The 144179-nt window shown below is 32.9% G+C and overlaps 10 protein-coding genes, 1 long non-coding RNA gene, 1 other non-coding gene and 2 pseudogenes across 16 annotated transcripts; 7 read left to right on the top strand and 7 right to left on the bottom strand.

The window, feature by feature from the left end:
- Positions 1-6177: 6177 nt before the first annotated feature.
- Positions 6178-8474, top strand: LOC105799676 (uncharacterized). 4 transcript variants are annotated; one of them, XM_052620506.1, is made up of 3 exons: positions 6178-7285; positions 7807-7896; positions 8013-8474. In XM_052620506.1, the coding sequence occupies exon 1, from the start codon at positions 6374-6376 to the stop codon at positions 7211-7213; it is 840 nt and encodes a 279-aa protein (XP_052476466.1). In that variant the 5' UTR covers positions 6178-6373; the 3' UTR covers positions 7214-7285; positions 7807-7896; positions 8013-8474. The 4 variants fall into 4 exon arrangements, with proteins under 4 accessions (XP_052476466.1, XP_052476462.1, XP_052476461.1 ...); XM_052620502.1 differs by having other exon boundaries at positions 7842-7896; XM_052620501.1 differs by having other exon boundaries at positions 6178-7896.
- Positions 8475-26068: 17594 nt separating this feature from the next.
- On the top strand, positions 26069-26799 carry LOC105799677 (uncharacterized). Its single transcript, XM_012630346.2, has one exon. The coding sequence runs from the start codon at positions 26149-26151 to the stop codon at positions 26635-26637; it is 489 nt and encodes a 162-aa protein (XP_012485800.1). The 5' UTR covers positions 26069-26148; the 3' UTR covers positions 26638-26799.
- Positions 26800-30838: 4039 nt separating this feature from the next.
- On the bottom strand, positions 30839-32709 carry LOC105799678 (cytochrome b-c1 complex subunit 9, mitochondrial). The gene is made up of 3 exons (XM_012630347.2): positions 32480-32709; positions 32109-32156; positions 30839-31223 (listed from the first exon to the last, which is right to left on the bottom strand). Exons 1-3 carry the CDS (start codon positions 32600-32602, stop codon positions 31173-31175), a joined length of 222 nt encoding a protein of 73 aa, XP_012485801.1. The 5' UTR covers positions 32603-32709; the 3' UTR covers positions 30839-31172.
- Positions 32710-37978: 5269 nt separating this feature from the next.
- On the top strand, positions 37979-45450 carry LOC105799683 (protein CIA1-like; annotated as a pseudogene).
- A 683-nt stretch (positions 45451-46133) lies between these two features.
- On the bottom strand, positions 46134-53361 carry LOC105799680 (cell division protein FtsZ homolog 2-1, chloroplastic). Its single transcript, XM_012630348.2, has 8 exons — positions 53195-53361; positions 52141-52900; positions 51070-51369; positions 49947-50037; positions 49384-49508; positions 47885-47977; positions 46546-46611; positions 46134-46464 (listed from the first exon to the last, which is right to left on the bottom strand). The coding sequence occupies exons 2-8, from the start codon at positions 52786-52788 to the stop codon at positions 46336-46338; spliced, it is 1452 nt and encodes a 483-aa protein (XP_012485802.1). The 5' UTR covers positions 52789-52900; positions 53195-53361; the 3' UTR covers positions 46134-46335.
- Positions 53362-56474: 3113 nt separating this feature from the next.
- On the top strand, positions 56475-58409 carry LOC105799682 (iron-sulfur assembly protein IscA-like 3, mitochondrial; annotated as a pseudogene).
- LOC105799681 (protein ABSCISIC ACID-INSENSITIVE 5) lies at positions 58289-61612 on the bottom strand. Of its 2 annotated transcripts, XM_012630354.2 has the most exons (5): positions 61403-61612; positions 59300-60372; positions 58808-58879; positions 58662-58691; positions 58289-58559 (listed from the first exon to the last, which is right to left on the bottom strand). In XM_012630354.2, exons 2-5 carry the CDS (start codon positions 60347-60349, stop codon positions 58467-58469), a joined length of 1245 nt encoding a protein of 414 aa, XP_012485808.2. In that variant the 5' UTR covers positions 60350-60372; positions 61403-61612; the 3' UTR covers positions 58289-58466. The 2 variants fall into 2 exon arrangements, with proteins under 2 accessions (XP_012485808.2, XP_012485807.2); XM_012630353.2 differs by lacking the exon at positions 61403-61612 and having other exon boundaries at positions 59300-60521.
- Positions 61613-67762: 6150 nt separating this feature from the next.
- On the top strand, positions 67763-68754 carry LOC105799684 (germin-like protein subfamily 3 member 2). The gene has a single exon (XM_012630355.2). The coding sequence runs from the start codon at positions 67898-67900 to the stop codon at positions 68567-68569; it is 672 nt and encodes a 223-aa protein (XP_012485809.1). The 5' UTR covers positions 67763-67897; the 3' UTR covers positions 68570-68754.
- A 1829-nt stretch (positions 68755-70583) lies between these two features.
- Positions 70584-72083, bottom strand: LOC105797949 (protein SELF-PRUNING). Its single transcript, XM_012627814.2, has 4 exons — positions 71739-72083; positions 71573-71634; positions 71207-71247; positions 70584-71076 (listed from the first exon to the last, which is right to left on the bottom strand). Exons 1-4 carry the CDS (start codon positions 71934-71936, stop codon positions 70859-70861), a joined length of 519 nt encoding a protein of 172 aa, XP_012483268.2. The 5' UTR covers positions 71937-72083; the 3' UTR covers positions 70584-70858.
- An 8954-nt stretch (positions 72084-81037) lies between these two features.
- Positions 81038-81565, bottom strand: LOC128032603 (uncharacterized). The gene has a single exon (XM_052621264.1). It carries the CDS (start codon positions 81563-81565, stop codon positions 81038-81040), a length of 528 nt encoding a protein of 175 aa, XP_052477224.1.
- Positions 81566-87172: 5607 nt separating this feature from the next.
- LOC105797708 (CAAX prenyl protease 2) lies at positions 87173-90205 on the top strand. The gene is given in 7 exon segments (XM_012627639.2): positions 87173-87202; positions 88279-88316; positions 88604-88716; positions 89142-89213; positions 89405-89467; positions 89763-89840; positions 89933-90205. Coding segments are annotated over 7 exon segments (528 nt in total). The 3' UTR covers positions 90067-90205.
- Positions 90206-90384: 179 nt separating this feature from the next.
- TRNAY-GUA (transfer RNA tyrosine (anticodon GUA)) lies at positions 90385-90456 on the top strand. Its single transcript has one exon. It is a non-coding gene; the product is annotated as a tRNA-Tyr (tRNA).
- Positions 90457-116812: 26356 nt separating this feature from the next.
- LOC105799685 (probable purple acid phosphatase 20) lies at positions 116813-120643 on the bottom strand. The gene is made up of 5 exons (XM_012630356.2): positions 120295-120643; positions 118027-118318; positions 117374-117948; positions 117196-117284; positions 116813-117106 (listed from the first exon to the last, which is right to left on the bottom strand). The coding sequence occupies exons 1-5, from the start codon at positions 120436-120438 to the stop codon at positions 116923-116925; spliced, it is 1284 nt and encodes a 427-aa protein (XP_012485810.1). The 5' UTR covers positions 120439-120643; the 3' UTR covers positions 116813-116922.
- A 1297-nt stretch (positions 120644-121940) lies between these two features.
- On the bottom strand, positions 121941-125834 carry LOC128032447 (uncharacterized). Its single transcript, XR_008188610.1, has 2 exons — positions 125769-125834; positions 121941-122014 (listed from the first exon to the last, which is right to left on the bottom strand). It is a non-coding gene; the product is annotated as an uncharacterized LOC128032447 (long non-coding RNA).
- Between the last annotated feature and the right edge of the window lie 18345 nt (positions 125835-144179).

The raw sequence follows: 144179 nt of genomic DNA on the forward strand, positions 1-144179 counted from the left end.
TTGCTATCCAGGAAATATTCTGAAAGATAAAAAGATTTTTATTCTTCCAGATGCACCAAGCAATTAATCCAAATAAACATGGCCAAGAGAGCCCATTACCCTGCAATCTTTCATGAGAACAAAGGTTAAGTGAAAGCCAATTCGGAAAAGAGGTAGAAAATAACCTTTGTTTAAGTTGTTCTGGAAGTACAAGCGTCCATACATCCTTCGCAAAAGGGCAATATCGGAGAACATGTGCCAAATCTTCAACCACATACCCACACAATGTGCACGAATTACTGTGTCCAATTTCCCTTCTTACACACTCCGAATTAGTAAGGAGTCTTTGCTGAAAAGCCAACCAAAGAAAGACTCTAACTTTCTATGTTCCCAGATATTTCCACATAGACTTCCAGTACTCGTCTTGAGAATTCCAAGTAGCCTCTTTTAAAGCCCAATAAGCACTACGAACCGAGAAAGCTCCTGAAGTTGACTGAGCCTAAATCACCCTATTTGATCCAAAGTTTGAATGCGGGGGAGGAATACTAATAATCCTACAAATCACATCTTCAGGTAACCATGCATGAAGCAGATCCAAATTTCAGCTCCCATCTAATTTGACAAACTCCCTAACACGACAGTCCAAATCAAGGTTAGTAAAAGATGGAATTTTAGAGATTAAACAACCCATACCTGGAATCCAATGGTCTTTCCAACAACAGACCGTAGAGCCATCGCCAAGAGACCAAATTAAATTCTCACGGAATAACGGCCATATCTTAGAAAGAGATTTCCATAAATGGGAGCATTGATTCCTGCTAATAGAGTTCGAAAGCTATTCTTTCCAATTATACTTAGAGTGAAGGACACTAACCCAAAGTGCATCGCTCTTAGAAACAAGGCTAAAGCCAATCTTCATAAGAAATAACTTATTTTGATCATCCAAATGTCTAAAACCAAGGCCACCCCAAGCTCGTGGTTGACAAATAGAGTCTCACCCTACTAAAGACATTTTAGGATGACCATCTGTGCGACCCCAAATAAATTGTCTGACCAATTTCTCAATATCTAAACACACACCTCTCGAAATCATTAGAGACTGCATAAAATAATTGGGAATGAAGAGGAGTACTGATTGCGCTAAGGTGATTCTCCCTGCCATAGATAACTTCCTCGCATCCCAATTCTGCAGTTTCCATCTTACTTTATCAATAACAAAACTTAACGTATTTTTGGGAACCCTCTCGTGAAGAAGAGGAACACCTAAATACTTGCCAAGATTCTAAACTTCCTAAAATCCAAACATTTGAGTAATTTGATTGCGAACATCACTTGTAGTAACCTTGGAAAAAAAGATATTACTCTTTCTAACACTGATTTTGTGTCCCGAAATCTCGCAAAACTGATTAAGGATGAACTCTAACAGTCGTGATTGATCTAGATGTGCTTTGCAAAAGATCACCAAATCATCGGCAAAAAATAAATGTGAGATTGTAGGGCATTTACAAGATAACCGAATAGGTTTCTAATTACCGATATCCATTTTAGTCTAAATAATATGCCCTAACCATTTCATGCAGAGAAAAAAGATAAGGCGATAGAGGACATCCTTGACGGATTTCTCTAACCGGTTGAAACTTTCAAGTAGGCACTCCGTTCCAAAGGATCTGCATAGAAGAGGAAGATATAGTTGACATAATCATTTTTCGCAAAAAGATAGGGATTCCAGCCGCACTCAAAGAGGTAGAAATAAACTCCTAACTAACTCTGTCGTAAGCGTTCTCCAAGTCCAACTTAACGGCCATCCAATTTTTCCCTTTCCACTTGCACCGCATAGAATAAATGACTTCTTGTGCAAAAATAATGTTATCAGTTATGCTCCGGCTAGCTATGAAACCAGCTTGTTCCTGAGAGATCAATTTAGAAAAAATACCTTAAACCGGTTTGCAATCACTTTCATAACCAACTTATAAAGCACAGAGCATAAGCTAATGGGCTGAAATTGACTAAAATCTTTGAGACTCTCTTTTTTAGGAATTAAAACAATCAACGTGTTATTCAGCTTCTACTCGATCGGTCTTCCAGAAAAGACACCTTTGACCTACTAATACACATCACTGCCAAGAGTGTCCCACTAACTTTGGAAGAAAAGAGCATTATATCCATCACTACCAGGCGCTTTCAGAGGCGCCATGCCAAATAACGCCCTTTTGATTTCCCCGTTAGTGACATCAGCTTCCAAAAAAGAAACCTCCGAAGAAGTAAGTCTAGGAAAACCAAAACTAGGAATGCTTCTTAAGGTAGGGGGAGTCTCACCATAAAGCCTTTCAAAGAATTCCACCACCTTAGCTTGCAGGATATCTTGATCAGAACAACATTCCCCATCACCGATGCGTAAGGTAGTAATACGATTAAATTTCCTTTTCTTGATCGTACAACTATGATAAAAATTTCGTATTTCTATCACCTAAATGAAGCCAGTCACGGCGAGCCTTTTGTCTCCAAAGTAAGTCCTCATGGTCAAGAACGTTTTCCAACTCATCTCGAACTTCCAATTCTTTCTGAGCTAACTGACTAGATGAGAGATAATCAAAGACCTTTTGACTATTATTAAGCAATCGCATAAGATGTCGCTTGCGTGCACCTAGAAATCCATACACATTCCTGTTCCAGATTTTAGCAAAAGAAGTAAAATTATTTAAGGAATCGACCATATTACCTACAAAATTTCACTTTTCTTTTACAAAAGTGGGAAAAGTGTTGTGTTGTGTCCATCCTGCTAAAAATCTAAAAAGTTGCCCTTTAGATATGCCAAAGTCCGGTCTAGTAGAAAGTAAGAGAGGCCGATGATCAGACTTAATACGAGTGAGATGTTGAACTAAGCACTGCAGAAGCGTTGACATCCATTCATCATTTGCTAGAGCCCGATCTAATCTTATAAAAGTACCACCTCGTTTCCAAGTACAAGAGGGTCCATTATACCCTAAATCCTGCAAAGCACAAGAATCGACGAAATTACCAAATAATTCACAATGTTTACCTATGGTAAAGGGACTTCTCTTATCCGTAGAAGATAAAATGGCATTGAAGTCTCCTATAATTAGCCAAAGAATAGACTGGGTTGGGGAGAGAGATTTTAACCCTTCTAAAAAAAACTTTCGTTTCAGCCTATCAGGGCTGCCATAGATAAAAGAGATAAGAAAAGACTTATTAGAGATAAAATTATCAACGTGAAGAAAATAAATTGAGGATGACTAGTAATGATTTGAATTCGAATAGAATCCTTCCATCCCACCCAGATGCCACTTGAAAATCCAACAGCTTTTACTCGATGAGAATAATTAAAGCCCAGTTGCTCAATAATAAAATTAGCTTTTTTACTGCTTACTCTCGGTTCTACCAAGCAAACAATATCTGGTCTATGTTCAACATTATATTCCCGAAAAGCTCAAATAAAATTTTTGCTAGCACACCCTTGACAGTTCTATGAGAAAATTTTTAGATTTGGTTCTATAAAAAATTAGAAGACAATTAAAAATAAAATATAACAAAACCCAAACAAATAAAATTCAAAAGGAACAAAACAAATAAAACGCAGCAGCCTTACTGCCCAGGGGAATTAAACCCCTCATTCTGCTCATCATCTCTGGTAGAATTTCCAGAGTCGAAATTATCCTTAGAGATAGCCGAAATCCTCTCTGCTAATTGTTCCATGGATTTCTTTAGTGAAACACGTTGGGATCCAGCATTTTTGAATCGCACGTTAATGCCATGAAGGATTTTATTCTGCTTACTAATTATGCCTTTAAATTTATTCCCCTTACCTGGCCCGGAGAACCCCACCGGAACCAAAGAGCTGTTTGTGGACAGAGCATCTTTACTTTTAATAAAGACCACCGCCCAATGCTTGTCGGAGTCGAGGCTACCTACGTCCACCACCATTTCTCCTCTGTTAAACCCCTTTAAAGTCAAGGTTGAACGGTACGCTGAAGACTCCCATTCGACATGCAAGATCTCCTCGTCGATGACATCATTTGGCATTGCTTCTGCCGCTAAGGATCTACTATAGTTGCCAGGAGCAACAGAGGCATATTGTTTCTCTCATTCTTTGACATCTTGGTCCACCAAATCCCAGGCCTGTTCAGGAGAAGAATCCTCTAGGCCCAATCCAGTGGTAAGCTCATCTGTAATCTGTATAATCTCATTAGCATTATTGTGAATTAAGCTAGAACCCATTTGCGGTCCAGTATTCCTTTTGATAATAGGGCCTAGAATAATTTTAGAGCCCACCTTCTTAAATTTACCTTTATTATTTTTTCTATTTAATTTTGACTGACCGTTATTCTGGATACCCAAATCTTTCCTGCGCTGATCTTCATTCAAAATAGCTTTCCCTTTAGAACTCTGAAAATCAACCATATCTCTGTCATGAATTTTTTTGTTTAAATCCTTATTATTGAGGCCATTGAATCGGGAACCTTCCTTTTCCCTCTCTTGATTTTCGGATAATTTCTGCAGGTTGTCCCTAAATTTACGCCTTGATTTCCTTTCTACGATCATCTACGGTCTATAGTTCTCGTCCTTCTTCTCCAATCCTTCAATGTTTAATTTTTTATTCTCCGGTGTCGTCACAGATGAGTCAATGTTCATATCAACCGTAGAGTCAGGAATTCTAAAGTTGCAAATGTTTTCCATATGACCATACCTTCCACAGTGAAATCAAATAATAGAAAGAGATTCGTATTCCACCTTTTGTGATCGACCATTGATCAAGATTTGGGACACAAATGGCTTTTCCAAATTGACATAAACTGCCATTCTAGCAAATTGTCCCCTCGTCCTACTATCAGTGTTCATATCTAACTTGACCACTTTACCCACAAGTTCTCCAATTTCTGTAATGATTTTACGGTTGTATAAGTAACTAGGTAAAGTAGAGAATCTGATCCATGCCATCATTATACTTGGGTAAGCCTGTGTAGGGTCAAATGTCATCGTCCAAGGCTGAACAGTCAAATATTGGCCAAATATAGTCCATGGTCCTTCAGAGAGAGCCTTTTCGCAATCCAGCTTGTTTTGAAATTTGACTAGGAAATAGCCATTTTCAATATCCATCATATGAATAGGGGTTGAGGGTCTCCATATGCTGTAAATTTTGTTCTGCAAAACCGAAAAACCAATATTACGGCCTAGAAGTTTTAAGATCACAGTATTATCCATACCCCGGATGAGGATTTAATGAATCCTGTCCGAAAAAGTAATAGAAGGCACGCCATTCACAATAGTCCTTTGAATGTCCCCTTCCAAAATATCAATAACTTCCTTTCCTTCCAAAATATCAATAACTTCCAAGCCATTGAAGCCACCCTTTGAAGAGTGGCCAACAAGCATGTCTCTCCAAGAAGTAGGTTGATCTGAGGACAGCTCGATCATCATGTCATTACTCGTCTCTTCCTCCTTGTCTCTGAACCTAACCTTCTTAGGAATCAACTTCTCCACAATGGATTTTCCAGGATCAACATTTTCACAAAGAGAAATCGACAATTTCACTTAGGCTAAATATTTAAGTCGATTGAGAAGAGAGTAATTAAATTTTGGTTTATAAAATTATAGTTTAATTCTTAAAATGATGAAATTCTAAAATATATAAAAATATACGTCAATATAATAAAATTATATTTTAACTCTCGTAAAAATATATAATTTAAATTTGCTCCCTAAAAAATTTATCCTACAAAAGTTTTCAATTATATAACCTCGTAACAATTAAAATAAATAATTAGGTGATCCAATAATAATGATTATTCATACATTAATTACGCTAAATTAAAAAACACGGTAGGTGAAGACCAAAACTCGCATGTATCGCAAGTTGATATAGTCAATATAACCGGAGAAATTGTAGCAATCAGACCTAATTAAACCTAATCAAACCGCACCAATATAATTGAATAATTAAGGTAATTAATCTTGTAGTAGAGATATGTCGAAACATCCCATCGATCCAAAGCAAATCATCATTACATCGACCTAATTATTCTTTTTCCTACATACAACAATTCGAGGGAAACTCCATTTTCTTGTTGCTAAAAGTTGTACTTTTTGCTTCGGTATTCCCTTTTTTTTTTAATTTAACTCAAAAAAGAAAAATACAAATAATAAAATAATAACGTAAAACTGAAAATCCACGAAAGAGAGGAAGCAAGGCACGCAGCAGTCAACAACGTAGAAATTCTCCCTCCAAAACTCATTTTCTGTCTGTTCATCAAATTCCCACAATAAAAAACTTTCTTTTTTATTTAGAGGCAGCTTCCTTTCTTCAACCTTCCTCTCTCCAACTTTCTCTCTCCTTCTTCGTTTAACTCTTCTTCTTCTTCTTTCGTTTGTTGGTACAATGCCACAGGGCAATTTAGAAACCCTTGTTTCGGCCTGCGCCGGTGCTTCTTGCGATAACAAAATCGTCTGCGAGACTTTAGCTACCACCCAAAACGATCCAGACGACCACCTCCACACGGCCGACACATCTCTCGACGATGAAATCCCGGCCGATTTCCCGCCTGAATCCTTTTGGTTATCCAAAGACTCCGAGTTCGACTGGTTCGATCGCAATGCTTTTTACCAACGGAAAGAGTCGCATAAAGGAAACTCAGCTCCCAACTCTACCAATCTTAATCCTAATTTAAACCCCGACTCCAATTCTCAACGCTTTTCTGTGAGAAAGCCTAGAGCTTCCATCATCGGATTGCCCAAACCGCAGAAATCTTGCTTTGCTGAGACCAACAACAGGAAGAATACTAAGCCTGCAACTACAAGATTGTTTCCTAAACGATCCGGTTCCGTTAAAACCGATCCTCCAGTTGTTGAACCGTCTTCGCCTAAGGTCTCTTGTATGGGAAGAGTGAAATCGAGGCGAGACCGGAATCGCTCACTGAGAAAGAACAGCCAAAAATCCGCCGAAGCCGAAACAGTTAAAGAGAAAACGGCAAGAAGAAGCAGAAGCGGTTGCTTTCCAAATTTTTGTGCTATTTTTGGGTCCACTGGCAAAGCACGTGAACCACGCAGTCTTCCTCCAGAAGCGCCTTCGCCGCCGAGGAACCGAGACGTTAGGTGTCGCTTGCCGCCAGATGATCGTGAAGCAATATCGATGGAGCCTGAAATTACGGAGACTGAGCCGGTCAGTCTAGGAGGAATGAAGCGGTTCGCATCTGGTAGAAGATCGGAGCCGTTAATCTAAACCGTGTTGGAAAAGGTTTTGTTAGTGGTGGGGCCATAGCTAAGGCGTGGTCTACGGTGGCAGTTTGGGGAGGTAAAAACAAGCACAATTTTCCAATGTCTACTCTTGTCTTTTTCTTTTTAATTTTGGATTTGGTAACAGTTTGTAAATAACAAGTGATTTAAAATTTTGGAATACAAGTTTGTAAAAGTTTTCGTTTAATAAGAAATTAAAAAAAGTGGATTTTTTAAACATAATAGGCACAGTTTTTTGTATTATATATTTAGAACCAAATCATTCGATGCTAAATTTGAGGTGAAAAATGAAGAAAGCAATTTTCTTTCTTTCTTTCTTTCCAATAAGAAGATTTTTTTTTTGAATAAAACCAGTAAAATCTAGATGTTGATAAAGTAGAGAAATAGTTTGTATTCCAAAGCTTTCAACCAAAAAGCTCAGCTTTTCTACCATTCAATGGCTGACATGGCCTTGCAGCTATCTGCTCTTTTGAAATCGTTCCCAAATGTTCTTATCTGATGTGATTTATATTATTTTAAAGTTAAAAATTTTAATTTACAAAAGATCTTATTCTCTAATCTGATTAAACAAAATGAAAGATTGAATTTGAAGCACTTATACTGAGGGTGAGCAGGATACATAACATGAAGACAGAGAACGGAAGTGCATTACTGCTGTGAATGAATAAGGTAGGTGCATTTGGTCTAAGTGCGTAGTCATTGCCACAAATGCATGCATGTCAAAGCGCGACTGTAATTAAGCGTGTCGTGAAAGCACTAAACATTTATTAGCATTCAAATTTCAGTGGGGCCTCATCATTTTAAAGTCGAAGCTGCAGAGTAGATATATTGGCATGAGGGTACAGCATTGTAGGCATAATTTATGATTCCTGCGTGAGTTGTGGTGCAGCGGAGCGGAGTGGAGGGTGAAGTTGTTTTGAATGTTAATGGGTAACCTGAGCAGTGGAAAAACATGCCTCATTCCCAACTAACTGAGCGGCAAACCCAAGGGCCACTGGTGTCACAATGCTCTTAACCTTACTAAATTAATTTCATTAATAGTAATAGTCACTGCGAGTCCAAATTGAAGGACATTCCTTAATGGTTTTCAAAGTGCAACATTAAAACATATCTGATATTTCGACTTGATTGGGCAGCAACTTATGAAACCTCAGATATTTGATTTTGGTTTTATTATTAACTGCTATGATCCCATTATGTATTACGGATACTTTATTTTCTGATGCAAGCTACTTTCGTACTCTACATTTTCTAGTTTGTTCCTTCTGTTAATAAAAAAATCACCCATCATCATTCTTACCGTCACCAGCTGATGCAATGCCAAATACCAAGACCATCACTATACTAAAATATTATATATTCAAATTAAAATTTACAATTAATTTATATTATTTGCTTAAAATATATTGTATATTTCTAAATATTAATAATGAATTACAATATTTTTATTGAAATGTCATAATACTAATAAATTTAGATGCATATTATCACTTTAAAATGTCTAAAACAATTAGAATAATCTAAATAATTCTTAAACCAAACTTTTATGAGAAATTTTATTAAGTAATGGTCAAATTAACCCAAGTCATACAATTGAAGAGGAGAGATCTTAAATCAAAGCAAAATTTAGTAGTATTTTGGGCTTTACAAGTGATTTAAAACACTCTTTAAAAGAGAAAGGATGAAACCCTTTTAACTTGCACAAAAGAAATAATACTCTGTATTATTAGTCTTATGACACATTCGTTTTACGAGTGAAAGAAATAAAAATACTTGAGCAAGGATTTTCTTTTGAAAATATAATAATTATTGTTAAAATAATAATAATAATAAAACAGTAAAAAGAAATTGTAAATGAGCAAATTGAGACATTTGGTTTTGAAGGGCCAAAGTTCAAGTGTGATTTTATTTGTTTAAAAATTAAACTACCTGCATAACTTTACAAGTTCTTTATTTTTGTTATATAGATTTGATTTATATTTGTGTTTTTCTAATTGAGTTGGTGTCCGATTAACTCATGGCACCAATTTATTTTATTTATAGTATAATAGATAATATATATTATTTTTTAACAACATTATATTTAGGGGCATCAAAATTTTTTACCATGATTCCTAAATTCTTCATCTTTATTTTTCAATGAGGAAAGCATTTGAAAAAGTACCACAAGGAAAGTGACGCATTCATCAAAATCTTTAAGTGAGATTTGAACAAATATTTCCAAAGCATGTAAAACAAAATCTTAAACCTTAGACCATGAATTGCAGAAGGCTAAATGTTGAATTTAGAATAAAACTCGTGTTGAGCAGTTGGTTTCAGATGATCTAGAGTTCCTATATTACTTGTGCATTCTTCTTAATTTATTGTCTCCGACTGCAGCTTTACTTGTTCTTGCAAGAGTCTAAGTTGAGCTCGTAATTCAAAGTATCACTGGGTTCTACACGATGGGATTTTGTGTTGTTGGTGGGGGTGGGTTGGGATAGCGCTGCTAGTGTTGGGGGTGTTGGTGGATAACCAACAAGGTATGTGCTATTTTGGTTCGTATAGTATGTGTTGGTTTGGGTGGCATAGTGATTGGGGAGCGATGTGCACATTAAGTGCGACTTGATGGACGGTTGGGTGAGCCCCTTTTGTGGGCGAAAGGATCGCTCATGTGAAGGTATTACTCTCAGCAAGAATGTTTGGGATAGAGAGGAGACACAAATAAAGGTGAAGTATTTCCCATAAATGGAAGATGTGCATCATTGTAATATTAGAAATTAAGCAGAACCAGAACCAAAACAAGTTTTAGTAACATATTTGAGCTCTACATGTGCATTAAAAATACAACGTAAATAAATTATTTGAAGTAGAATTAAACTATATTTAATTAATCACAAAATAGAATTATTACAATATAAACAAACTAACGCCATGTTTGGTTGGGTGTATTGGCATAGCCAATACACCCCTAATCGGTGGGCCCCACTTAAGACGCCTCTATGCCGTTGTTTGGTTCATGGTTATGCTATTACGCCTGTAATACAATACTAACCTAATCGGTGAAATCCACCGATTTGTAATACATCCCATTTGCTCAGATCAGGTGCTGCATCCTTTACCCTCCCTGTTTTACCCTCCCGATTGGCTTCCCCAATGTATTCCTTCCTTCTACCTTCTGCCCATTTGCTCAAGTTTCGACCGATTTCCTTCTACCTTCTTTTCTTTTTCTTTACAACTTCTCTGTCACTCTTTCGATTGGCCTTCTCAACCAGTCGACATTTTTCTTTTATTTTTCTCTCTGTCACTCTTTCGATTGCTCTCAAGTAGTGGGTTTCTAGGTTACTGCTACTGAAAGGTAAAGGTTACTGCCTTGTTAGTGCATTCACTTCTTCAACTTTTGTGTTTAGACTGTTCTAGTGGATGAGACTCCAATTTGGAGTTTGTAACTCGAATCTTATTGAGCAAATGTAACACAAAAGTGAGGGTGATTTGCTAGTTTGATTAGACCAATTTTCCTCTGATGCTTCTTTGATGCTACTGAGATTCCCCAGACAGTGGACATTAATTTTTACTTTCACTTTGTAATCTTGTTTCCTTTAGGTCACACAAGGGATATCGAGTTCATGCCAACACCTTCGAGAACCGTGAATGTTGCAAGAACAAATACAATGTCCAACATACTGATCTTGGTATGCATTTTGTGCATTCTATTTGGTTAATTAGATGTTGTAGGTTGCTATTGTGTTTATTCTTGGGAACCTACATCTGTTTTTAGGTGAAGTTCAACTTTGACACAATTGATGAAACTGATCTCCTTGAAGAGACATTGGTTGAGACGTTTTGAAGAGTAATTGCCCAAAATTTTTAGTAAGTTGATTCTGTGCAGGCACACAGTTTATTGAAAATATAATTTATGAGATTATTGAGGTCCAAGTAATTAAAAATTAGATAGTTGCATGTGTATAGCCAAGCTGAATGAGCTTTCATATGTACGAACAAAAGAAAATTAGGAATTGAACTTTATACTACAAATGGATCAAAAAAGAATATTAAAGGGGCCCTTGAGAGCTTATTTTATCTGATATACATTTCTTGCTTGAATGTACATAATATGAATTTCATTAGCCGAATTGGTTGGTCTCTTCCGAATCCATGAAATCAATGGGCAAATACTTTTCTCTATTTGAACATACATGGTTATGTAGCTTGTGAATGTTATTTCTGAGTACATATATACTGGTGTATGATAAATACTTTCCTTTTTGCTTGGATTATCACTCTCTTTAACAACTACTTTTCTAAAATTTTGGGTTCCACAAAGGTTATGATCCTTTAAATGAATGAGGTTTATTTGTCAGTTGGAAAATACGTTTAAGTTTGAATCCTTCCTGTTTATTGGTATTTTCTTCATGCTTTTTTCTGGTGTATTTCTTCAATATACATGCTGTTAAGTGACTGATGCTCTCTTATCAAATAAGCCTAACCATGTTTTTGTGCTTTCTTATCAATATACAGGTTCTTCTTTATTGCACTCTGCCCCGAGTTGCTCATTACAGGTTAGTTTCCCCGATTGCATGTTTATCTTCAACTGTTGTGCATGTATATTATTGAAATTTAGATTTGTTATCTCTGTCTCTGTTATCATTGAATCCCTTTTTATTATTTTCTTGATCATTTAGCACAGGAAGATACAGTGCTAGGATTATTAATTAATTTCATATATTTTTGCTTATTCCTGATTAAATCTTTTAAATATGATAAATAGCGATAAAGAAAGAGGCGATTAGACTTTACTGGCATTTTAGCATATATGGTTTTTGGTGTAGGGAGGGGTAGATATATATGCATTGCATGGATGTTTCTGTGAAGCAGTGGACAAAATGGATCTAATCTTTGATCCCTTAGCTTAGATGTCAAAATTTGTTGCCTTCAGTTCAAAGTTTTATTTATATTTTATATGTAAAATCCCCACTATTTCTCCACTCCTTTTTCAAACCAGTAGGAGTTTATTCTTCCATCTCTTAACTTTTCCTAATTCTATCATGCACATTGATGCATTCGTTTTTTATACCACTATTGATCTGGGTATGCTTGGTTTTGTTAGTTTTAATGGGTTTTGTTTTGTTTTTTTTGCTTAATTCTTGTTTTGATCTAATTGCTTGATGCGAATGTCATTTTTTTAGATTGTTCTCGAATTTCTATTTTATCTTTAAGCTGCTAGATCATGATGGTTCTATCTGCTTGTTAAATCTTTATTCTCCTATTTTAAGTGCAAGGGAATTTAAGAATTTAGTTTTATGGCAGGGGCTATAGGAATGATTTAATTTGTTATTGGTAACTAAGCATTAGAGCTTAAAAGATCTTAGCTCTGAGCAAATTTTCTGAATGGTTGTTGAGTTCGTCTTATTCTGTTTTTTCTTGCTTTCCGGTCTCGTGATTGATTATGTTAATTGCTGCCTGGATTGCTTATAAAGGGCACTAATGCTCAAAATTCTTTGCTGCCTTGCAATCTTCTGATTATTTGTGTTAATTGTTGATTTTGATTTTTCTACGGATGACAAGATTCGAACAAGACTGAATAGGGTATGACAAGATTCGAACAAGACTGAATAGGGTATTCTCCTAAGAGCGTGAAACAACTGAAAGCATGTGTTTGGAATTTTTTGTGTGTGTGATAAGTGGTCTTTTGTTATAATATAATCAAAATGATGGATGATTGGTTTAAAGAATGGCCGTTTCTCTTATTAAATTTCAGTATCATGTGAAGTTGGCAAATCTGTGTCTATATGGAAATATAACTATTTTTTGTTAGAGGAAGAATGCTGGTTGGTGATCCCCTGTTTATTATGTGAACTTTATCTTGATGTGCTGAATTTGGCAATGAGTGATGCATGGACAGGCATATAGATTGGGATAAGAGTATGATTTCAAGAGCATGTGTTTTGAACATAGGCCATGATAATACAAAGGAAAAAGTCAGACATTAAGATCAAACAAGTAATTAATTTCATCAAAGAGCATTCAAAAAAGCATTCAAATTGGCATGATTATTGGTGATATATATATATATATATATATATATATATATATATATATATATATATATAGATCAAAATAAATCATATATAATAAAACTAAATTAAAATAAGACCTAAATGAATGAAAGTAAAAAAAACAATGTTGCTTAGAAAATCTTTTCACATTTGAACTTACCATGTGAAGAAAATCTAATTAAACTTGGGTCTCCAAATTCATATTTATTGAACCCTTTTTACTATTTCTAAGGAAAATTATATATAAATTTGTTTTCAAAGTGGTCAATAATGTGAAATCAGTAAATAGCAATTCCTTCAATAATTATAAACCTTAATTATTTTAATCAATAATTAAAATAAGGACTTTAATATTTTATTATTAAATCAAATCCTCATTCTTTATTTTATTTGTTTTAAAATTAGAAAACCTTAATTAAACTAATCATAAATAAATAAACTAATCAATGTTCAAACTTTGAACATGCTTTATTAAACTAATTAATGTTAAAACTTTGAACATGCTTTAATGAACTAATCAATATATTTATCTGAAATTAAATGTTATAAAAGTTTTAAAACTTGAATTATACATATACCAACAATTAATTTTAGGTCAATTATACATACACCAACAATTAATTTTAGGTCAATTATACATGCTTTATAATTTCTTTATTGTTTGGGTGATTGATAAAGAAATGAAATTAAAGTTGCAACGATATCATTTAGTAGATACTTTTTTGCTTCGTGTGTTCTAAATTTGTATTGTTTATTTTATTTGATAATGTGTAATTGCAACTTCAATTCATTGATAGTGTATTTCAATTTTAATATGTTGCAATTATGGCTCAAATCGCCTTTAATTGCACAAAGTGTGAGTGTAAAAGAATTGGTATTCTTTGTGACAATATGGTTGGAAATCAGAGAATTGCGATTTGGTTCTTATTTAGAATGGGTGCCACCTTAGCCTACATAGACCAAGGATTAGGTCCTATACCTTAGATTTTTATGCAAAACGGGATTATGTGAAAAGGCTTGTATATGCTAGTGACGAGACACATATTGAACAAGTTAGGATGAATAGAAGCGCCTTTTTAAACTATGTGAGATGTTAGAATCGATAGGGGGATTGAAGTCGTCAAGGTTCATGCTTGTTGATGAGCAAGTAGCAATGTTTTTACATATCATCTCCCATCACCTGAAAAATCGAGTTATCAAGCATCACTTTAGAAGGTCCGGGGAAACTGTTAGCAGAGCATTTCATAGTGTTTTAAATGCTGTCATACGCTTAGAAAATGTCTTATTTAAAAAGCTGGAGCCAATTACAGCCGATTCTTCTGACACAAGGTAGAAATGGTTTAAGGTATTAGACTGAGTTTTATATATAGCTTGTACAACATTTAGTTGACTTAGATTTAAATTAGTATTCTAACTCAAGGTTTTATATCATGTGATATAGAATTGTTTAGGTGCTCTTGATGGAACCCACATCAAGATTAGGGTGCCAACATTTGATAAACCTAGATATCGAACCCGAAAAGGTGACATAGCAACAAATATGCTAGGTGTTTGTACACCTAAGATGCAATTTGTTTATGTTCTTCCTGGTTGGGAAGGTTCAATTACCGATGGACGGGTGCTTCGAGATGCCATTAGTAGAAGACATGGACTAAAAGTTCCTCATGGTAAAGTGTATAGTTAGAGGAATTTGAATTATTCATTAAGATCAAACTTTGTGTGCTGAATTAATCATTTATTAAAAAAATTATTTTATAGGTTGTTATTATCTAGTTGATGCTGGATACACAAATTGTGAGGGATTTCTTGCACCATTTAGAGGACAGCAATATCATCTGAACGAGTGGTGTCAGGGTTATTAGCCAAGTTCTCCGCAAGAGTTTTTTAATATGAAACATGCCTCAGCATGTAATGTCATTGAAAGATGCTTTGGCTTATTAAAACTTAGATGGGAAATACTTAGGAGTCCATCGTTTTATCCTGTAAGGGTGCACAATAGAATTATTATTGCATGTTGTTTGCTCCATAATTTTATTCGAACCCATATGAGTATTGATCTCATTGAAGCGGAGGTGGGAGAAGGATTACCTACTAATGTGGTGGATGACGATGAACCGAATATCACAAATATTCATCCATCGGATGCTTGGTCTACTTGGAGGATGGAACTAACCAACCAAATGTTCGATGAATGGCAAGCATCTAGAAATTAGTTAGGTTTAGGGACAAATTGAGTTACAATTAATTTGTTGATGTTATTTTATGTATCTAGTTTATGAAACTTTGGTGGTGTTTGATTAAAATTCTGTATTGTACTAAACTTTGTTGAATTATAATTTAATTATCTTTTCATTCAGCATGTGTTATTTCATTAAATTTAGTATTGAGCTTTTGATTCATGATATTGAACTAACGATATAATATTATAAATTGTTCACCTTTTGATTCATGATATTAAAAACAGTAAATAATGTTAATTTGTTTTTTTCTTAAGATAATTATGTCGGTGTTCCACGGTCACATGCTTCTTCTCAAGCTTCTCGAGGAAGCAAAAGAAAATGGATTCCAGAAGAAGATGCAGCCTTGGTTTCTTGCATGGTGGATTTGCACAATGTAGGAACATTTAATGCTGATACTGGGTTCAAGACCGATTATTTGAACGAGCTAGAAAAAATGCTAGAAAAGGCTTTACCAAGAGCAATGTTGAAGGCGAAGCCAAATATTGAATCTCGGATTAGGTGCCTAAAAAGGGAATGGTCAGTCGTCTCGACATGCTTAATGGCCAAAACAACAATGGTTTTGGTTGGGACGAGCATAAGCATTTCGTTGTTGCCGATGATCTGATTTGGGAATCCTATGTAAAGGTAAAATGTATTTCAAGTATTTATTTGTTTTTTACAAAACTTATAACTAATATGATTTCCTCATTTTTTAGAGTCACAAAGAAGCCTCTCGATTCGGACATCGTTCTTTCCCTTACTACAACCAGCTTACTGCCATATACGCAAGAGATCGGGCGACTGGGAAAGACGCTCAAACAGCTGCTGAGGTTCTTGAAGAAATACATGCTGAGGATGAACATACTACGAGATATAAATGAAGAGAGAAACACATTCTATGATTTGGGTCGACGTCTCTTTAGACGACATGGATGTTTACATGCAGATCCATGAGGAGATAGAGACCAAGGGGGTTCCTCATCTTCAAACAAGAGAAAGAAGAAATCTGATGCTCGTGATAATGTGTATTCTTCATTTGATGAGGCTGCCACTTTGTTGGTGTAATAGCCCGATTTTAGGCTTAGTCGGAACAGTGGTTTTGGGACCACAAATCTGACGAAAAAAAAAATGTAATGGCTTGAATTTTCAGAGGTGTCGGAACGGTGATTCGAGATCACTAAATTCGACAAATGGGTAGAAAATATTATTAATTTAGTAAGTATAAGTTAAATATGAAGTTAGGAAAATTTTTGAAATAGTGAATAGTGCACTAGAAATAAATATTAAAATAATTAGAATCGAAATGAGGTATCAAGACCTCGGGATTTTAAACTGAGCCATAAATATTTTTATAAATATTTATGGAGTGTTAAAAGTTAGTATTAAAGTTTCGTTAAGAAATTTTAAAGTTCGATAATTAATTGAACAAAAGGACTAAATTGTAACAAATGCAAAATTTTGGGAAATGATTAAATAGCTTAAATGATAAAAGGAAGAGGGCTTAAAAGAAAATAGACCCAAGGTCTATTTGGGCTGGACAACAGAGGCATGAAATCAGCAAGAAAGTAAGGAGAATTAAGGGCAAAATTGGAAAATTGCAAAATTTGCTTAATAAAGTTAGGACCCAAGTGGAATTATCTAGATTTCTCTTCATTTTCTGAATTCTCATCAGCTAAAACACCATGGAAGGGCTTCTTCAAGCTGGTTCTTCATATTTTTATTACAAGTAAGTTCAATTCTTGACTATTTCTTGAAATTTTGTATTTTTATGACTTTTACAACTAGGCCCACTTGTTAAATTCATTAGTTTTGATTTTATGAAAGAAGTTGAAAGTTGATATGAATATGTGCTGGAAGTATATGATGATTTAGCATGAAATTAGAGCTTTAAATTGTTCATATGCTGATTTTATTGAAAGAATTGAATAGAAAGTGAATGTTTGGGACCTAATAGTAAAAGAGTTTGAAGATAGAGTTATATGTGGAAATTCTGAATTTCAACAGTTGTGTAACAACTTATAATGTCTAGTAAAGTACTAATTGAGAAAATTAGATTAATTGAGGGTTAATTGAGAAAGGACCGAATTGTATAAACTGTGAAATTTGGGGCAAAATGGAAATCAACATTTTGCACTAAAGCAGTTTTGGACAGCAGCAGTAGTGTAACTTTGAAAAAGCACCAAAAATTGTAGAGATTGAATTAGAGGATGAATAAAATATGAAATTAAAGCTTATTGAGTCTAGTTTCTTATAAAAGAAATGATGTGAGCAATGGAATTGTAAATCATGAGATATAATAGATTTTGTGAGACAAGGTCAGAATGAATTCGGGTTCTCTTGTTCTGACTTTGGAAAATCATTAAAAATTGTAAAAAAATGATTATGAGTTATAGTTTATATGGTTAGAATCCTTAATGAGTCTATTTTTAGAAGAAACAAGCTAAAACATCATCCGAATTCTGTACAATGAGATAATTAATTTTTAGTGAAGAGTGGTCGGAACTGTCAGACAGCGAAACAGGGGAAACTTTAAAGAATAAACTGTACTATTTGCCTGAACCAAAAATTATGAAAATTTTATGGTATGAATATATGTGAGTCTAGTTTCAGGGAAAATTAACGGATATTAATTTGGAGCTCTGTAGCTCCGGATAAAAATAATTTAGTGACTCTGACTCGGATAAACAGCTTTGAATATACATGTTAGTGAATATTGAAATTATGGTTAATGTTGTTTAAGTGTGTTATACACATTAAGGATGTGGAATGGAGAGGAGGAGGAGGAAAATTGGGAAATATATGAATGATTCGTGTATAAATGGTCATATGTTTGATTATAACTCATAAACGATGAAATATGAATGATGCTTATTTTTGTGCATTATTGGTCATGGTTTAAGCTCATGTGTGAAAATAAAGTTTCATAGTATGTGTGTATGGTATATCAGTATATGATTTGGCATGAAATAATACCATGAATGGTTTATGAATTAACACATGTTGGTAAGCCTGATATATGAATAAATGATCAAATTGAGCTGAACGCCGGATTTGAGTACTTCTGATCAAGTGACAAAGTGATAAGTGGTAGCTTTAGCTACACTTATCTGATCAAGTGACAAGTGGAAAGTGATAAGTGATAGCTTCGGCTACACTTATCTGATCAAGTGACAAGTGGAAAGTGATAAGTGATAGCTTCGGCTACACTTATCTGATCAAGAGACAAAGTGATAAGTGGCTACACTTATCTGATCAAGAAACAAAGTGATAAGTGGCTACACTTATCTGATCAAGAAACAAAGTGATAGGTGGCTACACTTATCTGATCAGGGACAAGTGATAAGTGATCATACGTAAGACCATAGTTATACTATGGCAAAGTGAAAGTGAAGTACTCAATTTTCCGTGACCGTTCCCTAATTTGATTAAGGATGGTAAGTGACAAATGGGCCCAAAAGAATTAAAGTAAATGGATAAGTGGTAGTGTATTTATATCAGGACGATGTTGTTATTCAAACTAAAGTGATATTTTCATTGCTAAATTGAGAATTTCATAAATGTGTTATTGAATGGTATAATCAATAAACATTGAGTTAAATGGTAAATACGTATTAGTTTTGAATTTGATGTCATTGAATTGTACGTGAATTAAATGGAAATTTCTAGTGATATGATTTAAATTATGAGCATGAGAAATTGCGAATTGAATGAAATGGAAATGAAGCATTAAATTGCATGAGTATGTATCGGGTCTCGCAGGCCCTAATTATTATGATTATAATATTTTGAGGATATATTGTGAAAAGTTATAGAAACATGTTAATTATTTTGAAAATTTTAATTTTGATGAAATTTTATAACTCGGTTAAATACGTTTACAAGTGTAGGTGTTTTGGTAATGCCTCGTACCCTATTCCGGTGTTGGATACGGGTAAGGTGTGTTACAGTTGGGGGAAAAAATCCAGGCCGTTGGCGATCAAATCAGTAGGAGTATTGCCTCCGAGGTGGTAGTTCAGCAGAAGTCAGAAGAACATCAAAAGATGGAAGAGAAAGCTTCAAATTTATATTTAGCCTTATGGTCAATTGAAGGTTTAACTGACGATCAGCGGTATGATGCTTTGAGTAAAATTCCCGATCATCCAACTCAAATGATCGTTTTCTTTAGTTTACCTTCATTTGCCGGTTGGAATGGGTCGGAAGATTTCTTTCTCACCATTAAATATCAATGTTCAAACTTTTGATGTTGTAAAACTATATAACATATGGATTATGATGTACAATTTCATTTTCATCTAACATTTTCTTAATATAAGTTAATTATGTTTATGCATAATATAATTCTCAAGTTATATATTGATTTTAGTAAATTCATATAAGAACATTTTATTATTAAGAATTTTATGAAATTATATATCACTATTAAATTATATTTAATATTAATTATTTTAAATTGTATAAATTCATATAAGAAAATTTATTATCAAGAATTTTATGAAATTTAATATTAATTATTAAATTATATGTAATAATTATTATTTTAAATTATACAAATTCATAAAATATAATTTATTAGTTATAATTATTTTAAATTTTATTAAATCATATATTTTAATTAAAATATATTTAATATTAATTATTTCAAATTTTTATTTATAGTATCATATATTATGATTTGAGTAAATTCATATAAGAATATTAATTATTAAGAATTTTATTAAATTATATATTTTAATTATAATATATTTAATAATAATTATGTTAATTTATATTTTACAAGTATCATATATTATGATTTGAGTAAATTCATATAAGAATATGAATTATTAAGAATTTTATTAAATTATATATTTTAATTATAATATATTTAATAATAATTATGTTTAAATATTATTAAATTATTTATTATTGATATTAATAATCTTATTAAAATTTAAATAACAATAACAATAATAATTTACCAAAACAAATTTCGCTAATTATTAAGAATTTTATTAAATTATATATTTTAATTAAAATATATTTAATAATAATTATGTTTAAATATGATTAAAATATTTATTATTGATAATAATAATCTTATTAAAATTTAAATAACAATAACAATAATCATTTACCAAAACAAATTTATGCTAAGGGTATTCTAGTCATTTTAGTTTTTTCCATTATGCTATTACACCTCTATTCCATTCAACCAAACACAAGATTACTATTACGCCTTTATTCCATTACATTCAACCAAACAGTTGATTTGCTATTACACCTCTAATCCAATACAGCGAACCAAACGCACCCTAAGGGTTAGTTTTTCATTGCTTCTGAAAATTGTTATGAAAAATGCTTCTGAAAACTTTTGTTTAAGATTTAAGTGTATGCTTTTTAGAAATAAAATATTCATCGTAGACATGTTGTTGTTAAGTAAAAAATATGCATTTAAATGATCTTAAAATTCATTTATACTATTATTTAACCTCCTGATTGAGTTGGTGTTACTCTCAACCGAGTCACCCATTCATTTAAGAAATTACAAAAATATCATTCCATAATTAAAATAAGCAATATTATCCGAGGGTATTTTAGTCTTTTCACTTAAAAATCAATAAAAATATGCATATGGTGAGATATGAACTCATATCAATTGCATTAGAAAAACCTTTAATTTACTACTCAATTAAAACTTTATTTTGTTATTTTTATATATTATGCACATTTTATTACCTCCATTAGTTATATGTGTGTATATATATATATATATATATATATATATATATTAATAATGCATTTTATTGAGTTGGTGCCACAAGTTAACTTGACACCAACTCAAGATTAATGACAACACCATGATAATCAATTTAATCTAATTTTTTCATTTTAATAACATACATATTTTATGTGTTATTATTAATCGATTTCAAACAATACATTTCATTATTATTATTATTATTATTATTATTTAAGTAGGCATTTGTAATTTTCACACGCATACGCTGTGTGATAAGATTTTAGTTAATATTATTATATTTCAATGAAAATATAAGACAACAATATTATTAATATTTTGATATATCCAATATAAATTTTAAATACTTTTAAACAAATAAAATGAATTGTTATATAAAATATAACAAACTAACTTTACCATTTCAACCTATGTCATATTTGATTAATTATATCAATCTTTTAAAATTTTGTTACATAATTTTTATCCAATAATAATAATAATAATAATAATAATAATAATAATTATTATTATTATTATTATTATTATTATTATTATTATTACAATGATGACATGTTTTTCTTTATTATTTTTGTTTTAAAAATATGTACAAATATAATAAAATAATTTATGATAACTCATTGTTAATATTATAATTTATGAAATATAAATTTTAAATATTTTAAGTAATTAATATAAATTATTTGTATATTTTAATTTGAATATATAAATCATATTTACCTTTTATAATTATTATAAATGAATGAGAAATTTATAATTTGACACATGAATTAGCTTTTGAGAACTAAAATTATTTTTTAAACTTTTTTTTGTTTGGTTTGAAAAGTTATCTATTCACCATTACTTTTGACTTTAAAAATATTGGTTAAACTTGAAAATTACTTTTGAAATTGAACAGTAAATTGACACTTAGGATCAGTTCTTCATTACTTAAAAAAAGCACTTCTGACTCCAAAAGCACTTTTAAAGGAAAAACTGTGAAGAACAAGCTACTTTTAGCTGAAATTTTTAGTTTTTCAAAAGTGCTTTTGAAAAGAACTTCTGAAAAGGAGCTGAAAAGGAGAAGCTAAAAATTTTAACTTTTCCTCTCCCAAAAACACTTTTGGTGCTTAATTACTTTTTCAACCCTCTAATAACATGATATTTTTATTTTTTTTTCTTGGTGCTTAATTACAATTGTGTTAAAATCATTAATTAAAAATAAAAAAAAAATATTTTTTTAAATACTAATTACAAATATTTAATGGTTATATTTAAATATTTAAAATATAGTTTATTATATTCTAATTAAATTTTATAAATAATTAATATTTATTGCTTAAAATATTTAAAATTTATATTTCATATATTAAAATATTAACAACAAGTTATAATAATTTTTTATATTCTTACTAAAATATAATAATATTAACTAATTTAAATATTATTTAAGTACATATTTGTTACTTGATAATAACATGTCTAAAATGGACATTTTATTTCTCAAAAGCACTTTTTGACAGCAATGCTAAACACTCAAATTTTAAACTAAACTTTTCAAAAGCACTTTTTCACAGCACTTTTCAAAAGCACTTTCTAAAAGCAATGAAGAACTGGCCCTTAATCTTATTTAAGCTCAACGATAGTTTCAACGGTAAATTGACCCTTAATCTTATTTATGCTCAACCATTTTTTTTATGTAGATATTTCATGATGACTTCACTACCTAATAAGTCCACGTGTCGGCTAATTTTTTAGTACACGTGGCAATAAAAAACAAAACTATGGTATCTATACTTTATATCTCTATTGTTAATAAAATAATTGATTGAGTTGATGTCACGAGTCAACCGGACACCAATTTGGTTACAAAATTATGAGAATATCCTTCCATAATTAAAATAAGTAATATTATTTGAGGGTATTTTTGTCTTTTCACTTCAAAAAACCAACAAAAATATGCATATGTTGAGATTCAAACTCACGCCAATTATATTAGTAAAATTTTAATTTACCACTCAACTAAACTTTATTTTAATATTTTTATAAATTTTTATTTTATTATGCACACTCCATTACCTTCACTAGTTATATATTTATACTATTAATAAAATCCATGATTGGATTAGTGTCACGAGTCAACTGTGCACCAAGTCTATTAAGGAAATTACAAAAATAGCCTTTCGTATTTAAAACAAGTTATATTATTCAAGGGTATTTTAGTCTTTTTAATTAAAAACAATAAAAATTATGCAAATGATAAACACACATTTGAGTTCTAAATACACGTGTGATGGGATTTCTAACATTAATAATGTTGTTAATTGAGTTGGTGTCACAAGTTAACTCAACTCCAACTCAAGATTAATGACAAGACCATGATGAACAATTATACTCATTAGCATTTTTAATCCGATGTATTTATGTGTTTAAATTTTATTTTACTCACAATTTAATCTATTTTTTCATTTTAATATCTTACATATTTTATTTATTATTAATTATTTTCAAACCATATATTTCATTATTTATTGTATGTAACTTTAAAACACATCACTGTATTTTAAATACATAGTTTACACACATGTACATTGTGATAAAATTTCTAGTTATATATTAAATTCTTAATTGAGTTAGTTTTAGAGTAACTAAGCTGAATAATTACTGAAAGAAAGTTGATTTATAAAATAAAATATATTATTTTGTTTTTTATGTCTTTTAATATAAAAATAGAAAATATGCAAAACTTGAAACACTACGATTTTCGATATATTTACCAAATCATTTCAACTTAAACTTTTTTTTTATATCAATGTTTTATGTAATTGTGTTTCTCAAAATTTTCACCTACAATGTTGTGGAGGAAATATTAAAGTGAAGGAAGAGAATTTGAGATGGCGGTGCCGTAGAACCATTGAGAGAGAAGGGAATGTTGTGGGAAAAATCAAAAGTTTCATTTGTGTAGAAGTTATTTATCAGACAAGGGGAATGAGAAAGGAATATTTTTACCTGATATGAAACCAATGTAAATAGAACTCATCAACATTTTGATTGGGATGATAGTGATTCTGAAATTCCAAGATACGCTTAAATGCTGCCTGCTTTTTTCCATGATGGTGAGATCATTTGTATGAAATTTCGGAGCAATGCCTTTACATAGTGGATTCTCTCCCCTTAACCATTTATCAGGCTGACATGATTTTATCTTGTAATGAAATACATCAAGACACAAACCTAAAATTCCATGCCTGGGGCTACTTTACCATCATTATGGGGACTCTTGGAATATAGGGGATCTTCCTGTTTTCATATAACCATAATGTAAAAGTCAACTTCAGAATTCATCAGCCTGACATAATTAATGACACCATTTTAATCCTTAAGAAATATCCTTAAAGCAACAGGAAAGGGGACAAGATATTTTTATGCTAGACTTGAATTGATAGATCTTTTGGTCGCCAAACTGGAACAAGCAACCCAACTTCATAACCACCCAGCAAATGGGGTTCTGGCATTTGTACATAATTGAAAAAATAATTAAAATCTTGAGTTTTTATGTATTGCCAAAACCACAGCAGTAGTAAAGCCATACTAGTGCTTTCTTTATTGGCTATTTAACTGCAACTGAATAGATAAAGTATCCCACTTTCTAAAAGGGCATCAATATATTTGTACAGCTTTTGGTTTAAATTTAGAGCAACAAAAGAATGTTGGTACCCAATAATTGTTTTCAATTACTCCTTTTTATTATTTTTGGTACAAAAAGAGATGGGTTTTTTAAATTGTTTCTACCATGAACTACTATCTATCCTATCCTGCCCATGATCCAGTGGCGAAGCATGCGTGTTGACACCATCACTCCCCACTAAATCAAATATTTTTCTTCTATCTTATCCCAAGTGGGTCTCCGTCATTTTCATTCATATTCTCTCCAACTAAAGCACCATATGTATTTTCCTTTATACTTCCAATTCTGCCTTTGAAATCCTCTCACCTGTCCTTACTTACTTGGTTTACTGGACCACCACTTGCCTCGGACAGCCAACTTGGGGGGACTCATTACCTTCAATCAATCATTTGAATCAGTTTGGCCGGCACTTGAATCTTAGCAGATAAGTACAAGTAGTAATGAAAATTGCAGTTTGCATGCTGAAGATAAAAATATGGAATGAATCAGTACAGTGTATAAACAGCATTAGTATTCGATATTCTAGACCCAAATTAAGATAAATCCACAACTTAAATTCGAATAAAATATGAATGAGAATCACACTGATGATACTTTAACCTTGGCTTTGCGAAGAGTGTAAGATACGGTAAGCAGGTATTCTGATGAAGAAAGTGGAGCAAGGAAATAGTCAATGTTGCAAACATGGGGTCAACGACAGAGCCCCGTCCATGGAGCATAATGGTCAAAACACTTTTTTAGTTTTAGCGGTCCAACGGGATCCAAGCTCATCTTACGCTATAAAATTGTGGTTTGCAGATGACACAATTCTATAATGGTCATTTTAACCTCAAAATGATAAAAGAAATGACATGAAAAGACAGGCAAATTAACTGTCATGTTGCAGTACCTAAAAAGGAGAAGATCAAGTTGTATGGCATTGCACAACCAAGTTGATCGTGCTTTTCTCCTACTTTACCTTGCCGGGTTTTCACCATTTAGCTGAAAAGAACTCTCACTAAGTCAATAAAGTGTTCCTTTTGTTTTTCTTTGAAGCTGTGAAATAGGAATGATTGATTGAGAAATGACGACTTTCAAGTCCAGCTTATATACCTGCAAAAATCAAACAAATGGGGTCCAGTCCAGGATAAGGCAATTTGTGTAATATTTTGTATGTTGTAAGGGCATTTGCCATAAACCTTCTCTTTAAATACCAAAATCTATGCACTCCTTCACTCAACTTCAACAATCTTTTCTTTTCGTCTTATTGTGAGCAACAAAGCCATGGGGAATTGCTTAGTTGTTGAAGAGAAAGTTATAAGAATTATGGAGCCTGATGGCAAAATCCTTGAATATCAAGCCCCCATCAAAGTTGAACAAGTGTTATCAAACTTCTCCGGTCATGCACTCTCGGATTCATTTTCAGGCTTCCACCATCTTCAACCTGATGCAAAGCTGATTTCAGGGCAGTTGTATTACCTTATACCTCTTCCATCACCATCCAAAAAGGGTAAGAAAAAGAAAGTGAGGTTTTCAAATCCAGAAGTGAATGATGACCAAGTAAGTAGTCCCAATGTTGTCAGAATTAAGTTGATAATTAGTAAGCAAGAACTGCAAGAGCTGCTTCAAAATGGAGGAGCTTCAGCTCAGGACATTGCATCTCACAACATACAAAGTAAACAAACCACAAATGGAATCATCACACCTGATGTTGATGATGATAGCTGCAGAGAGTCGAAGCCTGTATTACAAACCATAGCTGAAGTAAACTAGTAACGCAGCATATCATGTAGTAGAAAATATTGTTAGCTAGGATTATCTTACACAAAGAGTAGATATAATTAAGTACACCAAAACAATATTGCTTGTCACCACAAGATACGATGATGTCTCCTTAATGAAAATGAATTAGTAGATAAACTGGTGTTGAATCCATGTCCTTGTGAACATCCATTAATTTTGCTATCATTTAAATGGAATCTAATGAACCTTAGCTGCCTCATACAATCACCTTTGAGAGATCAATGAAGCAAAACAGAGTATCAGTCACTCTAGCACATGCTAAGGTCAATGAAGTAAATAACTTCGGCTTGTAACTGGGTGTAATACAACAGTAACGAGAACAAAAGCTTTTTGTATTTTTTATTCTGAATAATGGAAATGCTAATGTATTTTAAAAAATACCAACAAAAGCACAGATCTCTATTTCCTGGTCTGAAACTCAACAGGTAGTGCTTTCGATGCCTCAAAGGCATGGCACAAGCGGCTTTTAGCCAATGACTCATCCAATTAACATTCACCTAACAACATGTAACTTTCAAATCTCAGCACCCTTTTATGCGAGAATAAGAGTGAATTTTGACGGATGGAGATATTTTACCGCATTGTAAAGAACCTAAATGCATCTATGTAAGCCAACTTGAGGGTTATGCCTGTCTCTGTCTCACCTGCCAAGTCACTAAAAGGGAGCTTTTCTAATAGCCATCTCAACATAAAGAAGGTTTTGAAAAGGAAAAAGGAATGAAAGCAACTTATGCGCCCCTTAGAGCCTGGCTGATTTTAAAATCCAAACCACAATCATACCAGAAGCACCTCTAAATATTGAGTTATGATCTTTTAAATATACGAAAGAAATGAGCATATACAAGTATCCAACACTCCTACTATTCTGAGTAGCAGTAAGAATATATGATGATGCAGGTGATTATTAGAGTTATGTTGGTGCGTCTACTGCTCCACCCATGATAGTAATGGTGCTATTGCTCATAATTAATAGGCAATTCTAGTATAAACTGATGGGAAAAGTCAACTTTGGACCAGTAAAATTTCCATTATTATATGGTGTGGGAAAAGTTCAAGCGAGTTTTGCTTTGGTGTGTCTCATGGAATGAATCATGATAGTCCTTTTTTCTTTTCTAATACAGAATCATGATACTCTTGAAATGCCATTACAAAGATTAGCGATCTATTTCCAGCGCCAATAAAAAAATCTCAATTTACTTTGAACGAAAACAACAAAACCTCATTTTGTTTATTAGGAAGAAGGTTCATTTTTAAAGATTTACATTAGAATGTAAGCTAGTAGAAAGGGTTTTAAACAATGTACAAAATGTAGTAACGTGGGAAATATGGGAAAACAAGGTATGTGTATTCGATGTAATTGCCTGAAACTTCCTTGAATGAGTGTAGCAGAGCAGGAGGGTGTTCAGATTCTGATGGAACATCCTCCTCTATGAGGCCTGGTGGTTGACTGGAATGCTTCCTGCACTTAAGCTATACATTACTACACACTTGGTCTTCCATTACCTAAAAGATTTGATGCTGTGATTTATATGGATATAATATATTGTTGAAATTTCATTTGATGTGCAAGTTCTTTCATTTTTCACTAAAAAGATGATGAAGCAGAAAATGCAGTTCCTGGATATTCCTTGACAATATTAAAGAAAAGGGTAGTGGGAAAACCGTTTACAAGCATATTAAGCGTTTAAATGTAGTGGCCAATAAAGCATGCAAACGTAAGTTACCTACATCCCAATTTATTGCTTTGCTTTTTTATTTACCAATTCTATATATGGTTTGAAACATTTCATATTAAATTATTTGGCTGCGTTCCAACTTATTGTGCAGTTAACCACGAATCCAAGTGCAGTAGTGGATATTTCAAGTACAACACTTGTTTTTTTATTTTTAATTTTTTTTAAAATTCAGAGTAATACATTTTTTATTATTTATTATTTCACATTTTTTGAGTTAGATAAAATCGATTATTGATTGATGTATGTGATGTAATAAACAAACTAGAAATCGATTTGTGAGAAACAAATTTTACTTTTTTCTTATAGCATAAGTTAACTTGTAAAATGAATACAACCATTGGTAGAAATCACCATTTTTACAAAACCCACTACTAATTGTATAATTATTAAAGGTACAGTACATCATGGGCTAGGGAAAGACAATTCTTTTGCTACATATTACAAGTTTTTTTTTTTTTTTATTACAAATACTCATAGGACAACTTGTTGTATATACTACTTACAACCTTATATGAACCATGTTTGTGCATAGCAAAGTGGCCGCAGTCCGTGTGGAGCTCCATCAACCTAATTTCGAACGGAATCCAATCCCTTCAAGGGGAGAGGGGCCAATCCGACGCAGCATTTTCTAACTCGAAACCTCATTTCCGCATCTTCCATACTTTGGTCGTCTTCCCAATACATATCTGATATCACATCATCGTAATCAATACCGACATCTCCGGCAACGAAGTCCCAGCTCCCAGTCCAAGTAACCTGTGTGGTAAGAATTATTAAATTCAAACTTTAAACCAACTACTTATTAAGAGTTTTCACTTTCCGGATTAATTCAATTCGGGAAGCAGGCATACATGAATGTCTATGTCCCACCATCATTTTCTCCTAAAAACGTTTCAAAAGGACGCTATATCACTCTATTTGATTTTTCCTTGGACAAATGTTGCAATTTCTTTAACTTCTAGGTAAGCTCAAAAACAAGATTGTTTGAAATGAATCAGACCAAACAATAAATTAGACTACAAATCAGTTAAAATATCGATCTAGAGAAGAGCATTGAACCACTTAACCTGAAGATTAATATAAATTGATTGAATTGAGAAAAAACCAATTAAATTGGGTAGTTGAACCAAATTTTTATAATTTTTTTAGTAATTTTTTAATAATTTATTCAATCGAATTGATTGAACTGACGAATTGGTGGCACGATCGATTCAACCCAATCCAATTTTGAAAACCTTGTTCACAAGCTCAGTAGCCAACTAGCACGGCCTAATACAAAAATATTCTATCAAATATAAAGCATTGTTTAAATGGAGTTATTCATGGGGAAAAAGTTTACACAAATCATATGCACACTTACAATACAGGTAATTTTTTTTTTTTTTGTAAAATATATACGAGTAACCTACGCAAATGATCATGCAACTTTTATAACTTTACATTTAGGGCACCCAAATTTTTTTTTTCATTTTAAACACTCTCGTTACTATCTCGGAATAATTTATAATTTATAATTTATATAATTTACGAATAATATTTTAATTTTCATGTCATGAAGAATTTTCAAAAAGAAAATCTCGGAAAAAAAATTTCTTCACACCTACCATCTTAGCCACCACACTCGGCCAACACTTTGTCCACCATCACTAGCTGAACCACCATTGGACTCCAACATTGCGACCATGCCTCACTATACCATCATCTAAATCTGTGCTTTCTTATGAATACACGTGTAATAATATTTTTAATATGCATTAAATTCTTTACTAAATTTGATATCATCAATCAACTGAGCACCAACCTAGCTTGGTAACGACAAAAATGCTATTATTTTTAAAAAAAAATTATAATTTTAAATTTACTTACTAAAAGGACATACAACACAGAAGAACAATGAAAGGATAAGAGCTCCAAATAAAAGAGTAAACACAATTGTAAAGAAAGAACCATTTTGCCGCTTCATCTAATATGATTTACTAAGTAGATCCAAATCCAACTACTGACGAGATAACATTCTAAATCTGATTCCAAGGTTTCTCTCTGTATTGAAGATTTGATTGGTTCCTTCCCCAACAGTGAATGTTAAGAACATTATATGCAAGCAAAATTAATTTCGAATAAATTTATGATGTTTACCCTCTAATATCGGCTGCAACACCCACTTCCTCAATAGCACATACGGTTTTCACAGGTATAAATATTTAAATAGATAATGAAAGCAAAATGGTTTAACAATAACATTGCCTTGTAAAGTTGTGCTTTCAAATTGAAAGAAGGTTCAAAGTGCATGTTACGCTCTTTTCCCCAGTGCCTGTCAGTGGTATTGATTCACGTTTCCCATGGCATATGAAAGGAGTAGTTTCTGACGTGTTATAGAAACCGAGCAATCAAAAAACAAAGGGAAAAACATCATGTTTCTCTTTCCCTTCCAAAAATGACCAGAGACGAGTTTTTACCCCTCTTATTGTAAACATTGATCTAAAGGCAATCAAAGCACAAACTTACAGAACCTAATCCTTTGAAGCAAATGCAACTATGGCGACAAAGTGGGTTCAGTCATTTTGATGCGCTGCAGACCAGCATACATTATATCCATCCACAAATCAGAATAATCAAAAATCTTAAATGATAAATTCAACCAACTTATGGTCAAGAACCAAAAACAATTAACAGTTTATTGCAACAATGAGCATAGCTACCTAATTAGATATATGCTCTGGCCCAATCCTCAATGACTTATTCAAAACATCCAGAAAGGGCATAATGATTTCATTCCTCTGATTGTCGCTGTCCTAGCACTGGAATGTCTTCATATCGTTTCTGCAGTACAGCAAAAAATCGAACAAGTTAATACGTGAACCACATAAGCTCTGGATGCAGCTGATCATGGCAGAAAAAGATCAGCAAATATGCGGTTGACAAGGGACTGTGCAAAAAATGATGAGCCAAAATGGATAAGCTGTTTTTTATGATAATTATCAAATTGCAATATTTTACAAGGTTTAGATAATGAGAGACAAGGAAGCAAAGAAGCAAAAACAACTCACTTTCAGCAACACATGTGACATAACCATGCACTCAATTGACAGCAGATGAAAAAATTTAGAAATGTGACCTAAGAGGTTTAATATGAATAAGTAGCCAGTGGCCTCCACACAGTGTATCAACGTAAGTGCTAGAATTGTTGAACAGGACCTATAGCCTTCTACAAAATAGTAACATTTATTCCATTAAACAGCCAAATTTCAAAATTCATGATATTTAATTTTGCAAGGAAACAAAAATCGTTCCAAGATCCTTTCTCCATAAAGCCTACCAATAGCAGCCATATTCCCACGGTTTAAAAAAGCTTCTAAAGACCAGTTTCCCAAGCCAAGCATCTAATAGCACTAACTCAACCATGGAAGGATAAATAGGATAGCTCTTGAATGAAAATTGATAGCCTAAAGACACAGCAACCTCACATAATCACTAAGAAGTGTACTTGATCACGGAAAACCATAAAAAAAGACTGGTACTAGGGTGTTTTGACTAAATTTTATCCTCTCCACGATGCAATCAAATATAAATCCGAGCGTGATTGTGCAACTTAACGTTGAATAGACAACCAAAATTGCGGCTGGTACTGCAAACAATCCACACCTAATAATCAACCTATGCCTTGAAATACACAACAAATATGATATTAAAATTAGAAAAACTTACCCCAACATTGTTGTATTCCCAGAGCCTATGAACTCCATAATCCACAGCCTGCGAAAGTCGAATGAATTATAATAAGAATATTCGCCCTTCTTTCTCATCAAACTAAAATTCATAAACAAAAATTAACATTTAAAGATTTCTTAGAAACTCATCATTTTCAATCAAAAACAAAACCAATAGCAATTATAATCCTCGGACCAAAAAAATCCCAATCAGAAGTCGAAATAAGAGAGATCCAAAGCGAACAAGGGATAAAGTTTAATCCACAATTAAATAGAAACTTCTTTCAAAATCAACAATAAAATTTGATTGAAACAACGGAGCGAAAGTCAAAATAAGTGAGATCAATGCGAAAAAGGGATAAAACTTACGCGTTCTCCGAGAAAAGCGCCGGCGATGACAAAGGTGACATATACAGAGTTACGTCGCATGATGACTCTGTAGAGACCTTCGAAGAGGCCTCCTTGACTTCTTCTTCGAGTTGCAGAATCCATGGCGATTGGATAAAGGTAAATGGAGTCTCACTTACTGGGGATCTGAGATTAGGGTTTGCAGAAATAGGGATTTCTGTTTAACGGTGAACTTCTTTTGAGGAGGGTTACCTTACCCGGTGGAACCGAATAATATGGATTTACACTTACTGGGTCAACGGCCCAATTGGGTTGGATTTTGACTTTGTTGATTTTCTGTTACTTATTTTTTTTAACTTAATTAATAATTTTTAATTTAATTAATATACCTCTTTCTTTCTATTTCATTGGCTTTTTTTTATAAAATAAATATGAAAATAACTCGGTTATGATCAAATAAACCTAGTTTAACCATATAATTCTTTTATTGCAAGAATATTTTTGTCTAAAGATTTAACCATCTTAAAATTTTGCAACAAAGCTCTGATATCACTAAGTACAAGCTTGAGCCTCTAGTTTGCTTCCGATCTACCTCCTTGCTCAAAAGCCTACATTTGTTAATTCTCTATTCATGTATATAAGAGATAATTAGGCATATAATGTATATATTTACTTGTAGTTATGACATTACATAAATTCTTCTACAAATAAGAATCTTATATTTGTTGTTATCAATAGGGTATAGTTGCACCATTGAAGATGCCAACTCCTCTTCCTTTTTCGATTGCTAGTGATAAGCTCTAATGGATTCTTTAATCTTAATCCACTCTAAGTTCTATCACTATTGTATTGTCAATTCTATTATTATTTAGAGCCATGATTATACCTTCTCCCACAAAAAATTCAATAATGGAAGAGCTTAAATATCTTATAAATCTTGAAGTCTTTATAGAGTTGAGGTTTCACCTTCCATATACCCCACAAAGTACAAATGAATGAAGTGTAAAACTCTCTAGCTTCTTTAAAGCTAAGGTCCTCCATCATAAGCCATTTAGAAATCCATTGCAAAACTGTATTAAGGTTGAAAGCCTGGATTTTGAGAGAAATTGAACCACCAAACCAAATAGCTCTAGTAAACTCATAGTTAACAAAAAGATGTCTTATTGGTTTAAAGTACTTGTGACACGAAAGGCAATTAATTGTGACATTGATTGAACTTTGGGCTAACTCAGCTCTAACTGGGATTCTTCTATAACATATTTTCCATAAGAATATAATACGCATATGAGGGAGTTTGAGTGTAACACCCTTAACCGATATCCGTCACCGAATTAGAGTTACGAGGCATTACCAAACATAGCACAATTGAACACAAGTAAATACAAAGACATAATTCACAAAGTGATATAAAGAAATAAATATTCTTTACTTAATGAATTTAAAATAATACAAGGTTTCATTCCTTATTAAACAACCCAAGGTCAATTTGTCTATGTATATTTGAATATAAAATTTATATATATATGTATTCTATCATCACTTAACTTACTAAAGAAAATTTTAAATATCATGTGACCTTCTAAATAAATATATTTATACTTCATAAATTTCACCTATCAAATATGCAAAGTCAAACATCATCTTAATCCAAAATTTTATGAATCACAAAACCAGATTTTTACTTATCAAAATATATATATACCAAAACCGAATTTATATGCACATAAATGCTTACCCTTAATTTACTTCCTAAGGTAATATTTCAATACCTTACTAAATAACATTACATACCCTGATTTATACATTTGAACATTCATTCAATCTACTTATAATATAATAGTAAAACATTTCCAAAATTCTGTATATACACTTCCATTTATTTGCATAATATATATATCTATATATTTACGTTCATCTATAACTAACTCAAACAAACTACACAACCATGCATAAATATAACAAGTCTCGTATAATACTAAACCACAACCAAAATATGCCTAATTTATCATTCAAACCAAAATCGATTAAAACAAACTAATTTAGCCACATTCACATAGCTTTAATACATATTTACTTTCAAAATAGACAATTTCAAACTAGTCTTAGACTATACATGCCATAGACTCAAAAGGAATTTCAACTTAAGATACCGTTATCTGTCGATAATGTGATAAGCTTTACTGACGATCCCCGAACTCGTAACAACCTCAAAAAAAATCTATAAAAAAAAATAAACAGAAGCAAACATAAACAATAAGCCATTGATAGCTCAGTAAGTCTTTAGCAACTAAATTAAAGAATCATATAATTTTCTAAGCCAATTTATTTTAAATGCAATTACCACATATACTCACTATTTAAACATTTGCATTTCTATGATCATTTTATTGATAATCAAATATATGTACTCTTGAATGCATATAACCAAATATTTATATTCATCAAGAGCATATAACCAAATGTATGTATATATTCCACAAATAGATTTAACCTAATTTGTATACACATCAACGCATATATCCGAATGCATATATATATATATATATATATTTATCAAACACTTATATTTGAATGCATATACTCATCCAAGCTATAGAGCCGAAGGCATATGTACTTATCAAATACTTTTAGCCGAATGCATATACACATTAAATGTATATATATTCAAATGCACATATATTTATCAAATACTTCTAATTGAATGCATATATACATCAAAGTATAGAACTGAATACATACAACCACATTTTTGTATTTTATTTACATATATACTTCTAATTGAAGCCTGACTCAAAACACCAGCATTAAACCTGCTAGACATTAAGTCTGAAAAATTCACCGGCATTAAGCCTGCTAGGCGCTTAGCCTGAAAATCTCAATTTCACAAATACAAAGATGATTCCTCATATAATTTTTAATAGCAACACATGTTCATAACATTTATGTATAATTTACAACCTCAACTTTACCTCAAGAAAATTTGTAATCCATGTTCGAATCATATACCTCACACATATGCATATATATATATAGCTTATACATGTATATACTTATATATTCAAACCTTATATATATAAATATAACATCCATATCTTTAATTAAATTCAAGATCTTATATATATATATATATATACATATTCGAACCTTATATATATATAACATTCTTACCTTTAACTAAATTCAAGATCTTATATATATACACATATTCGAACTTCATTTATGCATATATATAACATCCATACATTAACTAATTTCAATTTATATACTTTTAATTATAGCTCATCAAATATACAATAAATATACATATGTATATGCTGATTTAATAACATTAAATTGCTAATAGACTTACCTCGGATATCGACGAACATGTTCAACTATTCAACTACTTTCGTTTTCCCCCTATCCAATTCCGTTTTCTTCATTTCTTGATCTTAAATCAAGCTTGAGTATGGCCGAACCTATGCTTGTGTTTTTCTCTTCTTTCTTTTCTCTAGTTTCGGCTAAACAAGGATGATAACAATTGAATTTTACTTTGTTTTTAAATAACATATACTAGTATTTTATTTATTTACCTTATTAACCTTTAATAAATAATTTATATTTCATATAACATAAGGATATAGTTGTCCATAGCCACCCACTATCATTTAAATGGCCTAGTTGTCATTTAAGACCCCCATTTTTAAAAGACAACAACAATTGAGTGCTTTTAGATTTGACTCCTAAATTTTTATTTTACGCGATTAAGTCATTTTATCAAATTGAGCACTCAAACAATCAAATTTTCATACGAAATTTTTACACATATTAATTCACATACTGCAAATACTAAAAATAATATTAAAATATTTTTCTGACTCGGATTCGTGGTCCCGAAACCACTTTATCCAATTAAGGTCAAAATCGGACTGTTATATTGAGTGTCCAAAGTTTGGGTCACTTTATACCAACAAGGCCTCCTCTCATATCTTTTTCATTGTTATAGTTCTAAAGAACATCATATGTTGATCTCATAGAAAACTCTTCATTAATGTTGAATTTCCAGATGAGTATGTTTTCCCTTCTTAAGATGGAAAAGTGTTAGTTTTGGTTGATCAAATTTTACTAAGAAAGTGGTGTATCGAAAAAGTATTTCTTTTTTGCTGAAGTTAGAAAAGATGAAAAAAATATTGGCACTACTTTTATGAGGGGTATAGATATCCTTTTGGTAAGTATTGATGCCTGGGTTGTAAGGTTAGTTTAATGCTTGTAATGACTCTATTTCACCCTCAATGGCTTCAAACATCTACAAACTCATTTATTGATATAAATACAAGCCAAAGACACTACAAGATATAGGAGATGTACATCTAAGCAACAAAGCAAGCTAATGTACTTTGATTTTTTTCATTCTTTCTTTATTCTTTTTATGCATATCTTTAGAGAACTTATTGTTAAATCTTTTACAAGCCTCTTTCATTCTTCAAATAACTTAATTTCTATAAACACTTATCTTGTAGAGGCTTATTTGTCAGCTTTTTATTTTCACCAATTGTAATTGGTAGAGTTACTAGTTTAGCCACAAAAACTAAAAAGGTTTCTAATTGAACATTTGTAAAAGTTAGAGAGTTCTAGTTAAACCATAAAAGTTAGAGAAAAGTTCTATCTAAGCCTTTGAAAAGATAGAGATTGTAAATGTTATACATATTCATTTAAAGATAATAATTCTTATATGAAGTGGTGAAATTTTTAGTTGAGCTATACTAAAATAGTGGAGGCAGGCAATTGAGTTCAAACTTTTTTAAATCGTAGAATCCAAAGTTCTAAACTTTTTTCCCTTTTCGTTTTTATTTAGAAAAAAGTTGGTAGAAGTTTTTCAAAAACTCAATTCATCTCTCTTGGTATTTTCCTATCTAACCATTATCATAGATTTGCCCCAAGTTTATTGAGATTGGTAAGATATTTTGTTTTGAGTTGAAAATTTAGTATGAGAAAAAAATTAAGGTATATTGTTATTATTTTGAAAAATCAAGATGCTATTTATGTTTGTTTTACCGTTTATAGAAATAAATTAAAGTTTATTTGATAGAAACAATATTTTTGAGTTATGTTAGGGTGGTATGTCTTGTGTTTAATAATTGCTCTTTAAGGTAGACATCTATACTATATATAAAAATAAAACCCTTCACTAAGTTGGTATCATCCATCAACTAAGTCTCAATTCAGTTAAGAAAAATATGTTAATGTCTCTTCACATTTAAAATAAATTATATTAATTGAGGGTACTTTAATCTTTTAATATATGCATATGATGGGATTTGAACCCATACTAATTAAGTTAGTAAAAATCTTAAATTTATCATTTAACTAGAGTTTTATTTTCGCATTTTATACATTCTAATTTTATTATGCTTACTTTATTAATTTAAATTTAGTTTCACTTACAACAAAATCTAATATTTTAATATAGTAATTATTTATCAGTTTAAAGTTTAAACACAAATATATATTTTAAATACATGATTTTTAGATGCAATTTAAAATGAAGTGAAAAGTGTATCTTGGAATGCATCAGGTTCTCTTCTTGCGACATGTGGGCGAGATAAAACTGTTTGGATATGGGAAATCCTGCCAGGGACTGAATTTGAGTGTATTCAAGTTTTCAAGGTCATACTCAGGACGTGAAAATGGTTCGGTGGCATCCCACAATGGATATTTTGTTTTCCTGTAGCTACGATAACACTGCAAAGGTACTGTATAAGCTAGATGGATCTCCCTCTTTAACAAGACCATAGAAATCTTGGTTGTTTTTGCAAATTTCATTATATGCCAACAAGATTGAGAAATGTGATCAAATTGTGATACATTCACTTTTCCTGGTAGGTTTGGTGGTCAGAGGATGCTGATGGTGATTGGGACTGTGTGCAAACTTTAGGTGAATCTAGCAAGTACTAAGCCTAGAACTCTTTCTATCTGTTCTGTTTCAGTTTGTTTTCTTGTTCATTGTATTGCCTGACATGTACTTTTGTATGTACCTATTAAGTATTGTGGTGATGTCTTTGAAATTTTATTATACCTTAAAGATTTTTGTCCACTAGTTTATGAAGTTTTCGGACTACTAAAAACTCTTGTTTGAATATCTTATGGTCAGTGGTCACTCTTCCACCGTTTGGTCGCTTGCTTTTAATGCTAAGGGAGACAAATTGGTAACTTGTAGGTACTTATAACAACTTTTTCTTTCTATCTGCAGTAATTAGAACTTCTGTATTTGCTGATCGCATCAGCAAAAGTTAAATAAATAGTCAGTTGTCAGAACTAAGAAGTGCTAAAATGAATTGAACTGATTTTGCAGTGATGACCTTACCCTGAAAATATGGGAAGCAGACATCATAAGGATGCAATCTGGAGATGGTTATGCGCCCTGGTTAGAAACATGCCATTTACAAAAAATTGGAAAATTTCACCTTTGTTAATTCTTGGTTGTTTATTGAATCATAACCTAGGCCGTTTGCAGCTATTAGGACTTATATGTTTGTTGATTTCCTCGAGTCTTGTTTCCATTTGTGTAAAACTTTCTCTGGCTACCTGCAATAAGTTTGCTTGCACCACGAAAACTCAGGATCAATGATAAACTAATGGCTCTGGTCTTCATTTGAAAGCTATTAATGCTCACATTTTGATGTCAAGGAGCTCACTTTTGCTGTTTGGAACTTTGAAACATCAGGTCTTAGCCTGGGAGTTGTTTCCTAGCAAACAGTAAACATAATTATTCTGATAAACATGTTTGTTCCATATGTGTATATATACTGAGCAATGAATATATAAGATCTAGTCTAATCATTAATTTTTTTAAGCATTGCATTGAATGTATCTTGAAGGGATCAAAACTAATGTAGCCGGCATTGATATATTGTATTTCCTTTCTTTTATTCTCATTTAAGACCTTGTAATACATAAAGATTATATTTTTCACTTTAATGGTTGTCCAGGAATCATCTGTGCACTCTCTCAGGTTTTCATGATCGAACAATCTTTTCAGTTCACTGGTCAAGGTATTGACACCATTTCATTGTTTGGACTGCATTTATGTTTATTTTGTGAACAAAAAAGGATAATATCCCATTGTTTCTACATTCATCGAGATTGAAGATGAAGGGCTCAATTCAATGTTAGAAGTAAATTTTTTTGAGGAAGCATTTGATTTTAGTCGATAAGTAAAAACTTGTTTGAGTAGCAATTTGAAGTTTCAAAAAGAATATAGTTTATTGTATCATTTTATTTAATTTGTCCTACTTTTAATCTAGTTATTATCTGAGTAACATAGTTTTCTCTTAAGTTTTAATCTGAAACCTATTGTGTACGGGTTACGACCATTACAAGAGGGAATTATTGCCAGTGGAGCTGCTGATGATGCTGTAGGTTGTTTGTAGAAAGCAAAGATGGTTTTGTGTGCGATTCTTTTAGCCTCTCATTCGTTCCACATGTGAATTAAAACATGCTTTGGTGTCAGCGGAGTGGTTCTTTGGTTGCTGAATACCAGCCAAACTAATTGGGCAAATTATCCTGTTGTGCTCATGAAGAGTTCTTGGCTGGATAACCGTGTCTGCCCCTTACACCTCTATACTTGTTAAGTTTTAAAAGTGGCAATTCAGCAGGTTAATCTATTTTTTGGTTTTATTTCAGATGAATGGACCACCTTCATATCAATTGCTATTGAAGAAGGAGAAGGCCCAAGACAATGGTGCCCTGGGGTAAGATCTTCTTTCCTATATATGTTAAGTTAGAACTTTCTTATAAATTCAACATTCTTCTCTTCAATTACAGCGTTTCTCTTTATTTGTTTTCTAGAGAATATTTCTTTTAGAACTGGTATTTGAGGCTTATTGAAAGAATCATGTTGACTAACAGAAAGCTTATGCTAACCCTGTTGTTGAAAGTTGGCAACATTTCAGCAGCATGCAAGCGTCCAAGCCACAATGCAGCAACATGCATGCAGCATGCTAATGTCCATGGTGTATTTCGGTCATTTAAATTTTGTAACACGTGACATGTTTGATTTTATTGTAACTTTTTGATTAAATGAGGTTCAGTCATGTACTTAATAGTTTTTAGTAGGTTTTAGGTTATCATTAAGCTGATTTTACAGCTTGGTTACTTGCACAAGCAAGATTTATTTTCTTCCAATGTAATAGAACTATATATGTACATGTTATTTTGCTTAATGAAATAATGAGATAAGTCAACTTCTTTTCTCCTTCAACATTCGGATTTTTGCTTCTGTTTTTCATCTTTCAACACAAATTTTAGTTGTTTTTGATTCTTGGCTGTTTTTAAACTCAAAAAATGGTATCAAGAGCCTGTCATCTTTGAGGGCCTTTGTTGTGTGTTGATTTGTGTTGATTCTTTGAGTAAATCGTGCTTGAAAGAAAGGAAATAGAAGCTATCTTTGTTGGCTTGTTCAGTTGCTACAAAAAAAATGAGCTTTTCACCACCTCCACCACCACCTGTCTTTGCTGGTGAAAACTACAATATTTGGGTTGTGAAAATGAAGACATATTTGCAGGCTCATGATCTGTGGAATGTTGTTCTAACTGACACAGAGCCACCACCTTTGAGAGCTAATCCAACCATAGCTCAAATTAGGCAGCACAATGAGGACAGTGCCAAAAAGTATAAGGATATGTCATGCCTTCAAAATGGAGTTTCAAATGTGATTTTCACAAGAATAATGGCTTGTGACACTCCAAAGCAGGCCTGGAACAGACTCAATGAAGAGTTTCAAGGATCAAGCAAGACCAGGCAGCAGCAGTTGATCAATTTGAGAAGGGGCTTCGAGAATCCGAGGATGAAGGATTCTGAAACCATCAAGCAGTATGCTGATAGGATTATGGCCACAGTAAACAACATAAGACTGCTTGGAGATGAGTTTAATGACAAAAGGATAGTTGAAAAGGTCATTACAACTCTTCCAAAGATGTATGAGTCAAAAATCTCTTCTTTGGAGGACTCGAGAGACCTATCAACTATGCCCTTGACAGAGCTGATAAATGCTCTCTATGCACAAGAGCAAAGAAGAGCAAACAGAATGGAGGAGCATTCTGAGGGAGCCTTTCAGGCCAGGAGCAGAGAGAGCTCAAGTTCGAGCTCAAGCTACAAGGGCAAGAAACCTTGGTTAGAAAAAGAAAGAGAAAAGGGAAGAAGGATGTTGCAAAAAGAAACTTTCCACCATGCACTCATTGAAAGAAGTCCACTCATTTGGAAAAATATTGCTGGTACAGGCCTGACATTCAATGTAGAAGCTGCAAGCAACTTGGCCACATTGAAAAGGTCTGCAAGAACAAGGCAAAAACACAACCACAATAACAGAATCAAGCTTAAGCTGCTGAGGATGTCCAAGCTCAAGAGGAGCATGTCTTTACTACCTCTTGCTTTACAAGCTCAAGCAAAGTTAGGAAGAATTGGCTAATTGACAGTGGTTGCACTCATCACATGGCTTCAGAAAAAGGCATATTCAAGGAGCTAGACACCAGCTTTGGGTCCAAAGTCAGAATTAGGAATGGTGAATTCATCGAGGCCAAAGGCAAATGCAAGGCTGTGATTTGCACTCAGTCAGGTAACAAAACCATTTTAAAGTTCTTTTTGTACCAGATATTGATCAGAATCTACTGAGTGTTGGTCAGTTGTTAGAGAAGGGTTACTTCCTTATTTTTGAAGAAAAGACTTGTGTGATCAAGGATTCTTTTGATCAAGTGCTAGTGACAATAGCTATGCATGATATATCCTCCATTTTTTATGTGAATCAGCTAAAAGAAAAGGCACGTACAGCTCTGGTTGATGAATCATGCTTATGGCACAAGAGGTTGGGGCATGTGAACTATAAGTCATTAATTTTACTGCACAAGATGAGTCTAGTTGAAGACATGTCCAAGATCTAGCCTAAGAAAGATGTGTGTGAAGTCTGTCAGTTTGGCAAGCAGACCAAACTGCCTTTTCCTGTTAACAAAGCTTGGAGAGCTCAAGAGAGACTCCAATTGGTCCATACAGACATTTGCAGACCTAAAAAGACCTCCTCTTTGAATGGCAGTAGGTACTTTGCATTGTTCATTGATAATTGCACCAGATTTTGTTGGGTGAGTTTCTTGAAACAAAATTCAGAGGTGGCTGACTACTTCTGCAAGTTCAAGGTATTAGCTGAGAATTAAGCCAGTTGCAAGTTGAAGATTTTGAGGTCTGATAATGGGACTGAATATGTGTCTCAAAGGTTTCAGAAGATTTGTGATGAAGCTGAAATTCAACACCAATTAACCACCATCTACACACCATAGTAGAATGGTGTTTGTGAGGGAAAGAACAGGATTGTTCTCGATATGGCCAGGTGCTTGTTGTTTGAAGGCAAAATGCCTAACAATTTTTGGGCTGAGGCAGTAAATACCTCTGTGTATTTGCTAAACATGCTACCAACTAATGCAGTCAAAGGCAAAACACCTTTTGAAGCCTTGTTTGGACACAAACCAAATGTCTCACACTTGAAAGTGTTTGGCTGTTTATGCTATACACTGGTGGTAGTTGAGAAGAGAACCAAGCTGGAGAAAAGGTCCATACCTGGAGTCTTTGTTGGCTACAAAAAATTAAAGAAAGGGTATAGGGTCTTTGATCCATCCACTAAGAAGATTGTTGTGAGCAGAGATGTGAAATTCAATGAGAGCAGTTGCTGGAAATGGGATGGAACAGATGCAAGCTTGTCTGAGCAAGACCAGCATGATCTTGATTTGCAACATGCTGAGATTGAAGTTAAAACTGAGGATGATTATAATGATGCACTTGTTAGAGGCACTAGAACCTTAATGGACATCTATGAGAGGTGTGATATGACCATTGTTGAGCCTTCTAATTTTAATGAGGCTGCAATGGAGGGTTGTTGGAAAGAAGCAATGGAGGCTGAATTGAGGATGATCCACAAAAATGACACATGGGAGCTGATTGATAGACCAGAAAACAGAAAGGTTATTGGTGTGAAATCGGTGTTCAGGACCAAACATAATGCAGATGGGTCACTGAACAAGCACAAAGCTAGGCTGGTTGTGAAGGGGTACAGTTAGCAGCATGGCATCGATTTCTTTGAACCTTTACACCAGTTGCAAGGTTGGACACCATAAGGTTGTTGTTTGCCTTAGCTCCTCAAAAGCAATAGAAAGTGCATCAGCTCGATGTTAAATTATCTTTTCTGAATGGATTTCTCAAGGAAGAGATTTTTGTTGAACAACCTGATGGATTCAAGGCCTTGGTGAAGAGCACAAGGTCTACAAGCTCAAGAAGGCCTTGTATGGCCTAAAACAGGCTCCAAGGGCCTGGTATGACAAGATTGATGCATACTTGTCAAGGCTGGGGTTCGAGAAGAGCATTAGTGAGCCTACACTCTATGTGAAGAAGGTTGAAAAATAAACCTTACTGATTGTGTCTCTGTATGTGGATAACTTGTTGGTTATTGGTTGTAAGAGTGAGTTGATTGATGAATTCAAGAAGCAGATGCAAGATGTTTTCGAGATGATTGATTTAGGCTTGATGCTTTACTTTCTTAGCATGAAAGTGAATCAGAATGAGCAGGGTATTTTCATAAGCCAACAAGCATTTGCATTGAAGGTCCTAAGCAAGTTTTGCATGACAAATTGCAAACCTGCTAGCACTCCTATGGCACAGGGAGAAAAACTCTCCAACAACAGTGACCATGCTCAAGTTGATGAGAAGAGCTATAGAAGTCTAGTTGGTTGCCTGCTCTATTTGACAGCAACAAGGCCAGACACCATGTATGCAGTCAGCCTTCTATCGAGGTTCATGCATTGCTGTAATGTAACTCATTTCAAGGCTACTAAAAGAGTTTTAAGGTATGTCAAAGGGACCTTAGGCTATGGTGTGAAGTTTGAGAAAGCTGAGGAACTAAAGCTGGTTGGCTATTCAAGCAGTGATTGGGCTGGTTCAGTTGATGATATGAAGAGCACATCGGGTTACTTCTTCACTCTAGGTTTAGGAGTTTTTAGTTGGAGTTCTAAGAAGCAACAGATAGTAGCTCAATCCACTACAGAAGCAGAGTATATTGCAGCTGCTACTACTGTTAATCAAGCCATCTGGCTTAGGAAGCTCTTTGAGTGACTTGAATGTTAATCAAGTGGAAGCAACAAAGATTAAAGTAGATAATCAGTCAGCTGTTGTCATTGCCAAGAATCTTGTATTTCATGGCAAGACTAAACACTTCAAGATTAAGTATCATTTTGTAAGGGAGGTAGAATTGTCAAAGGAAATCAACTTGATCCATTGCTGCTCGGAGGATCAGTTCGCAGACATTTTGACCAAGCCATTGGCTGCCACAAGGTTCGAGTACTTGAGGAAGGAAATTAGAGTATGCTGCTTTGTAGCCAAGGAGGAGTGTTGAAAGTTGGCAACATATCAGCAGCATGCAAGCGTCCAAGCCACAATGCAGCAACATGCATGCAGCATGCTAATGTCCATGGTGTATTTCGGTCATTTAACTTTTGTAACACGTGACAAGTTTGATTTTATTGTAACTTTTTTATTAGATGAGGTTCAATCATGTACTTAATAGTTTTTAGTAGGTTTTAGGTTATCATTAAGCTGATTTTACAGCTTGGTTACTTGCACAAGCAAGATTTATTTTCTTCCAATGTAATAGAACTATATATGTACATGTAATTTTGCTTAATGAAGTAAGAGATAAGTCAACTTCTTTTCTCCTTCAACATTCGGATTTTTGCTTCTGTTTTTCATCTTTCAACACAAATTTTAGTTGTTTTTGATTCTTGGCTGTTTTTAAACTCAACACCTGTGGTATTTGTCTAGAGCTTCAACTTTAGCTAACAATTTTGTTCTTGTTATCATTGAAAATAACAGGAAAAACGTCTACTTGCTTCTGCAAGAACAAGGTGTGGGAGCTGGCAACTTTGTCCTGATCAGGATTCCTTGATTTTTTTTTCTTACCTTTGGGATTTTAGATATACGTATGGTTTCAGAAATTTGTAGAAGTGAGATTGTAATGGTTGTGGTTTTGGGAAGAAATAGTATATAAAGCAGAATTGCTGTGTAGAATTTATGATTGATCCTACTCCCCTTCCTTCATAGACTTAGCCATCTTGTCTCGTCAAATCTGCTTGTTTGGGCAGCCAGCTGATTCATGGTAGATACATACCAGCTGTTTTATTTTTTTCCTGGAACATGAATTTTCATTTGCATAAACAAGAGCTAGCTTTAAGTTAGGGGAAGGGCCACAAATGTTGGACTGTTGTATCAGGTTTGGTTTTGAAAGTATGAATTCTATTTTAAAAGTTATATTCATATGAATAAAGTCTGAAATTTCTTAAAATAGATTCCACCAAAATGGATAGCATTTCACCTATAAAACTTTCCGTTACAGTTGAATTGGCGGTAAGCATTTATGGACAGTAATTGAACTTCACATAACATGATTTCAAATTATAATTTGATTAAATGAATTGCGGTATTTGTGAATGACATGGTTTAGTTGCATTCCTTGGCAATAGTAGGGTGTTTGTAATTTGCTACTTCTAAAGCTTTTTATTATGCATTTGTGAATTTGGTGTGACAACATGTATAGGTCATGCGTTGTTATCATGTTGCATTTCGCTGCATTATTATACTAAAATCTGACGACCATTATAGGATCATATTGACAAAATTAACTTCACCATTGGATAAAAAGAAAACACTGAATAATCTCATCTTTACTTTCTCAACAAAGGCACTCTGTACAAGCTACTCAAGTTTACTCAACACAAGCAACTTCTGCTCTAACCTAATCAGAAATATACTCTACATATCAAGCAGAGCAGGAATCTCAGATTGAGTTGAGACATTATGCAAAAGAACCATCAAGCTCTCGGATGGCGTGACCGTCCTTTCTTCTTCAGGAACTCCGGGACATCAACAGAACTGCCTTCACCGAAAGACAGCCACCGGTTAGTTCCATGACCAGTATCTCCCTGTGCTACCTGACTCACCTGCATTTTAATGAGAATCCTGTATGAATTGGCCTATGCGATATAGTGAGAGAGAGAGGGGAGGGGGTGGAGGAGCAGTACCTGAGGGGGCCTCCCTTCGCTTTCTTCTTGACGTTTAAATCCCGTGGCGATTAGAGTTATACTTACCTAAATAAAGACCCAAAATGATGTTTTCCATCAAATTAATTATTCATATTGACGACAATGAATGTTGCAGCTCTTGCTAGTCTGTGCAAACATGCAAAAATGTGTCGTCTTCATTTTTTGCCATCAACATGCTTCATTTAATTATCCTAATGAGGAACCAACAGAGGTGACCAGCCTAATATGGCTTTCCTCATCAATGAACAGTCTGCTTTGAAGTCAATGTGTATTCTTAAGCTGATTTTGAACTTATTCTACATAACTTTGCATATTCACTTAACTTATTCTTCATTGCTTTTAAAAAGTATTGCAAAGAAGTGCTTTTAAAAAGTTTAGTATTGCTTTTGAAGTGTTTAGTATTGTTGTCAAAAAGTGTTTTTTGATAAATAAAATGTCCATTTTAAACATGATGTTGTAAAGTAAAAAATATGTATTTAAATAATGTTAAATTTCATTAATATTATGATATTTCAATAAAAATATAAGAAAATAATATTAGGAAAATATTTGGTACACTGCCAGTGTACCAAATACTCACTCATAATATTATTAATATTTTCATATATAAAATATAAATTTTAAATATTCTTTAAGCAATTAATACTGAATTGTTTTTAAAATTTTAATTTAAATACTAAAATAATTATTACAAATTCAATCATATGATGTTATATATTTGAAATGCATTTCAATAGGAAAATAATTGTGTACTTAATAAAAAATATTACAAGACATGTTGGATTATAAATGAGGATTGAAAATGTTATTCGAATCTAAAAGTGCATTTTCCAGAGGCAAAAGCTAAAAATTCTAGCTTTTGTCTTTGAGTTCAAAAGTACTTTTCAAAAATACATTGTTCTTTATTGCATGCCAAAAGTGCTTTTAGCTCCAAAAAAGCACTTTTGAAACACAATGAAGAACTCACCCTAAATAAACTTCCAGGAAGCTAAGATGAGATCCTATGGTCAATCTCATTGTTAGAGATGGTTGGGATACTTTGCTGGTATTGATATGGACAAGCACAAAAGCAAGGAATCAAATTATCCTACCAACATGTAGCCTGAACAGTAAGATCATCCATAAAGTCCTCTTGCCAGGTTTTAATCCTACCTTTCAGAATGCTTAATTCATTGAATCACTATTAATTAGCACACATGCTTGACTAAGAACTACAGTTAGTACGCCTATTCTAAGCATGGTGATCATGATACAGATAAGCTGTTGACTGTTTCTGAGTCTTGAACTTTGGAATAAGTTAAAATAAGCATGAACTTACTTGGCCACTAATTGATGGATCTATCACTGCTCCAAATATTAAATTGGCAGCTGGATCCACAAGATCATATATCACCTCAGCGGCAGCATTAACCTACAGAAAATTATCAGATGTCACATGACACATATGAGAAGAGAAATGAAATATAAAGGCAAAACCTAGAACAAGAGGAACATTCAAGATAACCAATGTCTATGCAGTATAATATTTCAATCACTTTGTAGACTATTCTGGTTATTGGTGCGGAGTGTGATGATTAAAGTTGCTGTGAGCAATTGCTAAATGTTTTAAAATATTATACATATTATGTAGATAGCAATAATGTAATCTTAATATTTGAAAGATTCAAATAATCTATTCTAAACGTAATAATCAGTTTTTACCTCGATAAATAGAGGCTTCTATTAACAAATTAAGTGGAGCCATTTCAAAAGCCTCTCTTTACTTCGGTATGGTATTAGAGTCTTTTGTCCAGCGACATGATTCTTAATCCTGCCCTATATGGGGTTTTTCTACCCTTTCGCTCAAATGAGCATAATCCTTGGATCTTCATATAGCTCCAACAATTTACCTTTTTTGGCTGGAACAATGCCAACTCTTGTTCACTACTCATCTTTATCAACAACCAATCATCGGCTCCTATCTACTAGTTCAAAGTTGTGAGGTTCACGCCCCGACTATATTGGTAGTCGGTTGAGGGACCTTGCCTAATGGATGTCAAACCACATCTTGGATACACCAACCACAACTCACAATACTACACCACAATGCAGTCTCCAAAATCACAATAGTCTCGATTCAGTTAGTTGCCATAACTCACAAGATCCTGCCATCACAGCTCTCTTAGTGACAAAATCCACCTTTTTTCCCATCAGCTGTCCACATTCTTTTTGTCATCATCAATCCTAGATTGTAGCTCTATTGACCATCAATCTTACGGGGCATAATAACATAACCTCAGGATTTGAAAGATCCAAATGAATTTGTTTTATTTTTATCCTTGTTTTAAATTATTATTTTATCTTATTTCTATTTTAAATGTAATCATCTATTTTTACCTCTATAAATAAATGTTTCTATTAATAAATCAAGTGGAGCCCTTTCATAAGCCTCCCTTTACTTCAATAGATAGCACTTGGATAACACATCACTTTTACATGTTATCATCGAGAAATACTAGCAGCTCAAGGGCCAGTCATGAAAACACAAGGCCTCAATGAACTCAAGCGTTAATTCAAACATATTTCTGAAGCAATCAAAGGCTTAAGGTGCGACATTTCCAACAATTGCTTCTCCCTATAAAGGAGTAGCCCATTATCATATAGGGTGGGACTGCTCAGGCTTCAGTAACTCCTCTTACCTGCAAGGGCTCCACTCACATATAACCAGCAATTTTGGGCACAAAGTATAGAAAAAAAATAGATAGGTAGTAGGTTCAGTGTCCAATTAGCCACCCAGCCACCACTGCTACACTGAAGGAGTTAGAGACAGAGGGTTACCTCAAACAAGGTTAAATCACTTCCACCAGTTATGTTCCAGACAATTCCAGTAGCCCTTTCTATGCCAATATCTAACAAAGGTGATTGGATGGCATTGAGTGCAGCATCTCTTGCTCTTGTTTTACCTACAAAGCAGACAAAGTGACTTGTCAATAGAAGACAATTTAAAAATCTGCATTACCAATTAATAAACTAAAGCATCATGAAGAGGAGATCAAAGTCCATCTGCCATGTAAAAATTAGTTTCTTTCACAATAAAAGGTAAAAGGAAAGAAAATGGACAAGCTACCATCACTTCTATTTTTGTCAGAGAGCAAAAGAAAAGAAGAGGTAAAATCTTCATGCATTCAAAGTGACACATTGTCTTCGGAGAAAAATATTGTCCAATCTGTGCCATCTTTGGCATTTCCAAAACATAGGTGAGGAAAATGTAACATGATGGTCAGTCAGGTTCGTGCATCAAGGTATGCTCTTTTTCCCCACTTCATCCTTATATCATTTTGCTCAGAAAGGAGTAGGAGCATATGTGTGATAAGACAAACAAGCTGAAATCTTTGAATTACCAGTTGCAGTTCCTATTCCCATCAGTGAAGAACCAGCATTTGCCATTATAGTTCTCACATCAGCAAAATCCACATTCACTAGCCCTGGAATCTGCAATCAGGAAACTCAAAATCAATTAGACTGCAGAGGTACAGTCCAAAGCTCATAATACTTCCATGTTTATGCAGCCCAAACATTACGCATACGAATAGTAGTTGTGAAAATATACTGATTTTTACAGGCTCCAAGGTTCCATCCAGAACCCTGATATCGGTAGATTTAGCAGATCAATGATCAAAGGTATCTGGACTCTCTAACATACAGAGACACTTGCTACAACTTTGTCTGATATCATATGAACGTTGGAAAATGCAGGTATCTTTAGCATAAAGATCATGCTCGTTATTGAATAATAGATGTTATTTACCAGAGCAAAGGTTCAAGATATTTCAACGAAAAGTGCACCCTTCAAGTATTATATGGATAAACGGTATAAAAGTACCACACCAGTTTAACCACCCAAAGCCTATGAACCAGAAACTTCATATTGGAAGGGGGGAAATGGGATAGAAAAGCATCACCAAACTAGATTAGTTTATCCTTGCCATCTAATAAATGAGGCAAATTTAAGATGCACAACATAGTTGTTTGAACTGGACCGGACTTGCCAATCGGAGTGGTTTGACTGAGAACCGATCGAGGTATCAGTCTAGAGAAAGGCATTCGACCTGTTGACCCAAGAATTAGTAGGGACCGGTTGAACTGGGCAAAAAACCCGGATGAACCAGATTTTTTTTATTTTTAAATATTAATTTATTTTTTTATGAATTTTTAATGATTTATTTAATCAAACTAGACGGACTGGTTAGACAGGTGAACCAATGGCTTGACCGGTTTGACCACCAGTTTGGTTCTGAAAACCTTGCAAAACCTATCACTAGTTGTTTGTAGTATATCACAACAAATTCCCATAAGATCATCAATAAAATTGGAAGGGCAGTATCAATTTTCAAGGACTATGCAAGGAGAAAGAAAGGAAATGACATTACAGTTATGTTTCTTTCGTCTAAATATTTGGATATTAACACAATTATGAAACTCGGATTAGAGGGTTTTGTGATAGTTTCTGGAAGAATCCCATACCGTAATTATATCGGAGATACCACGAACTCCTTGTCGAAGAATATCATCAGCCAGATTAAATGCTTCTGTTACTGGAGTAGACGAGGAAACTGCAGTCAACAACTTGTCATTTGGAATAACAATTAATGTGTCAACATTTTCTCTTAGAGCTGCAATTCCTTCCTGTGCTTGAACAGCTCTCCTTCTTCCCTCAAAAGAAAAAGGCGTAGTGACAATACCAACAGTCAATATACCCATTGACTTTGCAACCCCCGCAATTACAGGAGCTCCACCAGTTCCAGTCCCACCACCCATTCCAGCCTGCAAATGCAAACTTGAAGTCCTAGGTAAAATGTTAAAGGAAGATAGCAGAAGATAAAAGAAAACCATGATTCAAAGATCTGATCCTATTTCTAACTTGCTAAATATCAATATATCAAACACCAAGCGCAACAGTACCAGCACAAAAACATTTTGCCACTGGCAATTTAATGAACAAAAGTATCAATGGCAAAGATGAATCATGAAGTAAAATAGTTCACGAATCATCAATTAAAAGATTAATCAAACTCCAGGAAACAGTATGATCAAATATAAAGAAAAAGAATTATGAATTTTTAACTTAAATGACTATTAATACATATCTGATGCTTAGTACATAGTAACAAGATGAGCTCCTTGATGCAGAAATAGTACATAAATTTTACCAATTCTGGACACAAAGACTTTGTATATAACTCTGAAACCATTCAATTTGATGGGAAGGGATATACAATAAACCATGTATAGGTAGCCAGATGAGTTGTGTTTATCATAAGATCAATGAATATTAACTATAAATAGGAAAATTGAAATATTTACCTTGACAAGATTCTTTAACTAGTCTAGTTAATAATAATAGTAAACAGAACATAACTATTTTTCTTGTATGGTATATTTTGCTCAATTTTCTGTATTACTAATTGTAATACATTTTTTCATAAAATAAATAGTTTACACCTAAGACACTCGTTAAATCAGATTAGTAAGTGTAAAACGTAATAACCTGAATTCTACTGGAATGATTAAAACTGTAGATGGAGGCATACTTACAGTAACAAATACCATATCAGAACCATAAAGGGCCTCTTCTATTGACTCCTTGCTTTCTTTGGCAGCATTCATGCCAATCTCTGGGTTCCCACCAGCACCAAGACCCCTAGTTAGCTCCAAACCAATTTGCAAGCGGTGCTCAGGAAAGACAGGTGACATTTTCATGGCTTGAACATCAGTGTTAACAATCCAGAACTCTACACCCTTCATTGTGCTCTCAATCATGCGATTAACCGCATTTGAACCACCACCTCCAACACCAATGACTTTGATCTTAGCTTCATTATAGTTACTTGAACCAGACATGTCTCCTACGCTTTCAATAACACTTCCACTAGTGCTATCCTTTCTTGGGTTGGTTACTGTATTGTTCCCTTCACCTCTAAGCATTGAAACTTCAGGATGCAGATTCAGAAAAGGATCTTTATTTTGGTAGTGACTGACACTGCGAGGGTTGGCAGAACATCTAAAACTTGGCATGGTAGACTTTTGGCTGGCACTAGAAAACCCACTTTTTCCCTCGTATATTTTAAGGCAGCTAAATCTCCCTAAAGGATTCTCCATTAACACTCTCCCTCCAAGAACATTAAGTACCCCCATTGATCTACTATCCGAAGGTGTAAAATAAGGAAATGTAGCAGTCGCCATTTTAAGGGCAGCACTAGAAAATCAAACTTACTTAAGCTACGAGAGACAAGGCAAAAAGTTCAGTGTCCTAAATAGCTTAAATTTCAAGTAGCACAGTCATTTTTTCTTATATCTGCACAAAACACATAATAAAATCAAAATCATATTAAAAAAAAACTAGGGAGTAAAAAAACAAAACATAATCCTTCAGCTAAAGCAGAATATAATTGGCGGAGTCAATGCCAACTTAAAAATCAAAGTTAAAAATAAACCTCAAAACGCAGAATAAATGCACAAAGACCGTCTAAAATGTGAAGTCTAACATCAAATAGTTGCCGGAACAAATTCAAATAATGATAAATAATAATAAAAAAGAAGAGGAAATGGCATACGGGTGATAAAGAGAGAGGAAATGAAAAGACCTCACCTGGATGACATGCAGAAACGGCAAGGTTCCCTAAAGGCATTTGGGTACCAAGCAGAAAAGGGAGTTGAAATGGGGAGAAGGTGCGTTGATTTACAGCGCTTGAAACTGTTTTTGGCTTTAGCTATGTGATTTCCTTGTCAGGTTGTTTTGTTTGTCTATCAAAATAAAAATGGAAATTATCTAATTGACGGTTAGGTTAGCAGTGCTTTTAGATTCTCCAAGTATATTTAAGATTAAGATTTTTTTTTTAATTATTCTTAATATTCAAGATAATAGTATTTTTTACAAAAACGACCCTTAAAATTTAAATGATAAAGAAACTCTCATAAAATAATTTTAAAAGCCAAATAAGTCTCAACTGCAATCAATTGAGATTATTTTTCAACCATTTTACCAATAAAAGCCTATTTTCTACTCTATTTGTAGAAATAGACCTTTTTTTATTATTTATCAAAATGGGCTGAAAACACTAAAACGCATCCACATAGGAGCATTTTAAGGAGAAATTTCAAAAAAACACGTCCCTGAGGGAGCGTTTTGCCATGTCAGCACAAAACGCGCTGACATAGATGCACTTTGTTAATGTGATAAAATCCTAAACCCTAAAATCCTAAGAAACTAAACATGCAAATAGCCCTAACATTAGAAAAACACAGGCTAAAATGCGTCCCTGAGGGAGCGTTTTGCCACGTCAGCAAAGTGCGTCCACGTAAGAGCGTTTGTGCTGACATGGCAAAACGCTCTCTCAGGGACGTGTTTTTCTAAAATTTCCCCTTAAAACGCTCTTACGTAAACGCGTTTTAATGTTTTCGGCCTATTCCGTTAAATAAAAAAAAAGTACCCAATTTCCGTAAATAAAGTAGGAAATGGGTCTTTATTAGTAAAATGGTCTTATTTTTCCATCCAAATAGTCAATGAGATGTGATGGTTAGTATAAAGTTAGGGTGTGAAAAAAATATTAATATGAATAATTAAATTGTTTTTTTAATTATTTTATGAAGATTTAATTAATTTTAAAAATTAGAAAAGAATAAAGTACAAAATACTATAAAAGTTATATAATATTTATTAAATATTATAAAATAAATAGTATTTTTATTTTTATAATATTTTGGTAATTTATATATTTTATAATTTTCTAAAATTTAATAATTTTAATAAAAATTAGATTAAATTTTGTTATTACTTATTGTACTTTGTAAAAGTTGTGGATTTAATTTTTATATTTTAATATTTAATTTTGTGCTTTTCAAATTTTTAAATTTTAATTATCACCAAATGATAACTATTAAATTCATTGAGTTAAATTGTATTATTTCTAAAATCTAATGCGGTAAACATATTATCATATGTGTGATGTTATGTCATTTGCTATTTTCAAATATTACTGACTAAAATTCAGTTAATGAGTTAACGATTGTCATTTGTATTAAGATTAAAATTTGAAAATTTGAAAAATACAGAACTTAAAATAATCCAATTGAAGAATATAAATAAATCTACAATTGTATTTATAGTACAAGATCAGTAATTAAATACAAACAAATGGATTTAAGTGCTACTGTTTAGGTTAAAACTCAATTTTCAAATTTTGAAAAGTGTAGAGACTAAAATTGACAAATTTGAAAAATATAAGTATTAAAATTAATAAAATTAAAGTATAGAGCCTAAATATACAAGCCCGACCATTGTTACACTTCAAGTTCCCTTTTCTTATTAGTAAAACCGAAGACGTGAAGCTTGAAATTTTTTAAAAATTTTAATATTTTTATAACTTTCTAATAATTTATTATAAAATTTTAAATAATTTTTAGAGATTTGTTGATAAACCAAAATTATAAGTACTAAAAAATCAGGTATTGAAAAGAAATTAAATACTGAATTTAAGTTATAAAATATGTTTTCTATTTTGATTAAAATTAGACATGAAATATAACTCAATTGTTTGATAATTATAAATTTTAAATTATGAAAAAAATTATTTCATAGTTTATCTTCAGTTTTAAAATATTTCTCATTAATTTAAACAAATTCAAATTAAAAACCTAAAGTCTTTAAAAGAAGATATAATGTTAAAAATTAAATTAAATTAAATTAAAAATTCTCCGTAGTAAGTAGATCTGTATCATATTATCATTTTCTACATTTTTATAAAAATAAATGTATTAGGTGATCTTTATTAGAGATTATAAAAAGTGTTTTAAAAATATATTAAAAATATTAAATTTAAAATTTTGCACAAATTATTAAAAATGCCTAAATTGAGAAAAGCTTTTGAATGGTCAAAATAAAATGCACTGAGTGATTAATGGTACAATTTACTTAATTCCTTTTAATATTTAACAAAAATGATAAATTTTAAAATTACACATAAATATTGATTTAATGTACAAATTGACACATCAATTTTAATTTGAGGCAATTACACACATAATTTTTTATTAATGTTCAAATATATATAATGTTAATTCAATTATATACATATTTAAACAATAAATATTAATTTATTTTTATACATAAATATAATTATTTGTACATATAATATATAAATATAAAATGATGTTATATGATATAATTTATAAATTAAATTAAATCAAATCAAAATATTATCAAAATCATATATAAAGTTTTTTTTTAAGAGAAATTCATAAGACCATACAACTCGGGGAAGAAAATAACAAAAGCTTTGGCATCAATAGAGCATTATGGCACATTGACAATCGGCTCTGTTACAACTTAAGCACAACATATTAGAAGTGATTACAAACACTTAATACAATAAGAAAATCAACCTCGGATGGTTCAAAGTGACGGGCATAAATCAGCAAAAGAACTAGCATCCACCAAACTAGGATGAACGGCGATAAAATCAACCCTAAAATTACTCGCAAAACCAAAACTACATGCATAAGCAATACTGCATGCATAATAAAGACTAAAAGGCATATACAAGAGTAAATAAAAACTTCTAAAAGTGAAAACAAATTAAATAATGGAAGAATAAATAAAAAAACATATAAAACTTAAAATAACATGAGTTTAAACCGACTCATAAAATCATTTATTATTCTAAAAATTTCAAAATAGAAAATAGACTAATCAACCATGAGCTACCCATTTTCTAAAAAAAAGTGCTAATAATTGGTGGTGTTTGAACGATAATAAGTATCTCATTTATCTTCTGTAAACTAAAAAGAAAAACACATAAAATGAATAAGAAAAAGAAAGAAAAAAAGGGTTAATAGTTAAGAAAAATGCACATAGTAGATAGCCCAAAGACTAGCACTGCGGCTAGGCAAAAACAAAACGAAGCAAAAGATTTGAAAAATGAAATTCAGGGTTTTTTTTTTTTAACTTGTATATGAAGTTAACTAAAATCAAAATTTAGTATAATGTTTTATTTAAAAAAATTATGTATAAAAATTTGACCATAGTTTTGAGATTTTTATGTTTCGTCCCCTTTCCATCACTTTCGCAGGCCACCACATTGTTTAGAGACTACTTACTGATGGCTTCTCGATTATTCGCGACCGCCGCAGAGAAAATCGAGCCGGCGGCGTTAAGGCGGCAAGCGCTGTCTTTGACCCAAGCAGCTGCCCCTAGAATTCGTCACCTTCTTCAACAGCTCAATAGACTATTCCTTGATTGGGTGTTGATGCTCACGGCTGCAACCGCTTATTCTACACCCTCAGTTACGCCGGTTCGTCTCATATTCAGTGTTCCGACTTTTGTTTCTTTATATTACGAAATGAATTAATATTTTGGAAAATAATTTATTTTTATTTTACGGAATCGACTGATAGATGAGAAAGGAAAATTCGATGAATTTGTTGAGGACAAGGGCGTGAAAATACCAATTGATCCTAAAGCTTTGATGCATGTGATTGGCACCAAGATAGTTTTTGATGATGACAAACTCAGGTGTTTCAAACTCCAATCTTCTCGGAGCTTTATTTTTGTGTTTTTCACATCATTTTTTGGTTCATTCGCTAGCTAAATATCGTAGCTCTGTATGGTTAATTAGCAGTGATTACCAGATTGAATAATTGTATTTAAAGCACTAACACTTGGCCGATTAGTAGGAAAAGACATATTTCTGACTATTTCAACACATGCGAGAACTTAAAAGATTGAAAATACCCCTACCCCGCATATGCGTGGGCATAATATTTCTGACTATTTTGACTGCATGGCTCATCCTGTCTGTCATCGTTTCTTTTGTGAGCAATAATTCATTCCTACAACGGCTACTTACTATAGCCATTCTACCCACTCTCCATCCACCTCCCCTGTGTATCCTTCTCGCGGTTGCTCAGAGTGCTTTCATGGACATAGGTTCCTGTGGGAAGAAAATTATTTCTGTTAGCAGATCTCTTAACTGAATTTTGTAATTATCTGGGATGTTGCACGTAGCGAAGTTTTGCTCACTGCATTTGGCATGTCTATGCATCAATCTGAATGCATTCTGTTACAGAATTGGCTTTTGTAACTATTGTTGATTTTCTGCACCTTTTTGTTATGAAGGCCAGTGCGTTTTGATTTGTATTCAACCTTATTTTCACAGGTCTGAATTTGTTTTTATTAACCCAAACTCTAAAGGTAAGCGTGGTTACGGTAAATCTTTCATGACAACAGCTGGTGTTAGTGATTCCAGGGAGCTCTTAAAGTTTCCCCTAACTGATTGTACGAGTATAGGTAGTACATAGATTCACGTATTTTGCATGGTAGATGCCATCATTTTCTACATACCAGTTCATTCTGTTTCTGTAATTGTTGTATTCATGGGGTTCTTTTTATATTGCAGCAATAACTAATATTCTTGGCCAAAATGCAAACTTATAGGTATGTTCCATCAACTCCTTGGAAATGATAGCACTTGGCGTAGTTCAATGAACATTTTTATAGTTACAACATTATAATTTATGTGGATCATGCTATGATATGTTGCCTATGGTTCAGTCACTATCAAGTTGCAAAGCCAAGTGGCATTTAGTTGTTGGGAATCTAGGGTTCTATGATAAACTATTATGATTGCCAATGTTTAGTAATGGGAATTGCCAAATACCACCTCCATTTAAGCCGTCTTCAAGGCTGTTTTGACTGAACAAATCTTTGATGTGCTATTTGATTATTCATAATGACTGCAGCCAATGTATTGTAAAGATGAAGACTGTCTTAGGTGTCTGAATAGATATTTGTAAGAATTGAAACTCCAGGCCACGTGTTCTATTTTCTTGTTCCTTCGTATTCCTGGCAGTGACATATTTTTGCTTTACAATGGACAACTCAGACTTCTCATTATTCTTAGCTTTTCTCTAGCTTTCCGGGCTTTTGTTTGTGTTTTCGTTTTCCATTCCTCAAAGCACTGAAAAAAAAATTAGGAAGAAACAAAGCAAAGAGTAAATCATGTATGGAATTTTCTAACTAATTGGGTGCATATTATTGCCATTAACGTGAATGCCTTTACCTGCTGCTTTCTTTTCCTCTCGAGTTCTGCCTGTTATGTTATTGATACAAGTAAAATGAGAGTAAAATTATTTGAATGATAGATGATAAAAGCTCCATGAAAATCATCAATTTTAATGAAAATGAATAAAACCAATGATGTTTTACCAGAGCCTGCTTAAGGTGGGAATTTTCTTGTTTCAATTGATTCAATTCAGCTTCTAGCTCAACTGTGTATGCCTGTAAAAACCAAACCAACCTTGTAAGAAATGGGTACTTCTAGTCATATTTTAATTTCTCCAATAACCTGTTGCTGGTATAACAAAAACTTCGAAATTGTCAATTAAAACCATCAAGCATGTGTATTCTAATTCTTAAAATTGTCGGGTCCAGTTGGATAGAGAAAAGATGAAAGCAAAGAGTTGTATCCTACATTGTAGTATTCTAATTGCTTAGATTTTCAAAGACTAAGAAGAGTGAGGTCCAGTCAAGTTCATCCATGGCCGGGATACTTATGGAAGACACTTGTCGTTGTTTGTAAGTGTTAGGCACTTAGGCCAAGGCACCAGTAAAATTGTGATAATGGGAAACCGGTTTCCGACACATATAACTGTATGCATTTACTTCAGCAAATAGAATAACTCTCAATTCAATATGTACCTGTTTTCTAGCTCTAGACCTTGCAGCTGACTCTCTGTTCTTAATCATCCTACGTTGCCTTCTCTCGACCACCTTCTCTATTGGACCATCAATGATCCTTTGCCTTCCTCGTACCGCAACCATCTCCATCCCGAATTGTGAAGCTGCATTATCAACTTGATTGGTACAAAGCCTTTCCGATGAGACTGGACTCACTGGAGCCACCCCTCCAATTGTCTTTCCCAGTCCATAGCCACCACCACCAGTTACCTTCCCATTATAAATAACTGTTGTTAGTGGTGGCGCAGCTGGCTGGTAGGCACCACCAGTCTTACCATCATTCAAACCTGGAGGCATTGTCTGGTATGCAGTCCCACTAAAGCCAACAGGCCTGGAAACAAAACCTGGACTAACCGCAGGGTTATTGCCCGTTTGATACAACCCGTATTGTGGTGGCTGATGATGCGGTGAAGGCAGTACCGGTGGTGGTTGTGGTGGCATGCATTGTTCCCTTACTACCCCTGCTTTGATCAAGAAATCCTCCAAGGTCATCTCACCAAAAGTTGGCTGCCGCCGAGTACTGGCATTCTCATCAGCAGTTTGTACATTGCTATTGTTACTCTGCCCTTGTCCTTGCTGCCCTCTTTGTATCTCAGACCAAACTTCATCGACCGTCTTCCGGCACAGCGGTGCTGGAAGCGTAAGCGAGCCTTGCCTTGGCAGACTAGGCTGCTTAGCTATACCTTTACTGCTTGATGTTTCATTAAAAGACAAATGAACTTGATCGCTAACTTGTTTATTTCCTGAGTTGTTTTGATGATTGGTGTTGTTATTGTTGGAGTTGATAGCCTGGTTTTCTTCAGCGTTCCAGATGCTGGTAAGGAACTCGTCCATGTTCATGGACCCGAAGTTCTTCCCACCATCACACAGTGTATGCTGGAACTCATCGAGTGTTAGAGAATAAATTGAAGATTGCCTTCCAAGTTCTGAGAATGGGTGGTTCTTCTGTTGCTGATTTGCCCCCTGCAATGGTGACTCGACCTCACCGATCTCAGACTCGGAGACCACCATTCTTTTTTCTCTGTGACTAAAACCTGTTAATTCAGACCGAACAAAGAGAACAAAGAAAGAGAGCATGAAAATTTTGTTCTAAACATTGAAAAAAAAATCAGATACTACCACTTTCTTACAGGTAGGTCTTAAATTTAATCTTCATTAGTTCTTATATAACGAAACCCTAAAGTTAAAATATTTCCTCTGTAACTTAGGATACTAATTATTCTTTTTCCATAATCCTAAGCATTCTTTTTGAAAAGAAAATATTAGCAATAGTATGTCCAAATCTTAATTTCATTTTATTTTGGCTGAACAAATCTTTAGATTTAATTCCAACTTGTTCCATATTCTTTAAGCTACCCTAGAGAGTGGATTAATGAGAGCCGTACAATGAAGTGATTCAACCTCAAAAAGTGATGTGGTTTAGTCAAAATGGTGGCTACTTTCTTAAAGTCGAATATCGATATGGGTGGCGGAGAAGCAAATTAAATGCGAAAGAATCTTTCCGTTATGGGAAAGATTATGGATGCAGGCATCATTTAGTTTAGTACCACTGAATACTAATGGTGTCATCACTTCCTATTATTGCCCTAATAACTGAACTAAAACTCGGTTGGACTCGATCCAACTTAATTGAACAAAGCATTTTTAGTTAGACAAACAAATAACTCGTATATATAATAATCAGACGGACGTACTTTCGATTCAACAATTTAATTTAACCTGATCTGATCTAAAAATTAAAATTCAAAATTATCAAAGCTAGTTATGTAGCTAACTGCTATACGCCCTCTACTCTAGTATATTATGGACCTCTATTTACCTTTAATAATTTTCTTTGGTATATTTATATAATTAACCCATATGACATTTAGTTAAATGTAACACAAAACATTATTAACTACAACAGACATGCATGGGATAGGCCATAGAACAAATTAGCTTCAAAACTTGAACTTCAATCAATATTAATAACACATTTCTCCTTGAATTGTCTACGATTCTTGAAGACTTGAACCATGAAAACACCAAGAAAAAAGAACTATATGATAGATAAGTATGACATACCTGATTCCAACGAGGAAGAAGAAGATAATTTAGCTGAAGAAAAAGGGTTTAGTTTGGGAAGCTCTATGAAACCAACACTAAGTTGCTTTATACATATATGTGTGTGTGTGTGTGTGTGTGTAATAAGACGAGGAATGATGAGTTGCAGATGTGGGTATATAAGAAGAAGATGAAAGCATTTGTTTGGATGAAGGGAGGGGGGGTATATAAGTTTCCCGTGGGAGAGGAGTGGGGCCCAATGAAAGAGCAGCAAAGGCTATAAAGTCAATTCTAAATCAACCCTAACGCAGGCAGGAAGTTGAGAATAAAAACTGGGTGTCCCGAAAGAGTAGTAGATGGGCGGCTGAGGCTTGTTCTGATCGACACGTTTTGCCCATGTGGCTGCCTCTCCCTTGCTTTGCTGCTCTGAGCTCAACGCGTGTGCTGTTTGGCCTTCTCTGCTGATCAACAAGACCCCATTCATCTTACCTATGCTAATTGCTAATTTAAGCTTCCACTCTCATAATGCGTGCATGGTTACCATGCATTATTATGCAGTATTCATTTCAAGCTGAATAAGTAGTACTACATGTAAAAGCAACAAATAGGCCTTTAAAATTTCTCTCTTCAAGCATCAGCAGATAATGTAATTCCTTCGTTTTACAAGGGTTGAAATCTGCGTTTCTACTAATTTTGACAAATGAGTTGATGTGTCGCTACTATGGGGTGCTAAATCAAATATATATTTTTTTATTATTGGAAATATTTCGACTGATCCCACATGAAGTTGAGGTGGTGGGAATCAACTCAAGTGTTATTAAGGAACCCTGTCTTATTTTTTTTCTTTGGTTTTCATTCATCAAACAAAACATTTCATTTTGGCTTCAAACTCTTGATTTTATTAAAACGAGATTATGTAGACTTATTGAATTAAATTGATTTTTAGAGCTAAATTAAGCAAAATTGAGTTTCATGTAAAATTTTGGGATGACTCTTGAATTTTAGGATTACACTGAATTTTCATTTTATGATTGAATTCAAAGATATCAAAATGGGAGTTTAGTTGTTCTAATTGAACAATGTTGGATGGAAATCCGAATGGGGTGGTGGATATGTATGGAATTAATTTTGGCCCAACTAGGAAGACTATTAGGATCTTGAAAAATTCGTAAGCTTGAAAGAGCCCGTTAGAAAAAGGCCAGGGTGTGAATTTGATCTGCACACTGAAGGTCTAGTTTGGTCTAAGTCCTAGTGAGACCCGAGTGCAGCCCCAAGTCCAAGTCGCTCAAATTAGTGAGTCCACTTTATTAAAGTTAGGGTTTAGTTTCACTTTATGCCTTTGTGTTTTTCCATGACAAAAATTAGATTAGGCTTTTGATTTTCTTTTGCATTGTTGGTAATCTTATGTTTTGTTTGGTTCTACGTCATGGCTTAGATATTAGGGGATGGTTCGGTGTGCTACAGTAGAGCATGAGTTTGGCTCATCGAATTTCCAAAATCATTCAGTAGAGGAGGTGCTGAATGGCTATTCCTACCTCCCCATCGAATAACATCCCTTTCAGGCTCTGAAAATATTCTTTCAATTCAACATAAAACAAAACAAAGCAACACTGAAATGATTCAACAAGCAACAAAGTAAAATGCAAAACAATTAAAAAAACAACACTGGAATGATTCAGCAGGCCAACAGTGTAAAAGAGCGAGAGAAAGCATGGGTTTGTAGGTTTTGATTAGGAAACGAGGAAAAGAAAGAAGGGGGACAATCATTGCTGTCGAACGAGGGAAGATACCGAGATATGGGTGAAAGCTTCAAAATGTTTTTTGTAGATCTACGACGTTAGCAGACAATAGGAAAATCGATAAGATTCGAATTTGAAATTTTGAGAAAGAAAAGACGCCAGCTGACAGCAACGCACGATGGTCGATGTGGGGGGTTTTTCGAAAAAGAGGATGAATGTTCGTCTTTTAGAGAGAGAGAGAAAGTAAAAATGAAATAAAAAGAATAAAATTATATGCTAGTACAAATATTAAATACATTAATATTTTATTAAAATTTCAGATAAATATTGAACAATTAAGATAATATTTTTACATTATTAATATTATTATATTATATTTTGGTGGTTATATTTTAATATGTTTTTATTATAATTAAATTTTATTATAAATTACATTGAAATTTTAATAAATAGTTTATAATAACTTTGTATATTTTAAAAATTTTATTAGATATGAAATAATAGATTATTATTAAGTAATTAAAGAATAAAATTATCTTTTGGGTTTATAAATTAGATTCTTTTGTGGTTGAGCAGTGAATTTAATTTCAGATTAATTATTCTCAAAATAATATTATTTTATAGATTTAATATTAAAGTGATTATCTTAATATTTATCTACACAAGATAAATATTCTATTAATTTAATAAGATTTAATATTAAATTTAATCTAATATTTATCTTGATAAGTATTATATTAATTTAAATTAAACTGATCAAATTTAATCATAGTCGAACTCTCTAAACTCTCCTATATAAAAGAGCATTGGTCATTATTTTTCATACACTTGAATTCAAAAGAAAGTTGTAGAGAGAAAATATTTGATGAAATTATTTCAAAAAATTTCTAGATATATTTTTCTTATTTATAATTTGACTTATAAGTTTAGAGAAATTATAAAATTACCTCACTGGTAAATTTGTGAAAATTTTTTTTATTCGAAACGAGCCCACACTTGGTATACGTAAGCTTGAGAGTAGCAGAGAAGACTATTCGGTCGAAGCATTCATCTTAGATGAATAAGAAATGTACAATTTTGATTAGGGTGGGTTTGGATGGGTCGTTAGGTGCGGTGCAGTACGTTTAGTTTACTTTTTGTCTCACGCTACAATATTGTTACAATATCTAATCTCACTGCCATCACTATTTTTACACTAACCGTAGGTAAACATGTTGCCCATCCAAACCAAGTCTAAACGTTTATTACTTTAGATATCACAACCAAGTTCTAGTTTTGGGAAAAAAAATTAAAACTTTGATTTTTCCTTCAACTTATTTTCCGCTGTGTTTATTACAATGAGGTCGCGATGTCGACCCGAGACTTTTAAAAATTTTATATTTTGGTCCTAATTCATATTCGGGTTAGCAAAAGAGCTTTCGTAAGCTCATGTTTGAATAAGAAATGATTGTGTGATATTTACGAATGTGTTTAATGTTTATTTATATATTTAAACGATCGAGAAGTGTGATTGCACATAATTTCTTTGACAACAATTGTAGCATCCGGTGAGTCGGTGACTCAGACTCGACGGTCGAGTCGGGCAAGGCGTATTACAATGCTTATTATAATTGGAGTCTAATCATGACAAAAATATGAACAGATAAAATTTGAATTGAGATTCATGCATGTTTGTGATTGGGACACCCAGTTTGTGATCTACTATTATTTTGGGGCACTCAAAATAAAAACTCGATCCGTGTTTATCCAATGATCTTGTCACAATTGCGTTACCCTCATAAGATATCCTTAATCTCTTTAGGATAAATTCGTCCAACCAATATGATTCTATTTTATCTAATGGTAACCATTACATCTTTCTTCATTAAAAGTCAATTACTATCAATTAGTAATTAAGTCATTCATCACAAAGATAAATGACCTATGGATACGTTTAATTTTCATCTATCATGTAATGCCAATGAGAGGATATCATTTACCCATGTCTTGAGCTAAGAATTCTACTATTGTGAATGACGTTACATACTGCAGAAGTCGTATATCTTACGTACCAGCTTTCGGTTCCTTATCTATTTGAACTTAGACTTTTACTTACATCAAAGTATACGAGTCACGCATACATAGTCTATCATCCACGTAATACTGCTTAGTATTAGTTAAATATTAGATAATCAGTGAGCTAATATTTTCTTCTATTTTACTTTGCATGCAAAAACCATTGAGGACAATATACAAAGGGTATTAATGTAATTCATGAATAATTTTATTAAATCAATCATTAAAAAATACAAGTATACAAACAAATGTACTACAATTAGGGTGCTAGATCCAACATCATACACTTGAAAAATTTTATTATTCAATTAATATTTCTTAAAGGAAAGGAAACATATGTCTCATAGATAATACAATAGTGTATATTATCCTTAGGCATAAGAAACATTTTTTTATTTGATAACGGATGAACCAATATTTGGTGGTACAAAATTAATTTAAGGCTCCATAAGAGCTAATATATTGTTTTTCAAGATAATTAATGCACTATGTTCTAGTTAGTCTCAAATACATTATTATGTTTTAAAATGATATATGTTGTAACAGATATCATATTGTGATTGTAGATGAGAAGATGATTAATTAAATTTATTATATTGGGTAAAATTTTGTGTTGAAAAACTATCACATTTTCCTCTACTTGGTATAATGTATATATTAGTATGGTTAAATCATATGAGATGGTAAACAAGAAATTTACATTAGTATTGTTAAATTATGTGCATAGCAAACCTGAAGTTTATTGATTCAAATATATTAATTAGTTAACATGATCGACTAGACTATTTGATTAATAATGATGCAATAAAAAAATTTACATGTATATTTATTAAACAACCTGACACCTTAAACAATATATTTTCAACTTGACACCTTAGGTATCTATCCAAGCACCATCTTTGCTGGTAATATGCATAGCTTTCAGGTTACCAATCGTTTTGCCTAATCGAATTGTCATATCTTGTTGAAACCGTTTTTAAAACACAATTTCTTGGTCTCAAGTGACCATCATAATTTGCGAGAGTCAAGAGGTGGTTGTCAAAATTCCATGGACTTTCCTCTAAAACCTTCGTCTAAGAATATTTCTTTCCATCGGAAAGATTTTAACAAACTTTGACAATTTCCAAACCCTTGAAAAAGTTGTAGTTAATGCATCTGGATTGAATTTGAATTGATTCTTTGCATTGTTGCATTCAAACTCCTCTTCCTCCGCTTCATGCTATTCCTCTGTGAAACACATTTCATGTAATTCATCGTCCATGCTGATTGACTTCCAACACTAGTATTTACCGTACTAACGCTAACACACTACCAACATTGATGCTCCAAACGATGGGGCAACTTTCTCATTCAACTGTATATATAATTATGTTGTACGGAAAACTGCTAAAAGTTGTATTCACTATATATATTTCTTAGTACCTTATAAATCGGGAGGGGATTATAATAATAGGATTTGAATTCTAGTCATTGGGATGCCAAGCAAAAACTTTAACCCCGACTCTCTTGTAAGGTTAGTGTTTTCATATTATTTTTTGTACCATAATAAATTTTCAAGATAATATATTTATGTAAGCTTTTTAATAATATTTTGGTATATTTGTATATTCATATTATATCTATTTTATTTTTCGTGTTTCTTTTATATTTAAAATTATTAAATGTTGGGCTTAAATTAAAATATTGCAAATTAAATACAAAGAAAAGAGCTCCATTCTCCTAAATAAAGAAATTTGAATACACAAATATAAAAACATTAAATTATATATCTTTTTAAAATAATGATGACGTCTTATTTTTATCATAATAATTTTCAAGGCAATGTAATTATATAAACTTTCATACTGATTTTATTTTTGTGTTCTTTCGTATTTTAATTTACATTATTGATTTTTTGAGGATAAATTATTGAATGTTGGATTAAAATATTACAAACTAAATAAAAGGAAGCTTGTGGTTCTCCCAAATAAAGAATTTTGAATGCAAAATTTAAAATTATTAATAAAAATTAAAATATAAATCCAGTATCTAAATAATAAAATCTATGAAATAATATTTCGTAGTTATTTATCTTGGCATCCAAGCGTATAAAAACAGAAAATAGGATAGTTTGAAAAGGTTTTACATAAAAATCCAAGGCCAAAAGTAAGTAGAAGCAGGGAACAAAACACTTTTCCTTTATTTTCCACCAACTCTTACACGCCACTGAATTTAAGAAATATCATCATATAAAACAACAAAGTGGGATTAATCATGACTCAAATTTCACCATCCTTCACATTCAAGCAAAGGATGGCTTAAATTTTCCTGGTTTTTAATTTTTTTTTCCTGAATTTGCAACAAAATCGTATTCAACTTTCATTACATTGGCTCGACACTTGTAAATTGACCTTCCCACGCGGACGACATCAAGAACATGCAATCATCATTTGCGATATCGATTACCGAAATCTTCATCATTTTCTCAAATTTAAAAATATGACTTTCTTTTTTTAATTTTGTTTATACAATGAAAATATAAGTGATAATAATGCAGGCCCCTACCTAAATAATACACACTTCCTGATATTCTGCTTTCGGAACTGTTGATTATTGCTTTTTTAGTCATGTTTGGAGCGTATTTAGCTTTAAAGCAAGTTTTATGCTTTATTTGCTTCTATATATACCGATCTGAACATCCTCTAGGAGTTACAGAGATTTGATTTATTTGTAGGGAAAAAAAATGGTAGAAAAATCATGGGTTTTGATTGTACTAGTGGTATTTATCATGCATGGGGATGAAAGTTTAGCCTCGGACCCTGATCCGATTCAGGATTTCTGCATTCCAAACCCCAAATTTGGAGCTATAAAAACAGCTCATCTCAGCATTCTACCCTGCAAAAACTCGTCGGAGGCAACCACCGATGATTTCGTCTTCTCGGGGTTAAAATCCAGTGGAAACTTCACAGACACAGGCCTGGCAACCTTCCCAGTGAACCCCACAATCTTTCCAGGGATCAACACACTAGGGATATCATTTGTGCGAGCCGACTTGAAAGTTGGTGGGATAAATCCACCCCATTTTCACCCCAGAGCCACTGAGATTGCCTACGTGGTGCAAGGAAGTGTTTATTCAGGCTTTGTTGATTCAAACAACCGAGTTTTCTCCAGGGTGATTGAGCAAGGAGAAGTTATGGTGTTTCCAAAAGGTCTGCTTCACTTTCAGATGAATGTGGGTGAGAAGCCTGCTACAATATTTGCGTGTCTTAATAGCCAAAACCCAGGACTTCAAAAGATTCCATCTGCCATTTTTGGGTCTGGTATCAACGAGGAGCTTTTGGAGAAGGCTTTTGGCCTCAATCATAAGCAGATTGGGACCATGAGAAGAAGATTTGATCCTAAAACAGTGAACTAAACATTTTACTTGTCTTGGAAAATATGAAAGAGTAAGTTACAAAAATTTGGATGAAAGATTAATTATGTTGTCTGTTTATGTTACAGTTTCTGTTCCTTTACAATGTATTGCTTATAGTTTGGTTCCTATTTTTGTAGTAATTTTGGAGGACAGATACATGAAGGAAAGTCCATGTTTTAGTTTTCCATCCGTTCTCCTTTTTTTTCCCTTTGACCAAACAATGCCGTATTTACATAACATTATACTGATCTGGTACAACATCGATTCTATGAGATTAATGTTAGTAAAGGGGTAGTGCAGTCTGGATGAGTAGAATTGTAATGTCGGAATCCTAGTATCAGGTGGCCTTGCTGCCTTACTACCTTACTACTTGCCAAAGAATAAAGTTCAATACTAAGAAAAAGAGAGAATCAATTCATACTGCAACAAATTAATCAACATTGAACATGTTCTATATCAATTGAACAGGTGCGCTGAGACTGGTTAATTATATATATATACTTCTACAGTGAAGTACTATTATTTCTGCTGTGAACTTCTAATTCAATTGAGAAATAAAAAATATATATATTTTTTTTACAAAGCATCTTATATTATTATAAAAGTATTTTTGTATTTTATAAATTAAAAAAATTATAACCATGCTGATTGAGTCTTAGTTCGATTTACATGGACATTGTTGTCAATGCAGTAAGATATGGGTTCGAGTGCGTTGAAACGTATCATCTTCCTATTTATAAGTTGAGGAAGAATTATGTCTAGTTCTAGGTATTATACCAAATAGGAATCAAACTAGAATACGTTTTACCATACTTAAACTTACGTCCTTCTAAACTGACAACAATATCAATACTAATTGAACTAAAAAGTTAATAGAATTTTATAACAGTATTTTTTATTTGTCACGAATATTTCGTAATCTAGTATAAATAAATCTATACCGAGTTAAAGATGTGGGAAGAAAATTTCTTCGCCCCTCATTGTGGCCACTTGTTACTTTTTGACACGTGTTTTCTTTCTCTTTGCGTTAACAGCTTTTTATTTTTTATCACATAGCATCTATTTCAGGTGAGTTTGTGCCTGATTTATTCGGTAATTTTAATAATTTTTATCATCAATTTATCATACAGCACTTTAATTGATATCACAATGCTGATTGACTTTTAATTTAATTAATATTAATTAATGTAAAAAATATTAATTTACGCTCAAATATAACATATTTCTATTTAAATATTAAAGAAATAATATAAATATTTCTAAACATGGCATAAAATTATTAAACTGTGTAATTACATAATATTAAGCCTTATATTTTTAAGGAAGTATTAAGCTTTATAATTACTATTATATTATCACAGGCCCAAGATTGATAAAAAATACGTGCAACAAATGTTAAAATATATAATAATTAAATAAGATTTGATTAAAATGATGAAGTTGTGAACGAATATTAATATATTTTAGATTTGAATATCATTGTAGGTAAGTATATTTTAGATTTTATATAAAATGATAAAATTATCATAGAAAATATTTTGATCACTTTTCTATTAGTTAACTATTGTTAGAGTAATTTAGCCGTCTGTTAGAGTAATTTGTTAGTTTAGTTTCTAGTACGTTTGTATCAGTTTAGTTGTGCTGACTGAGTTGATTGTTTAGGATGAGTCGTTAATAACAACCTCATCATGAGCTAACAGTAAGATAATAGTTTAGTAACTATTTTTATAGTTTATTTATTTATTAATATATTAAATATATATAATTGTTTATATATGTGATATGTAAAATGGTTTTATATTAACAATTATTTTATTAATTTCTGAAAATGAAATTTATACAAAATCATAAGTTATATAATATTGCATATTTTCTCTTAGGTGATATACAGTTTGAAGATTTATCCTTATTATTTTCTCACGGTACTTTGTCAAATAGTGAGTTGCATGGGTGATTTTGTGCCACGTTGTAATTCCAATGATTCCGCAGTTTGAAAAACAAGTACTACTCCTCGTTTACACTGGTGAATAGTAATAATTCATACAGATAAATAATTCAAAAGTTGCACTTTTTCAGATTTAAGTACTGAAAAACATTTCAGCTTCAACTTCAACAATTCTTAATTGAAATCAAACCAATGGCAGAGTTTGAAGGAGGATGGATCTCTGCACAAAGTTTTATTCTTAATAGAGAACAAGCCTATATATATCTTTATACTGAATAGAAAAACCACACAAATATTAGTTGATCAAGAACACCCCATCACAGATATACTTTTGTGCAGGTTAATCAACGTCTTCTTGCAGCTGTTTCTCTTTGAGCATTGAAATACACAGCAGCAACAGGAAGGCCAAGATCGTTCTCAGAAGCGAAACGTCGGGTGTTGAAGTTATCCCTTGAACAAGGTGACTTGATTATCTGTCGACGTTTCTGCTTGAAAAGAACGAACACAAACCTGTGGATCCCTATATTTGGCTTTGGGTTTTCATAGCTCACCACTTCCCTTCCTGCTTGATTTAAAAAAGAAAACCCCCAGAAAGCAGAAAAAAAGAAAAAAAAAATAAGAAGAGAAGATCAGTGTTTCTTTTATCTTCTTAAATTGTTCAACAGTACGTCTAATTACACAGTAAATCCTACCGAATGTGGCATCTGTGGTGCCAGGGATGTCTGTTACAATCCTGTAAAACGGTCAGATATCAAAGAAACTGTCAGGCTATTATTTTATCTTGCTGTCTCTATGTAGCTCTTTTTTTTCCCCATTGGTAAGAGCTCTCGAGTCAAATGCATGCAGACAACTTGATTATTGCAGATGATTCATAATAAAGACATGACATCATTATAAGTATACGGTTGTTGTTATCTTAAATTTTTAATATGATTAATTAATACATAAAGCTTTGCTTTTCAAGATCATTCAGTGAATGTAGTATGAATGTGTGACGAAACCAAAATTGTATAGGGTTTTGATAAGTTTTACTGTTCACATATTATTGAGAGCTGTACCAGTGAAGGTGCTCCCTTAAGTAAGGATCACTAGGTCCAGGGACATCCGGGTCCGTCATGACCTGCAAAGCAACATAAACACCAGCTTGATTTAAACAGTGAAAGACCTAGGCGGAGCACAACTTGTTAAAAATGACATCATAAGAAGGGTTTTAAATTTAATTACCAGAGTGAAGAAAGTTCTCATGTCACCTCCTGCAACCTCTACCCTAGGTTTGGTGACAACTGTTGAAGGATAAAACTCATGCCCATTGAAGACTTGCTTGTTGTTGAAAGTGACCAACATTTTAATACTTGGGATGAAAGAATCCATAACATCTCCTATGACTCTCCCACCCATGAGAGGCTCTACTTCCCTTGCCATTTGAGGAGTTCTGAATGAAAGAAAGAGATTCAAGGGATATATATATATATATATCTTATATGCTCGATTGGAGTTTCTTGCTGGAGGATGAGAACAAGCAGAAGCTCTTTATATAGCGTATGGAACTCCTATGGAAACACTGTATGCTATCTAGATCTAAGCTATAAATAAAACTGGGCTATAAAGGATTGGACTATATATCTACTTCTCTCTCTCTTAAGTCTCTTGTAAACTCCTTTGGTGACAAATGAATCAGAAAGATTAGTACCTTTGTACATATTCCATTCAATGACACGAGTTAGAATTGGTTAGAATTGCATGACTATTCCTCAGCTAGGGGACCCTGGAATCGGTTCTTCATTGGCTGCTTTGCTAAGGTCAAAAATGAATTATAAACGAAGTGGGTCCAAAAATAAGCAAAAAAAAATTATTGGTTTAGTGACAATCGACTTACGAAGCATTCATATTTAAGTTATGTGTAATTGAGATTCAAAATTTGTATATCTTTTTCTTTTTTCTTTACAATAATGCATGAATGTTAACAATGCCTGATAAAGGAAACTCAACTTTTTCATTTAAGGCAAATGAGAAAAGATACTTAGAAATTGTTAAATGGTTTATGAATTCATAGAACTTTCCCAAAATTACAGTTGCAAACAACTTTTTACCATTTTAAGAGAGATTCTTTTAGAAGAGAAAGCATAAAGGTTGAGGCACTGAGTGGGTAGTGCACCTGGGTCATTTCAATGTTAAACAATATTAACAAATTCAGTGGAATTCCAAATTTGCTTAGTGTAAATTAAAGTTGGTGGTTTTCCCATAGCTAGTAGTCAAATTTTAGAGCCTGCCCTTATCTCACTCAAGGGACGGGTTATGATATTTAAATAATTAATTATTTTTTACATTTAATTTTTTTCGTAAATAGCCCTGTGATGAATACTTATTAACCCAAGCCTTAAGAGAGTTACAATTTTTCCTCCTTTCTTGTCCTGTCTTCTCCAACCTTTTCTACTCATTTTAGTTTAGCACTTAAGCTTTTAAATGATGAATTTTTAATGAAACTATGATGTCATATACATTCTAGAAACTTTAATACAGTGTATATGGTTCAAAGATTTCCATACCAAAAGAACATTAATATTTAATATTAGCTACACGGTACCAAATTCTCTTGCATTTGGGGAGCTAACACGTCTTGTCAGAAACCATTTGTACTATCACGATAGTTGTTAATAGTTGTTAAGTGCAAGTGAAAGTGCAGGCGCAGCAATGTTAATAGTTGTCGAAGCATCTTATAAATTTTAATATTCTTCTTAATTAGCTTCAATTATACACTAGTTATTTCTTTTTCAGTCTTCAACTCTTTAACAATATATATTTTTATTTTTATTTATAATTTTTATTATGATTTGAAACTTTCCAATATATACAATATTATTCTCAGCAGAGAATCATGCTGTTGCCATCTAGCAAGAATGAGAGGAAGATGAAAAACATTGAAAGGAAAAATAGATGAAAAAGAAAATATAAGCCTTAATTCTATAATGTTATTTTGACGATCATCATTAGAAGAAAGTCACAAAAGCTACAAGGTAGAAGAAATTAATAGTACAATAATGTTTTCGACAATTGTGTGATTAAGATAGTGGAATGCTTTGAAACATCATAGCTTATATTAATGAAATTATATTTCTCTTATTGTTGGTCAGTTAAGTAAAATAAAATATGGAAAGAAGTGATGGTGAAAGTGGACTTCACATAATATTTTGTAAAATATAATAAAATTAGGGGATGATGAATTGTTTACACAGTTCAGTTTCCTTACGTTTGCGGAGTTTACCTCAATGAGAAAATTCCACAATCTTTAATCCTAATATAATAAGTAATTCAAGTTCTATCACTCCCTGATATAGCGACCTCACTTGTGTATTTAAAGACTAAATCTATCACCTCTAAGTTCTCCCTTGAGAACTCAAACAACAAAACCAAACAACAAAAAGTTTCTCTCTCAAAAACGTTCTTTGCTGAGCAAGTAAGTTCAATCAATGCTTAGTTGCAAAACCTATACAAGTCTCTACATAAGAGTTTTTATGACTTGCTAACATAGTAGAGATCAATTACAATCAATTCTCTGTCAAATAGTGACTAAAATAGCAAGATATATACAATATAGTAATAAAGACTAATGTAAATTAGATTGTCGCAGATGAGTCTTCAAAGTTTGTACCGATCCAACATCCTTGATCTAGTAGATTCTATTTGTTAGATCCGGTTCAAACCAATCCTTAAGATGTGTTTCTCCAAATATTTTTTTTAAACGAAATGGAACCTAATCTATCTACTAGAAAATTTTTCAATCATATGCTAGGAAAATCTTACAAATGAACTAAACATTGAATTAAAAAAACAAGCATTGAATTTGAAAATTAGAAGATAGTTTTAAGAAGAATTGTAAGATTTATTATAATTATTAGAGTTGTGTGACCCAAATTCTAAGAGATTGCTTGCAAGTCAAGTTAAACAAAAATATATTTTCTTTCTAGAAGATTTAGTATTTATTAGTATAATATATTTAACATTTATTAGTATATTTTATTTGACTTACTAATTTAGCCTATAAATAGGGTCTTTTACAATCTTAGAAAAATACACCCATTAGATTAGAACTCATAACACATTCAGAGAATTTTGTGTTTACGTTTTGATGGTTCTTTGATTTTGGGTTTTCAGGGTTTAGTTGTTATCTCCATCTTTTGTACTCTTCATCATTTTGCCATTATAGTAAATTTATCTTTGCCCGTAGTTTTTTATCCTCTTTGGAGGGGTTTTTCCACGTTAAATTTGTGTGTTCATCTTCTCAATTTCTTCTACTATTTTTACTTGTTCGTTGCTTAACCGGGACGATCCTAACAATAATTTTTAGATTGTAAAAAATTATTATAATTTTTAAATAATTTTTACAATTTTATTCATTTTTAAAAAGGGATGATAGTGAGATGTGATGTTGATTATCATTAGATTAAAATAATTAATTATTAGTGATTAATTAGTTACGATTGTAATACCCCTACCCGTATTCGTCGCTGGAATAGGGTACGAGGCATTACCAAATTTTACCAAATTAATTTTTCATTATTACAAGTTAAATATTATTCATTTATCGAAACATATCATGACGTCCCTTGGATGGGCCTCCGAAGCCCAAAACATACATTAGGACTAAACCGAGATTAAATCGAAACCATAAGAAATTTTTTTTTGCAAAATCTCAAAAAAAAATTTATGAACTCAATATAACCCCTTTATAAATTTCTAACATTCCTTGCAATTTTAAACTGAGACTAATCTAAAGCAACCAATCCATTTTGTTAGCCATACCAATGGCTAACCTTACATTCATTTCACAATAACATTTACTTTATTAGCTTATACATGCCATTGATTTCCAAAATAAAGTTTCTTTATATACCGAAATCTTGAGGTTGATAGTGTGATGCGTCTCCGACCAGATCCGACCTCCGAGCTCTTAACACTACAAAACAGGGGAAAAGGAAACAAGGTAAGCACTTTGTGCTTAGTAAGCTCATGGAACAAGAATTATACTTTCCTAATATTTTTAATACAATGCAATAAACATTCATACATCCATTCAATGCATTATTCCCCTAACATGCACAAACTCAACATTCAAGTTAGTTCAATAATTTTCATGTATCAATAATATATATACCATGATTTGATGAGCTCATCAATACCATGATTTCCACCCTTGTTATTTTTCCATATTTATCCCGTTGAACTTCTCGAAATTTTGATGGATTTTCAGGGGTACACTTTAGTGTACAAATCCGGGTCCGTCAACTCATATTCATGTGCACACATTTCCATTTTAAAGAGTAGACTCCCGCGAACCTCATCATTACAGCGGAATTACCAGTCCAGGCTAAATCCCCTGTAATATAAACTCATAGAGTATTGTCAGGATTACCAGTCTAGGCTAAATCCCTTGCAATGACAATTACTCTAATGAGCTTGGATCTGAATTACTAGTCCATGCTAAATTCAAACCCTAATTCGGATTACCTATCAGGGCTAAATCCATTTTCCACATATTCTTCGAGAATGCTATATCAGGATAGGATCACCCGTCTGGGCTAGATCCTTTTTACCGTCAATTCCTTTTCAAAGATCCGTCGAATTTTCCTTTCATTCAACCGAGATTTATTTTCTCTTTTCATCAAGAATACCAATACTTCATCAATTATCATACAATAAACATCCAAATCATATTCACATCAGGAAAAATATATTTCAAGCATTTAAGAATATAATTCAAGTTACACGGACTTACCTCGATACTTGTTCGTATGCAAAAATCTACTAATCTTGAACTTTTTCTTTTCCTCGATCTAGCTTCGTATTTGAATTTTCTGGATTTAAATAAATAAATTTAATCATTAATTTAATACATTTCATGTTCATATGTAACATTCTCTATAATTCCATTATTATTTATAATTCATTCAGAGTTGTCTCCTTGAGTCATAGTCACTAAATTATTTATATCTTGAGCTACGGAACTCCAAATTAAGATCTGCTAATTTTCCCTGAAACTAGACTTAGATATCTTCTTACCATAAAATTTTCAAAATTTTTGGTTCAGCCAATAAGTACAGTTTATTCTTTAAAGTCATCCATATTTTGCTGTTTGACAGTTTTTACCCTTCTTCACTAAAAATTAATTATCTCTTCGTACAGGATTCAGATGATGTTCTCGTTTGTTTCTTTTGAAAATAGACTCATTAAAAATTTTAAATATATAAATTTAAGCCCCTAATTATTTTTCTCCATTTTTTGATGATTTTCCAAAGTTAGACTACTGTTGTTGTCCAAAACTGTTTTAGTGCCAAGTGTTGATTTCCATTTTACCCCAAATTTCACAGTTCATACAGTTCAGTCTTTGCTCAATTAACCCCTCAATTAAGCTAAATTTTCTCAATTAGTACTTTACCTAGACATTATAAGTTATTTCACAACTATTGAAATTCAGAATTTCCACATAAAACCCTAACTTCAAACTCTTTTACAATGTCTCAAACATTCACTTTCTATTCAATTCTTTCAATAAAATCGGCATATAAACAATTTAAAGCTCTAAATCCATGCTAAATCATCATATACTTCTAGCACATATTCATAGAAACTTTCAATTTCTTTCATAAAATCTAAAACTAATGAATTCAACAAGTGGAACTAATTGTAAACGTCACAAAAACACAGAAATTTTAAGAAATAATCAAGAATTGAACTTACTTGTAGTAAAAACATGAAAAACCAGCTTAAGGAAACCGTCTATGGTGTTTTTCCTGATGAGAATGCAGAAAAATAAAGAGAAATCTAGATAATTCCACTTTAATCCTAACTTTATTAAGTAAATTTTGCAATATTCCAATTTTACCCTTAATTCTCCTTATTTTCTTGCTGATTTCATGCCCTTGCCGTCAAGCCCAAATAGACCTTGGGTCTATTTGTCTTTTAAGCCCTCTTTCTTTTATCATTTAAGCTATTTAATCATTTCCCATAATTTTGCATTTGTTACAATTTAGTCCTTTTTGTTCAATTAACAATCGAAACTTTAAAATTTCTTGACGAAACTTTAATACTAACTTATTAAAACTCCATAAATATTTATAAAAATATTTATGGCTCAATTAAAATCTCTGAGGTCTCAATACCTCGTTTTTATTCTAATTATTTAAATATTTATTTCTAGTACACTATTCACTATTTCAAAAATTTTCCTAACTTCACATTTAACTTATACTCACTAAATTAATAATATTTTCTACTCACTTGTCGAATTTAGTGATATTGAATATCTGTTCCAACACCACTAAAAATTCAGGTCATTACAATGATTAATTTAATTAATTAAATTTAATTAAAACTAAACTAATTATATATATTACGATAGTGGAAAAATTTGATAAACATCTTCATCATCTATACACCATCATCCACTCTAAAAAACCATTGGATGAAGCTTTTGAAAACTTTACATATTCAACCCTTAATTTCAAGTAAGTCCCTTTCATTTTATTAATTTTTATAGAGTTGAGGTCATGAGAGTTTGATTTAGCTAGCCCATGTACTAATTTGTAAAACTATTAAATTTTTTGAAAGTTGTCATTGTTGAGAATTGAATGAATTTGATGTGAAATTGTTAGAAATTAAGCTTAGTATATGAAAATGAATAAATTGTAAAGTTTAATTGTTAGTTTCGTACATTAGGGACCAAATTAAATAAAATAGAAAATTGTTACAAAATGTTGATATAAATAGAAAATAGAAGGTCTCTAATGAATTTTGGTGAAATTGGATTCTAATCTGGCTTTGAATTGAAAGTTATGCTTGTCCCGATTTTAAGGACAAAATTAAATAAATTGTAAAATTTGTATGAATTGATAATTGATTGTGAATTGGTTGAAATTTTAATAAGTTTCACAATTTTATATTTAAAAGAATTGTAATTTTAAGAATTTTTATAATTTTTACAATTTCTAGAACTTTTAGTCTTTAAAATAATATATAATTATATATTTTTAAATGAATTTTACTAATTTTAAAAGTTTTACAAGCTTTTTACATTTTAAAATATTTTTTTGCAATTTTTAAAATATTATAATAATTTTGACCGGTCAATGGTGTAACAATCTGATTTCCAATATTGCTGAAAAAGATGGTTTCAAAATCTCATTTTCGTAAACTAGATCCGTAAATATTAAATATGAATATCTGTGGAGTTGGTATAAAAGTTTACTAAAGTTTGGTCAAGTAATCTCATCGCTATAAGTTTTTAATTGGCCAAACTTAGGGACTTAAATTGCAGTTAGCTAAAGGTCCAAAATGGCAATTAAATCATTTTATATTATGTGTTAGCAGAATATGATGGAAGAATCCACTAATGTTTGAGTTAATTAAAGCATAAATTTGTTAAATAATTAAGCTTAATTACAACCTAATTATTAAGTTGAATTAAAGAAAGAAAACTGCCATTTCCCTTCATGTTCTTCCTCTTGTCGTATAAGAAAGAAATCCCTTTTTCAAGCTTCAAACTTTAGACTATCAATTTGTATGTTCAATTAGGTTCTTTTCTTATAATTTTTTTTGTTTTTGAGGTCATGAGAGCTTGATTTAGCTAGCTCATATGCCAATTTTCAAAACTATTAAAGTTTTTTTATATAGTTTCCATTGTTGATTTCTTGAATAAATTGATATTAAATTGATGATTTTAAGCTTAGATTATGGAAAAGGACTAGATTGTAAAGCTTAATTGTTAGTTTTGTTTATAAAGATTAAAGTGATTAAAATGTAACATTATTGTGAAATTTTAGTATAAATAGAAAGTAGAGAGTCCATAAGGGATGTAATTGAAGTTGGTTTATAAATTGAGGCTTAAAATCGAAAGTTATGGTTAATACAATTTTAGGGACTAAATTGAATAAAATGTAAAACTTTAAGGATATTGAAAATGAAATTATTTAGGTTCATTCATGACATAACATAATGTATAAATTTTTGGTATTGATTAATTGAATGGAATAATTAAATAGATCAAGAATTGGATCAAACGAAGATAATTGAGAAAAAGCCAAAATTGTTGATTAGTCCCCAAGATTCAATTTGTTTCTATTTTGATCAGGTAAGTTCGTATGGAAACTACCACTTAATTTTTATCTTAAGTATGAATGGTATTTGAATTTATACTTGTATATATATAATTGAACTAACTAGAATTTATGAATTTAGCACTTATAGCTCGAAATGGACTAAATTGTAAGTTCGGATAAATATTGGTATATGGAAATAGTACAAGATGTAAATGTGATTGTTGACTGATTATTTGTTAAAAAAATAGAAATGAAATTATAAAGGAAATAGTTTTGAACTTTATACGAAAATGATGCCCAAGTGAACTTAGTAAAATATTAGGATACTGTAACACCCCAAACCCAACCAAAGATATTATAACTGTATCCGGAGATGTCACAAAGAAGAGTTTTTGAAAAACTGAGTCATTTTGATAAATCATTCAAGTTTTGTAACTCATATTCATTTATAACCATTATCAGAAGCGTTATTCAATTAATTTATTTGCCAAACATAAATTACAGCGGAAGTCCTAGAGAACGTTATATTTGGAAATCCCGTTCGTATTTTCAAAAAACCTTTGTTTTAGTAAAAATAATGTTTTTAGCTTACCGTCGCAAATAAAGTGTTAAAAAAATCCAAATCCTAAAATTAAACTAAATAGTCCAGAGAGTCCAATTATTACAAAACTCCTAGAAATAATCTTTAATTTAAAATAAAAACCATAATCTTAAATAGTTTACGGCCTAAGTCCGTGGATTACCTGAATAAAACAGACAAACAGATGTGACTTTTTATAAACTCAGTGTGTAACCCAACGGAAATAAGCATGTAATACATACAGAAATCACATATATAGTCAGATTCAGATATGCAGAATAGATATTCAGAATCCTACCCCCATCTTCTACACAACTCCGACTATCCCATCACACCATGTGGGGTTAAAAACCCCCACTCATCCCTACACACAATATCGTGTCATTACAACACATATCAGATAATATGCAGCCAAACTGCTAAAATATAGGCGAAGGTCGCCATACAGAACACTTCCTCCACACATATACAATTCCTACCTCAAACATATATACAAGAATATCATGCTTACATGCTCGTATACAAATAAAAAATATATATTAACAGATTAATCATACATACATAATAGTGTCCTACTCATAGTAGAATATCATATTACAAAATTTTAAGATTTGATTAGCCCTTACTGACCCTACGGTAGGCCCACAGTCGATCGGAATAACTTGTGTGACCTTAGGAAAAATTTTAGAAATATGGGCCCACATGCTCGTGTAGCTTGATCGTGTAGGCCCACACGTGCAAATTGGCCTCACCCGTGTGGCCCACATGGCCTGGTCCAAAACTCACATGCCCGTGTGGCATGCTCGTGTGGGCCACACGCTCGTGGGTGTCAGGGGCAACTTGGTCAATCGTCACTCATTCCCATTTCCATAAATAAAACTAAACATGTTGAACAAACCTGCAGGCAACTGGTGCTCAGCCTTAACTTGCTGGTACGTCAAAAAACGAGCAACAAAATCTGTAACCACACGCTTCGATCTCGGCCACCAGTACAGTTCACGGAGATTCCGATACAAATTATTACCACTGGGATGCATAGCACAATGGCTACTATGCGCCTCCCTCAGAATCGATTGTCTCAGATCAGAATCGTTTAGTACACAAACCAGACCTTGAAAACGTAAAACCCCATCCGTATTCAGCATAAAATCTGAAGTACTGCCACTCTCAACTTGACAAAATCGTTGAATCAATGACTCATCCCCCAACTGATTGTCCTGAATCTGATCAATCCAAGTAGGCTTAACTTGCAACTCGGCTAACAGACATCTATCCTCGAACAGACTAAGTCGAGCGAACATTATTCTCAAATCAGTCATCGTTCTTTGGCTGAGAGCATTGACCATCACATTGGCCTTACTAGGATGATACTCTATCATTCAGTCGTAATCTTTGAGCAACTGAATCTACCAACATTGTCTAAGATTCAACTCCTTTTAAGTAAGGAGGTACTCGAGGCTCTTGTACTCAGTGTAGATGATACATCTCTTACTATACAGATAATACCTCTAGATTTTTAACGCAAAAATCACAGTAACTAACTCGAGATCATGCGTCAGATAGTTCCCCTCGTGTGACTTAAGCTGACAGGACGCAGAAGCCATAACCTTACCATATTGCATCAATACACATCCTAAATCGACGCGCGACGCACCACTATACACCACAAACTCTTTACCAGATTCAGGCTGTATCAAAACAGGAGCCTGCGTTAGAACAAATATATGCTTCTCAAAGCTCGCTTGTTGCGCATTATTCCAAACAAAAAAATACCATTTACGTTGAAGTAGAGTCAAAGGAGCTGCAATCAAAGAGAACCCCTCGACAAACCTCCGATAATATCCCGCGAGACCCAAAAACTACGGATTTCAGAAATGTTCTTAGTCTGTTTCCAATCCAACACAGTCTCAATCTTCCTAGGGTCCACTCAGATCCCCTCAGCAGAAACAACGAGCCCAAGAAAAGTTACCGCTCACAACTAGAACTCACACTTGCTCAGCTTAGCATAGAGTTGTTTCTCTCAGAGTATCTGAAGCACTACCCTAAGATGCTCATCATGCACATCCTAAGTCTTAGAGTAAACCAGAATATCATCGATGAAGACCACGATGAATTGATCCAGATACAGCTAAAACACTCAGTTCATCACATCCATAAATGCAGCCGTAGCATTAGTCAAACTAAAAGGCATAACTAGGAACTCGTAGTGCCCACAACGAGTCCTAAATTTCGTCTTATGAACATCAACTTCCTTAACTCTGAGCTGATGATACCCAGAACGAAGATCTATTTTCGAGAACACTAAAGCCCCTCGAAACTGATCAAACAAATCCTCGATTCTCGGAAGTGGGTACTTATTCTTCACAGCCAGTTTATTCAACTGTCGGTAGTCGATGCATATCCTCATGATACCATCATTTTTCTTTAAAAACAAAATCGGTACCCCCTATGGAGAAACATTAAGACGGATGAAACCAAGTTCTAGAAGCTCTTGAAGTTAAACCTTAAACTTTGTAAGCTCCTTCGGTGTCATTCAGTAGGGAGTGATGGACACTAAAGTTGTACCCGGTAGAAGCTCAATGTCGAACTTAACTTCTTAATTCGGAGGTAAATTCGATAACTCATGAGGAAATACATCTGAAAATTCCCCCACTATTTTGAGATCCCCGATAGAAGAGTCCCAAAAAACTAAAACACTGACAAAAGCCATAAACGCCTCACACCATTTTCGAATCAATTTCGCAGCCACAAGAGTGAAGATTACATTAGATAGATAATCTTGTCGTTCACCAATCACAATAATCTTTGTATCATCTTCGGTCCTCGAAACGACCCTCTTAGTGGTGCAATCCAAACTAACCCGGTGCTCAACTAGCCAGTCCATACCCAGAATTAAGTCGAACTCCCCAAACGATAGCTCTATCAGATTTTTCAGAAATACAGCCTATTGCACTTCTAACGAAACATTCCAATAAAGTCTACTTACTCGTACAGACTACCCCAACAGACTTAATATAATAATCTCACTAGAAGTACACTCAATAGAAATCTATAAGTTTTCGAAAACGGTACTAGCTATACAGGAAAGTGTAGAACCTATGTTTATCAGAGCAGTACATGGAACATCAAAAATAAAAAACGTACTCGTGATAATATCAAAAGCATCTCTATCCTCTCGATGACGAGCAACATAAACTAGTGCAGGTTACATCGCCTTAGTTTAATTAGCACATCTGCCCGGGGCTCTCTGTCCTCGGTCCATACCATTACCTCCTCTAGTTAGTCTACGGTCCCTAGGTGGCTGCTGAATTGCCCTGTGAGGCTGTACAGAACCCAGTCCAGAAGCTTGCATCTGATCAGCCCGCTGTTGACATTTTCTAATACAATGCTCCAAAGACCCACACCTAAGACATGCCCCTAACCTCTTCCAACACTCATCTGGATGGCGCCTACCACTATCACCATATGGCTAAATACTAGTAGAAACAACAGGAACCTCCACTCTAACAAGCCCCTCAAGTCCGACCCGTTTCTTGAGCCTCTGAAAATAAATAAAAGGCCTCGAATCCCTCTTATTTTTACCTCTATCTCGGTCGTTATTTTAGCACTCCACGCACTTAACCTCTTTAGCAATCTTCGCTTTATCTACCAGAACTGCGAACTCTCACTCCCTCTGCGGAGCAATTAGTACCATCAGATGATCCCTCAAGCCATCCTCAAAACAGACGTATTTCTCATACTCAAACACCACCAAGCCTTGAGCGTAGCGGCTCAACCTCAAAAATTCGGCCTCATACTAAGCCACAGATCTATCGCCTTGGGTGAGATTCATGAACTCACACATACAAGCATCAACATAGCTTGCACCCACATAGTTCTCCTAGAAAGTAGTCTTACAATACTCCCAGTTCAGACGATCCGGCTGAGTACCCTCCTCAACCGACAACCACCACTAATATGCCTCACTACGAATCAAAGAGACTGTACCCTTTAATTTATACTCAATAGTACAATCGATGTAGTTCATAATCCTCTTAGTAGCCTCCAACCAATACTCGGCCACAGTAAGGGCGACTCTACTGACACCCCTGAACAACTTAGCTCTATTGGACTGGAGACGTTCAGTTACCGACCCATGGCCCCCAGATCCAGAATGAGGTCTAGCGACCATCTTCAACACTCTCAATATGGATTGAGACAGTGCGTCGTCCCCAGCCGAATGGGTTAATAGCAAGTGAAACTCGTGTTTCACTCGTATCTAAATTTGGCGTACTGCCCAAAGAGGAAGACTCAATTCGAACCCCCCTGAGGCCTCTACCACGCCCACAAATACTACAACCGTGAGTTTTACGAGCGCTTATCGTAAATTTAAATTTTTATCTACATTTAAAAATTATATGTATCAGTTCTAGTATTTATTAACAGATGTTTTATGCGTAAGTTAATAGAAGTTCATAAGTGTTTTAGAGATTTTAGTCGCTAACTAGCTCAATATAATTTTCAGAAAGTGTTAACTACAATGTTTCTAGAGTATTCTATCTAAGCTTAAAAATACTTACAGGATCGACGCTGGAGACTCGGTCTACCACATACTTTCACAAATAATCCAAATTATTCAAAAAAACAATTCTTTTTGAAAGAAAATTTTGAAACCAAAAATTCACAGTCTGAATTTTACAACTTGGTTCTGATACCACTAAATATAACACCCCAAATCCAGCCTAAACATTATGACCGTATCCGTATATGTCACAAAGAAGAGTTTTTGAAAAACTGAGTCGTTTCGATAAATCATTCAAGTTTTGTAACTCATATTCGTTTATAACCATTATCAAAAACGTTATTTGATTAATTTATTTTCCAAACATAAATTACAGTGGAAGTCTTAGAAAATGTTATATTTGGAAATCCTATTCGTATTTTCGAAAAAACTTTGTTTTAGTAAAAATCATGTTTTTAGCTTATTGTCACAAATGAAGTGTTAAAACAAAAATCTAAATCCTAAAATTAAACCAAATAGTCTGGAGAGTCCAATTATTACAAAACTCCCAAAAATAATTCTTAATTTAAAATAAAAACCATAATATTAAATAGTTTACGAGCTCGTGGTCACCGTGAGGCTCCGTCACACCAATCCGCCTAAGTCCGTGGATTACCTGAACAGAACAGACAAACAGATGTGAGCTTTTGTAAACTCAGTGTGTAACCCACGGGAATAGACATACAATACATACAGAAATCACTTATACAGTCAGATTCAGATTCGGACTTAAGTTAATTACAGATACAGATAATAGAATCAGATATGCAAAACAGATATTCAGAATCCTACCCTCATCCTCTACACACCAACTCCGACCATTCCATCACACCATGTGGGATTAAAAACACCCACCCATCCCTACATACAATATCGTGTCATTACAGAACATATCAGATAATAGACAACCAAGCTTCCAAAATATAGGCGAAGGTTTCCATACAGAACACTTCCTCCACACATATACAATTTCCACCCCAAACATATATACTGGAATATCATGCTTACATGCTCGTATACAGATAACAAATATATATTAACAGATTAATCAGACATGTATAACAGTGTCATACTCAGAACAGAATATCAAAATATTATATCACAAAATTTTAGGGTTTGGTTAACCCTTATCGACTTCATGGTAGGCCCACAGTCGATCGAAACGACCAGTGCGACCCTAAGGAAAATTTTAAAAATATGGGCCCACACGCTCGTGTGGCTTGCTCGTGCGGCCTACACATCCTGGCCCAAAACCCACACGCCTGTGTGACATGCCCTTGTAGGCCCACATGCCCAACTTGGCCTAGCCCGTGTGACCCACACGGCCACATTCACACCACCACACGGTTGTGTCTTACGCAGACCATGCCCTCGTCAAACACACGGCCATGTCTCGCACACAGGCAACCAGACGGCTAGGCATACGCTCGTGTGGCGTCGACAGTATGGTTTTTTGACTTTCGCTGAAACTCAATTTTCTACGTTTTGAGAACACACCTAGTACGGTTTTGATGCGAAATCAGTCTCAAGCCAACTAGCATCTATGATAAATACAACAAAACTTCTAAAATTAGTCTAAACTCACAGTTAAACCGAAGTAACGAAACCGACAACGGTGAAAATTGAGTGTTCAACACTTACCCAATTACACCGAACGACTTCAACTACAATTCCGAGAGAGGAGAGTCCCATTCTTCACGATTTGGTGCTGCCAAAAACATAATTTCAATACCAACGAAAAATCAACATCACACTAAACAGATTTAAAAGAAAAACTATCTAACCTGAGCAAAGCATTCTATCTCCACTTACCAATTACACAAGAACATCGAAAAGCCGAAATATCGCGTTTGAACAATTAAATTAACAGAAAGTAGAGAGTAAAGGAGAAGAATTGTCAAATGACAGAAAAACACAGAGAAATGGGAAAAGCCAACGTCAAAAATTTTTTGAGAGCGATAGAGAACTGAAATTTTGAAAAAACAAAAATAAAATCTAATAACTCCCAATATCCCAACTCCCCACTATCTTCTCAACCATAACTACCCACTCACTCAGACTCCCAATCCCATTCAACTCTCTCAGTTGATCGAGGCAAAAATTAATACCTACGCTCACGCAGGGATTCGAACACAAAACCTCTCACACATCAACTCCTTACCACTCAAACCAACAAGCTCATTCTAATATGAATTAACAGACAACATTATAAAGGACTAAACTGTAAAAAAAAGTATAAAAGTACGAAATTAACAATTAAATAACGAACAACAATTGGTGCCCAAAATGGCTCCATTTTACCTCTTGATCTCAATTTTACATGTTGTATTGAATATGTAAAGCTTACTAACTCCAAGTATTAAGTATATGGTAGATATATATACATATAGATATACATGTTTTACTTAGGATAGAATTATTAATACTAATACTACATACTTAAATTATGGAAATACCACTGAGTGCTTTACTCAGCGTATGGTATGTTCTCTCCGTGTGCATATTAGATTTAATTCGAGATTTTCTGAGCATCAACCTCAACATCTTATCCACAATCACGTTCTAAACAATGTTTGTCTGTTTTCAACCTTATTTACATTTGGCATGTACCTAATAGGTTAGGTTTTGTGATAGTTGAATGATGTTATAATAAAATGTTGTATTTTATATTCTTGTAATAATGTATATATATATGATTGATATGCATACGTACGTAGTTCACAAATGTGTGAGATATGTGATGGTACCTTCATTGCAGTGTTTTATATGACCCTAGTGTCACGGGCCGTAGTTCAAAGCCCGTGACCATCGCACCAAATGCATCCAATGGAGGTCTATTGCTTAGACGGGGATCATTTGGCCCACGAGAACTGGCCTGATTCAAAAAGATATTGGAGAAGCCTGTCAGATTGAAGCCTGGTTGGCCCGATAGCGAAGAGATGGCAACTTAGGCTAATATGGAAACTAATCTTAGAAGATAGAGGGAATCATATCTTGTAAAGATTAGATTAGATTTGATATGGCATATCTTGTAAATCCCTAAAATAAAGGGATATGGTTAATCTCGTACGTCGATGTAATTGTATCTTGACCGTCGGTTTTGGGGGAGCTCAACTATAAATAGAGAGCCTCCCCCTCAGTTGTACTCACTCCTGAATTGTTTCATTATTTTTTGTGAATAAGAGAATTGAGAGCATTTACTCAAACACTTTGCGAGTGCTCTTTCTGTTGCTCTTTGTTGTTCTTCTTTTGGCATAAATCGCTTCCGCTCTTCAATTGGTGCCTTGGAGGAGTTTTTAAGGAATCCTCAATTGATTTAAGGCTGAATTAGGCGAGTTTAGACGAACGGATCGCCTAAGGCTGCACGGATTGCGAGACAAAAGGTCTAGCCCTGTGACACTAGTAGAAGGTTGAATTGTTGAATGTTATTAAATGAATATTTGTTTGATTTTATCATATAAACTATTTAATTTAATTTTGATTTATTCGTAGTTGCTTCAGAAACGAATATGACACAGTGTACCTTAGATCTGACGGTCGAGTCGGGTATAGGGTATTACAAATGTTCTATTATGGCAGAATTTAGTTGTGGTTAGTATGCTCGCCATTTGATTTTCTTCATCCTTAGGGGGAAATGCCAGATTTGCTTTAGTTTCAACGTCTATAAACTGGGCATGTTTATATATTCTTTTAAATGTAGAAACAGTTGCATATTCTGTGAAATAGTTCTTTTGATGGAGATTTTGTCATGTTGTGTTCCATTACTTGTTGAATGTTCCGCACCTTTGGATAATAACAATTGTAGAAAATTAGAAGAAAAATTGAAATAGTTTCCTGTTGCTTCAGTTTTCAATCCTTGTTAATACTTCAATGAACATGCACCATTAACGGAGGAGTTGGTGTTTAGGGCTTGTATGATTCCGTTACTTCTTTGTGGTGGATTTAAAGCATACGACATCATTTTTCTCTGCCCTACTTTCTTCAGTTTAGGTGAGTCTTTTTTTCTTGAAGACTGCTAGATCATTCATCTAGGGAGGATTTGATTATCTTCTTTCTTGGGTGTTAAGCACTAATAATATGTCTATTTCTGTTGTGCACATCTACTAGCATGAATACATATCACTTCTTACATATTGATGTTATACCTGTATCAGAAGCTATATTTATTTTTTGCCACACTACAGAGTACGGAGCAATTAATGAGAGAAAAATGGGACAGAGTGGATACATTCTTAAAAGCTTATGATCCAACCATGCATATGTTTGGCCATTCTTGCAGTTGTTGGTGCATTTACATCTGTTTGTGCAGTTAAAACTTGTCAAGAATCATGCTACTGCTACCCATATGCACCTCATTGCATTATGACTTGAATGACATGTAAATTGTTTTGACTATATTCATCAATATCTTGCAGTGCATTTGAACCATATGATGGAAATCTACAGCCACCATAATTATAGCTTGCTTAAAGCCTCCATGGTTGTAGGTAAAAACTAGATTTTCCAACTTGAACTAGCTCCAATTTTTGTTGAAGAGGGTTGCTTGTTTTTCATATTTAGGTATAAAATTTGTATGGATTGAAAATGTTGACAGCTTTGTTTGAGGAAAAAAGATTAGTGTTTGATTCTTTTTCCAGCTTGTATGTCATTGCTTACTGGAATATATCTGGGTTTTTAGGCCTCCAGCTGGACTACACTGCAGTCTTCGGTTCATATTCTTCATTTCTCTTCGTTCGAACAGGTTGGTCATTACTTGTTAATAAATGCTATCGTCTCTATGATAGTTTTTCACTGGAGTTCAGCCTTTTGTAAATGCGATGGATAAAAATGGTCAATAATGGATGCAAATGCTTGTAGTATAGACTGTAAATACAAACTAACCTGGCATTTAACCTAGAAGCTGTTAAGCATTTGTAGGAAATATCTGCTATTATTGTCTTGTTTTCTTATGATATTTTCTTTTTGCACACATATGTCTCAAATAATTTGTGTTCTTTGCCATGGTTTTATCTTTCTGGCTCGTTAATTCTTGGTAGGAAACCTTGTTGCTCCTTTAATTGCCCATGCTTTTTGCAACTATATGGGATTGCCTGTGTTGCTCATACCAAGGAAAGGTACACGATTACAACCCATGATATTCGCATTTTCATACTATACTAGTATCCCTGGAAAATCTGCTAACATTTCATGTTCTTTATATTTTCAGGGCTAGTTAGCGTGGCATTTGTAGCTGGAATGTTGTCATTTGCTTGGCTTCTGCTCCCTTTAACACGGCCTGATTTGTAGAATGACAGAACAAATAATTGCAGGTGTTGGCAAGGATATTGTTTATGGAATTAAACCAATTACTTCTATGGAAGAAATGTTGTTAGTTACATTGATAACTATATGCAATGGTATAAGCAAATGATAAAATGCTGAAAAGCAACCAGTGTTTCTTTTTCTCATGACCTGTAATATTTCCACTAGGGTTTCTAAGGCCATTCAATTGTTGTAAAATGAGGAGAAATCGAGTATTAGTATTCTACATTTATTTGACATATACCCTTTTGCAGCTGAGCCCTCTGTTTCACATTTTAGAGCTGGTATCAAGTCTCAATGTTGTAACCCATAAGAAAAATCATTCTATAATATGTTTTGGATATTTCAGTCAGGAAGGTCGTTGTAGTATAGTGGTAAGTGTTTCCGCCTGTAACGCGGGTGACCCGGGTTCGATCCCTGGCAACGGCGTTTTATTTTTATTTTTTTATGGTCAATAATCAAATTCATAGAAGCGGGAAGCCGGCGGCTTTTTCCTGGGGAAACGTCTGTTCAAAACGAAACGCGCTATTAGTTTTAAAACTCATCGTAACTTTTTTTTCCTTCAAAGTATAATTTAAAAACGGAGACCTCCAAATTCCGGCAATCAGCACTGCTTTCATCTTTCAAATTAACCTTGAATTTAAAGCCATGTATCTGATCCCCTTTGCTTTTTGCACATTGCTCAGCATTCAGCATTCAGCATTCAGGATCCAGGATCACCTCCAGAACTGAGATCGCAATTTGCAAACAATTTGCTGTCGACGTTGAGGTAATTCTTTTTTTTTGTGTGTGTGTGAATAAATGCTCGTAATGAACTCTTTTCTGCTCCCGCCTAAATTGTTCAAATTGATTTTTTTGCGTTTTTTACTTGAGCTCATAATTGTTTTAGAACTTAAGGTCCATTCCCACGCTTGAACTGATTATGTATTTGAGACAATATTGAGAGAACCTTTCCCAAAACTAATACTAGAGTAGATTAGATCATATGACATGATAAAATATGTTCTCAGGAGAAGGGGAAGCAAAGAAATTCAATGACAACTAGATCATATATCTTCCAAGATTTTGTGAATAAAAAAAATTCTGTTTAAAAATGTGGTGAAAAAAAAACATGATTAGAAAATCTTTAATCTTTCAGTATGATCATGAAAAGGTAACATAGAATTTGAAATTTGATTTGATTTGCCACACCATAATTTTTTTCCTTATTTAATATTATATTTGCAACGAAAAGTAAGCTTTTGACTTGTAAAATTATGTGAAGAATACATAAATGGCAGCGGCAGACGGGTGTGTTATTTTTCAAAGCATGTTTTGATTGTGGATGATTTTGGGGGGGGGTTCTAGTCTAGAGCACACTGAGTGAGTGTTGTCAGCCAATCCTTTACTGGGTCTTGTAAGGAGATTCGAGTCATCATGCTCTTATTCTCCTTTTAGTTTCCAATTGACAAATAAGCTGAGTTGGTGGACAGGGTTTGGTTGCTTCAGTGGGCAAAAGCCCATAGGAAGAATCTGTAGACATTAGAGTTTGATAAGACCTGTTTTATTTTTTGTTATCTCAAACGTTGTGTTGATTAGTCAACCAGGATGAGCCAAGGAACTGTGTCATGTCTCTGAGTTGATATTGTGGGTTAGATAGCTCAACCCTAATAAACCTTCATTGACTTTGTTTGACATTACCTTTGGTTAGATCCTCCCATCACTCTCTTTTCAACAGAATCTCAATGAAAAGCCCCCTTTCCAATCTTATGATATTTTGTTCTCCGTTGTTTTTTTTCTTGAAACCATGACATCATATTTTTTCTTGGCTTCTTCTTGGAGCTGCATATATTTTTCTCTGTATAAAATATTAGTAGATGTTTTGTATTCAGGTGTTGGGATTATTCCCAAAGCCCTACCATTTGGCTTTTTCACATGCTTAATGCTTAAAGTTGTTGGTGAGTTTTTTACCCATATAATATTAAAAATAAAAATCTAAATGGTATGTTGTAAGAATTATGTACATTTAAATGGGTGGTGCATAGGCGACACCATCTTAATTTTGACACAATTTCGTTAAAAAAAAAATACAAGAGTGTGATGCCTATTTGATAGGCGGTACTAGTGACCCTTATCTGATAGGCGGCACTGGTGGTGCCTATTTAATAGGCGACACAGCTAATATTTCTCTCCCTCCCCACACTCCCCCATCCGGCTCATTTTAAATATTTATCAAAATACCTAAATTTTATATATTACTTTTAATTACAAAAAAAATACCAAATAATTTTGTCCACATCATATTTTTTGATATACTACATTAACAAAATAAATATATCTTATAAATTCCAACTCAATGGTCCCATTCACAAATTTCATCTCAATGGTTTAATCTTTTACCAACATAAAAAACAAAATATTTATATTAAAATAATAAAAATAACATGCCAATAAAAATATATAACAAAAACATAACATAAACTATATATAATAAATACAAATATTATTATTATTTTAAAATGATAATAAGTAAAATGTTTTGGTTTAAAATATAATATATATAACAACATGCCAACTTAATTATTGTCAAAAATTTTTTAAATAGAACTTCAAAAGAAATTTCATTTTAATAATTATAAAAATTTAAAATAAAATTTAAAAACATAAACTCTTATTCTCAATTATAAAATCTTAAAAATTATAACATATAAATGGTCTCATCTTAATAATCAAAATTTATCTCATAAATTCCAAATTCCATATTAATGGTCTCATATTTTACCTACATAAAAATAATATTAAAATAATCAAAATAACATGCCAAATAAATTTCATAAATAAATCTAATCAACCTAAAACACACATAACAAATAAATTACATAAAAAATAAAATATTCTTTGTACATAACATAAGTAGGCTTTTTAACTTCAATAAATATTGAAAATAAATTATGAATGAATGAAAATATAAAATAAATACAAACATATCTTAATAGTTCTTTTTAACCAAATAATAGCTTCCAAAAATGAGCCGGATGGGGGAGTGTGGGGGAAAAATACTAGGTATGCCGCCTATTAGATAGACACCATAGGCACCACCAGTGCCGCCTATCAGATAGGGGTCATTGGTGCCACCTATCAAATAGTTACCACACATAACCTTTTTTTTAACGAAATTGTGTCAGAATTAGAGGTGATCATGGGTTGGGCTACCCAGCCCGGCCCGACGGCCCGTCCGAAAAATAGGAAGGTTCAGGTAAAAATATAGCTCGAAATATGGGTTTGGGCAAAAAAATAGGTCTGTTTAGAAAACGGGTCGGGCCTTGGATAAAATTTGTTTGGCCCGGGTCCGGCCCGAATTATATATTAAAAATATATATTTTTATTTTTAATCAAATATATATTTTATATATATTAAATATATATTTAATATGGGCCGGGCCAGGCTTGGGCTTAGCAATTTTCTCTTGGATCGGACTTGGACAAATTTTTAGGCCCATATTTTGGGCCAAGCCGGGCCCATGCATAGAAAACAGGTTTAAAATTTTGTCTGAGTTCGGCCTGAACCTGACTCGGCCCGGCCCATGATCACCTCTAGTCAGAATCAGGGTGGTGCCGCCTATGCACCCCCCTCCACCCATTTGGATGTACCATTTTAGTACATAATTCTTGCAACATGCCATTTAAGTTTTTTTTTAAATATTATTTAAATAAAAAAACTCGTTGTTGGTAGTTTAGCATGTTTTTGTGGGAGATTCTTCGTCCACCTTGGATGGAAAAATATATATATTTATCTGCATAAATTTAATACCTCTATCTCTTAAGCCGATATTTAGATTGAGGGTGAATAGTTGAATGTCACTTAATAACTAAACCTCAGGATTTTCAATGGTTGTTTAGGTTTTCAATGGCTAAAAATTCCATCAGTGGGAGAGTTGTTTTACATTTATAGTCCCTTTTGGATTTATTTTATTGAGGATGCTTTTACATTTATAACTTTTTTGGTTATTTTACACTAAGATAATGAAATTTATTATATAATATATAAATAAATTTATTTACATAATAATTTAATAAATATGTAAAATAAATAATTGCATAATTGTTTAAATAAATATTATACATATCAATTATAACTTAACATATATTTTAATAAATTTATAAAATCAAATAATTAAAATTTCTCATTGTATACAATCTTTAGCATAATGATTTTAATGGTTATTTTTATTATCATCTCACTATTACAGTTAAATTTGAATCCAAACTGAAAAATAAAATTTTGAAATATTTTATGTGAAATCTTTAAATAATAAAATTTTAAATTTTAAACAACTCAAAGTCAGCAAATAAATTAAGGAAATCAAATATTAATAAAGATTGAATTGAACCAGAAGAAAGATTGAGAGAATCCAAGAAGATAAATCAGCTATGGTTTTAATAAAGATCCCACTTTACATTCATAATATTTATTTTAAAATCTATTTTTCACAATTAAATAAATAAATAGGGGTTAGCACTCGATCAAATCGAGTTGAATGAGTTAAAAAATTTTGATTTAGTCGAATTGATGAATCTTATTTTAACAATCGAATTTAATTTAAAATTTTTCAATTGAATTGAATCAAGCCAAAACATTTCGAGTCAAGTCAAGTTGAATTAAATTAACAACTCTTATTATTTATACTCAATATTGCGTCTACATAAATTAATTATTTAATTAGTAAAAAAGTAAAATATTAGGAATATAAAGTGGGATCTTAAAATCTCCAATTAGCAAGCATATGAGCGCGCACATATATACAAGCATCAATTATCCAAATTAATATAGGATTAATAATATTTTACAATTTAAAGGAGAAGTCAAGGATTATTTTATTTTTGAGATTATTTTATTTACTTTAGAACTAATCTTAAAGAATTGATATTTAAAATTGTAAAAATATATATTTTGTATTTGTGTGAATTTAAACCAGTGTTAATTTATCTCTTATTTTAAAATTTTTAAAATTTTCAAAATATTATTTACGGAAAACAATACTTTTTAAAAATTTCACATTTTTTAAACAATCGTTTTAAAAGTTTCAGAAAAAAAGCTTTTTAGTTTTTTTTCAAAACCCAAATGAAAATTACTTTGGTTTTCCAAAACCAAACGGAATTTTATTAAAAATATTATTTTTGAATAATAACATTTTTATAATAATTATATAACAAAAGAGCTTTAACTATTTAAATAAAATTTACATAAATAAATAGGCTTCTAAGCAAAAACCGTACTCGTTGATTTTGATTACTTAGAGAGCTTTGAGAAGCATAAACATATATTTAGATATTTTTCTAGTCTCAAAATCAATATCGTATTTCCTCCTCTTGCTTGCTTGCTTTCATAATACTTAAATATTCTAACAGAACACCACCCATCATTTTTTTCCTTGTTTGTTTTTACAATCCTGAACAAGGATTACTTGACATTTCCTCTTTTGGGTAAACCAAACTTAGTCTTTAGCAGACACTTCAACCCAATTGTGAAATAAAGTATTTTAGTTCCAAAATATGTTTGATATCTATATAGTTTACAGCTTGAGTTTTGTTAATAAATCCATTTAGATTATATTGAAAAATATATATTTCAGTTTCAATACAATGAATGAAACATGGAGCTTGTGCTTCTCCAAACAAGTTTATCCAATCAGATAGAGTAGAACTAGAATTATGATAATATTATATTCCTTTTCTAGCAGATGGCCTGATACATCCTTCACAAATCCATATCTTTTAACACTCCCCCTCCCCTCTTCACAGAAGAAAATACTGAGAAAGATGGAAATAGAAAATAAGCCTGATAGAAAGATACTAGTAAACGAAGCTACTACCAGAAAATTTGGCTATGGTTTTACATTAAAAAAACAAAAAGAAAGAAAAGACAAGGTGGGGTCATGAAGAGTATCCTGCTGGATCAGGGTTTGCTAGAATTAGAAGGGTTTGGGTTAGAAGTGGAGCTGAGATTGAGGTCAGGAATAGTGTTTGCTGAATTTTTTCCCTTTGAGTTGTTGTTGGCCTTTGAGAGTTTCTGTTTCAGCTCAGATAAAAGGGCTTGATTCTCCTGGTTGAGAACCTGTGCTTTCTTCCTGAGCCTCTCATTCTCTTTCATTATGTAACAGTTCTGAAGGTACAGATTTGAGTTCAGCCTTTCCATGACCATGAAACAAATACCCTTTCTTAATCTGCCCGTAATGCCCCTGAAACCCCATTAAAAAACAGATATTAACGAATAGCATAAGGAAGAAAAAAGAAAAGAAAAAAGTGTAACTCTGGTCATTTTCTTTATTGCTGCATTAATCATTTCACTACACATGGAGACAGTATTGTTATACTATTTTTAAATCAAAAGCCACCCTTATCTTAATCTAAAACACATTAATAGTATGTATACATGATATTGAACATTATTCAATGAAAAAAAGGATTATGTAAAAATCCCTACTCTAGCATGTGCTAAAGACAAGAAAATCGAAATGTTTGTCGAAAATATTAGTACCAAGAACACTGATAAAATAGTAGAGAAAGCCACCCAATTTGAAGTAACTAATAGTGTAACAACCGGAAATTTTTGTGACAACTTCCTCTCTATTTTGCTGTTTTGGTAGATAATAGTGGTTATCTTACAAGTAGTGTAAGAAACCAGTAACAACTACCAACAGAGGAGAAACAGAGCAGGTAGTGCCAGATGACAATTGTGAGTACTAAGTTTTGGAGCAGCCCTAGCATTTAAATAGACCAAATAGCTTGTACGTAAAATAAAGGGGGGGGGGTCGAAAATTAGATTAACAGCTGTCCAAGACTCTTTCGGCTGCCCATACATGAAAGAAAGGGATAAAGGTCGATAGAAGGATCGACTGCAACTTAAACTTGTTATTGACTACATTAACATGTTATGTTTAGACATATAGAAATGGTTTATAATCCTTTGTATTCAAGTACAAGAATGGTTCTCTTGGTGTAAAAGAAGGGACCGAAAGTAGTTAAAAGGGAAAAAAAAAAAAAGAAATAAAAAGGAAAACAAGTTCAGAGCTGAGACATGGAAAAAGACAAAGGACCCCTGTTAAAGAAACAAATGTTGTAGGAATCCAAGGGGAGAAACATTCAAAAACTAGTGATATAAGACAGTCCTCAAAATGAGATGAAATAGGAAGAAAATTCCAACATTGGGAACTTAATTGCTAGTTCTCACACAAGATAACAGAATCCCAACAGTGGGATTGGAGAAAACATCGTATGTAGGATGTCTGGTTACAAACAGAACAACAGTTTAGCACCCTTGGAAAACAACTTAAACTAGTGCCCATTAGCATGGACTATGTCTACCCTTTGTTGGTGAAAGAAAAAAAAAATAGATACTTAGGAAGAAAATAACAAGTCGAGGGAGAGAGAGAGAGAGAGAGGAAAAGTGGGGGCCTCAGCCCACTTTACCCTTTTCAAAAAAGATCACCTTTTCAAGGAGGTTGGTTAGGGAGCTTTGGCCGAGGAAGCTGAAATCTGGTTCGTAACAGCTAGTAGCAGTAGTTGAAAAATAAGAGGAAAAGAAGTGAAGTGAGGGACAAAGTGGAAGGAAGGAGGTGTCATATATATAGAGCAAAAAGGGGGAGAGAGAAAGAGAGAAGGTTATGGTGTGGGAAGGGGACATGACTCTCTGGTCTGACACAACAATCATGCATTGTGTAAGCATAGAAGGCAGCTGGTTAGGGGCGAGGATTTAATGTTTTGGTTTATTTATGATGATGGTTGATGAAGGGGGGCATCATGTGAATGATGATGGAAGTGAGAAAGAAGGGAAGGGAAGTCGGAACTTCCTTGTTTCTGCAAAGGGTGGAAGGGACAATTATGGGACTTTCCGGCTAGGGGGGGCTTCTAAAATGATGGTGGCTAGGCCGTCACAAGATTCGCAATGATGGTTTGGATTGGTTCGAACCATCATCACCACCCTCACCCCCATCCTCCTCCCTCTTCTCTTCTCTTCTTCCTCCATCCTCCTCATCATCCATTTTGCTTTTTGATTTACTGTGGACAAATTATTTTTCGACACTTTTAATTATTTCCTTTTTCTTTCTAATATTACACCTTGGTTTGGTAACTGTTGGTAATAATCATTTTTGGCCGTAATCTTTTATTTCTTTTGTTGAAATTGCCAATGGCGGTTTTTTGGTTCACTTTCAACGCCCTACTCTTCTATTCTCTTCTCTACCCATCTCACTGTTGCCAACAATTATATCTACAAAATAGGGTCACATCACAAATTATGCCTACCTATACAACATAGGGGCAGATTTAGAAATACGTACTCTTTTCCCTTCCTATCCACTTTAATTCTTACCACTAATTTGTTATACATACGAATCCGAGTTGTATTTTATTACTCTTTATCTTAAATATCAATTAATACATATTCTTTTTTAAAAATTACCTATCTATTTAAGCTTCGCTTGGTATTATTATTTTTAACCATTTTTCAGTAAAACGAAAAAAAACTTGTTTTGTAGAGTTTACTCGTCTTTTTAATATAAATTTAATATGTTATGATAAAACTATTTTAATTTTATATAAAACTTAAAATTTTCCTTATACTGATATGCTAAGTAACCAAATGAGATATTAAAATATTCTTTTTTATCAAATTAAAAGAATAATTTTTATATTTTATTTTTAAAAAAATTATCTTCATCAATATCATTATGTTTGAAAAATAGCATGATAATTTTATTTGGGTGTAATTATCTATATTTATAATATATTTAAATAATTTAAGGAGTTAAAATTAAGAGAATTATACAATATAATTATAAATTGTGTTATTAAAATGTGAGTAAACTCTTTAGTCAAATACATTTAAAATTAGAATATCATTTTTATAATTATAAAAATGTAATTATTTACTGTGTCCAAATACGCCAAATAGCAAGTAATACTTTTCTTTGATTATTTATATTTTTAAGTTATGGGCTTTTACTCAAGCAAATGACGACATTACCCCATGCAGATTTGGTTTGTTTTACACCGTTGATGATGATGTTTTTCTTCTTTTACGTTATTATAATCATAGCTTCATAAGTTAAGCATATTTTTTGGCCAATATTTAAGGTGAACTTTGAAATAATAATGGAAAGTTTTTGCTAAAAAGAAAAGTTGGGCCAGCTTCAACATTTCATGTGTTATATATGAGTACCTTAACGTGAAAGATCATAGCTGACAGATGGGTTTTTTTGGATGGGTGTATGGGTAAGATCGTCAATTCCTCACTCACCCCTCGTGGAGCTCGTTCACCTTGAGTGTTAACTTGAGCTTTGCTTATTACAAGTGTAATAATTATGGTTTTGTATTCAGTAGGCTGATTGCAGCATTAATTACTCCTTTACCCTTATCTACTGATTTCCCATCCTTCCAATGATGAAAATCTTCGACGCCGTTTCAGGATTAAGTGGACCATAACAATAAGGGAGTACTTCTATATATGCTTTATAAAGTAAGTTGATATATCCCCATAGTAATTCATTTATTTCTAAATCAAATATGTTCACATTTTCCGATTAAGAAATTCCCTTTAAAGGTAAGTATATATTAAGCAAAATTGGAAAGGTTAATTTTGTCATCCACAATTAAGCAAAGAAATAACAAATGCGTTGGGTTAATTAGGTTTTCCTCATATTCTTATCATCTGTTTCGAGTATTCACGCATTAATAATTAATTTTATGTAGATATATGTATCATGTTATTTTAAGTTATATTATATGTTTCATTATTTTTATTATGTCATGTCTCAATTTATTATATATTTAGCACAGTTTTGGTTTATTTTATATTTTTATGTTTGTATTGTATTTGTTATTGTGTTTTTTCTGCATTAAGAGTATTATAAATTTGTAATGTTTTTTTCCACACTAATAATTTGTTTCATGTAGATTTTAGCAATTTCATGCCTATGTTATGTTTGTGTTAAATTTTATATAGTAAAATAACTTTTATGTTTTTGTTGGGTCTCCATGTTTTGCATAATTAATCATAGTAATTTAATTTATTAAATATATATATTCATTGTTATCATTTTTTATGTTATAAAGTATTATAGATTTATGTAATTTTTACACATAGTATTTCATTTTATTTAAAATTTAAGAGATTTAAGGAAGGAGGACACTGAGGGTAAGCAAGGTTGTTGGCCCTCAAAAATAGTGAATTATTAGAGTTTTTTTTAAAATCAAAGTTATAAGTTAATACAATGATAAAATTTATATTTTCGTCTCTCAAAATTTATAATTTAATATTAACCCCAAAATAATAATGATATATTATTTCAATCCTCAAAATTATAAACCTGTAAATTAGAACAATAATAAAATTGTATTTTAATCCCTTTTAAAATTTTATAATTCAATTTCAATCTTCTAGAAAAAGTTTTCGGTTTGTCCCTGCATTCAGATACTCATGTAGCACACAACGCATTTTTAGTGACTTGTGTTTTAATTATTCTTTTATTTTTATCATGTACCTAATTTTGTGGTTATTCAATTTTAATTTTAAATTCATTTATTTCAGAATCGTATTATATATATTGATATAATTTTTAAACTATCAATAATCACAATACAGGATGCTACACGTTTAAATATGTTTAAATTTAAGTTTTCTAAAATATTGTAACAACAACGATATTTATTAAATTAAAACTCGATTGATATCTATTGTGCATATTAATATAAATATTATATTTTAAATTAAATTTTAAGCAAATGGAGGCATATTCTAATATATATTGAAGTATTAATTTGGTGGGCACTAATCCAAATATGTCAAGAATATTTTTATTTAGGAAGGAAGGATTGCAATCCCTCATTAACTAGATTCTACACTAATCAGATCCAATAAAAGTTAAAAATGCAATAATATAATTAGGGCTTAAATGCTAAAATTTTTTGTAAAATAATTAAAATTTTAATTAAGCTTTAATAAAAATTGTAATAAATTAAGTTATTAATCAAAAGTTAAAATTAATTAAGTCCTTCAAGCATAATTTTCAGTTGAAGCCCTTTATGGGACATTAAGCATTGATATGGTAGTTGACATGAAAAGAATAATGTAGTTTTGGGTGAAAAATTTGGGCATAGATGACTTGTTTTTAAACAATTGTTTATAAAGGTTTAATTGGTTTTAATTATTTAATCTTAAAATTATTGAAATTTTATAAATTATAATAAATTTAGGAAAATGTAAAAAGTTATATATTATAAAATATTATGGAAATTAAAATTTTAAAATTATAGAAAAATATATAAAAATTACAATAGCCATAATAAATATTATAAAACATTAAATTATAAAATATTATTGATATATTATGAAATAAAGAATTGTAAAGTTATGGAAAAAATAGTATTTAATTCTTAAATGAATTGGCTCTAGTTTAAGCCTGTATAAACGAAAAAATTATGTTATTTTTAAATAATTTTTAATATTAAATATGATATTCTAGTTCAAATCCATATAACTATAAAATGTTTTTTTCTCATGTTTTTATTATAGAAAAATAGTTACCGAACATGTTTTCATGATTTTATTATTGGAAATAAATTTTATTTCTATTTATTAGACGAGTTTTTCAATTTAAAAAATAAAATTGTTTCTCAAAATGGAAAATGGAAATAGAAAATAATTTCAAAACTAAAGAGAGAGTAGTTGGTTTTTTTAATTATTCTACTAGGATTTTTCTAACATTTAAGCCTATAATTAAGTTTATGCTATATGTCTTAAATTAGGTGCTATTTGATAAAAAAAGTGTTGAAAACTTAAATATTGAAAATTTAAGTACTGAAATTAAGTTATAAAATTTATTTGATATATTATTTAAAATTAGTTATGGAATATAATTAGATTGTTTCATAAATATAGATTTTAAAATTATATTCTATATTTTATCTTTAATTTTAAACATTTCACCTTATTTTAACACAACAGTCAAAATTTAAATGTAAAATTTTTATATGAAAATATAATATTAAAATAAATAAATTAAAATTGAATTAATTAAAATATTTTTCATTAAGAAATAAGTAGCTTTTATCTACTTATTATTTTTGTACTTTTTATGTAAAAATTCTATTGGATTGTTTTTATTTTGAATTATCAAATGTATATATATATACAAGATTAAATCACTCAAAACATTAATTTTAAATTAATTTAATCTTTTCAACGGGTTATCAAATAAGACCTTAATTAATATTCTTGAACTGAAAGAAATGTTTGGCAAAGAAAATAAAATTTATGACGTATTATTTTTGGATGGTTTAGGTTCGGATTTAGATATATTTATCTTTTATAATTGAATTGACGATGTTTAAATAATTTCAAATTATTAAACTTTTAAATAAAATAAAATTATTTTTTTATTAATGGAGTTATATATATATATATAAAGCTGAATTAAAAAAAAAATTCGAATTTGGATGAATTAGACACTACTGGTATAGCTTTAATGAGCTATTAGCATTGAACATAGGTAGAAATGCAAGGTGGTGGTACAAGGAGAAAGCCAAATCTGCTGTTCAAACCATATGATGCAGTCAACCAACAGGCATAGGGGGGGTGGGAGGGGGGACAAAAGAGGTCTGCCCAAAGACAATGTGTAAAATTGGCTATACTGCTAGAGTTTTTAAGTCTGTTTCTGAAACACCCAATGATGGCAAACCCCCCATAATAATTGTCACACTTCCCCCCCTTTTTAATTATCCCCCTAATACCTCCTTAATATTTTATATTGCTGTAATTTGGAATGCCCCCTCCCCTCTCCCTACTCAAAAACCAACACTTGCAACATTTTTCGTATTTAAAATACATTAATTTTACTGATTCAATTCACAACTAGAATGTTCATGTTTTGATTTTAGTTTAACTCTTAGAATGCATTAATTTGTTTAAAAAAAATACCCTAAATCCAGTGGTTTGTGGAGGAGAGGTGATTTTATATAGCTTTTAGAACTGTGCAGATATGATTGGGGCAGTATTGAAATGCTTCACCTACACACGTGAAAGATATAAAAATCTTTTCTTTTTATTTTATATCATGCCCTCATTTCTCTTTTCATATTCTTGCATGATGATTTTCCTTTTTCCTCTTTTGCCCTTTTTTTAATTTTTCTCTCTAAAATTTCATATTCTCTTTAATTATTAGATGCTATATTATAAAAATCCAAATTAACCAAACCCATAAATTATTCACATATATTAATACTAATTGTGAACAAATAAACATCCCTTGAATCAAAATCCAAAATTTGGGATCATAAGTTAAATGCCCCATAAGTAAAGGAAGGTTTTCAATAATTGAAAATCCTTTTTTTTTCTTCTTCTTCTTCTTTTTGTATTGAATATATAAAGATAAAGAATAAGAAATCATTTTTGTTGTTGTAAAATGGGTTAATTTAAGGAAGCCCCATGGCCATGGGGGCATGACCTCATCAAACATTTTAAAGTCCTTGAAGGAAATTTCAACTTTTCTGAGGTCATAGTTAATGATATCTCATGATTTCAATCCCCTGCATGGCTAATGATGAAAATTTCAACATTATCATGGTTAGCAACTGCATCCAACCCTACACGTGACCTTAGCCTTAGAGGGTTTTCTCACATACATTTAAAAACTTTAGAGTGGAAGATTTTAGGGACCACTTAGTGTTCAAAAGCAGCGATGTACAACCCAAAATCTTCTTCATCATACACACACAGACAAAGGTTTAGTAGTGAGCAGTGGGCTTTTTAGTTTACAATTCCTTCTTTTCTTTTGAGATTCTAAAATATTAAAATCCAACATCTTCATTCAATCACAAATTCCATTTTCTTTTTCTTTTTTCTCTAAATTTGCTGCTTTGCCCCTTCCTAAACCCCACAAAATCCAACCCAAAGAAGCAACATTTTTAGGCTATAACTCTTCCTACTTTTTCCTATATTTAAAATCTAATCACTATACTTTTATTTTCATGAATTTAGTCCCTCTACTTTTTAGATTTTAAAATTCAAGTCCAATTATTAACACTGTTGAATTTTTTTATTAAATTTATTTTGTGACATTTTGAAATATAAAAAATATTCACCAACTAAAAGAATTTATATTGTAATGCACATGAACTTAACAAAAGAATTTTAACGGTGTTAGCAATTTGACTTGAATTTTAAAATCTAAAAAGTAAGGGAACTAAATGCACGAAAATAAAAGTATATGGAATAAATTCTAAATTTATAAAAAAATAAAAAAAAACTTATAACATATTTAAACCTTATTTTTATTTTATAGATGGGGAGAAAATATCTAAGAAGGGCTGGACCAAATGTTAAAGCCCAAACCAATTGCGTGCTTATACTTCATACCTTTTTTTTAAGTTAGGGTTCATCTCAGATTCATTTCACACTACTTTCTTTTTAAAAAGAATAGGTGAATATGTATAAAATCTTGAAATTTGTATATTGCGTGAATACGGAGTAGCTACGGTGATTCAATTTTATGCCTTGTTCATAAATAATAATTTGAATTATAAATTTTAAAAATACTAAAATATTACACATAAATTTTTTTCATTGTTGGAACCAAACTATAAATTATAAAGAGATAAAATTGGAATTGCACATTTTAGGTCTGTGGCTTTGCATTCCTTGAGTTGCTAAATTACTGTAAAGAAATGTTATAATTAATATTTGGAAATTGTAATCCTTCCTTGCAGCGGAAAACAAATGAATGAATTAGTAGCTCACATCATAGGCATAGCTAAAGAAACAAGAAAAGCACCCAATTTGACTTTTAAAGAACATCATTATGAATCCAAAAGATTAGTGCCTAATATTTAGGAGGCATGCTAAGAAATCGTTTTTTATTTACCTTGGGCAGAATTATTTCAATCTACTGATGAAACCCTCTATCTGGATAAGCAGAGCACCAATGTTTGGTCACAAACCCCCTTTTGTTTATTCATTTATTTTAATGCAACCATTTTCATTACTTATTAATCATGCAACAAGAATTCTTTAATTAAAGTTTTGTTGCCTTCACCTTTCAACACTGGAAAATCTCTTCTTCCACTGCCATCATTACCCTTCATCTTGTCTACTTGCAAACTTGCTCTTAAATTCCATCAATCAAATTAAAAGTTAATGGCTAAGCGGACAATTGCATCTTTATAATAGAAAAAAATAAAACAAACAATTAATAATATTATACGTTCAATCCAACAAGTTGAATTTGATTTGATTTAGACAATAGTACCAGCCATGGTGTTGGATCTTTTATGATTTGATTTTGATGTCAAGTAAGGAGCTTCCATTGTTGAAGGCTTAAAATTGAATGCTTGAATCTGTTTATGATCCACATGTCCAAACAAAGTTGTCATTTTCTTTACGGATTGTTGGGCTGATCCACTATACCACGCACATCATTCAGGATTGCCTAATAATTGTGTGGGAAAGAGGGTCTCTTTTCTAGTCCTTTTAATTTGTAATGTTTTTAAGATGGTTATTACACATTAATTTTGATTTTGTACAATTATACTATTGAGATTTTGATTGTGAATCAAATATATACATAAAATTTTAATCTTGATTCAACTGTACACATTTAAATATAATAATTTGTGTATGCAATGTGTAAACATAAAATGATTTTATAATGATGACTGTGTAAGTGATTTGCGAAAATTAAATCAAATGGAAATCTCAGGTATAAAAATGCACATTTGTTCAAAGTTCATGTCTAGTTTTGATAAGTATCCCTTCAAAATTAATAAAACTTTTTTTTCCCTTGAGCGATTGACTGGGTGCATTCCTTGTGCCTCAGCAAATCGCATTGTTACTTGAGAATTAACTTGTGGCTTGTCTGCCATTAGATAAGTTATTTAAATGGTTGTCTAACATATGTGAAAGCATCTATTCAAGGGTCATATTGGCTACCAAACGAGTAAACAAAGCTTGTTATTTAGAAGATGGTGATGGCGCGAGGCTACGGGTTAGAAGACTACCAGAGAATTGAAGAGCTTGAGGCTACATTGGATGCTTTAAAAGCTCATATGGTCATGAGTAATCGAGTGCAAGAGATCAACACAACCTAATGAGAGCTATTTGTAAGGGTGAGTTTTGTTCGATTCAATTGGTTTATTTTAGATTTTTAAACTATCCATGATAGTTTTGTTCAATCCAATTTGGTTCTTAGCTTTCAAATACTATTTTTTTAGTTTTGGGGTTAAAATTTATTTTGGGACATTATTTGGTAAAATTTGAAAATATTTTCATAAATATTCCTAAAAAATATTTTTAGTAAATAAAGAATGATCAATAACTCCTACATTGTATTTATTTTTCAAAAAAGTTTATATAAACTTTCAAAGTTACTTTTACTATTTTAAATATAAAATATTATTTTTACATTATTAAATATTAAATTAATTATAAATTAAATAAAAATAGAATTCAATTCAATTTCGGTAGCTACAATTTGTTCAACTTGTATCCCAAAAGTTCAAACACTTTGGTTTAGAATCGATTTTTAATTTCTAAGTTTTTCTTGCTCAGCCTTAGCTATTCAATGCCATGAACCACTAAGTTGACGAAACAAGGGATGTTAAAAACATCATCCAATGAGAGTTTGAAGAGTTCAAGGCTCACGTCAGTGTGCTTTAAATGGTCATGAGTAGGGCGAGTTCCAGCTCAATTGACAAGGGCAAAAAGGCTAAGGTGCTAAAGCTAAGAAGCTACAAAATGGCAAGGGGTGCCAAAGAGCTTGAGAACTTTTTGTTCAATATGGAGCCATATTTCAAGGTAATGCCACTAATTCAACGGAAGACAAAGTGACCATGGCCTCAATTTATCTAGCGAGTAATGCAAAGTTGAGGTGGCGTTTGAAGTTCATCAATGACAAATGCCACATCAAAACTTAGGGTGACAAAAATCAAGAGTTAAAGAGTCAATTCATCCATGAAAATGTGGAATACATGGTAGCACGAAAGCTCATAAATATGGTTTAAATAAGGATGATATGTGAGTTTGTGAAGGGCTTTTCCACCTAGATGTTGGACATTAGGGACATGCTAAAGAAAGAATATCACTGGTAGAGATGCAAGAGTCATAGGAACCTTTTAGCTCTTTAAGGCCTCCAAATAAATGAAAAAATGGGCGGACAAGGGTCGAAGGGCACAACACTTCAATGTGGGAGATAAGGTATTGGTTATATTGGTTCCTAACAACTTCAATCCTTGAGGAAACAAGATCATAGACTAGTGAGGAAAAATGAAAGGCTGGTGAAAATCTTATCGGAAGGGAATGCATCCTACAATATTGAGTTGCCTAAGTGAATGAAGGTGCACCTTATGTTCTATGTGAGCAACTTGAAATCATATCACCAAACCATGTAGATGCAAGTTATAACCAATCAACTAAAACATCCATTAGCACCAAACCACCATCAAAACAATGTGTTAAAGAGATCCTAACCAATAGAATCACTAAGGTGTCTAAAAGGCATTGTAACAACCCGATTTTTAGTGGTGCCAAAAAAAATGATTTGGGAACCCAATTTCTATAAATCGGGTTCGTAAATATTAAATATTTAAAGTTTGGTCTTTCAATTTTTTCTACTAATTATTTAATTATGGTACAAAGACTAAATTGTAAAAGTCTTATCGCTATAAGTTTTTAATTGGCCAAAGACATAGGGTCTTAAATTGCAATTAGTCAAAGGTCTAAAATAGAAATTAAACCAATTTTATATTATGGTTAGTGGATGGTGATGATTTCTCCACTAAATAATTTTAATTATTGGTTTTGTTAATTAATTACAATTAAATTAATTGAACCTAGTTAATTAACTACTAATCATACTATAAATTATCTTTAAGCCAAAAGTTATCATCTTTCTTCCTCCATCTTCTTCTTGCCGAAAATCAAAGAAAGAAAACCCTTTTTGAAGTCTTTACATTCGGTCCTCAATTATTAAGGTAATTCAAGTTATTTTCTTATAATTTTTATGTTGTTGAGGTTATGGGCCCATGTATCAATTTGTAAAATTGTTAAAGTTTTTGAAATTTCCCATTATTGATTTCTTGAAGAAACTGGTGTTAAATTGATAAATTTTAAGCTTAGATGTGAAAAAGGATTAGATTGCAATGTTTAATTGTTAGTTTTGTACAAAAGGACTAAAATGAATAAATTGAAAAATTGATGTGAAACTTCAGTAATAATAGATAGTAGGGAGTTCCTAAGGGATGTGATTAAGATCAGTTTTGAAACCAAAGCTCAAAATTGAAAGATATTGTTATTTCGGTTTTAGTAGAGGTGCTCATGGGTCGGGCAGCCCATGAGCACATCTAGGTTTTAGGGACTAAATTGAATAAAATAAAAAAACTTAATGGGCATTCAAAAATGGAATTAAATAGGTTCATGCATATCATGTAATAATATAAAAATGTTTGGTATTGATGAATTGTCTAAAATAATTGTTTGAATCAAGAATTGCATCAAATTGGAGATAATCGGGGAAAAGCCAAATTTGTCGAATAGTCCTTGAGGATTCAATTTGCTTGTTGTTTTGGCCAGGTAAGTTCATATGGTATTTGTTTATAGGTTTTTGTGTATTTTATTTGAAAATTATATATGTGCTTAATTGTGAATTGATGAAAAATATGAGAATTTGATTCAATTGTAAAATGCTTATTATGATTGAAAAAGAGGCCCGTGTAAACTTATTAAAGGTTAGGATACAATTGGCATGCCATTAGGGTTTTGTGCGCGCTTGTAAGGGATTGGTTACAGATGTTATCGAGATTCAACATATTTTGTAGACTCGAAGATACATGTGACACAAGTTTAGCTTGGACTGATAACTTGATGTCGTTTAAAGGTTTAGCTAGGACAGGTAACCTGACATGTACGTTTTCAGCTTGGACAAGCAATCAGATGTGTCATTATAAAGGTTTAGCCTGGACTGGTAACTTGACACAATTATATGTTAAGCTCGAACGAGCAACTGATGTATTGGAGATACCCACATATCCAATCGAGTCTGTTTACTAGAGTTCATCGAGGGAAACAAATTACATTGAGAAATTAAAACAGGGATAATGATCTTGATATTCACTTGTGTAATGTTGAATTTGAACTTGAACAAAGTATTGAAGACATGAATTAGCATGATATGTGATTGTGGTATTATATGTTTTATTTACAAGTTAAAACTCACCTTATTGATATGTGGTTTGTCATATCTAGCCAACTATGCCAAACTTAGTAACTTAGTGTGCTTAATTGAATGCTAAGGTAAACTTTTACTAATGCCTATGAATCTACCAAGCATTCTATATGCTTATCCCGTTTGTTTTCCCTTTTCCTCGTAGGTCATTACCTTACGGAACACGTCAAGCCGTATCGTTCAAAAGTTCACAGTATCCTATCACCAAATCGATAGCTTTTTGGAGCCATTTTGAGTTTAGGGTTGTGACATGTTTTATTTAAGAATAAAGTGTTTAAATAAAGTTTTTAATTATGTTTAAATAAATTTATTAGTATTTATTTATAAGTCTTCAATTAATTTTTGTTTTATTTAAGAATAAGATGGCATATTATTATTTGATCGATGCAGGGGCGAAGCTAGAAATTTTTTAGGAGGGTCGAAATTAAATTGTAATTTTACAATAGTAAAAATACAATTGCACCATTTAATAGCCTATATCTTTATAATTTTTAAACGATTAAATCAAATTTTTATCATTTTTAGGATGGTCAAAGTACAATTTTACCCTTACTAATTTAAAATTTTAAAAATTTTAAAAGATCTAAATAAAAAGTTTTCCATTTTAGCTAGCACCCCTAAACCGATGGTACATGAAACTTATGCGCCAATAATACATAAAATATTCTGAACATATATATATATATATAATAACAAAGAAACACATAAGGAGTGAAGGTGGGCACACTATTCAGGTTTCAGTTTTATGCATAACAAATATTAAACATAAGAAAGAAGCAAAAGATTTCACACATATGATAGCGGCAGCTAAAAGAAAGAATACAAGGGCGCCAAATTTGACTTTAATAACCAATGTTACGAATCCGAAAGACAAATTGGTGGCAAATTCGTTTTAATTAATTCATCCCGGCCGGCAAAATTATTACATGCTACTTATGAATCCCAGAATTTGGATTTGATAAAACAACATAGTTGGTAACAATATATACTTCATCTACCCATGAAAGGAATCTAACTTCTTGATGGGCTGCTCTAAAGTCAATGTCATGAGCTGTAGTTCCAATTTTCTGGCCATCATTGCCAGGGATCTCAACTGCTGCTTTCATCATTACTTGCCTTTCTCCAATGTATACAGTTCTTCACAGAAAAGGGCAAAACCAATATCTTATACCTAAAAGTAAAGAATAGATTATAGTAAATCTGCTGAGTCTTCATTTTAGTCTGTATAGCTGCTTGAACAAAGAAAAATGATAGGGAAGTTTAGAACATATTAGACCGGTCTTCTTCTTTTGAAAATGAGACAACAAATATAAATAGCAGATTTATAAGGCCTAGACGAAAAGAAGCTGGTGGTCTCAGAAAATCTGAATACTGATTGAGAGACTCCAAGCATAGAAAATCCCAAGGATGAGCATCACCGGATCATCTACAGCCTTTCCGAAGAATATGATAATTATCATAATAATTAATAAATTACTTTTGGCCATGTCAGCTTCAACCAACCTACTTGTATTATATGGCCATTATAAGCTGAGCCAGAAGGAACAGTTCGTGGAAAACAAAAAAAAAATTCTTATAGTATGGAATTTGTGGTGTAAAATTAAGAGAAATAAGGTCGAGGCATGGATTATATTTTTCAAGGTTTTAATTTTACGTTTAATACAAAATAGAAATACCGCATAATTTGAGTCTTATGGAATGGTTGAACATCATAGCATGTGTCTTTTAATACATACTTTATGTACAATGGGTGTTTTTCTGTAACATAATACCTTTCAATACCAAATTATGTTTCTTTATTGTGAAAATTTCAAGAAAATTGTATTATTTCAATATATTAATTTGGATTTAACTTTTGATAAAAAATATTATTATAATTATTTCAAAAATAAAAAAATGTATTATTACATCACTAAACACAAACCCAAGTGCTAATCTATTGACTATATATAAAAATACTATAGGTAAGCCAACATAATAATAAATTTGTTATTTAAATTATTTATATTATGTATCTTTTTCCAATATGACACAGCAAATTACTAACAATCCTTCCCTAATTTGAAATGTTAGTAATTGATTTGTCTATCACACAAATAAAATTATGCATATAAGATAGTATCTCTTAACTTGAACCACCAATTAGCGATGCATCTTAGAATTTTAATAAAATTATTGGTGTCCACGTATTGAACCATAACTTCTTGTATTAAAATTGAAGATACACCACACCTAATTTTATTTATATGTATGAATTTTTTTCACTTTTAGCATTAATATGACCTTGTGCTTATCCTTTCCTTTATTTACAAGAGAACCTATTAGTTCTTTTTGTTGAAGCAACATTACTTCTTTTGTTTATGTAGGTAGAGTTTCTTTATTGTATCCATTGCCTTAGACAATATCAATCAATTAACTCTATTAAGAATGTTCAACTCATACTCTACACATGATGGATCGCACTTGTAATGGCCTATATTCAAGGTTATCGGAACAGTGGTTTCGTACCCACAAATTCGATTTAAAGATTAATTTATTTTAATATTTTTTCATGAATATTGATATGATAGGAAACGATTTAGTGGTTAGTTAGAAAAAGAAATTATTGAAGAAATTGGGTAAAAATAAGGTATCGAGACCTCGATCTCGTAAAACCGAGTCAAAAATATTTTTATAAATATTTATGAAATTTCAGTAATATGGTATTAAAATTTAGTTAGAAAATTTTAATGTTTGGGTAGTCAATTAAGTGAAATTGACTAAATTGAAAAAGGTGTAAAAGTTACTAGAAGGATTAAATAGCTCAATTGTTAAATGAGGAGGGACATAAATTGTAAATAAGCCAAAAGGAGATATTTTGGGCGGCATAAGCTGAGAAAAATCAGGAGAATTAGTGAAATAAGGCTAAAATGGGAAAATAACAAATTTTACTAACATAAAAATGGGACCAAATTGGAATATCAAGAATTCTCTTCATATTTCATTCATTATCATCAGCCAAAACGTCCTAGGGGTTTATTCAAGCCGTTACTTCATAATTTTTTCACCAAGTGAGTTCATCCTTGCCTTTTTCTTGTAATTTTTGTGTTTCTAAGACTTTTACAACTAGGTCCTATTACTAAATTCATTAGTTTTTTATTTTATGAATGAAATTGAAAGTTTCTATGAATATGTGCTGGAATTTTATGATGAAATAGCATGAAATTTAAGCTTTAATTTGTTTATGAGATGATTTTATTAGGTAATTTCAATATAAATTGATTTGTAGGACCTAATTATGAAAACGTTTGGAATTAAAGTCTAGTGCTAAAATTCTAATTTCCAAAGGTTATAAAGTAGTTTAAAGTGATGGAATAAAGTGTTAATTGAGAAAAATCAGCTCAATTGAGAGGTTAATTGAGCAGGGATAAAATTATCATTTATTGAAAGCTTAGGGGAAAAATGGTAATTAACATCATGCACTAAAACAGTTTTGGACAGCAGCAGTGGTCCAACTTTGAAAAATCACCAAAAATTGTAGAGATCGAATTATAAGATGAATAAAATATGAAATTAAATATTATTGAGTCTAGTTTCTTATAAAATAAATGGTGTAAGCAATGAAATTGTAAATCATGAGATATAATAGATTTTGTGAGACAAGGTCAGAATGAATTCGGGTTCCTCTGTTCTGAATTTTGAAAATCATAAAAAATTGGAGAAAATTAATTAGGAGCTTAAATTTATATGTTTAAAATCCTTAATGAGTCTATTTTCAAAAGAAACAAACGAGAACATCATCTGAATCCTGTACGAAGAGATAATTAATTTTTAGTGAAGAAGGGTAAAAACTGTCAAACAGCAAAATATGGATGACTTTAAAGAATAAACTGTACTTATTGGCTGAACCAAAAATTTTGAAAATTTTATGGTAAGAAGATATCTAAGTCTAGTTTCGGAGAAAATTAGCGGATCTTAATTTTGAGTTCTGTAGCTCAATATATAAATAATTTAGTGATTATGACTCAATGAGACAGATTTGAATGCACTATAAATAATAATGGAATTATAGAGAATGTTACATATGAACATGAAATGTATTAGATTAATGATTAAATTTATTTATTTAGATCCAGAAAATTCAAATACGAAGCTAGATCGAGGAAAATAAAAAGTTCGGGATTAGTAGATTTTTGTTTACGAACAAGTATCGAGGTAAGTTCGTGTAACTTGAATTATATTCTTAAATGCTTGAAATGTTTGTTATTGATGTGAATATGATTTGAATGTTAATTGTATGAAAATTGATGAAACATTGATATATTTGATAAAAAGGGGAAGAAATCCCCGTTGAATGGAAGGAAAATTCGATGGATCTTTGAAAAGGAATTGACGGTAAAAAGGATCTAGCCCGGACGGGTGATCCTATTCTGATCTAGCCCTCCCGAAGAATATGTGGAAAATGGGTTTAGTCCGGACAGGTAATCCGAATTAGGGTCTGAATTTAGCCTGGACTGGTAATTCAGATCCAAGCTCATTAGAGTAATTGCCATTGCAGGGGATTTAGCCTGGACTGGTAATCCCGACAATACTCTATGAGTTTATATTACAGGGGATTTAGCCTGGACTGGTAATCCCGCTGTAAGGATGAGGTTCGAGGGAGTGTGCTATCTGAAATGGAAATGTGCGCACATGAATATGAATTGACGGACCCGGATCTGTACACTAAAGTGTACCCTTGAAAATCCATCGAAATTTCAAGTAGTTCAACGGGATAAATATGGAAAAATAACAAGGGAATGGAAATCATGGTATTGATGAGCTCATCAATCATGGTATATATTATTGATACATGGAAATTATTGGACTAATTTGAATGTTGAGTTTGTGCATGATAGGGGAATAATGTATTGAGTGGGTTTATGAATGTTTATTGCATTGTATTGAAAATATTAGGTAAGTATAATTCTTGTTACATGAACTTACTAAGCACAAAGTGCTTACCCTGTTTCTTTTTCCCCTGTTTTGTAGTGTTAAGAGCTCGGAGGTCGGATTCGGTCAGAGACGTATCACACTATCAACCTCAAGATTTCGGTATATAAAGAAACTTTATTTTGGAAATCAATGGCATGTATAAGCTAGTAAAGTAAATGTTAATGTGAAATGAATGTATGGTTAGCCATTGGTATGGCTAACAAATTTTAGTTTTAGTATGTGATGATGTTGTCTTATGAATACGTTAAATCTATCTTGAAAATATGTTAAAATGGATTGGTTGTGTTGGATTGGTCTCGGTTTAAAATTGCAAGGGAGATTAGATATTTATAAAGGGGTTATATTGAGTTCAAAAAAAAAACTTTGGGATTTTGCGAAAAATTTCTCATGGTTTCGATTTAATCCCGATTTGGTTTCAATGTATGTTTTGGGCTTTGGAGGCCCATCCAAGGGACATCATGACATGTTTCGATAAATGAATAGTATTTAAATCGTAATAACGAAAAATTTATTCGGTAAAATCTGGTAATGCCTCGTACCCTATTTCAACGACAAATACGGGTAGGGGGTATTACAGCACTAGTCTTCATTTCATTTTCTATTTAGAATGGGATTTACTAGTGCTTCACACACAACAACTTGTTTTTACCCTTTAAAATTTAATAATTAGACATTTATTATTAAAAGTTGGATTCTTATTTTTGGTGTCTAATAAGGGTTTTATTCTTTTGTAGTACTACTTATCAAATCCCTTGATAATGATTTAGTTGAAGGATCTGCTAACTTGCTAGCTGATTTGACATAAGTAATGATAAGTATCCCATTAAAGATCAATTCTCAAATATAATCATGTTTTATGCTAATATGTCTAGCTTTCTATTTTATATATGCATATATATATATATATATATATATATGTGCTCTAAGCATAGTGGCTACACTATCACGAAACAAAGAAATGGATGGCATTAGTTGCAACCACAACTTTATATCCAATAACTAATTTCTCAGCTATTCTACTTCTCTGGATGTTGCAACTAAAGCTTTGAATTTCGATTCTATGGTTGAATGAGAGATGCAAGCTTGTTTCCTATTAGCCCAATTGACAGTTCCTCCTAGTTGATTTATTATCATTTGCATTAATAATCCTACTTGCATCAAAAACTCCTTCTAAAACGCTGAAAAATCTAAATAATGTATGTCAAAGTTTTTAGTTCTTTTAAGATATTTAAGAACACTTGCAATACTAGGTTTCTGCATACTGTAAATGCTACAATGCATGACATACATGGTACTTCCAACAACACTTGAGCAATTGCTTTATCATGAGTTTCAACCAATTTCATGCTCGAGTTGAAAGGAGTATTAACTTCTTTTATATTGAGATGTTTAAACTTTGCAATTAATTTTTCAATATTCTTAACCATTAATACTACGTTTCTTAACTTTAATGTCGAATATCAGATCAACCTCATTTGAATATTTCATTTAAAAATAGAGGTTAGACAGCTCTTTGTCTCATTTATGTTAGTCATTAGTACAAATCATTAGTAAACTTTGAATATATGCACTTATCAACCCCATTCTGTTTGAATCCATTTATAGTATTGTTGTATAAAATTTTTCATGACATTATTTAGTCGTTTGGTTCAAACTGTATAACGACTTTATTAATTTGCAAACCTTGTTTTCATCTTCGAAAAGTATAAAATCTCCTGGTTGTTCTATATATATACTTCATTTAAGTTACAGTTTTACCATTCATTTGATATGTATAGAGGCGTATTTAGGGGGGCTGGCAAGGCCCCAACCTCCTCTAAAACAGAATTTTTCATGTAGGCCCTTTAAAATTTTTTAAATTTTAAATTAGTAAAAATAAAATTGTACTTTGGACCACTTAAAATGATAAAGATTTAATTTAATCCTTTAAAAATTATAAAAATATAGGCTACTCAATTGGTGAAATTACATTTATATTATCATATATAAAAGTTACAATTTAATTTCGGCCCCCCAAAAAAGAATTTCTGACTTCGCCCCTGAATACGTATTGAATAAACTATTGTATTTAAAACGTGTGTGAGAGAAAAAAATGTAAAATATATATAAATTTTAATGATTATAATTTTTTGAAAAAGAATAATAGTTAAAAATATGTAAACATATACAATGCAGTCGAGCAATATTTTTTAAAAAGAATGATACATTTTTGTTCTTTTAAAATAGTAGTTTTTGAAAGTGTTTTTGTTAAGTAGTTAATATTTATTCTGCCACCTCCCTGACGATGGTGTTTTATTTTTTGCCCAACCCTTGCGATGGTTTAATTTCATTGCAGTCTACAGATGGTCTTCCTTTGGTAACTGGGGTGCAGCCGGTACTGGCACCATTATTCATGACCACTGCGGTAATTAGATTGCTCATACTACGGGTTCTTAGGAATGATCTCTCAGGCAAATATTATTATTGAGCTCGATGCCACATTTGTCATTAGTCTCTTGAAGAATCATTTGAATTTTAATCTATTATTCAAAAACATGGAAGCATGTTATTTGCAAACCTGCATAGAAAATCATTTAAAAACGATTTCCTCTTTTATTATTGCATTTTTCCTATGGTTCTGAGATTTGTTTTTTTTTTAATCAATGAATCAATTGTATCATAGGATTAAATGTTAAGATTTACAAGCAGGACTCGAGGAGAGGCTTCTGAGCCAAACTGCATCTGAAACAACTGAGACATCATCATCGTTCCTATGCCATGTCCAAACTGCATCCGTTGCATTCACCACCTCAAGTTGGCCGTGCCCGAAGCTTGCTTCCCTGAATACTGATATTCCAGCTATCGGATCCATATACCTAAACAACTCGTAACAAAACATGTTTTCATCATTTTAGATTCAATTAAACAACAGTTGGCCATGTTTATCTTTGGAAAACTGACTCACCTTTTAGCTAGACCTTCACGGTTGCCACCGTCGCCGATTGTGATGTGAATCGGACCGCAATTATCAGCTTGTCCATTGTATACCCGACTCTAGACATTGAAAGGGACAAAGATGCAATTATAAGAAAACTTGAATATATGGGGAAAAAATAAAAAAGAAGATGAAAAGGAAAGCTTACAAAGCGTTCATAAGCATGAACATGGCCAGCAAAAACAATATCCACCCGTGCTTTATAAAGCAAAACTTCCATGTGTTGCTTCATGAGATCTGATTCAGGTTCTCCTTGGTGATCAGTATTGGTATTGTACCAGGGTGCATGGATTAGCGCAACGATCCATGGGGTTTTTCCCCTGTCAATGTTCCCCAAATCACCTTGCAGCCACTTGAATTGATCCGAATCAGGATCAAAATCAGTGTAAGAGCCGAGCATGATAATGTGGACACCGGCCACATCGAAGGAGTAGTACAAGTTGGAAGTGGAACCGCTTTCCTCAAATGGCATGCGCCATCGTGCATTGTAGGCGGTGAAGGGCGTCGAATGGATGATGGGGATCTTTTCGACTTCGTGGTTCCCTTGCGTAACCATCCAGGGTCTTTGGCTAGCCAGTGGCTCGACCAGGCGGCCAAATGAATCCCAAAGAGGTTGTACAAAATCAGCATACGCTAGGTCCCCTGGCAGTAGCAACATGTCGTAATTCGATTGTGCTATGTGTTGGAGAGTTGAGTTTGTCCATCCTGTCTGTCCAAGATCACCTTGCAATGCACACACATTTGCATAATCAATAACGTAAAACAAGAACTAGAAATTTAGGTGTTTAGAACCTGACATACCAACAACGGTGAATTTGATGGGAAGATGAGCCGGAGGGGTTTTGAGACTAAATTGGCGGGTTGAATCAGAGCTGCAACGATAGTAATAGGCAGTGTTGGGATCCAAGGGACCGATGACTACGTGATGAATTTGACCGGATTTATATACAAGGTAACGATAGGAAGAAGAAGTTCCAGTTGCAGATTCCGTGTAAGCCCCTGCTGATGTACCGTATTCTACTACTGATGGAGCTGAGCTTTGGGTAATCCAAGATATCCTCATTTTATCAGGACCAACTGCGGATATATGCACCTGAAACAGTCAATTTTCATTTTTTAACAAAAGGGTTAATCATAATGATTGAATTATTTACACTAGCATAGTAGCATAGTTTAAAGCCAAAAATATGCTACCCTTCATCATATTTTGAACCTAGTAGCTAGGGATATATTCATCGAAACTGTACTGGTATCGACGGTATTGGCTGCTACCTCGTATTTTTGTCTTAAATCAGCATCAAATATTCTAAACCTTCCTCTGGATTCACTCAAGGGTAAAAAATTGCCATTGAAACGCACTGGAGTTTGTTTGGAACATCTTCAGTGGGTGGTCTAAATACACTGGTTCCCCAAATACTAACCAGAGGTAAAACCTCCGATGAATGCACCGGAGTAAGATAATTACTATATTAACTCCTCTATTTTGTTATTATTAATTTATTTTAGTTTAAATATATTTTTAATTATTATTTAATAGAACATTATTTTAATAATTTAATATATATTATAATATAGCACATAACAGAATTATGTATCAAACATATTCATACAAAATTAATATAAATAGTAAATGAGACTATATTATTTAATATAAATCTAATATAGAACTAATAATAATTTGTTTTAGTAAATTATTTAAAATTAATATAATTTTAGTATTTTTAATTATAATTAATACAATATAATTTTTAATTTTATTTTATTTAATACAAATTTTAATAATTTAATATATACATTTTAAATTTAATATCCTTGTAATTAGTTTATATTCTTATCTCACTACCACCATTGCAATTAAACCCAAACACATATATATCACTACCACCATTTTCAATCTCCAAACCCAAAACTAAACTAAACTTACCGTCTAATTTTTGTATCAATCAATATTTCAGTGTTTCATTGTATTTGGATTAGTTTTGACCATATTTGGGTAACGAGATTTATGTCTAATTCAAATGTTTGATGGAGATAAAGTTGGGTCAATGAATTGAAGTGTGTATGTGTTATTTCCATAATATGGGGAAGAGGCGACTGCATGGATATGCAGAAAGTTGCAAAGGAAAGGTGAGAAGGACAGAATTGGCAACTGTGCCATTTCTATAGCTATCTAAGTCTGTAATGAGAATGATGGCATGAATCTAGAAGAAGTCGACTATAAGTGGAAAGCGACAACTTATAACAGGCAATGCAGTCCAAAAATGTTATTTTAAAATATTGTTTTTCGAAGAAGAAAAGATGCCATGTACTAATTTTAGTCCGAATTATACTCCATTATCGTGACTCTGGCCAACCACTTTGACTTAACCACCTCTAACTTCTACACGTTAATTTCATTACCGAATCATTAATAGACAGCAAGAAAATCCCACCATTAAAATTTATGGAAGATTGCACTACGTTTGGTTTGGAAATTGGGAAATGATGCACATTTTGTCATCTGATTAACAGCACTCCTCCAACCTAACAATCTCAAATCCCTACTCAAAACCAACCTTGCATTATTCTTTTACCATGATTTTTATCTATGAACAATTTTAGATAGAGTGTCGGATATATTCACTATTTTCAGAAAGACTTTATATTGAATCTTTATATATAAATAGAGAAAAAAATGGTAGAATTTCCGGTGAGGGTATCTCTTGAACTTCAAACAGAAACAACAAAATAATTGGTAGCTACCATAATTGGCATGCAAACTTGGAAAAAGTAAGGCCTAGTTGATACAAAAGAGGGCAGGTCACGTCTTACGCAATTCCGCCCCCATAATTTTAGCACCATACCAAATTGAAAACTATGAAACTACAACAGCAAGAAAAATAACGAAACCAGAGAATTGAGATTGAAAAAAAAAAAAAAAGAATCTGATATTTTTAAAAATATCCAATGAACACAATTTCCCCTCTTTACAGTAATCCGCCACGCAAAGCCATAATAAACTTAAAATAATATCTATATACAAATTCAATGAAAGAATGTATGATGAAAGGAGAAATGAAAAAGGATTACCTGTTGAGGAGAAGTTGAGGAAAATTGCTTTGGTTGAAGAATGGAAATGTTCTTGCGAACAGGAGGACGATCATACGAAACAACGCAGCCAATGAAGGCTATGGCTAATACAAAAACCAGAACCTGCCCTTTCACTTCAGCCATGGCCCAAACACACCAAGACCAAGACGATGAAGCACTAGAAGATTGAAGGCAACTAGCATAAAACAATGTTTACTTCAAATGTCTTTTTTTTTCCTCGTATTGAATAGATAAGCTGGCTTGTGCCAACATTTTTATTGTGGTCTGTCAGATTATATAACATCACATGACGACATTGGAGGTTGCGAAAGATAGAAAGCAATCAGGATAGTGATATACACATGGGACAAGAAAGGTAAGACATCTGTAAATTCTATCTTCTTTTGGCATTTATATAGAAATTTTTAAAATTTATATATTTTATGCGATAAATAGTATTAAGTGGCCTCATATATTCTACTTTTAATACATCATGCATTTTCAATGTTGCTGTGATTGATTTAGCATTAAACGTACAGAGCAGACTTTTGCTTTTGCCAGTTTTTTCAGGGGAAAAGAACAGTCCCTAACTCCTTCAAATACTGCAGCCCGTAATCTAATAAATTTTCAGTTCTTTCTCACTTTTTCTTTTCTTTATTTATATATATATATAAAAAAATGGGTCATCTTAATACTGGAAAATTCATTTGGTGGGCTGTAATTGCCCCACATATTTGTTTTACGTTACAACTTCTCATGCCTTGCAAACTGATTTTGGTTATTTTTAGAATGGAGTTAGATTCTTAAATGGAGAAAAATTATTTTTTAAATTTAAAATTTCTTAAAAGAATACAATTTTATAATTTAATCAAATTAAGAGTGAGATTGATTTTATTATTTAATAAAGCTAATGAATGATAGAGCTAAAATGAAGAAAATATTCACAGCAGAAGCGTGTACTTGTTCATTTTTAAGAGGTTAAACAAATTTTTTTTCATTTTGGGTTATACTTGTTTCATATGCTAGCTTTTAGTTTAATTATTTATGAGTCTAAATTATAATTTTTCCTGTTTAAGGGGGTTGTAAAATGGTAAGAGAACGAGAAGATATCTATTTTATGTTACTTTTAATTGACTTGTGGTTGATGAGTAGCTTTACGCAAAATGTGGTGAAAAGAAAAAGAAAGGTTCATTCATATAAAACAATATGCAATGCAATATTTAATTAGACCAAGCAAGCCGTTATTGGAAATCTTGATTTTCCATTTTGATGAAAAGAGAAAATAATTGGTCAAACTCTTCTATCCAAACAAAATTTCATATATATATATATATACACACACGTAGGATATTAAACCGAACCAAGTGTGTTTCCCTGGGGAAGTTGCTTGGTTACGTAGGAAAGTCAAAAGTGCACACTTTATGCATTGTTAGTTATTGTAAATTAACAATTTAATTAGTAATAAAAATTAAAAATCCAATTTTTGAATATACAATTAAAGTCAATTTAATATAATAATATAAAAAAAAAGTCTGCTACCCTAGCACGTCTCTGTCTGCCTCTTTGGCAAGGTTTTGGTTTTCTTGAGTATCTCTCGTTTCAGAGGTATCCCTTCTGATTTAGAGTTTTTGCACAGATTTTTCCACTTCCACTATTTTAACAGGCGTCTATGGAGTCAGATTTTGCTGGACTATCCCTTGATGAAGAAGAAGAAGAGATCCTGCAAGTACAAAACGATTCAGATCCGGTGAGTGAGGAAGAAATTCTTAGTCTGGTTGGTTATTTTCTTACAGCCAGTATCATACATTATCCAGCAATGAAAAGCACCATGGCAAATTTGTGGCATCCTGTCAGGGGTGTTCAAATCAGGGATCTGGGGGAGAAAAGGTACTTATTTAAATTTTTTCATATTATAGATATGGAAAGAGTTATTAATGGTGCTCCTTGGACATTTAATAATCATTTACTGATTTTGCACAAGCTGAAAGGAGGGGAAGACCCCCTGAGAGTTCCATTAATTTCTTCACCGTTCTGGGTTCAAGTTCACGGGGTGCCCATTGGATATTATTCGGAGAATTTGGCTATGCAATTAGGAAATTTTATTGGAAATTTTCAAGATTATGATGGCTCTAGTTTGGGGAAAGAAAATATGAATTTTATGCGTATTAGGGTTCAAGTTGATATTCGGCTTTCGCTAAAAAGGAAAAAACAAGTTAAGTTTCGCAACAAATGCTCATATGTTAGATTTCAATATGAAAGACTTACTCTTTTTTGCTTCTACTGTGGCCGTTTAGGCCACAATGATTCCTTTTGTGAAGCTAAAATGGAGGCTGGGGCTGATGTTAATGAACTGGGATGGGATTTGTCCTTGCGAGCACAGTCCAGAAGAGCCCAAGCAATGAATAGTGCCTGGTTAAGGGAGGAAGGAGGTTTTGAAGGGGGAACGACTAAAAGGGGAGCATTTAGGGGAAATAGAGATTGGGGATGTGTCAAAAAAATTCGAGGGAATTGTTGATCCTATTCTAGGTTTTAATCTGGAAGGTAATAGGCTCTCCTTACAATCAGAAAGGAAAAGAGCTTCATTTGCTGATAATCAAACAGCCATGGAACATGATTTGGAGAATGAGTTGATTATTGGGGAGGAAGGGAAAAAAAGAGTGAGGGAGGATACCGAAGAAAGGAGTGTTATGGAAGGGAGAATCAGGAGGGTACCTGACAGCAATCTTTCATTATCGGCGGCTGCCAAGAGGCAAGCCGGCCGGCCGCAATGAAAATCTTAAGTTGGAATGTTCGAGGTTTGGGGAATCCTTGGACGGTTAAATTGGCCAGTATTCTTTGAAGCTTCAAAATCCCCAGGTCATTTTTTTGATAGAGACTAAAATAAACAAGAAAATGATGGAAAAAATACAAGGAAGCTGTGGTTTTCAGTGTAGAATTGATGTAGAGTCGGTTGGGTCTAGAGGAGGACTTTGTCTAGCTTGGCAAGGGAATGTTAATATTGTGCTTCAAAGCTTTTCAAATCGTCATATTGATGTGATTGTTGGCGAAGGGGATGGGGGAAAGTGGAGACTCACAGGGTTCTATGGTTCTCCTTATTCAGGTGAAAGAGAAGAATCTTGGAATTTGTTGTGACAACTTAGTACTCAGGGTGATTTTCCATGAATGGTTTGTGGGGATTTTAATGAAATCTTATACGGTTTTGAGAAGAAAGGTAGAATACCTAGAGAGGAAAGGAGAGAAGCTTTTCGAAAGGCTTTAGATGATTGTAATCTGATAGACTTGGGTTATTCAGGCAAGCGGTTCACGTGGGAGAGGGGTAATTTGCCAGAAACAAACATTCAAGAAAGACTTGACAGAGGAGTGGCAACAGAGCAATGGCATTCTTTATTCCCTAATACTCTTATTCAACACCTCCCATATTCATTTTCTGATCATTGTCCACTTCTTATTGATATGAACTTCAGAGTTAAAAGGGACAGAAAAGAATTTCAAATTCGAAGCTTGGTGGGTTTTAAAGGAGACATTCTTCAACGAAATCAAACGTATTTGGGAAAATTCCACAGGAGATTTTTTATACAGGCTGGAAAACTTAAAAAGAGGATTAGAGAGGTGAGGAGCTTTGGTTCAGCAAAGGAGGAAGATGAATAAAGAGGCTTTAACTTCTAGACTGGAAGTTTTACTTGAATCAGAGAGAAGTGATGAGAACCTGGCAGAGATTATTGATACAAAACTCCACCTGAACTTTGAGATTGACAAGAATGAAAGATATTGAGAGCAAAGGGCCCGAATTAACTGGCTGAAATATGGAGATAGAAATACAGCTTTCTTTCACAAACAAGCGTCTCAAAGAAGGAAGCATAATAGGATCCAAAGGTTGCAATTTGAAGATGGAAGGGAGACAGAGGATTGCAGGGAGATGGAGGTCATTGCTAGTTCATATTTTTTAAAGTTATTTTTAGCAGGAGGGCAAAATTGCTACGTGAAAATTTTATCAGGCATTGATAGATGTATTTCTGAGGAAGATAACAGTAAACTAAAGGCAAGGTACACGAAAGAGGAGATACGGGAAGCTCTTTCAGAAATAGGACCGACAAAGGCTCCAGGAGAGGATAGTTTTCCAGCCTTATTTTATCAAAAATGCTGGCCAATTATTGGTGATGACGTCTCCAATTTTTGCCTCTAAAGATTAAATGAAGGTATGGATTTGCGTTCAATTAACAAAACAAACATTGTGCTCATCCCAAAAATCCAGAATCCCTCAAGCATTATTCAGTTTAGACTTATTAGCTTATGTAATGTGATCTATAAACTGATTGCTAAAGTCATTGCAAATAGACTTCGGGGAGTAATTCATAAATGTATTGATTTAGCACAGAGTGCTTTTGTTCCAGGAAGGTTGATTTCTGATAATGTGCTACTTGCTTATGAAATTCTTCACACCTTAAAGCTCAAGAGGTTGGGAAAAAAAGGATTCATGGCTGTTAAATTGGACATGAGTAAGGCTTACGATAAAGTTAAATGGGGTTTTGTGGAAGGGGTGATGAAAAAAATGGGCTTTTATCCAGGATGGGTTGAGTTAGTATTGAAATGTGTCTCTTCGGTCTCGTATTCTGTAATTTGCAATGGCAATACTGGACGAACGTTTCTTCCATCTAGAGGTCTCAGACAAGGGGATCCTCTAAGCCCGTTTTTATTTCTTTTTTGTAGGGAGGGAATCTTAAGTTTAATGAGGCTTGCAGAAAGAGATAATGTTCTTAAAGGTGTTAAAGCAAGTAGAAGCGGGCCAGCTATAACTCACTTATTGTTTGCAGATGACTGCATTTTATTTGCAGAAGCTACTGAAAGGGGTGCGCATTCATTGAAACAGATTCTGAAGGATTATGAAGTAAGTTCTGGGCAATGTGTGAATTTTGATAAATCGACGGTTTTCTTCAGTACAAACACAAAAGATAGAGAAAGAGAGGTTGTTTCACAGATCTTTGAGGTCAGAAGAGCAAATGATTTGGAAAGGTATTTAGGGCTTCCTAGTATGGTGGGAAAAAAAACGAGATCGTCTTTTCAAACTCTGAAGGATAGGCTAAAGCAAAAAATCGATAGTTGGAGTATCAAGTTTCTCTCTCAATGTGGAAAAGAAGTGTTTATAAAAGCAGTTCTCCAAGCTATCCCAAATTACTCGATGGCTTGTTTTTTACTTCCTAAGACTCTTTGTATAGATCTAGATCAAATTATAGCCAATTTCTGGTAGCAAAAGAGACAAAATAAAAAAAGTATCCATTGGTGCGCTTGGAAGAATATTTGTTTACTTAAAGAAGATGGAGGTCTCAGTTTTTGTAATTTTGCACAGTTCAATATTGCGTTATTAGCGAAGCAGGGGTGGCGTCTTATTAATTATCCAGATTCATTATTGGCCCGTGTTTTGAAGGCAAAATATTTCCCTAATTTTGATTTCTACGAAGCTCGGTTAGGGAATTTACCTTCATTTACCTGGAAGAGCATTTGGGCTGCGAGAGGACTCCTTGAAAGAGGACGTGGATGGAGGGTAGGGAAAGGTGACCAAATTTCTATCTGGACCGATTTGTGGATACCAATGAACGAAGCAGACAGAATACCGATTCAAGATGGAAATGATAATATTAAATTAGTCTCTGATTTAATTGATTCAAATAGTAGGAGTTGGAAAATAGAGTTGATTAGAAATACCTTCCAACCGGTCATAGCGGAGAAAATTTTGAAGATTCCATTGGCGGAGACAGTACAAGAGGACTTTCAAGTATGGAGAGGAGAACCGACAGGGGAGTTCTCCGTAAGGAGTGCTTATAAACTATTACAGGAAACTAACCTTGATCCTAATGGATTAATGGTACATACCGAGGAAAAAAATTTCTATACTAAACTATGGAAATTACATATTCCTTCAAAAATTCAAATGACAGTATGGAGGATCTCTTGGAACTTTATCCCAACTTTTATCAACCTCAAAATCAAAAGGGTTGTTAGGAATTCCCAATGTCCCAGATGCGGATGTGATGAAGAGGATAGCTGCCATATCTTCCAAAAATGCCCTACATCGATAGAAGTTTGGAATCAGTTGAATCTTTCATGGCTCTTGAGTCGAATAATGATAATAGATGGGATTGGCTTACATGGGTCTTTGCTAGAGGCGATGACCAACTTCAACTCTTCATTGTAGCATCTGGTTCATATGGTTCAGTAGAAACCAGCTCGTTTATGAAAGAAAGAACATGTCAGGATCAGAAATCGTAAGGAAGATCAGCGATTATATTACAGAACTTGCAGTTACAAAGGAAGGAAAAATTACCCCTTTGTCTCATGAGTTTTCTCAACAGGTATCCAGAAGAGGCAGGACCATTATTCATTTTGATGCAGCCTTCCACAGTCAGGATTTCAGATCGGCATCGGGATTAATAGCATGGAATGAGGAAGGGGACATACTTGCAACACAGGCAGTTACTCATTCAAACATTGCAAATCCATTTACAGCAGAGGCATATGCAGGATTACAGGCAATAAAACTAGGGATTAGACTGGGAGTCAACAGAATAGAAATTATGGGGGATTTGAGAACCATTATCAAGAAATGTCAAAGCAAAAATTTAGACAAATCGGTCATTGGAGCAAATATCAGAGATATTCAGATTCATAGCAACAGTTTTCAGGAGATTGAGTTCAGTTTCATCCCAAAGGCGAAAAACATTTATGCACACACTATAGCAAAGGAGGCCCTGAGAAGAAATGAATGCTGTTACCTGGAGAAGGAAGTCCCTGTGATGGTTCGGAGAGCGGTGGGAAACCTCTGGCCAAAACCTCCAGATTGAAGGAAGTGAAGAGTTTTCTGGAAGGAAGAGTAGCAGAGAAAACGTTTTTATCTTTTATTGAAAGCCTACTATTCATTATGGCTGGGCATCGAAAATGAAAAAAAGAAATAAATGGTATCCAGCTATTCTTGATTTGACTGGATAGGATAGGATTAGGTGCATTTATTTTTTTATTCTTTTGATCGGGATGGATTAACCAGGCCCGTTTTATTTTATTTTTTTAGTCTGTTAGTTTTTTTCTTGTAATGGCCTTAGCCCAACTTTTAAGTCTTTTTTATTATGAAATAATTCCAGTCAAATTATTCAAAAAAAACAATTTAATTAGTAATTACTTAATTAGTAGTTGAACAAATAGAAGAAAATAACTTAAGTAGTATACATGACTTGTGAACCCCATTTCTCCTCTGTTTGTTTCATAACTTGGAAACCTCATGTCAATTGTGTCAATTTTTTATAAGCTTGTTGAAGGCTTTTTTCTCTTATCCCTTCTCATACAAGTTATCTTCATATTTATACAGCATGATTCTCTGATGGGGCGTGCTAGAGGATAACTGCACAGAAGCTATCTTCATATTTATAAGACACAGTTCCTTGATGGGACGTGCTAGGGGATAACTAGGTGCAATGCACAACGACACATTACCCTTCTAGGTTTGACACATAACCTTAGAAGTATCTTTGAAGAGGCCACCTCGTGAGTAGGCGAGCTGGGAAGTGAAGCTAAAGAGCGACGAGCTAACTAACCGACAAACAGGGAAGTGGCAAACTATGAGGGAGTAACGAGCTAGCGAAGTGGTACAAATAAGGAGATGGCGAGCCATGGCCATCAGGCAAACAGGGGAATGGCGAGTTGTTTAGGTTTCCAAATCGAGTCATCATGTTCGAGTAGTCGGGTTGCCAGTTGAATCGGATCGCAAGACACGTAGTGGTAACAAAGCTAAACTAAGGGTGGGTTTGGATGGGTAGTGGGGTGCGGTGTGGTGCGTTTAGCTTACTTTTTGTCTCACGCTACAATACCTAATCTCACCGCCACCTCTATTTTTACACTAACCACGAGTAAACACATCGCCTATCCAAACCCACCCTAAGAGAATATACACTTTATGATCTTATCTAAATATTTAGTTTTTTTTTTCTCTTAAAAGGAATTTAATTAAGGAAATCTTTTCAGAAAAACCTAAAAAACCTTCCAAAACAAAATGAAATTAGCATTTTATGTTACAACCTATTAAGAATTATTATAGGTAGATGAACTATGCTTTGTATAATTTAAGTCCCCTTAAAATTTTCAAGGAAGGTTTAATTATTTGTAGTTAGAATCAGTAATTTTATCTTTTATAATCACAGGTGTTTTCATCATTTTACAATCTAAGCTTAATCCTATTGAAATTGAGAGTGATATTCAAATAAAGTCCTTTTAATAATGTTAACTCCAAAATTTAGACTTGATCCAAATACTTGGAAAAGAAATTACTTCCACATTTTCTAACTAGATAGAATCCGTACCTTTTAATAACACAACTGATTACATGAGGTTAAAAATTATGTCATGCAATTTATATATTAATGTTAGATGGCAATATATGTTCAATATATATTTAATTTTTAAAAGATTTACAGACTTAAAATTATACTCTTACACGCATTATAAATATATGTATATATATTTGTGATACAATAACAGAAGCTCATGAAACACTTAAGTACGTTACATAGGATAAATTGTTAGAAATTTTAATAGAATATAAAATATAACAATAAGATTAAACAAATATAAATCATATAAAATGTTATGTAAGCTTTTAAGTGGATCGGTTCTGATATGTTAATAGCACTTTGTGTTATTTATGAAATATATTACAATAATTTTTGAAGGAAAATGAGTTACATAATACTTAAACCTTATATTTGGTGTCAATATAAAGCCTCTGTATGTGTTATATCAGGTTATTGAGTAAGCCCACCAATCTGTATGTGTCTTTTTCTCATTCGGTGCATGCCCACAGCCCACTAATGCTAATGTCTAGTAAATCATTTGTAACTATGTTTCTAGCATGGGTAGAATGTGGTTGGGAAAGAACGTATATCACGAGGTTAGAATTTAATTATGTAATCGCCCGACCTTAAAGCGATATTTTGGGTTTTAATCTGTCTAAGTCAATTTTACTCTTTAAAATTAAGAATTCTCGTAGAAATTCTCTAAGGCACCGAATCAAAGAGGAAGCAAACTCAAAACGAAAAAGAGCAACGAATGAATAGAAAAGCCACAGAGAAAAATAGTGCACACGAAATGTTTGAATAAATGCTCTCAAAAGTATTATATTACTTTGAAGGTTTACAACTGAGTGATTACAAATGAGGGGAAATGTTTTTATTTATAGTTGAGCTCCTCCAAATTCAACTGTACAAATTGAGTTATATTGACGGTCAAGATTTGTGTCTATATAAATTTAACACCCCATACTCGACCCGATTGTTGGGTTTGAGTTACGAGATGCTACAACTACCAACGGAGTAATTTCAGACCATTATGCAACATTCGATCATTCAATCATGTAAATAAATAACATTCACATACATAATATGTTACACGATTATTTCTGGGTCCCACATGAGCTTACGAAAGTTCTTTTGCTAACCCGAGCTTGAATTAGGACCAAATTGTAAGGTTTGTAAATTTTTGAGCTGACGTCGCAACTTCACACTCTCCAGGTTGTAACATCGCCATCTCAGTATGTCACGTCGCGACTTCATATATACTGACATCACTAAGACATTCTATTTTGGTTCCACGTTGCGACGTTGAGAGTTGATGGTCATAATGAAGACCCTGTTTTTATAAAAAAAATACTATTTAGTTCCCATTCAACCATTTGTGATACCATCTAAATGATTCATACATCTATTTTACCATAAAAAAACTACTCAATTATACCATTTCATGTCAATAAAGTTACGTTTCCATTCCTATCAAAATCAACTCAAACATGAGCTCAACCTATTCAGCCATTCAACATCAATTCATTTCATTACTTTCATCCAAATGTCAAATCTACCAAATACCGAAACATGTTATAACATGCCATTCAACTTCAATACATACATTTCTATACATTTCGTGCATCAATGACTTATGTGTCTTTAGTATCAACTACAAGAATCAAGTACTAAATGCATATTTCAAACATGACATGAGTTAATACCATTACTAACTAAACATCAACTTAACTTCCAAATCACTCAATATTATGACTATCACTTGTAATGCCATGTAAAAACCAATAGTACGAGGGCATACCAAAAATATGAGAAAATACCAAAGATTATGAGGAAACACTAAAAAAGTTAAACTATGCTACTAGATCTTGTACTTTGAGTAAGTTGTGAATTTAGCACATGTGCTTTAATTTAGTTATTTTCAGTCTCTATATTGTTAGAATTTTAATATTTTAGTCCCGACTAAATGGTAACTATTAAATTCATTAAGTAAATTTTCTATTTTCAAAAGTTGACGCGTCAAACATATTATCACATGTGTAATGCTATGTCAACTTGTCATCTCCACATATTACTCATAAAAAAACCAGTTAATAGATTTAATGAATATCATTTACATTAAGACAAAAATTTTGAAATCCCAAAAATATAACAATTAAAAGTGAGCCAATAGGAGAACATGAACTAAATATCTAACTTTAGGTATAATACAAGACTAACAGTAGAATTTAACCAAACACAAGGATAACAGAAGGATTCATTATCTCAATTGGGACAGACTTTGTGACCAAAAATCACGGGTAGGGCTAAGGATAAGAAGAATGGATATTATGAACAAAGCTCTTGCAAAGCAAGCATGGAGAATCATAAAGAACCAAAATTGGCTCATTCAGGAAACATTAGTTAAGAAATATTGCCAGAGAGAAGACTCTACAATGCCAAGCAAAACCAGGCAGCTCGTAGGTGTGGAAAAGCATCATCAATGGCAAAGAAATGATCAAGCAGGCATCGCATGGCAAAGGATATTGAACTGAATGGGAGGATTAAAGATAGAAAATGATAGACAAAAAATAAGTTAGGGAAGAAATCCAAAATATGGCTCGCAACAGATGGAGAGAAGAAAGATCATTGTTTTAAGGAAACATAGTGCCGAGATGGAAATTTTCTCCTTGGGGTAAATTTTTTGTAAGGTCGGCATACTTTGAAGAACTTAACAATAGAATGAACAACAATATGATACAATATAATACGCAAATCCCTAGAATGATTGGAAATTGTCGTGTATTACCATATTTTTGTGGAAAATTTTGAACAAAGCTTTATTGTGCAAAACGAAGATCCAAAAGAGAATTCAATCTTTTGGTACTGATTGCCCATTCTGTCAAAGAGAAAGAGAAGACATGCAGCACCTATTCCATGATTGTGCCTTCGCGTGTGCAGTATGGCTTGGCTCCAACTTGGAATCGGAACATGCAACTTGAACATAAATTCAATACTTGAATGGATTCGTTCAATGTTGGGACGAACTAAATAGGTATGGAAGAGGGAGCAAAAATTTTCATTTTGCCTCGATAGAATTAGTCGAGTGGGTGTAACCTCATTGCTCATTTGGACTAAAAATAAATCCATGGGTAGAATCTTTAAAGGTAACCAGGTGCATTTGAATTGGGATGTCCAACTGGCAGAATGCCTGCACTTTTTCCACCCAAAATAAGAAAAGAAAGAGATTTTTTATTTAATTGTCAGGTGTGTTTTTTCAAGTGTACCATACTACCTATTTATATATAAATTATATCTTAAAATTAGGCTAGTTTTACTTACCCAATAATTACATGAAATAATATCATTTTTTGTTTAAATTTGGCTTTTACAAGGTCAAAAATCTGGTCAGCTCCTCAAATCTCTCAAATTTATGATTCGGCCCTTTTTCTATTTCTCGTACTTCAATTTAATCCCCTTTTTACTTGTCTTTAATTTATAGCATCCAAATTTTGTTCTTAACAATCTTTAAACATAAAATTCACCCATTAGCAAAAATTAATTCAAAAACAAACCGAGTTAAGCACGTAAAATATGCAAAATAAACAAAATATCACCAACCAATTTAGGAACACATCTTAATCTTACGAAGTTTCTTTCAACACATAGGTATATGTAGAGATAACTTCAAAGCTCTTAAATAATAAGGTAAAGAAGCCTCAAGATGTTTTTTTTTAATACTTTCTAATTTTGTACCTTCTGTTTTATAGTCTTTGTTTCGTATATAATTGATAGTTTTTCTAATGTGATTCCATGTTAGAAGTAGACCTGTCCAAAGGTCGAGCAGTCTACTCGAGTTGACCCAATTCAACTTGAATTCAATTTAAATGATAAAAGATATTTTTTAAATTTAAATTTAATTATAAAATATACAATTAAAAATATATATTTTTAATATTATATTGATTTTTTAATAATAAGATAAGAATTTTGAAGTGAATTGACCTGACCCAAAAATAAACCTAGACATAGACAGTTTTAATTGTGAGAGATATCAGTTAAGAGGGCAGGACAAGAACCCATTTTGATTCATTTGCAGTGGAGGAGATTTGGATAGAAAGTAGCATCTACTGAATTTTGTAGGAAAATTTTGGTAATTGAGTGGTGGGCTCTGCTTTATGAAATTGCTAATGTTGGTTGATTTTGATGAAGTTGGTCTAATGTTGATCTCACCACCCCAATCTTATCTTGTTGGAGGGCGGTGAGACTTTGGTTATACTTTCATTTCAATATTATTTAGATCATTTAACCTTATTCCATCAAGTCTATTTATTTAAAAATATATAAGGAAGCCCTAAACCCTTCCTTACATGACTCTTGTTCAATAGCAATCATACCGGTTTATACTAAAGTTTGAGTTTTGGTTTAGATTAACTTTTTTTTAAACGAGTTGAGGTGTGTATACTAGGAACATAGATATGTAGTTTATACCCAAAACGGAGGCAGTGGAGTTGTGGGGATGTGTTGCCCTTATCCTTATCCTTTGTTTTTTCTACCATAATTATCTCCCTTGCTATTGTTCACCACTTTCAAGAATAAATTGAAATCTCATTTGGTTGTTTGGTGGTTGAAGTCTCCCTTGTCACATGCAACTATTTTTACTTCTTTTAGCTTATAAACAACATGCCTCGTAATTGGTCCACATGAATGGTTATTACAAATATATATATATATTATTTAATTGAAGGATAAAAAGCATTATTTTAATTCATATTAATAAAAAGGTTAAACTACACTCATGGTCACTTTTGTTTACCTTCGGTTACGCTTTAGTCACTTATGTTTGAAATATTACGTTTTAGTCATTTACGTTATCATATTGTAACATTTTAGTCCTTGAGCTATTAATAAATGCGTTAATGGTGTAACATGGTGATGTGTACGTTAAATCATCATTTCAAACAAAATTTTAGGTTAAATTATACAATTGATCCCCATATTTTTTTCGTTTTAAGTAATTTAATTTTTTTCTTTTATGTTCTTTAAACTTTCCTCTTTTTTTTTCATTTTCTTTTGTTTCTCCCTCTGTTTTCATACTTTTCCCATTTCTTTTAACATATTAGGAAGTCGAATTGGCAATGAAAAAAGAAGTAGGAAGTCGACTATCATCATTTGCCTATAACCAAAACCCATAAACCCATACCATGCTTCTTTTTTCACTACCAATTCGACTTCTTGGTATGTTAAAAGAAATAAAGAAGGTAGAAAAACAGAGGGAGAAGTAGAAGAGAATGGAAAAAAAAGAAAAAAAAAAGAAAGTTAAAAGAATATAAAAAAAATTTTAAATTGCTCAAAACGAAAAATTAGGGGGACCAATTGTATAATTTAACCTAAAATTTTTGTTTGAAATGATGATTTAACGTGCCACGTCAGCTTACCATTACACCATTAACGACAATTAATAGCTCAGTGACTAAAATGTTACAACACGATAACGTAAGTGACTAAAATGTAACATTTCAAACATAAGTGACTGAAATGTAACCTAAGGTAAACAAAAGTGACCATGGGTGTAGTTTACCCTGTAGCGACCTAAAATTTTGGGCATGGGCGCTAGACGAAGTAACTATTGAAAGTTTGAAAACAGAATCTCGATTTTATTTGAAAAATGAGTCGCCACCGATCTTTTTCTAGGTGTGATCGGACACCTAATAAATTCTCTTTTTTAAAAGAAAAATTATTTTTCAAATTTTCTAAAAAAAGAGTCAATTTTAGGTCCACGTCAAAATCCAGAGAAAATTAGGGTTCGGGAATCGGTTACGCGCGAGGAAGGTATTGGCACCCTTGCGACGCCCAAAATTGGTACCTTGTTAAACGCGTGTTGTCTTAATTTCTAAAAATACGAGTTTAATTTAATATTTAATCGTGATCCGATTGAAACATGAGAATTTCTTGTTTTGAAAACACGAGAATTTCAAGACATAATATTTTTTTTTAAAAACGAAAATTTATGAAACACAAGATTTTTTTTTGAAAACACGAAAATTTTCAAAACACCGAAATTTTTGAAAACACGAGGATTTTTGAAACACGAGAATTTTCTGAAAACATGAAAAATTTTGAAAATTGGAATTTTTTTGAAAACACGAGAATTTTTGAAAACATGAAAATTTTTGAAACACGGAATTTTTGAAAACACGAAATTTTTTATTTTTATTAAGCACGATCGTATTTAACACTAATCGGTGATATTCACTCAACATAGCAATGAAATCAACGAATTAGTGTCAAATTGATTCGTTACCTTATTTTGAAAACACGAAATTTTTTTGAAGACACGAAAATTTGAAACCCGAGGATTTTTTTTGACAATACAATTTTTTTGAATATTTTTATTTTTAAAAGGCGATCGAGTTTAACACAAACCGATGATATTCACCCAACATAGCAATGAAATTAACGATTTTATGTTAAATCGATTCGTTGCCTTATTTATTAAAATTATTTGAAATAAAATAACATTAAAATTGAATTAAATTGAAAATATAAATACAAAAATATAAAAATGCATAAAATGCTAATAATATTAAAATGAAATAACATAAAAATGTGAGCATTAAATTAAAAGAGAAATAAACGAAATTACCGAAACGATTACGAACACGAGCTTCCACAAACTAAAAATGCAGTAAAACTTTTGGGGCCAAAACATAATTTTGAGAAAGTTTATGGGTCAAAATGTAATTTCGAGAAAGTTTAGGGGTCAAAATGTAATTTAAAAAATTTAGGGGTTGAATGTAATTTTGAGAAAGTTTAGGGGTCAAAATGCAATTTTAGAAAATTTTAGGGGTCAAAATGCAAAAAAATTAATTTTTTTTATATATATATTTTTTTAAAACACGAAATTAATCCCGGACAAAATTCAGTGATTACAGCTGCCCCTCTTTGCTCATCGCTGTGAAACAGCGATAGAGCAAAGACTAAAAAGCACTGAATTTTGTTCGACCATCCAAAATTTTTCTTTTTATTCGAAAAGCAGAAATCGAGAATAGCTTGGCGTGCGACTCAAAGCTCAACTCACCTCTCGAAATATGAGTTGATTTTTGAAAAACAGAAATTTAAAAGAAATACCTTAGCATGTGTCCGAGGCTCAACTCACGTCTCGCAATATGAGTTGATTTTTTGAAAAACAGAAATTTAAAATACCTCAGCGTGCGACCCGAGGCTCAACTCACCTCTCGCAATATGAGTTGATTTTTTGAAAAACAGAAATTTAAAAATACCTCGGCGTGCGACCGAGGCTCAACTCACCTCTCAATATGAGTTGATTTTTGAAAAAGAAATTTAAAATACCTCGGCGTGTGACCGAGGCTCAACTCACCTCTCGCAATATGAGTTGATTTTGAAAATAGAAATTTAAAATACCTCAGCGTGCGACCCGAGGCTCAACTCACCTCTCGCAATATGAGTTGATTTTTGAAAATAGAAATTTAAAAGAAATACCTCAGCGTGCGACCCGAGGCTCAACTCACCTCTCGCAATATGAGTTGATTTTTGAAAAAGAAATTTAAAATACCTCGGCGACCCGAGGCTCAACTCACCTCTCGCAATATGAGTTGATTTTTTGGAAAATAGAAATTTAAAAATACCTCAGCGTGCGACCCGAGGCTCAACTCACCTCTCGCAATATGAGTTGATTTTTGAAAAGCAGAAATTTAAAATACCTCAGCGTGCGACCCGAGGCTCAACTCACCTCAGTATTATGAGTTGATTTAAAAAAAAACATAAATTAAAAATACATCAGCGTGACCCGAGGCTCAACTCACCTTTGTATTATGAGTTGATTTAAAAAAAAAGACATAAATTAAAAATACCTCAGCGTGACCCGAGGCTCAACTCACCTCTGTATTATGAGTTGATTTTAAAAAAAAGACATAAATTAAAAATACCTCAGCGTGAGCCGAGACTCAACTCACCTCTGTATTATGAGTTGATTTTAAAAAAAAGACATAAATTAAAAATACCTCAACGTGACTGAGGCTCAACTCACTCTCAGATTATGAGTTGATTTTAAAAAGACATAAATTAAAAATACCTCAGCGTGACCCGAGGCTTAACTCACCTCTGTATTATGAGTTGATTTTTAAAAAAAAGACATAAATTAAAAATACCTCAGCGTGACCCGAGACTCAACTCACCTCTGTATTATGAGTTGACTTAAAAAAAAAGACATAAATTAAAAATACCTCAGCGTGACCCGAGGCTCAACTCACCTCTGTATTATGAGTTGATTTTAAAAAAAAACAGAAAGTGAAAAATATTTCTTGAAAGAATCAGGGTTTCAAAAAACATCTGGTAAAGCTAAAAGCCTTTTTCTTCATTGATTCTGTGCAGCTTTCTCCCAGTATTCCTTGCTCTACTGGTATACCTGTATATGTCATTTATGATGTTATTATGATATGCACATGTTTGTCCTAAATGCTTTTGTGTCTACATGATCATGCAATGCACCCTGGGCTGTTTGTCACGTGCCCCACTTTTGATTTCCGTGAGGGTCCGCATTTATTTCCTCAATTCTTGACTTTTCTCTCCAATTTTGTACTCATCCTCAAGTTCTGTGAGTAATCCACATTTTTGTATACCACCTTCCTGCCCCCTTGTTGAACTTTGTTCTTGCTTCAGGGTCCTTGTATTTATCAAATTCTCATCCAGGTAATGCTCAACATTCCTTTTGTTTAGAATATGTCATCTTGCTATTTATCATTTAAATGAATCAAACACGAGATGCATGAAAATATGGCAAAGTAGGCATGAAAGAAAGACCTCACATTCATTTTTTTCTCAAAAGCAACAAACAAAGAAAATTGACAAGGAAAAATTCAAATAAAAAAACATCATAATGAAAGGAAAGCGAATTCAATGGCCACAAATGCTCTAGATATCCAATGCATGAACTTTCCACGTTTCTTCATCCTGGATCTTTTCAAGCACGGCTTCTTGTGTAGAAGATTTTGAGCTTCTGAGAATGCTTCAAATATTGTAATCTCGCCATTCGACTCCCCATTCAAGTTGTCTTGCTCCTTAAGTTCAAACCATTTCATTAGGACGCCCTTTTGGGTTTTCATCCTAATCCTTTTTGTTTATCAAGACGCCCTTTTCGGGTTTTCATCTTGATTTTTCTTTTTTTTTGTGCTTTTTTTATTTTTTGTTTTTATTGTCTTGTTTTTTTTAAGCATAATATTTTTTCACAGCATCTGAGTTCACTGGATTAGACAATTCTTTCCCATCCATCTCAGTGAGAATCAGAGCCCCTCCTGAGAATGCCTTTTTTACAACGTATGGCCCTTCCCAATTTGGCGACCATTTTCCTCGAAAGTCTTTTTGTACTGGGAGGATCTTTCTTAGTACCAGTTCCCCTTCGCGGAATTCTCTTGGTCGCACCCTTTTATCATGGGCCGTGATCATTCTTTTCTGATACATCTGTCCATGACAAATTGCCTTCAAGCGTTTTCCCTTAATAAGATTTAGCTGATCATATCGAGCTCGAACCCACTCTGATTCTTCTAACTTTGATTCCATCAAGACACGTAGGGATGGGATCTCCACTTTGATGGGCAGAACAGCTTCCATTCCGTAGACTAGAGAAAAAGGAGTTGTCCGTGTAGACGTCTGTACAGAGGTGCGATACGCGTACAAAGCGAACGGTAGCTTCTCGTGCCAGTCTTTATATGTCTCAGTCATCTTCCCGAGAATCCTCTTAATGTTCTTATTAGCCCTTCTACTGCTCCGTTCATCTTCGGGCGATTGGGCGAAGAATTATGGTGCTTTATCTGAAATTGCTCACATACTTCTTTCATCATCTTGTTGTTCAAATTTAAAGCATTATCTGAAATGATTCTTTCAGGCAGACCATATCGACATATGATCTCCTTTTTTAAGAACCTACAGACTGCAGCCTTTGTTACATTAGCAAACGAAGTGGCTTCTACCCATTTTGTGAAGTAATCTATAACCACAAGAATGAATCGATGCTCATTGAAGGCCTTCGGGGAAATTGGTCCTATAACATTCATGCCCCACATAGAAAAAGGCCACGGAGAAGTCATGACATGAAGGGGCGAAGGAGCTGTATGAATCTTATCGCTGTAAATTTGACACTTGTGGCATTTTTGTGCGTAGCTAATACAATCTCTTTCCATCCTCAGCCAAAAATAATCAAGTCTCATAATCTGCCGAGCCATAGTAAACCCATTGGCATGCGTTCCACAAATTCCATTGTGGACATCTTCAAGTGTTCTTCTGGCTTCAACAGCGTCCACGCATCTCAAGAGCATTTGGTCCTTTCCTCTTTTATAAAGGATATCTCCGTCAAGAATAAACCAGCTGCCATTCTTCTGATTGTTCTTTTGTCATTCTCGTTTGCTTGCTCAGGATACCTTTGATTCTTAATGTACTCTAAGATGTCATGAAACCATGGTCGTCCATCTGATTCCTTTTCAATGCTAAAACAATGTGCGGGGACCTCATATATGCTCATTTGAATAGTCATTATTTCAGTTTCTCTGTTTGCTTTGAACATTGAAGCCAGGGTGGCCAGAGCATCAGCCAATTGGTTCTCTTCTCGTGGAAAGTAGTTAAAAGTCACTTCCTTGAATTCTTTGACCAATTTCGTAACGAGATCGTGATATTTGACTAATTTCAAATTCCTCACTTCCCAATCTCCACGAATTTGGTAAATGACTAATGTTGAGTCCCCGTGTACTTCTAAGATTTCAATTTTCCTCTAGATAGCTGCACGAAGTCCCATGATGCAAGTTTCATACTCTGTAATGTTATTGGTACAGAAAAAGTTCAATCTGGCAGTGAGTGGGTAATGGCCCCCTTCGGGTGACACTAAGACTGCTCCGATCCCATGCCCCAATGCATTTGATGCACCATCAAAGCTCATCTTCCATGATTCCTCTTTTGATGACTCGCCTTCTTTTTTCTGAAATGCACATCAAATCTTCATCTGGGAAATCAAATCTCAAAGGTTCGTATTCCTATGTTGTTCGACTTGCCAAGAAGTTAGCTATTGCGCTTCCCTTTATCGACTTTTGGCTCAAATATACAATGTCATACTCAGTCAATAGGATCTGCCATCGGACCATTCTCCCTGAGAGTGCAAGTGACTCCATCATGTACTTTATTGGATCCAGTTTTGAAATTAACCATGTCGTATGATACAACATGTATTGTCTGAGCCTTCGAACCATCCAAATCAATGCGCAACAAAACTTCTTAATTGAAGGGTATTTTGCCTCATATTCTGTGAACTTTTTGCTGAGGTAGTAAATAGCCTTTTCTCTTTTCCCCGACTCATCATGTTGCCCTAGTACACAAGCCATTGAGTTTTCAAACACGGTCAGGTACAATATTAAGGGTTTTCCAAGGGTTGGCGGTACTAGTACTGGAGGATTAGATAGATACCATTTTATCTTGTCGAATGCCACTTGGCACTCCTCGTTCCATTCTCCCGGATTATGTTTTCAAATGAGTCGAAAAATTGGATCACACTGATTGGTAAGTTGAGCAATGAATCGAACAATGTAATTCAACCTTCCTAAAAATCCTCTGACTTCCTTTTGTGTACGCGGAGGTGGCAGTTCTTGTATAGCTTTTATCTTGTCTGGATCAACTTCGATACCTCTCTCACTGATAATGAAACCTAGCAGTTTTCCTGAGGTAGCCCCAAACGTACATTTGGCCGGGTTTAGCTTCAACTGGAACTTTCTTAGCCTTTTGAACAACTTCTTGAGATTTCCAACATGCTATTTTTCTTCCCGAGATTTGGCAATCATATCATCGACGTAAACTTCTATTTCTTTGTGCATCATATCATGGAACAACGTCACCATGGCTATCTGATATGTTGCCCTAGCATTCTTTAATCCGAACGGCATTACTTTGTAGCAGAAGGTCCCCCATATTGTCACGAATGTGGTTTTCTCCATATCTTCGGGAGCCATCTTTATCTAATTATAACCTTGCCATCTTTCTTCGGTACCAGGACTATGTTAGCCACCCACTCTGGATATTTGGAGACTTGTAGAAAGCCAGCGTCAAATTGTTTCTTGACTTCTTCTTTTATCTTCAACAGCATTTCAGGTTTCATCCTTCTTAGCTTCTGTTGAACAGGTTTGCATTCTGGTTTCAGTGGGAGCTTATGGACCACAATATCTGTGTTCAACCCTGGCATATCCTGATAAGACCAGGCAAACACATCCTTGTACTCAAGGAGCAAAGCGATCAAGTCCTGCTTGGTATTTTCTGCAATAGAAGTCTCAATCTTCACTTCTTGTTTCTTTTCTTCACTCCCCAAGTTCACTACTTCAACAGATTCTTGATGGGGTAGGATCTGTTTCTCTTCTTGTTCTACCATTCTTAGTAAGTCAGGAGACGAGACACAATCTTCAACATTTTTGTCAGCGTCAAATTCTCCTAAACAAACAGTCTTCTCGAAATCGATTTCAGGACTCGTAACGGGATTGTTCATGCCATGGATATCTGAGCACCTGAAAGGTGAATGGAAAAGAAAACTATGGAGAAGCATCAAAGTATTGGAATCAACACACACAATGTTATGGAATAAGATACATGGAGAGAAAGGATATGAAGCGATGGGGGTAATCATGAAACTGATAGAAATGAAAAGATCATGACAAAATGCATCTTCATTAATGTTTATTAAAATGATAAAGAGCAAACATAAGCTCTTACAAAAGGAATCCCACTATTTAGGGGCACACAAAATAAATAGAGAAATAACATTGGGCATTACTCTGGAAAGGACTTAAAAACTACAAGAAGGTCCACAGCAGTCCAATTGTTCAAAACATATCATGGAAGACAGGGGTGTATCATTGAAACATCCTCAATTGTATCACTCTCGTTGAGCTCAGCATCCATAGTTCTAGCTCTTAAATGCGTTCTATAAGAATGACGTGATTCCAGACTTGTAGTGTCACAACTGTGGATTATGCGGTTCTAGCCTTAGTAAATGGTTAGGGTGATATGTACATGCAATGCATGAATGAATGACAAGTGAATGTTAGTCATGAATAAATATACAAGAATTTGGTGTTGATTTCAAGATAACCCCATATTTTGGCGTTTCATTAATCAAAAGAGCCCATTACAAAACAATTTTCCATCTTGGACTTAACAGTTACACAAATTCCCTGGCCACATCGCCTTGTTTCTTCACTCGTCCTAAGAATTCCGACATACTTGATTTTTGGCTTGGCAACTGAGAGCTTCAGTCTTATCTGATAATTGCACAATTTGCATAGCCGCCTAGCAAATTTCATTGACTAAACTTCAGACCATGTATCAGTCATCCCTGTCAACTTCATTAGCTTTTTCTTGAAGGTCATCGATTTAGATTCCTTCACATATATGTTGTTGAGTTTCACATTGTCGATGCGAAGCAGGGCAGCATAGTCTTCTATGGTCGGAGTCATATCTTCCTGATTGAAAGTGAAACACTGATAGGCTGGGTCCCAGAATCGAACCATGGCTTGGATCAAGTAAGCTATATCTCTGTATTTTTCAGTGAAGATGCCTCTAGTATCTGAGTCCCACTGCTTCCAAATCCTAGTCAAGTCTTCGAGATCGTTCTGACGAGCATTCAAAGCCACACGCTCGGGAAGATCAGAGGTGTATCCTTCCTTTAAACTGTCCCCTTTTACTTTTTGAGTCCTCAAAGACCAATCCCGGACTACAACATTTTCTCAGTTACTCGTGTAATTGACTCCTCCATCAGAAACCCATTTTTGGCAATCAATCTTTAACCAACACCTTCATAATGAGATGTCTATGATGCATGATGAAAAAATAAAATGAAGAACAAATAACCTTGGTTAGAGATCACAATAGAAATAAACAGAGGAAAAAAAGAAAAATAAAGACTATGGAAAATTTAACAAATTAAGCTATTCAATCATGTAATTTGGTAGAACAGACCCACATTTATTTATTTATTTTTGTCCCAACATGCTTTACAAGAAACCTACCCCACATACCATCAGACAATCTATCCGGCGTAATTTATTAAACAGACTCAATTCATTTGCAAATAAATGTAAATGTAAAAGAAATTAAAGGTAAGAGGCGTTTCTCCCGTGTACTTATTTTGGTGACTATTCATGGGACAGAGGTTCGGCATGGCTCTAATTTGGTGGCTCGTACGGTTCACTATATATGGTTTCAATTCTAGAAGGGTACTCGAATGGTCCATACTGTCACCTACTAAGGTTAGTACGGAGCCTTGGTCATCACCCATCACAGGCTCACGGGCTCAATTCGAGGGATTACATTTACTTATGCCTATTCGGAGGGACAAGTTAACTCACGAAAGCATAAGTCATATGTAACCCGGAAGTAATTTACTAGCCTGTGCGGAGGGACGAGTTAACTCACGAAGGCGTAGCGTTTACTTCCACTTAAATGGACGGAGCCCGGGTAGAGAGTTCATGTTATGCAAGAATGCAAGTGCACGGTGTGTGGGGAGAAACTTGCAAACCTTTTTATTTTTATTTTTACTAAAAAAACAAACTAAAACCATAAAACTTAAAGCTGAAAAAAAAAACACGAAAATAAAACAGGTTAGAAAAATATTAATTTCAAAACCGGATGCGTATGCATGATTTTTCAAAACAAAATTCAAGGATCACGATTAAAAATTAAATTGAACAAGAAATTTTAAAAATGTTGGCAACACGCGTTTAACACCAGACTCAACTCTCAAAACGTCCCCAGTGGAGTCGCCAGCTGTAGCGACCTAAAATTTTGGGCATGGGCGCTAGACGAAGTAACTATTGAAAGTTTGAAAACAGAATCTCGATTTTATTTGAAAAAGGAGTCGCCACCGATCTTTTTCTAGATGTGATCGGACACCTAATAAATTCTCTTTTTTAAAAGAAAAATTATTTTTCAAATTTTCTAAAAAAAGAGTCAATTTTAGGTCCACGTCAAAATCCAGAAAAAATTAGGGTTCGGGAATCGGTTACGCGCGAGGAAGGTATTAGCACCCTCGTGACGCCCAAAATTGGTATCTTGTTAAACGCATGTTGTCTTAATTTCTAAAAATACGAGTTTAATTTAATATTTAATCGTGATCCGATTGAAACATGAGAATTTCTTGTTTTGAAAACACGAGAATTTCAAGACATAATATTTTTTTTAAAAACGAAAATTTATGAAACACAAGATTTTTTTTTGAAAACACGAAAATTTTCAAAACACCGAAATTTTTGAAAACACGAGGATTTTTGAAACACGAGAATTTTCTGAAAACATGAAAAATTTTGAAAATTGGAATTTTTTTGAAAACACGAGAATTTTTGAAAACATGAAAATTTTTGAAACACGGGAATTTTTGAAAACACGAAATTTTTTTATTTTTATTAAGCACGTATCGTATTTAACACTAATCGGTGATATTCACTCAACATAGCAATGAAATCAACGAATTAGTGTCAAATTGATTCGTTACCTTATTTTTGAAAACACGAGAAATTTTTTTTGAAGACA

This window comes from Gossypium raimondii, chromosome 9 (assembly GCF_025698545.1).
Source record: "Gossypium raimondii isolate GPD5lz chromosome 9, ASM2569854v1, whole genome shotgun sequence".
Taxonomy (NCBI): Eukaryota; Viridiplantae; Streptophyta; class Magnoliopsida; order Malvales; family Malvaceae; genus Gossypium; species Gossypium raimondii.

Coding starts and splice junctions, on each gene's coding strand:
- LOC105799676 (XM_052620501.1), top strand. CDS start 6,374: ATGCCACAGGGCAATTTAGAAACCCTTGTTTCGGCCTGCGCCGGTGCT.
- LOC105799677 (XM_012630346.2), top strand. CDS start 26,149: ATGGGGAATTGCTTAGTTGTTGAAGAGAAAGTTATAAGAATTATGGAG.
- LOC105799678 (XM_012630347.2), bottom strand. CDS start 32,602: ATGGATTCTGCAACTCGAAGAAGAAGTCAAGGAGGCCTCTTCGAAGGT. Junction 32,157..32,479: donor GCGCTTTTCTCGGAGAACGC/GTAAGTTTTATC, acceptor CGACTTTCGCAG/GCTGTGGATTATGGAGTTCA. Junction 31,224..32,108: donor GGGAATACAACAATGTTGGG/GTAAGTTTTTCT, acceptor GCTGTACTGCAG/AAACGATATGAAGACATTCC.
- LOC105799680 (XM_012630348.2), bottom strand. CDS start 52,788: ATGGCGACTGCTACATTTCCTTATTTTACACCTTCGGATAGTAGATCA. Junction 51,370..52,140: donor CTGATATGGTATTTGTTACT/GTAAGTATGCCT, acceptor TTGCATTTGCAG/GCTGGAATGGGTGGTGGGAC. Junction 47,978..49,383: donor GTGATTTAACCTTGTTTGAG/GTAACCCTCTGT, acceptor AATTTTCTGTAG/GTTAATGCTGCCGCTGAGGT.
- LOC105799681 (XM_012630353.2), bottom strand. CDS start 60,415: ATGCTCTCTTTCTTTGTTCTCTTTGTTCGGTCTGAATTAACAGGTTTT. Junction 58,880..59,299: donor GGTCTAGAGCTAGAAAACAG/GTACATATTGAA, acceptor TGGTTTTTACAG/GCATACACAGTTGAGCTAGA. Junction 58,692..58,807: donor CCCACCTTAAGCAGGCTCTG/GTAAAACATCAT, acceptor ATAACATAACAG/GCAGAACTCGAGAGGAAAAG.
- LOC105799684 (XM_012630355.2), top strand. CDS start 67,898: ATGGTAGAAAAATCATGGGTTTTGATTGTACTAGTGGTATTTATCATG.
- LOC105797949 (XM_012627814.2), bottom strand. CDS start 71,936: ATGGCAAGGGAAGTAGAGCCTCTCATGGGTGGGAGAGTCATAGGAGAT. Junction 71,635..71,738: donor TGAGAACTTTCTTCACTCTG/GTAATTAAATTT, acceptor GTTGCTTTGCAG/GTCATGACGGACCCGGATGT. Junction 71,248..71,572: donor TTAAGGGAGCACCTTCACTG/GTACAGCTCTCA, acceptor ACCGTTTTACAG/GATTGTAACAGACATCCCTG.
- LOC128032603 (XM_052621264.1), bottom strand. CDS start 81,565: ATGATAGAGTATCATCCTAGTAAGGCCAATGTGATGGTCAATGCTCTC.
- LOC105799685 (XM_012630356.2), bottom strand. CDS start 120,438: ATGGCTGAAGTGAAAGGGCAGGTTCTGGTTTTTGTATTAGCCATAGCC. Junction 117,949..118,026: donor CATCAAATTCACCGTTGTTG/GTATGTCAGGTT, acceptor GTGCATTGCAAG/GTGATCTTGGACAGACAGGA. Junction 117,285..117,373: donor TTCATGCTTATGAACGCTTT/GTAAGCTTTCCT, acceptor TTCAATGTCTAG/AGTCGGGTATACAATGGACA.